Genomic DNA, 144,179 nt, shown 5'->3' on the forward strand with positions numbered 1-144,179 from the left:
AGCGCCGCCGGGTGGGCAGGCAGGTGCCTTGCTCGGCTGTGGCTTGGGGGGGGAGACTTTTTTCAGTGCCACTGTAACTTCGAACAGTCACTAAGTGAACTGTTGTAAGTTGAAGACTACCTATACTTCATCACTTTTTTCCTTTTCCTTTTTTTTTTTGATCATCATGTTTTTCACACCTTACTGGTGGTACTCGGATATTGCCATATCCTAAAAGTGATACAATAGGTGAAAAGATTGAAAAGCCATTTTTTAAAGCATAGAATCTGTAAAAAAACCTTTCTGTTTGAGACAATTTTCTGGAAGATCAAAGTGTAAGAAAACAAAATTACTTCAGTGTTTTCAGTTTTTATTAACAGTACAAGTAATGGTAGGAATGAAATGAAATTTAAAATAAAGGCATCTTGAACAATATTAAGTTATGTGACATCCATTTAAATACTTTTAATCAATATAGTCAAAATCTTCTGGTATACTAAATGTTTTGTCAATTTTGTTATCTTCAAATCCAAACTTCCGTTTAGCCCAAGATTTTACAGCAAATATATTATCTGTAAATAAAGTAGATGAAAAATAATGGACATTAGGGCTTCAAGTGTTTATAATGATAATCATGGTAAAAGACCCTTAAAGTTTAAAGTTAATTAACATATCTACAAATTGTCATCCTGAGGCCCCTCCTCAGACATAAATCACCTTTTGGGTTGCATCATCTAACAGTGATTATTTTGTAATTTCCAGTTCTCATGTACAGATGAGGATAAGAAATCCCTTTCCTGTATAAGATATTTCAGTAGTAATAGTTTTCCAAAAAGCAATTGATTGCACCATAGGAACAGGGCAAATAGTTCAGCACAAAATCTACTGAGCTTAGAACTTGACATACATACACACTTAGTAACTGAGGAGTTATTTTGAAAAGTCATATGTCTCTGGAGGTTTCGATACTGGTAGGCACCAGTTTTTCCTCTGTTTATTTAGATTCTATCTAGATTTTAACCAAAATTGTCAGGAATTTTAAAAAAGAAACCAATCCTTCCCTCTCTGTGATAAAATTGATGTTGAAACATGATTATGTACTAATTATTTTGAACTTGTTTACACATGACTTTCCTGGAAAATTGTCCCAATGTGGAATATGATATAATGTGATGAAACTGTAATTACAATATAAAATCATATACCATTCATATCATCATTCACAATAATCTGACAAAGACCAAATCAATTTGTAGGATTACCATGATTCATATACTACTGTGCACTCTAATTTAAAACCTCAAGTAACTTCAGATTAATGTACACACACACATTTTACTACTTTTTATTCAAATATTTGCTTAGTTTGCACCATTATTCATCATTATTTGTAGATTAGTTGAAGCTTGTCATTCAGTGTGTGTATATCTTAGCATCCAAACAATAAAAGAAGTGATACCTAGCAAAAACTGAGAGTCTACTGTATATCTAACAATGAACAAAAACATTGAAATATTTGAATCAGAAATCATAAAAATTATATTTATGTTTGCATTTATGACCAATAGCAAACTTCACCAGTAATAGTTATTTTTGGAGTTTTCAGCAATCTATTGCCTGGCAAATAAGTCAGTTCTATGTAAAAATAGTAATTTAAATCTTAAATTAAAAATTGTTTTTTCCATGTATTTATTTTTGTCCACAGAAGAATGTGTAAAATAATGTAATGCAGACATACCAGTCCATCTGTTGGCTGCTTCCTTAGCTATTTTATTTGCTTGACCTAAAAAGAAAAAGAAATAAAGAAATAAAATTCCATAGAAGCAATTCTATAGATCAATAACTGAACAGATTCAAAATAATAAAACTATATTTTCAAACTTATTATACATTTTAAATAACTTGAAAATATTTTACTGTACTTTTGAAGTTAATATTCAACCAATTCTCAAAGATTAGTGAAGTTACACCAAAGTGAAATTATATGCTGAAATAATGGATTCTACCAGTTACATCTGAAATTTCTTGACATATATTTTGCTGTACTATAGGAAAATAAGAATACTTTAGTGCTTCACTGAATTAGAAGAGTCTGTGCTCTAAAAAGAAACACTCTTATTGTATAAAAATTTTAAAATCAGGATATCTGAATTATGTGATGCATAATAAAGAATTTTATTTGAAATAATGCTTTTATTACTACTTTTCATCAAAGATGAATATATTTATAAAAAAACAAAACATTGGCAAATTACAGAATCTTGTAAAATCCCTTGCTCATTTGTTATAAATTATTGGGGCAACTTCTTAATGTTCCAGTTCATACATTCTCATTATTCAAATTCCTCTGCTATGGGAGAATTTATGAAATGGGAATTGGCAGCTAGTAAAGTTCATAAGTGTATGCTGAAAAAGTTTCTGTATCCAAAGTTCTACACCAATGTGTTTGATTGCTTATAGAAACAGACTACACTAAGGCAGGGGTGTCAAACTCAATTTCATTGAGGGCCGCATCAGCATTGCAGTTGCCCTCAGGGGGCCGGGTGGGTGTGGCCTACTGGGTGGATGTGGATGGAGTGGGTGTGGCCTACTGGGTGGGTGTGGCCAGCTCTACACTGCTCGTGTCAAGGGCACCTTTGGGGGCCTGGGCAGGAGTGGGACAGATCTGAGGGTCTCTGGCAGAAGGGGATGGGACCAGGGCAAGTGCCAAGGAACGGTCCACCAGAGAAGCCTCACTGTTCCTCTCAGGCCATGCAGAGAGTGGGGGCTTATGGAGCTAAGACTAAATGCATTTCAGCATAGATGGCCACCACAAAATTGTACATTGGCTCCCGGCTGGCCTGGGCCAGGGCCAAGGCAGAGGGGGCCGTTCTCTTACTGTTTCCAGGATGGCTTCGTGGGCCACATGAAACCACTTCGCAGGCCGCATTTGGCCCCCAGGCCTTGTGTTTGACATGTCTGGTTTAAGGTGAACACCTAAAATATATAGATCCATTTTATGAGACTATTTAATCACATACCAAAATAATTCAGAAATATTTCTAGGCTAGCCTATGATCACTCAAATGATTGTGGGGAAGGGGCTATTGGGCCACATGGAAACGAGTCTTATAGCAAATAAGGTTTTACAGTTTTCTTCTAATTTTCTGAATTGCATACTCCAGCAGGCTTCCATAGTGAGATCCTGAAATTATTTATAGTTCTCACATCCACATATAGTCCTGGTTTGTCAGTACCTGTCCAGCACTTTAGCAGTACTGGTCAATGTATAAGTTTGTCTCTGGGAATGAGAAAAATTAATGCAACATAAAATGTTGTTGTTATAAATTTACACTATTAGCAAGACTGAATTTGCAAAATGAACTGTTAAATATGTGGCAGAACAAGTGCCCAACTCCAAATACTAGCCTGTAAGATGAAGAACTATTTTATTTAAAACTTGCAGATGAGATCATACAGCTGCTTTTTTAAAAAGTGCAAGTATTTAGAAAAGCTTCCATACTTTTGACTTTGACTATAAAACAAAAACATTTTTAAAATGAAACTTAGTATGCTAAACTACTGAGTAAATAAAAATATAACTTCAGATTAAAAATCATAATAATAAATTTAAAATAAATTAAAGGAAGGAAGGAAAAAGAAAAGAAAAAAGGATCCTGTAAATTACATTACAGGATATGTAATTACATTACATATCTAAAATGATATGTATTCATTGAAATGATAAAATGAATCATGAATAAAATTATGATTTCACTAGGACCCAAAATAAATATTTCAATTACTTTTAATAATCATATTTTAATCAAAATATCAAATAAATTAATGATAAAACTTTACAACTTTATAAGTCTGTTTTATTGGAAATAAGCAAAAATACTTAAAATTTGAAACACTATTTGTAATAGGATGTTCTTGCTTGCTTTTGCATAATTTCTGAAATTTGAGTTTTATTTTGTACATAATTATTCTTATTTACTGAAATCAAAGAAAAAGAAAAAAAGAAAAAGAAAAAACTTGCTTCAAAATGCTGCAGTTTGCAAAAAAACTGACAGGGAATAAACTTTTTTCACTCTTTCCTCCCACGCAGACAGAGTGTGATAACAACCACAGGCCAATTTGTCTTTTCTTTCTAGCCTAGTATTTGAGTCCCTTGGCATTCTTGCAACTTTTTCCTTCTTCATAGTCCTTTTCCCTTGCTCTCTGTTGCAATTCTATCTGTAAAAAAATGATCTTACAGTCCAGGTAGATCTACAACCCTCATGTTAAGAAAACCTCTTATACAGTACAAACAGAATTTCAATTTTTTTTATTGTATTAAGATGTTCCTCCTTGCTCCTCTGTCAAATATTGATAGAGAATAAATAAAATTGCTGCAAATCAGCTATAGATTTTCCCTGAAAGTATTGTATAATATTTTTAGCCAGACCCCAGACCCCTAAAATCTACAGTTCTAAGACGAACATAGCATCTTGAATAAATAGTGATACATCCAAATTAACGTTAACAATCTTACCAATGTTGGCCCAAAATAGGACTACAGAGTAAAACCAAACTCTGAGTAAGTTCCAACTCCTGATTTAATTTTAACCATCCTGTATAAAACCTATCTGAAGCTTCCAATGTACATGAAACAAAATTTTGTTTTAAAGCACCACTCCATTGGTTTGCAAAGATAGAACACTCAAGTTGTTATTGCAGAAGTCACATAAATAACTTGCAGCAATTTCATCAACTTTGTATGACAGTTATTTGCTTAAGCGTTATTAAGATACCGTTCTTGCTCTCAGGCCATGGAGATCTATTAAAAAATTGTTCAGGACATGTCATCACATGGAGTTTCTATCTCTGTTCCGATTCTGTTCCAATGAGGCAGGCTAAATGAAGTTGATCTGACAGGCAAATGGAGTTTTCTGTCAGAAAATGCAATACAATCCCCTGAGGGAGATCAATGACCAGTAGGTTTCCAGATGCTCTGATGCAGGACCACTCATTCTCTAGCCCTGAGGCTCTATTATCCCTTGTGCTTTTCTGCTAGAGAAAGCCCACCCAAGCAACTGGAAAAGCTCTGTGCTTGCTACAGAACAGAAAAAAATAGTGGGAGCAGAAAAACTAGAAGCCTCTGTAGAATAAAAAATCTCCTAAGGAGACAGGCACCCTTTATCATCCCTGCTTCTGTTCCTTGCACTTGCTCTTATCTCTGAATTTACAAGCAGCAGTCACCTACAAGTGAGGGTAGTAATTTTGGAAGCATATCAAGAAGTATATTGTGGGGGGGGGGGAAGCAGATTTAAAAGGAGCAGGCCTTCTGCTACTCAGGGACACAGGTAGTCCTCAAGTTACAAAGGCAATTGGGACTGGACTTTCCAACAGAAAGTGAAGTGGTCATAAAGTGTGATGTCACGTGACTGCATTGCTTAGTGATAGTAATCTTGGTAGTCCTTGTTGCCATGATTAAGCAAAGTTTGCAGGTCCTTAAGTCAGGACCTCATGTGACCATGACTTGTGATCTTGGAAGACTACTCTCTTACAACAAGCAGTCAATGGGGAAGCCAGCATGAAGTCATAGGCCCTGGGGAGCTTGCAAGCAGGCCAGCAGATGGATGAGTGCTAATGAGTGCAGCCCCAAAGGAAAGGGCTCTTGTAGTGCTGTGCAAATATTGGGCAAACAGGCATGTTCTACAGATTGCAAGCAGGAAGTGTGCTGTGGGTGGGCCCATGCAACTAATCTCATACTTTGTAGTAGGCTCCTTAGGAAAAAAGATGGCAGAAGCGACTTATGGGAGCAACTTGCGACCTTCCCTTCCAGCTTCCCCATTGACTTGGATCAGGTGACCATACAATGCTGCAACCACGTAGGTGCCTGAATCACAATCACATGATTAAAAGGATGATGTGACAGTTGGAACTTTGAGTTTTGGTCATAAATACCATTCATTCGGTGCCGCTGAGAGAGTAATTGTTAACTGTAGGTGTTAATCCCACAAAAACATATAACCAATGTAAACACAGCAAGAAAACAGAAGTATGAAGGATCAACTGCAGATATAATACAAATACAGTTCCAGTTATAAATTTCTGGAAAGATAATAAAATAACTTTACATTATTCATTGAAAATTCTTCCAGTAGTTTTTCCACTGTCAACATATTTCTTAGAAACAGCACTCAATAGAGAAAAATAGTTTGTGGGAAGGCAATTAACAAGACAAAATTTATGCCATATTGGTGCTGTATTTGAGAATACACTATATCTTTAGGTATTAATATTGGGTTTACTATAATCAAAAGGGGAAAGGGGAAGAACAAGAAAAGAGATCTAAATGCATTAGAACCGTCAACCTTTTTTTATGAAGTTGTCATTTTAGAAAGTGTGGAGTATTATGAAATAACAAATTATTACTTTAATAAAAAAGTATAATTTGAATTTTCATTGAGAATATACTGGCAATGTAGTGAAATAAGAAAAAAAGAAAAAGAAAAAACTTTTGACCTGGGAAAAACATCAAGCATGAATAGCTAAATTTACAAAACAAGAAGTAGCTTGGACCAGTATGAGTTGTCAGCTTGCAAATATCCACCAACAAGCAAGTTTTGTAGTTTCTTTTTCAGCTAACAATAGCCAAATACTCTGAAACACTTTCAACTTAGTTATCAAATAACACAGTATGTGATAAATTCCTCCCCCCCACCAATCCAAAAGAAAACATTTCTGTAATGCTACTCTATCTTTGGCTTGGATTCATTTATTCCAGTACCTTCTAAAATCATAATTGATAGACGCCCTACAGTTGCAGCCAGGTACTTTTCTGAAAGAATAATTCTTTGTATCTAACTAATGAGACAATTACTGTAAAAGCAATGACTGTTCTCTAGGTCATTAGAAAAGTAACCTATTGTAGGCAAATCTTATTCAAATGCTGACAATAAAAAGTAGTGAATTCTAAAGTACAATAATTTTTAATTTTAAGATATAAATTTGCTTCGCTAACAGAAATTGGAAAATTGAACTTAAAGGGTGAATCCAAAATTAGTGAAGTATTATAAAATAGAAATTCATTTTAAAGAGAGACACATCCCTTTTAAAATAAGGCTGATTTATACCAATTAATATGCTATTTTTAAGTATACATTTTATAATTAGTGCAGTATAGGGATTTCTAACCTATAATGCAGGAACCTACCGAGAAGGCTTTAGCATAACTGCTGCATATATGCTTCTCTGTGTCCTGCAAGTATTATGTTTTGCTATAACACTATAGAGGTAATCCTTGACTTATGACCTCAATTAAGCCCAATATTTATGTTGCTAAGTGAAACATTTGTTAAGTGAGTTTTGCTCCCATTTTACGACCTTTCTTGCCACACTTTTAAGTGAATCATTATAGTTAAGTTAGTAACATTGTTAAGTGAATCTGGCTTCCCCATTGACTTTGCTAGTCAGAAGGTTGCAAAAGCTGATCACATGACCCTGGGACACTGCAACCTTCATAAATATGAACCAGTTGCCAAACATCCGAATTTTGTTGATGTGACTATGGGGATGCCACAATGGTAATAAGTGTGAAAAACAGTCATAAATCACTTTTTTCAGTATTGTAACTTTGAATAGTCACTAAATGAACTGTTGTTGTAAGTCGAGGATTACCTGTATATAGCTTGTGAAACCTTAATAAAATGCAGAATTTGACTTGATAATAAAATTCAAAGCTGGACACATACTAACAAAAAAAGCATCTGTATTTATAAAATGTAAATTAACTTATTCTACTCTATCTGGAATTTCAGAATTGAGAAATCAGAATTTCAAAGAAGATAACTGGAATCAAAACTAAACATTGAGCAAATTAGGACATGAAAGTGATACTATTTTATTAGTCAAGAGTAAAGAATTAATACTTTATAAATGTAAAAGGAAAAAATGGAAAATTTGATTTACTTAAATGCTGACAAAGGTAATGTAAATCTGCATGCTGGCTGAATTAAAAGTTTGTGGTAAAGAAGTGGAAAGCAGTAAGTAATTTTGTTGGGTTTTTTTATTCCAGAATATATTATGAAATTATGGAACCCCCTAATTTGGTGATTTGGCAGTCCTCTCTTTTAGCATTTCAGAAGACCTGGCTTTTTATCCAGTTGCCAGGATAGAATCAGGATATAATTACTGGGTTTTATTGTTGTTATGAACTGTCAAGAGTAGTGTTCAAAATGTATACATACAAATGTAGGCTAACTTTTAATATTTCTTGCTCTGAACCGTAAAGGCAGATGTGACTTTGCTTATGCATTTTCTCAATTTAAGAGAAATCCATAATACATGTTGTGGCAAGAAAACAGCGATGTCACGTGACATGACTTTTTTCCCATTGCCAGCAATGGGGTGGGCGCAGTTTTGGTGTGATGCATTTGGCCTGCGGGCTGGCAGTTTGACACCCCTGACCTAGACACCTTGCAATATCCCTGTCCCAAACTCTCCAAGGGTCTTCAGCAAATGCAACCAATCCCATCTTTGTGCTATACATTGGCCTGAATCGAGACTGAAAAGAGCTCAAATAATTTGCTTCATCCATGGCTCTCTGAAGCTGAGAATTACCCCTTAATCAATCTTTCCAAATGGTTGGAGGCTGGACAAAAGTGGTCTGGCAAGGCTGCGTCAAGGAAAGTCTCTTTTGAGAAGGAGGAGCACCATCTCCTCCTTCAAGGCAGGAAGTATACCCCCTCCTACAAAAAGGAATTAGCTACCATTTGGACCCAGCCACATGCTACCTCCAGGAAGCTTTAACAAAGAGGGGCATAGATCTAGAATACAAGTTATCAAGCTCACAGCTGTAATGACCCTATTCACTTCTTCAGAATAAACTGGCTCAAAATCCTCCCAGATAACAGGGTTCAGATGTGTTGTATTCACTTCCAAAAAAGCCTGCCTAGCCAAAATCCAATTCCAAATGAAGTTGAGAGACTTTATCTGATAGATGCTGAGAATTTTTCTTCACAGTTAAAACAGATGGAATAGTTGCAAATAGTGTGTCAGAGAAATATAGAGAAGATAACTGTAGAGTAGAAGGCAAAGAAACCTAGAAAAGATAATACAAAATAAGGACATTTCAATCACAGCAAAGATCAGAATAATTAAAGCATAGTCTTTCTAATAGTAATGGGACTGTTGTGAAAATTGGACACTGGGAAAGACTGAAAAACATACACCTTGGATTTATGGATCTGGAGGTCATTACAAAGAGTATCAGGGTCTGCAAAAGAAACAGTCAATCAGTTCTGGATCAAATAAAGGCTAATTGCTCCCTTGAGACAAGAATCAGCAAGAAGAAACTTAAATACTTGATGTGAATGCATGATGGATTAAAAAGAATTATTGTGCTTGACAAGAAAAGCAAAAAAGGAAAGTCAATGGATACAGTGGATAGTAGTGATCAAATGAATCCTTGGAAAGTCCCTGAAAGAGCAATATAATTGTCAGAACAAGCTTGTGAACTTTTGCTCATAAGGTCACCATTTATTGTAAACAATATATATCAACTGGAAATCTTGGAAGCCTTCTGTTCTTTATTTTCCACACTTTTGCACTATATTATTAAGCTACATATAAAAGTTGAAACTTGAATAATTATCAGTATTTTTATGAGATGAACTGATGGTATCAATTCAAACCTGAAACAAGTGGCTAGTTCACAAATGATAAAAGGCAGAATTTGCTTTCTGTTCTTTTTTTCCACTTTTGTAGTATATGCACTAATACAAAATAATAAAGACAAGCTAATTCCTATCCAGATATCTAGGAGGTGGAAACTGGGAACTGCTCTGTGTGGTTATGTAAAACTGAAAAACACAGCAATCGATTTTCTAGATCACTTTCCACTGCTGAACACAAAGTCAAGTGCTCAACAAACTAAGTAAAAGACAAGTTATATCTTTTGTTACTTAATCCTTGATAAATGGTTTTTGAATAGCAATGTTATTGACATTATTAGATTTTACAATGCATGCTGATTAATACTCAAATACCAAATATTTTAATAATGTAGTTCCATATGCTAACTTTTAATATTTCTTACTCTGAACTGTAAAAGCAAATGTGACTTTGCTTATGCATTTTCTCAATTTAAGATAAATCCATAATACATGTTGTGGCAAGAGATAATGCTTACCTACATACATGCAACTAAAGATTTAACTGAAAACAACAAATAGGGTCATCCAAAATTTTTCTTGCACAAAGAATTTACTGTAACTCATCCAGTAAAAGTAAAAGTACAACTAAAGAATCAGTTTTATAGAAAAGGAAAGGAGAAGCCAATTTACTCACATCCTGAAAGCAGATTAGACAATATATTTTAAATGATCATCTCTCAGTATTTGTCATCCACAAATACTTTTATGAGTGTTTTTATTACCAGTAACATACAGTTAACAACTGAATGCATTTATTCCTGACATTTAAACTTAATTGTCAATACTTCTATTACTAAAGCAATGCCATGTTCCAAACAGAAGCTCCCCACAAAGAGAGAAAAACAGTGGTCACTGCCAAGTTTTAGAGAGCTGTCAAAGTTGAGGAAAGTCAGCTTTTCTCAAGTCATGGATTTGGAGACTTCAAACATATATTGGGTTTGTTCACTTCCTTTCTTAATCACCTTACAACATTGCTTCTTAACTGCTTTTTGGATACTACAAACATTTGACATAAGTTTTATCATACTAGATGATCCTCCTTCAATCCTCAGCAAAAAAAAGTTTCATGCGTAAGTTTTAAGAATTAAAAAAACTGAAACAAACAGCAAAAGGGTGATTAGAATGTTGATTTGGAAAGTTATACAGGTAATCCCTGAGTTACAAGTGTTCACTTAATGCTTGTTTGAGGTTACGTGACAAGCGCTCCCTAGTATTTACGAGCAAGTCCCAAAATCACAAATATTGCAGCACCACGGCAGCCATTCACCCTTATGAATAACTGCAGAGGCTCTGCAACATTCACCCTATTCCCTTCAACTGCTTCCCCCTCCCTTCCTGCCACACCGGATACACTCACCTTGCAAAATCTGACTTCTCTCTGCCACAGTTGCCTTCCCTTTGAGGGAGAGGAGAGTCGGCTTGGAAATGCTTTTTGTGCTGATCATGAAAGCTCCTGGGTGCCATAATATCGCATGACTTCAAACACAAATTTTCTGCAAAAGACATCATGGCCCCCAGAAGCTTCCATTTTCAGGGGGAGAATTGTTTGCTTTGTTTGAATGTGTATATGGCAAAGCGTGTAATTAGAGTTGGCAGGGCACAGGAACCAATGCCATCCGTTGCCCGAGAATGCTGCTCGCTCGCATGCGCCGGCCTTGGTTTGAAGGCAGAAAGGAAGCCTTAAATTGAGCAGGGAGGCATCGTGGAACCAGGTCCCTTGTACTTGGGTCCAAGCTGCTGTTGGTGGCGGTAGCACCCACCTGAGCAGCCATTATCCCTCCTCCCCTGTCAGCCACCCACCCCGCCTGACCTACTCCTTGCCTGACCGGCTGGCTGGCACAAATCCTTCCCGCTCTTCTTGTCCTCCCCACTCAAGCGGCAGCAGTGGCTTGAGTTTCTCAAGTGGAGATGCAGCAGCAAGATGGCTCTCAAGAAGATCCAAGTGCACTGCTCACTTGCATGCACCGGCCTTATTGAAAGCAATTCCATTGCTGTGCTTCCGTTTTTTTCCATTTGGACGGAGCTAAGAAACTCAAGCCGCTGCTGCCGCTTGAGTAAGAAGGTCGACAAGAAGAGTGGTCAGGATTTGTGCCAGCTGGCCTGCCAGGCAACGAATAAGTTGGGCAGAGTGGCTGGGAAGAGGGGATCATGGTCGCCATCAGTGGCTTGGGTTTTGAAGTGCCCCATAGGTGCTGAAACACTTTTTATCCAAACAGAAACCTGACAAAGACTGGCACTTTGCGTGGCTGCCAATGCCCACTTAGATATGGAGCAGAAGGATCTGTTTCTCAAGCGCCTCATTCCAGGCATTTGAAGCTTGCAGTCTCTGTCAGGTCTCTGTTCGAATAAAAAGTGTTTCGGAGTCTATGGGACGTTTGAGAACAAAGCAAATGCTTTGTTTCCAAACGCCCCATAGGGGCTTAAATGCTTTTTACCCAGACGGAGACCTGACAGAGACTGGAAGTTCTGCGTGGCTGCCAGTCGATGCGTTTTACTCCATTTCTAAGCACACATTTGCATGCAGATGGAGCTTCCAGTTTCCCCAAGGTCTCCGGTCTGGTGAAAATTGTTCTGGCAGTGGCGGAAAGGAGTTGAGGGGGCGGGAGCAGGAGATAAGCAACACAAACACCCTGAGAGTTCAGGCTCCCTGTAAGGACCCGCCTCAATCAGTTCTCCTAAGAAAGCAGAACTCTTGAAACGACATCATTTATTGGGAGGTGTTGACAGCAGGAATAGAAGGCAAGATCTGAGAGTTTCCTGTGTGAATCAAGTAATTCAAAGTGTCCATAGTAACCCCACCCTAACTGTTCCTCTGGACGGTTCAAACAGGCCTATCCGCAGGTGTGAAAACGGCGTAGGAACAGAGTGATAAGGTGCCACTTCCAAGGCTATTAGTGTCTGCGCCATCTCTTCTGCGCTTGGAGAGAAGGCAGATGGCTGGAGGTACATTCCATTCTCACCCCATTAGAGACACATCAAAAAGGACAGAGCAAGAGACAGAGCAAAGCAAATACACATCGGCACCTCAAGCTCCCCCCCTCCCCCCGGAGAATAGCAGAACCCAGAAAGAATAAGAAATCCCATGGAAACAGAACATAGGGTTCTGACACTCCTATTCTCTGCAAAAGAGGATGGGTGCCTGAACTCGTGCAATATTACGGGCACCCAGGAGTTTCCATCAGCTCTCCTCTCCTTCAAAGGCAGAAACCGCGGCAGAGATGGACTTTTCAAAGTAAGTGAGTCTGGTGTGGCAGGAAGGGAGGGGGAAACATGAGGTATCTTAGTGGAGTGGAGAGGCCTTGGGGGCCTGTTCCATCACTAGGCCCCCATGGCTGTCCCCACCCTGAGAAACCTCATGTTCACTTAATGATCCATTCACTTGTTAACGAGCAGAGGGTGATCTCGTTCAAGGTACAAGATTCACTCCCACAAATTCTCGACTTATGAATGGAATGGGCAGTCTCCATTACATTTGTAACTCGAGGACTATTTGTAAATGGACTAAGTAGCCAAATGGATTTGAAATAACATTTTGAAATTAATTGTAAGAATCCTTCTTGTGGGTTGCTTAAAATTCTATTAAAAGTATACAGTACAAGACTTTGAATCTAAGTGTAAAAAATCTTTCAATGGAAAAATGTTGTGGGTTAGAGAAAAACATGATAAAGGAGACTTTGAAGGCTGGACACTAGAGGCAACTACAAAGAACTAAAGAAGAAATCCACTAATACAGAAAGGAAAAATTATTTAACTTTGGAAGAATTCAAGGATATTGGGAAAAATACACTAAAAAATTTCTATTAAGATGTCTGCTATCATAAGAATGGGCTTAAAAGAGGAACTGGAAGAAGATATTATTGAGAATCAGGCTATTTTGGATTTGGATTTTAAAAGATGAAGATTCTTAATATGTTGTTCTTAGTAGCTGTTAATGGGTTTTTACTGAGTGGGTCTGAATGATGAAGCTTTAAAGATTTGTCTATAGATGGATACATGAAGAAGAGATTGTTTGTATTTTAAAGAAAAAATAAGACTGTTAAAAGTAAAGGAATATGAAACTGATCTATTTGATTATATATTAACATGTGTGTTGTTATTTCTGGTAACTCTTAGGGAGTTTTGCTGACTAGGACTGAATTACCAATATTTATGATTTGTTCATAGATAGGAGATGAGATATATAACATGGGAAGTTCTTTTGTATAAATGATAACGGTAGGGATGGTGATAAGTTACTTGCACTTGTCTTGATGAAGAAGCAAGTAATATATATATATAAATTTGTCTCAGTCATGCACAAGAAAAATACACAGGACTTGTTAGTGGAGCTTTACAGAACTACATTTAAAAAAAGAAGAAGTGTGGTATGGAACCCTCGCTCCCAAACTCCCAAAGCAAAATAGCCACACATGAAGGGTTGGAAGATGAAAGAGAACAAGAATGGAAACAGAACAGAGAAGACAATGTCCAGATGAAGAGAAGTCTTCATTCCTTCTAGTCTTAGTTGATCAGACGGTACTTAGAATAGTGTATCCAGTTCTGAGCACTATATATTATGAAATGCATTGCTAAACTGAACTCTGTTTAGAGAACAACCAAGATAATAAGAGACCTGGAAGGGAAAACAAAAAATCAATTGGAGTTTTGGATGTCCCTCTAAAGAAAATCACAGGAAAACATCTAAAGGGCTGTCATATGGAAAATAACAGAAAATTGTTCCAGAATTGTTCTATTTCTACAGAAAAAACTTGTGCTCTGGCTACTATCAGGCCCTATTCAAATCGACCTATTTTAAATAGCTACAAATGAGTGTGTTCTATAGTCATTCATCTATCATCTTTACCAGTGATGGGATTCAAATATGTGAACAACCGGTTCTCTGTGTGGATACCGCTTCCAGAAGTCTATTCTGGGCCTGAGCAACAAAAAATTAGCTACCGGTTCTGCCGAAGTGGTGCGAACCGGCTGAATCCCACCACTGATCCTTACTAAGTCCTATTGTCACTGCAGCCTTTGTATTGAGACTGTCTCCTCTGAAAAAAGAGATTCCACACCCAGTCTGAATGGTTTTAACCTATATCTATTTGTCAACATAAATGTAAACACGAGGGTCAACAGGTAGAAGCAACAACAGTTTTTCCTCTTCTTGGGAGGCATCTTCTAACATGGCTATAATATCATTCATTTCAACAGCTAAGTCCTAAGGTAGCCTTACTGATTTCAAAGTGAACACCTAATCTACAAATAGTGGCTGCCCTGATCTTCATTAGCCATCCAAATGGTGATAAGTATAGTCATCCTGATTCAAGTAAGGGCAGCAAAAATAGCAAAAGTAACCACATCTCACTGACTATATTGCCAATATGATGTTTTATCCACTGTTCACATGTGCACCAATCCAGCTGAACCAGTTTTCGAAGTCTTCTCTTCTTTCTTCTTCTCTTTGCCACTTGACTGTCTCCTTATAGACACATACCTTCAGTTATCTTTGACATAGATTTATGCTGTCCTTTCACATGAATTTACAACCGTCATATAAGACAAACCAAGATGACAGAAATGAGATCTTAATCCAAGCCACAATTTATTTTCCAAAACATACCTTCTGTTCTGCAGATTTATACTCTTAGCATACACACACATGCACAAACATACTCACAAATACCAAAAAGGAAATATATAGTGATTGTGACCAGGAAGGAGGTACCAAGAGTTAAACATTCATCAGTGAAAATACCACTGTTTGAAAGCTATGAAAATGGTATTATTATGAAAAGTACTGGAAAAAATTAGTATTATAATACTAGACAGAACTTACGGATTTCTTCAATAATATCTGGATCACATTCTTTATATTTATCTACTTCTGCCTTTAGATGGTCTTTCTTCTGTTGTAAGGCACTAAATTCCTTTATTAGTGCTGCGCGTTCTGCCTGAATACATTTAATTTGGGAGAATCCAAAATAAAATAATCATCATTATCATTACAATTTATCACGTTTTATGGTCACTGCCCATACAGAGAATCCAATTTCTTATCTAGCAGATAAAACTGGTGCACTGTAAGATTTTTTTTCTATCACATATAAGTGCAATATAATTATGACAGTAATACAATAAGACAGGATTTCTATTTTATTTATTTAGCATATGCAAATTTAGTTTAAATATGTGAGTGTGTCTGTGTGTATTTACACACACGCACACACACACACACACAGAGGTAATCCTCAACTTACAGTTACAATTAAGTCCAAAATTTCTGTTGTTAAATGAGACATTTGTTAAGTGAATTTGCCCCATTTTCCGACTTTTCTTGCCACACTTGTTAAGTGAATCATTGCAGCTGATAAGTTAGTAACCCAGTCGTTAAGTGAATCTGACTTCCCCATTGACTTTGCTTATCAGAAGGTCGCAAAATGTGAGCATATGACCTTGGGACACAGCAAATCATAAATATGAACCTGTTGCTAAGCATCTGAATTTTGATCACATGATCATGGGGATGCTGCAAAGATCATAACTGTGAAAAACAGTCATTAAGTCACATTTTTCAGTGCCGTTGTAACTTTGAACGGTCACTAAATGAACTGTTGTTAAGTCGAGGACTATCTGTATATATAAAATTAATATGTGGACAATACAATATAGAAGATAATATATTAAGTAAAGATAAACCAAAATAAAATCACCATAATATGGAGCCATGGAATTTCAATGGGATAGATATAATCTGATATCTAAGGAAGCTGCCCATCTAACTGCTTCTGGTGTGGCTGCGATGAAATCATCCCAGGTACCTCGAAATTTCCTGAGGGGACATTTTTAAACTATGAAGTATATGAAAGGGTATGAAATATAGACTACCTCCACAATGGTATACCCTGGGCAATGTACTGTCTTAACAGGGAAGCTAAAAGTCTATATACACAATAACCAAACTGGATATTGCATCTCTTATGGTCAAAAACTACAGAGGCAGCAATTAGACAGGATTTATACTATCTGTTAAATATATATTTCAGGGCTGAGTAGAAAAGCATGTGTATTTTTGGCAATAATGGTTTAAGTATGTGCAGATTATTAGAATGCATCTCTAGTTACAGTTCTTATAAATCCATGTTCATAATCTAGTATGGTATGAATACTTTAAAGGAAAGTGTAACAAATTAAAAAAGGATTTAGAAATAAAATGATTTCTAAAATATATTTAGAATTTCAAAGAAACTCCCCTCATGTAACATATAATATTAGTACTATTACAGAGCTGTGTTTTAGGTCAGAGATGCCCAACCTTTTGGGCACCAGGGACTGGTTCCATGGAGAGAGGTTTTTCTGTGGACCGGAGGGTGTGTGGTTTTGTGTGCTGCCTGCATCTCGTGGATGGGGCTTTGCTTGTTTGTGCAGACCAGTTGCTGGCATGTGACGGCCCAGTACTGGGGGTTGGGGATCTCTGTTTTAAGTAACACAGACAACCCTGCATTTTACAGCTGCCATTTACCCAAAATCCATACTTTCATCCTGACCACTATATTTCAAATTGGAATTCCATCTGAACTTGGGGCATGGCAAAATAGGGATTCCATGGTATTCCACCCCACCAGATTTTTTAAAAATTATTTCAGAAGGCATCATAAAAGAATACAAAACTATCACAAGATTTAAGATATTGTCATGCAGTAATTTTTTAGGGCTTTTGAGCCACCACGCAAAATTACACATGGCAAATGGGGCTTGATTTGTTGCTAATCAGTGTTCTGAAATAAAACGTACAGTATCTTGCCGCCCAATTTTTGATTGCTTGATGCTTTCTTCTAAATCCTTTTTCTTCTGACAATATTCTGAGAACTAAAGGAAAAGAAAAATTATATAATTAATATTTATATTCAATATTCATTTTTTAAATTTCATTTTCATTTTAAAAAATGACATTTAGTTTCAAATGGGCTTAGATTTCTATAATATGCCTGTTCATAAGATGGCTATTATGGTTAATTAATCATAACAAAATATCCATTTACTGGAAGATTATGAAAGAATAGCTTCTTTCTGCTGGATAACAGAATTATACGGTGTAAAAATATGTGGCGAGAAAGACACTTAAGATAGGAATATATATATTTTTAAGAAAGCATTTCTCTGAGATAGGCTGATGAAAACCCAAATATCACTCAAACCAATAAGTGATACTTTACACCTAGACCCACACAGGTAAAATATTCATGCATACAAAGATGAATTCTCCATCATACCAGCTTATTTTGCTTTTTTTCTGTGCAGATCAGTAATCTTAATAAAATATCAAGCTACAGCCAAACCATCATTTTTATTTCTCCAAGATTATCAAAGGGCACTAGGTAAGTCTTAAAAGTCTTATAATGCTAATAGCTGGTGCTTTGCAGCAAGTCAACATTCACTTATTATTTTTAATTAAAAATATTTTTTAAAATTAAAATAGGTAAGGAGTTTATTGGGATTCGAAGAAACTGTTCATTAACAGACTTGAACACATTAGCAATACACTGCTTATCGTATCGTATCATATCATAATCATATCTATTACCAGACATCAGTGTCAAGACATATGCTTTTTATGTTAATGTTTATGGTTCAATCCTTTGCTGCTTTATGCAGAAATGGAAAAAAATCTCTTTCTAACACAAACTATTACATTTAATGAGGAGGTGCAAGTATGAAATAAGATATTACAGTTGTTGTGAGAACCACCATTCACAAAGTAATAAGAAAAATCATACACCAAACCAGTTATAAAAACAAAGAATAACTAAAAACCACCGCTCTCATTCAAAAGTCAATTTAAACTCTGATTTAGTGATAAATGGGGCTAGCTGAAATTCATGTGATATTTAAAGTCTTTCACAAACAATTATTATAATTTTATATATTTATGAGATTTAGATGACTGCAGGTCTTTTATACAATAACCCTGAATAGCTCACAAAAACAACAATAAAACCAAAGAAAAAATAGTAACAGCCTAAAAAAATAAAACAGTATAAACAACAAAAACCAACTCCCAAAGCCCAAGAACCAAACTCCTTTATGTTGACATTTATACCTCACCCTAGTCCAACACTTCGGAGAAGAGCCACTCCCTCAAGACCTTCTAGATTCTGAAGCTAAGAGGTGGGAGGCTTGCCAACTCTCAGGGCAGTGGCTGCCACTGAGAAGTTACCCTTCCTGGATCTCATTTTTTTAAGAAGAAACTGGACAGCCATTTGTCCAAAATGGTATAGGGTTTCTTGCCTGAGCAGGGGGTTGGACTAGATGACCTCCAAAGTCCCTTCCAACTTTATCATTATTATTATTATTAGATGACAACACTTAAGGGAGGGGACCCTGGGATATACCTTCCCTATTCCACTTGGTGGAATGGGCAAACATCCTTAGGGAAACAAGGTCCTTCAAATAACATTCAGGGTTTTAAAGGTGCTATTCAGACTTTTAATTGCAACCAGAAAAACATGGAAACCATTTCAGCTTGCACAGTAGGAATATAATATAGACAAACTGCAAAATACCTATAACAGTGCACATTACTGCATTCTGGGTCAGTTGTGACTTCCAGGTAGCCTTCAAGATGCCTATGTACAGTACTGTGAGTACAACAGCTGAAAAATGACTAAGCCATGAGTGACTATGATAAATGTATTTTATCAGTTTGTGTGTATATACAAACATATGTTACATAGCGAAAACATGGCTATATAGGTGGCATAGTGTATGTGCATTAAATTTATTGAATGGTTTTCTAGAGGGGTAATTGGTTTAATTTATGGCAACAGAACACACTCAGTGGCTTATCAATTCCTTGAAGATAATTTGTTAGGTTTTAAAACAGTTCTTCTCAAACCTGGGTAAATTATCTAAAATCAGGTAAACGTGTTTTTTTTCTTCAGCTAATAATACAGAAATCACAGGGACATTTAAATAAGGACATTCTGATAAGTAGTAAAAAGAACTTTGATAAATGGTTTTGGCAATGAAGGAAAAAGTTTGGGAAGGGCTACTTTAAGATGTCACAATAGTTCATTGCTTTTATCACTTAAATCTCTATTTTTGATGAATTAATCTTAACTTTGTAAATGGCAGCAGCTGCTGATAAACTTATAAAAAGGCATTCTCAAAAGTTTGAAAGAGTATATAAATTCTGCATGAATATAATAAATACAGAAAAAGTGCTATAATCTCAATATTTTATATGTTCAGCACCATGTCTTTTTAATATCTGTAAGTATATAGACTATTGGATGAGTTACTGTATTTTAACGTCTCTGAAATGTTTGCTAATATAGCAATTTTTATGATCAGATTTCCAGCTAAAACTGAGAATGGTTCACAGCATAACATACAAACTATTTTACTAAGGTTCTGTTCTGTTGATTTACTGACAAGTAAATTGTAGAATCTACTCTATCCACATTGCCTTATATGGGAAAGCCTCTCAAAAGGTATTTTTGCACAGGATATTTTTATACAGCAACTCACTCATTTTTGCAGCAAAGATAAAAAATCAATCTTGGATCTCAGCTTTTTACATTCCAGCATTTTAACATTTTAAACAAAAATCTCTTTCAACTTATAGTATTGCTTGATTTAGCAAATCTTTCTGCATTGCAGAAATGATACTACACAAATTGACTTATCTGGAACTGATGACTAAATATTTATAATCCCATTAATAGGATAATAAGACATCCAGTAAAAGATCAGCGTTTTTACATAATTATCTATCAGGCATTTCTAGTAAACCATAAATAAAACTTGAGGGCCTTGGCATTTTCTTACTAATGTTCTCCCAACAACCAGTAGTATGCATAACATTTTGCTTTGGCATCTGTAAGGCGACCAACCGTCCTCCTTTTGGGAGGACAGTCCTCCTTTTGTGAGTTCTGTCCTCCCTTGAAAAGTGTCCTCCTAAATGTCCTCCTTTTCCATATACCGTCCTCCTTTTGGGAGAACAGTCCTCCTTTTGGGAGTTCTGTCCTCCCTCGAAAAGTGTCCTCCTACATGTCCTCTTTTTCTATATATGAAGACTAATCTGCAGGGCTTTTTTTTTCCTCATAGAATGCTCAGAAGGTGTTCCGGGACCTTTTTTGATGGTTTTTTTCAACTTTTGCATGAGCTGTGCTACTCCCCCTATTGGCTTTCGAAAGCCAATAGGAATTGCTGCTGAGCACGCCAAAACACCCGAGCGGCAAACTTTGCACGTGCAAGTTGCAGGAACTTTGCACCCCTCACTGCTACCCAACTACACCATCTACTACTTAGTTCCGAAGATAGCTGGAGGAGATTGGAGCAGTAAGTTTCTCTTGATCTTCCCTGTTCGGTTCTACACGGGGATGCACAGGGTAGGCAGTGGTGCTGGGGGGCGGCTGGGGGGGGGTGGCTGCAGGGCCAGAGCCGGTGCGGCTGGTGTTTTGTGAGCCATGGGGCCAGCTCTACGGGGATGCACAGGGTGGGCGGTGGTGCTGGGGGGTGGCTGGGGGGGCGGCTGCAGGGCCGGAGCCAGCGCGGCTGGTGCTTTGCCTTTGCGAGCCACAGGGCCAGCTCTACGGGGATGCGCAGGGTGGGCAGTGGTGCTGGGGGGCGGCTGGGGGGACGGCTAGTGCTTTGCGAGCCGCGGGGCCGGCTCTCCACGGCAGGGCAGCAGTGATGGCAGGGCGGCTGTGGGCGCGGCGGGCAGTTGATCTTCCATGGGCTGCGCCAGCTGGTGGTCTATGCAGTGCTGACCTGTGCTGCCACCACCTCGCCCTGCGCACCTATGTGGCCGTCCTGGAGCACCTGGCTCACAACACCTGCCTCTGCCACTCACCCCCGCACAGTCCAGCTGTGTAGATTTTTGGACAAGTGAGAAATCGAGATTGAATGTTGATACTCTAGCTGCAGCACTTGCCGTAAAATTCAATATGAAGGATATTTCTTGTTCAGATATTTCCAGTATACTGTTAGAAGATGATACATTGACAAAAAATATTCATTCAATGGAAAAGTACTCATTTAAATAATTAATAGGCATGTAAGCATAATTACAATATAAAATGTTATTGTTACAAATGTTTTTATTATGCATTTATCATATTATACTGTATTCTGTATTATTGTTGCAATAAATACAATGTTTCTTTTATTTATTCGTGTCCTCCTTTTCTTTGTAAAAAAGTTGGTCACCTTAGCATCTGGAAATATTACTTTTCTTTTAAAACCAACTAAGTTGGTTCCCATCAAATTCACACAATTTTGCATTATGCAAAGTTCTTCCTTAATCTCTGTGCTCAAGATTTTAGGATTGTAAGCATACCTAGCATGATAACTGTGTTCACTTAGTTTGATAATGCATAATTTTACATACAGGGCCATTTCCTGAACCTCCATATTTCTTTTAAGGTAAAAAGCTCCAAATGCTGCTGTATTTCATGAAAAGTAATTTGATTTAGCAATTTAGTAATGTTATTTAATCAGAAACAATAGTGAAAACATAGCTTTAACCATACCAAGAAATAAAACTGAACCTTAAACAATGTATTTTCTACACTCATAAACTTCCCAAAATAATTCCTGAAATTCGTGTGCTATTTAGCTACGAAAAAAAAATGAAATAATCCTGCAAAAAATGATGATGATAATGATAATATAATAATGATTATAGTCATCATAGACACAGATGGAATAGTAGATTGGACTGGAGCAGAACTAAAAGCCCTGGATAGGAAGAGTAGAAAAATAATGACAATGAATCCTATCCTTTATCCTCGCAGTGACACAGACTGACTCTACCTACCAAAGAAAATAGGTGGCCATGGAATGTTGCAAGTACATTGGATGTTTTAAAAAGAAACAAAAAAAGCATTTGAAGAATATCTAAAGGACAGTGAAAAAGATGTATTGAAGCTAGTATACCAGGAAGGTTTACTGACTACTGGAGAGCCAAACTGGCTTACAAGAAAGATCAAATGAAGAATAGAATGGAGGCATGGGAAGACAAAAGTATTACACATCCAATACATTTTAAAAAATAGCAGGGAAAATAGATAATAACAAGACCTGGCAATGGCTAAGGCAGGAAAATTGAAGAAAGAGATAGAGGAACTAATTCTGAGTGCACAAGACCAAGCCTTAAGAACAAATGCATACAAAGCCAGAATTGAGAAGATAGCAACAGCCTATGCTGTCTATGCAAAGAAGCTGAAGAAACAGCGAACCATCACACAGACTGACAACATGCAACAGCATGACAAAATAGCTATAATGTTGCATTGCAAGATCTGCAAGAAATACCACTTGTCCGCAAGCAAGAACCAGTGGGATCATAAAATAGAGTCAGTCATAGAAAATGAAGAAGCTAAATTGTTCTGGGAGTTCCGACAGGCACCTGTCATATAACACCCCAGACTTAACAACTGTCAATAAGAAAGACAAAAAAGTCTGGATAGTATCAGTACATGAAGACAGCAGAAAAGAAGAAAAAGAACTGGAGAAGATGACAAAATACAAAGAACTGAAAACAGAAACAGAACTATAATATTAGCAAGCAAAGGTAGTCCCAATAGTGATGGGTGCCTGGGGTGTAATCCCAAAACAACTGGAAGACCACTTGAACACCACTGGCATTGACAAATTCACCATCAGTCAACTGCAAATGGTGGCTTTACTTTGAACATCTTCCATCCTGTGACGATACTGTATCTGTAACACCATTGAACATCCACATCTACCTATCCCAGGTCCTTGAAAAGGACTCGATAGGTAGACAAAATAGAAAACCCAGTCTGAATATCTGGTGACGAACCACAGTAATAACCATACCAATAAAAGGGTGAGTAAAGAAGATAATAAGAAGGATAAAGTCACACTGCTTGGGTTAATAGACATTAGACAGTACTGTGAGAATTAGGTGTTCAGCAGAGAGATGGCACGAAGGAAAAAAATGTCCCTGTGTCTAGTTGTTTGGCATACAATGCCCTATAACACTGTCCCAAGGGAAGGAGTTCAAACAGTTTATGTCCTGGATGTGAGGGGTCTGCAGATATCTTCTCAGTCCTCCTTCTGACCAACATAATATACAGGTCTTCTGTGGAAGGCAGGCTGGTTGTAATTGTTCTTTTTGCAATTCTTTCTGATGCTATGTATTGTCTCATATTCCAAGAAACAGGAAAAAAAATCTTGTAAATATTTTTCTGTTCCCAGTCAAAATGATAGAAAATGGCTGAAAAATCAAGACAAGCCATTAATGCCTTTTCCAAATAACACTTTTTATTAATATGCATAAACTTTGGTAAACTACAGTTTATGCCTTTTAATAAAGTTTGTTAGTTAGAAAAGATGCAACCAGACCCCTGATTTTTGCCACCATAAATTAAGATGACATTTACAGAAGTTCTACATGTATGCTTTTGTTTTTCTGGATAATTTTTGGGGTAATTTTTTAAAATTTATCTTGGCTTTATATTAGAGGCTTCAAGACTGGCTTACTTACAAGGGAGGACTTTTATAGCTTTAACTATTGTCCTGGCCAATACATCTCACATGTATTTCTAAACATATCTTATAAAGCAGCGACCCACTAGTGCTAGTGCTGCATCCACAGGGCGCAAAAACAGGACGCCACGCCATGGGGTGCAAAAATTGGCCACCGCCGCACCTCAGGGTATGAAAACAGGTTGCCGTTGCGCCACTAAAACGGGGTGCTGCTGTACTATAGGGTACAAAAATGCACTGCCATGGTGCTGCAAAGCACAGAAATGCACGCTATCACGCCGCAGGGCACAGAAACAGGCCAACACAAATGGCCACTGCCACGCCATGGGGCATAGAAACAAGGTGCTGCACTATGCAAGAACAGGACAGGGCTAGTGAATATCATGCGGGCGCTAGCCCTGCCCCATTTGCGGTGTACATGTGCTCGTAACCCCGTGCACTCGAGCGCGCATGCACACATGTAAAAATGCTTCCTCCTCCCTTTTCCTCCAGTATGACCTCTGTTATAAAGGAAACCTATGCCTGAAGAGTCACAGTACAGATGAAACCAGTTTATAGTGCCTCCTACCACTCAAGAGCTAATATAACACGTAACATAGTTCTACAATTATTACAAAGAAAATGACAGGTTCAATTGCAATGATAAACAATATTTTCATAAATATGTTTCATGACTCAGTTTTACCATTGCTATTTTCTTTTTACCCTGGCCATTTTACCTTATCATGGTTACTTTATCTTTAAATTTATTGAATTTATATTAATCTCAAAAATTAATCACTGGGATAGGACAGCTGAGAGAATGTACTTCCTGTTTCATAGCAATAGACATAAAGTACTCTGACCCAGTCCTTTAGATTAGCCAATAGTGGGACAATTTCACTGGGATTGTTTCCCCTGTCTTGCTAGACATAGCATTTCGTTCCTACTAATAGTAACCTTGCACTGGACAACTGAAAGGCAGTAATTAGTCAGGCAAGAATAATATGAAAGGAAAATGGGGAAAGCATAAAATAGCTATTAATACCACTTATATTCATACCTTCATCATGGATTTTTAAAGAAACATTTTTTGTTCCTTTTCTAAGCCCTTTTCTTTATATTTCTTGTCTTTATAAACCTGAAGATAGAGCTTGTCTTACTGTCTTAGTTTTATTTTACTTATATGAACTTTTTCAAGAGACAACAATTATCTTCAAAATGTGATAACATTCAGAAATTTAAAAATAATATTTTATTACATCTTATAGGAAACTGTTGCTTAAATGTTAATATAGTGAAAATTATTAAAATGTATCAATTGTAGTGAGGATCATTTTAATGATAAATAGGAAACTAGAATTTGACTATAAATAAATACTGATTTTTAAATATATATCTATTCTCTATTACCCGTGTTTCCCTGAAAATAAGATCCAACCTGAAAATAAGCCCTAGCCTGATTTTTTGGGGGGTGAGCCTAATATAATCCCTACCCCAAAAATAAGCCTGGGGGGGATAGGCGTGGCCAGCACAAGAGGCGGTGAGTGCGAGAGCACAGATGATGTCCGGCAGCAGCTGCAGCCTGCCAACCCCTTGGCACAGCGCAGATAAGTCCGAGTTCAGAGGCAGAGGCAGGGGGGAAGCAGGCGATCCAGACATGCTGTGTGGCTGTTTGGCTCACGGGAAGCTTGTGCAGCAGCACCGGCAGCAGTGGAAGCAGACACACCGGGGGAGGCAGGTGATCCCGACACGCCATGTGGCCGCCTGTCCCAGCATAGCTGCGGACAAGCCAAGAGATGGGACAGAATGGGCAACACGTCAAGATTGCCTGCCTCCCCTGGTACCTCTACCTCCACCTCCTGCCGGAGCCACTGCACAAGCCTCCCGCAAGTCTCCCGTGAGCCAGATGGCCACACGGCACATCTGGGTCACCTGCCTCCCCCCTGTGCCTCTGCCTCCACCTAGCTCCACCGCACACCTCTCGCCCGGGGGAGACTGGAAGCTTCGTCTGCTTGCAAATGGGGCACTTTGAAACGGAGCGATTTGCTCCGTTTCAAAGTGATTTGCTCTGTTTCAAAGCAATTCGCTCTGTTTCAAAGCACCCCATTTGCAAGTAGACAAAGCTTCCAGTCTCTGTCATTTCTTGATCCAGGCGAAAAGTGCATCTGCCCTAGGAAGTCCTGCAACCTGTTGCGGCTGTGGGCAAACAGATGGTGGGAAGGAGTGGCCAGCCGGTTGGCCGCAAAATAAGAAATCCTTCAAAAATAAGACCCAATGAATCTTTTGGCAAAAGAAAAAAATATAAGCCCAGTCTTATTTTCAGGGAACACGGTATATATAAATGCTACAATCTCTCATTATATATACATTGTATGTACAATTATATATACAGTTTAATTTCACATGTATTTTTCACTTATCCTTGGATAAACGTATTCTGTGCCAAGAGTAAAACTTAACACCTTAAGTCAGGGGTCCCCAACCCCTGGTCCATGGACCGGTACCGGGCCACGGCATGTCAGCAACCGGGCCACACAAACAAGCAAAACCCCATCCACGGGATGCAGGCAGCACACAAAACCACACCCCTCTGGTCCAAGGAAAATTCTCTTTCCACATAACCGGTCCCTGGTGCCCAAAATCTCAATGTAGGGAAGTAGGATAGTCTGGAATAGCTTCTTATCAAGTATGGGGTTTTTTCTTCATAAAATGACAAATCCTGGTAAAATTGCCTTAACAATCTTTATTCTTTTTATTATGACATTTAAAAATATTTAAAAAATATTTTTCTTCTCGTTAAACAACTTAAAATTTTAATCAGAATTGCTGTGCAGGAAGTAAATGTCTGTATTGAATTGAACTTGATTATATTATTATGTAAATGTTGTTGTGTTGACCTTAAATGGAAATGGACTGCCACTGTCTTCTTTTAGGATCTTTTTCCAACTTATCAGTCTTGGTCACAATCCTGGGAAAACCTGGTAGTTTCTTATTTAAGTATTAATTATGTTTATCCCTGCTTATTTATTTTCAGAGATCAGCAAAGCTTAGAAACTGCTGAACTGGCTTTAATTCCTTCTTCTACAGTGATTCGGATGAAAATTAATTTGCCCTATTGTTAATAACAAGACAGGGCTGGCAAAAATTGAATTCCTCCCCAATTGCTCCCTAGCCTAATACTGATTTACAGAATTGCAGAATGGCAGGACACTCAGCCAAAGAGTTTCAAGAGTTAACTAAGATCAATAAAGTCATTCCAAAGTCTTTTGGGTTCTTCCAGACCACAGTCGTCATGGAATCATTTGGCAAAACTCCTGAAACCTGATATGTTTATTTCAGGTTTAAAACAAGACAAATTTTCCATTTCACAAAAGCCCTGCATGCATAGTTTACAATTGTGCCCTAATACACAGTTATAAGAATTCTCTAAAAGTTACAAACTGGGCCAATGTGGAAAAGGAAGTCATTCTTCCACTCAGTATCTGGCAAGCAGAATTCTATCCAAACATATGACTTACGACATATTTCAACCTCAAAAGGAGAGTTAGACATATTTATCATTCTAAATCAGACAAATCTTCTGTAATAAAAGTAGGACATGCCTAATAACGATTAAATTTGAAAAGTCTGAAATTCTGCTTCTGTCCAATAGAAGTGAATAGGTGAAAAAGATACATAAAAGAAATAAAATGAAAGCTGAGCAAACCGAACACATTATTTTTGTTAAGCTTCTTATTATCACACTGTAACAGAAAATTGTAGCATCTTTTTGCCTTCATCCTGCATGGTTGTAGTGTCTGCTTATTTTTGCATTGGTCTTACCTCGTTATTATAGCAAAACTATCTGTGTGAAGCAACAAGGAGCTTTGTTTATCGGCTGGCCAGTTACAGTCTAACTCTGATTAGGTGAAAAGAAGTGGCCCAGAACCCCCAGCTAGCTTCCATCTCCCCCCCCTCACCTCCCAGTTCAGCATATCAACCATTATACCATGCCGATTCTCTCTACATAGTACCATAGGTATAGTAAATTTATTCTATAGACTGGAGAAAATGAATCAGTTACACTGCCTAGAATTTTGCTAAGGTAGGCTAGCCTTTACCGAGTTTTTAAACCCTAATAGCAAATATTTAATCAAGGGCCAGCTAATTCTTAGGTTCAGGGCACTAATCTTAAAAAAACAGAATGTTAAAAAAAAATCACAAGATTTTTATTCATAGTATTTCATGTAATCTCACATATCAATAAAAATTTATATCATCTTAAATAAAATATCAATGTTTTATTGCCTGGTATTATTTGTTTTAAAAAACCATTTTATTATTGTCATATTTGATAATACTGGAGATTATTTTCATATCTGATAACATTAAAGATGGCTTCTAGGCACTGATGCTTTGATGTCTACAGTGCCAGATGTAATTTAATAATATGTGCTTCTGGCTAGTGTAATGAACTAGCCAGGAGTACGTATTATCAATGAAACTAGCAATATCAGATTCTATTTCTAATATTCCACTTTTTCTTTGGCTCCAGTACCATTTTGGAGTTAAACAAAGCATGCTCTCTCTTATATCTTATAATCAACAAACACAAATGTAGCTGTTCTATTCATATCTGAGTCTTGGAGCGCCCCTGTTCATTTCTATATTACTTGCTGAAAATATTTCTGTCACCCCAGCATTCCTTCTTCTGATCTTATTTACGATTCCTTCTTTTTCTCTATACTGTACCAGTTTTACTGAAATGGCAGCTGTACGGCCCCTGAAAATCAAACTGCATGTTCTGAGTAGCCTTGATGTAATCTATATTAACCTTTAAGCGCTCTAAATTCTTCCTTCCCATCAAGGAACCAAGAGTTCCTGGTCTCTAACAATTGGAATGCAGCCAGGGCTGTTGTAGCACAGGTGAACTTCTCCCAGCATAGAGTAGCAATGAAATAAACATAATTAAAAAAGCATTTGTCTCTTAGGAAGGTAATGTACACTAGCACTGTTCTGCCAATAAAAAATAGCTAATTCAAGGACCATGAGAAACATTCGATTAACTAAATGGCAGAAGAAATATGTGTTAATTGGTAAATGCATGTGGTAAAAAATAATCATAATATTGATGTTTTTATAAATGAAAAACTGGAAAAATGTTCCTTTTATTGTATTAAGAGGAGCAGGTCAGCAAAGCAGTAGACAGAAAAAGTATATTTGCAAACATTTTTAAGTTATCCATGTAATATCCAAATACAACTTTGCATCTGGTTGTCCAACTTTTATTTCTCTAAGATAAGTAGCATTCATAAAAACTATCACATTTTCATGTCTGTTTCATGAAGTTATTAATGGTGCTTAAAGCCCTTGCATAGTAAGTTCATTACTTGTGCAAAATGACAATAAAGAAGCTTCTTCTATCTACTAGCAGCTCAGCACAACAACATTCCATTTTATTTACATAAGTTTCACATTTGTTAAGGCAACCTAATAAGCTTGCTGGATATTAAGATTATTGAACATAACACTCCAAGCCTTTCTCTCATATTCCTATGTTCATCAAATTGTAACACAGATCAAACCATCTAAAAATGTTAGTGTGGTGTAGTGTAGTGCAGAGGCTCCCAATCTGTGGGCTGTGGCCCACTACCGGATCATGGCCTATTTGTAATCGGGCTGTGTGAGCCCACTGCTCACAGAAATGAAGCTATGCGCAAGCGTGCACACACCTGCCCCTCACAAAAACCATCCCCTCTTCCCACCCTCCCCCCAACACATTGGGCTGCAAAACCAGAAAGGGTGGGGAACATTGGTGTAGTGTCAGTGTGTTTGTGTATTGGCAGGAGCCTGTATTTAAAAACAAGGCAGTCATCAAATGAGACTACATATTATATATTTAAATTCCTTTTTTATTTTCTGCACTTTTTATTTTTTCTACTTTTGGTTTGTATTAATTATCATTTTAAATGTTAATGTTCAATAAAATTATTGTAAGAAAGTATGGAAGATGCCTGATGCCAGTAAGAAGATACTAGAGTCAAATCGCTTTCAGCCTGGAAGAGACTAACACATTTTAGAATATGATAAGAAAAACAAAATAAAGCTATTAAAACTTGCTCAGTTCAAATGTCTTATTACATTATTTGATAAGGGGAAGGATCACACATTACTAAACTCTGCAATCATTCCTGCTTAAGAATTATTCTTATGGTCAGTACTACAATCGTCAAATGATTATATACCTCCAAGAACACAATCCATTACACAGTTAGCATGCAAACTTTACTCAAAATAAGTTATATTACACAACCCCAAAGAGGCTTGTTTTCTTGACTGGGACAGTCAGATGCTGCTGCTAGTCCAAACTATTATGGGTGTGGCCCAGCATATTTTGAGCGACCAACGGAAACATAATGAATTTCACAGCAGAACCAAGCCAAATTGTTCTGCTTGAATTATAATATTATTTGGTGAAACAAGCATGGGATTTCCATTTTCTGTGTATTAAAAAGATAATAAAGTTGAAAATTTTGTATTCTCTGGCTGAGAATTCCCCAACCTTTCCGGCTTGACAGGCAGGTGGGGAGCGGGGAGAGGAGGTGGTTCCATATGAGTGGCCAGCAAGCCCCTGTATGTGCGGAGCTCTATTTGCATGAGCAGCATGCACATGTGCCCACCATTCACGTAGGGTAGGTGCGCCCTGCAGCATCTCTGCAGTCATCCTTTTGGGAAGATATTTGTCATAACTTCGGAAAGTTTCAAGTTGAGGACTACACACACACACACACACACACACACACACACACACACACACTCACTCACTCACACTCACACATTTCTGGATGCTTTCTATAATATTACAAATGACCACAAATGTAAACAAGTAGCAAAGCTGTATTTCAATCTTATTAATGGCACTCTTGGAAAAAAAATGTAAGTTTGAGATAATCCTTCTCTACCCTAACATCCTGAGCCCTGGAGATCTTTGAAAGGTGTTTGGTCATGGGTTGGGGTGCAGGGTGTGGAGGAGGCCCAAATGGCTGTGGGGACCCCAAGAGGCGGAAGGCAGAGCATGGTGGGTTGGACGAGGCCTTGGGAGGATGGAGGCAGGTAGTCTAAGGCACCTCATATTCCACTTAAAGACCTGCACATTCATTTAACAAATGCATTGGGGAGAGCAGGGATAGATTAAGGATGGAGTCCTTAAATGAGGTGGTTCATTTAACGCCCTCCAGACTTTCAGATATAATGGTCAAGATCTATTACAGTCATAACTCAAGGATGACTTGAATGTTGCTTTAAAAATCCTCTGAGTGAAATGACCAGTTTAAATGTAAACCATCTTGTTCATTCATCATAATGAAGAGATCAAAACAGTCTGTGAGATTGTGCATTCTCATCCTCACAAACATTTCCCTGTAAGACACAACTTTTGAAAGGGAACCATTCCCTTTTTGCTTCCCCACAGTTAACTCCAATATATGCGCTGATGCTAACCACAGCAACAAATATAAAGATCCAAAACGTACACTTGCTATAAACTATAGTGAAGGCTATTGGAATCAAGTGATACATGATAGCGAGATGGGCAGTATACAAATAAATAAATTTAAAAATAAAATAATTTAATACATAAAATATCTAGAACGTGTAAACCAAATTTAAATCCTTCCAAACATTACAGTTACAAAGTAATTAATATGGCTTTTGCCTGCTACCAAATGAACAGCTTTCACAAATGTCTAAATCCTAAGCACTAGCTTATATATTTAACTCAAAGCCACTGAAAAACTCAACACTAAATACTGTAAAATATTTGAAACAAAGTGCTAGTAAGTTCAAACAATACAAATAGTAAAATACTTACATAATAAAAATACTTGAAAATAATAAAGATACAACGCAACTAAGTTAAATGAGAAAATACTTATTTGGAAATAGATTGTTTTTTTAGTGATCACTGTATTTGCCTAATAGGAGGCAAGTAGAATTACCTGATTCTGTAGTGCTTCCAGTTTACATTTTCTTGTGTGTAATGCTTTACTTGGGAAAGCCCAAAAATAATTTGATGTTCCAATCCTCTCAGTGTCTACCATACCATCATCAACTAAGCTCTGTAAGATATCCTTCACTGACATAGACGCTGTCAAAGAAATAATCATAATTATTATTTTGAAAACTTATATAGATTAGGGAAAACAAACTATTCATTAAAACATCAGTGAGCATAATAAAGATTCAGAACATCCTTTGAGAAAATTTCAACAATTTCTGAAAACTTTGTAAATTACCACAAAATAGCAGATGACAAATTAGGCTTAATTATGCATATAGCAAACCAACACACAGAGTTCCATTAAAATCACTTTTATGAAAAAATTGCAAAAAAGTTGAATTTACATAGCTTTTTCTTGTAAGAAACTATATTTGTAACAGAACAGAGGCAATTCTAATTCTATTAGTACATGGAGTAAATATCAAGAGGATCCTTCAGCACAGATCCAGAGGAATTTAAAATTCTTCCCAATCCACTATTATTTCTCTAAAGGAATCCTGAAAACATTGATTTCCTATTACTGTATATAACATGATGTACTCCTCTGAACTAGTTGATTTTCCCTGGGATTTATCCTTCCCATCTCCTGAGATCAGGACACTTTTAATATATGCAGTCAAATCAAGAAAAAATGAATGAGCACACTTAAAATTTAAGTCAGGTTTATGAAATCAGTCCCAAAAATATAAATATTAGGTAATTTAGCTCAAATATTATAGATAAATTGCAGAATAAGTAAATGGTAATGCTGTTGAAACTACCTTTATCTGCATCTCTGTTATCTATACTGAACACAGATTACATAACTGAATTCATGTATATATATAGGCAGAATAATAATATTTTTAAAGATCTGAAAAGTTGAGAGATTATGGCATAAATCAGTAGAATGGTTACTGGCAAATTGTGTCATACCAAAAAATCTTGCACAACACTTAGAAAATATGCACAATGACAAAATTTCTATCTATGAATTACAGATCCACAGGTATCTTATGCCAATACATTATAACATCCTAGTTTCTTGGGACACACTTGATATGAATGAAGGCTAGTATCACCTAAAGAACTGGCAGCTGTAATTTACATTACTGTATATATAAAAATTAGTCTGGATAGTGGATGCGGTAGTACCTGGAGACAGAAGAATAGAAAAGGAAGAATTGGAGAAAATCACAAAGTACAAAGACATGCAAATAGAAATAGAATGACTATGGCAAAAAAAAGAAGAAGCAAAAAATAGTATGAATAGTAATAGGTTCCTTGATACCTGGAGCACCATTTGAACACCATCAGCATTGACAAAATCATCATCAGTCAGTTGAAAGTCAGTTGACTTGGAACAGCTTACACCCTGAGATGATATCTTTAACACCATCAAATAAAAATATCTGCCTATCCCAGGACCTTGGGGATGACATGATAGGTGGTTAAAAATGCCCAATTGAGTTTAAATATCTGGCCGACTGTAATACTAATTATAATAATTTCTTACATAGAGCCAATTTGGCCTTGTGGTTAAGGCACCAGGCTAGAAACCGAGAAAGTTTTAGTCCCACTTTAGACATGAAAGATAGCTGAGTGACTTTGGGCCAATCACTCTCTGTCAGCCCAACCCATCTCACAGGGTTGTTGTTGTGGAGAAAATAGGAGGAATGAATATTAAAATAAACAACCAAACCCAGTTAGATCCTATTTTCAGACTTCTGTGAGAGTAAGAACATGATGTCTTTGGAAAAAACAAAAACTCTTTTGTTTGTCTCAATTATGACTCAAGCTTAGAAACAATCAAGCCTAGGTACTCACTTATTCCTTTCTCTTTCGAAGCAATTTTCTCAATATCCTTTAACTGGAATACATCTTTCTGTTACCCAAAAAATGAGAAGAAAACTGTTTTGTAATGTGTTCCTATTAGCAAAGGGCAGAAACATTACTGAACTTTTTAATGGGAGATTTTTATTCTTTCACTAAACACATTGTAAGAATAAAAGGAACAAAACTATATTAAAAATAATTTAACCACACTATTAGAATACATTTTCTGATTAGAATTAAAAAGCCATCTATCTGATTACTTGCATTTCTTCAAAGTCACTTTCTCCCCAAGACACATACTTTTCTCTGCTTCTAGTAATTGCATCCTGTTATTTACTGAATACTAGTTACTATATTTCTTCTTCATAAACATTTTTAGACAGTGATATCAATAACTGCTAATGTGTCCTAGAATTATCCTTTTCAGGTATAAAATTAACGGAACTGTAAAGGAATACTTTAAAAATCACCCAAAGTAGACAACAATAAGCAAATATTTGTGAAAGTAAGAACATTTAGTTTGCCTCCTTTTTAAATTTAGAAAGCACTAAATCAAATGAAATTCTTTTGTTCAGCATTCCAGAGCAAACTTTTATAGACTTCACAAACTTCACATGCAATTCAAAATAAAATACAAAGAAAACATCAAATATATTAACATACAAGATATGCTTGTTTATAGCACTGATTCAGAGCATATCATTCAAAGTTGTACACATAAAAATATAATAATATTCCAGATTAAAAAGATGTTTATTCATGCATGCAGGTTCTTTGCTCCACCATTCATGATGCAAGTTGACTAACTTTAGGACGTCTTTAATAACCATAGGTTCCTGAGTCATCAAAGTCTTTTTAACTCTACTAAAATAGAGTTTTCCTCAAATTAAGATAAAAATATATAAAACACTATACACATTTTTAGAATATTTGGAATATCTTACATTAAAAGGTAATTTACAAAGGTTAGTTGTCAGATTGAGAGTGGAATTCAAGAAAAGTTAATTATACCACAGACAACATGTAAAATTTGTATGCTGTTTTTGACATGATCATTTTCCCACATGAGTTTACATGATAAATTTCTCTTAGACATATATTACTTATACTACAGCCATTATTATATAGCAAGGACCTTTGACCAATCCTCTTGGCAAATGAATATTTTCAAATCAGACTGTTTCTTAAAAAAAAAATCCAAAGTAATAGAAAGCAACAACAAACATTACTTACTGTTTCAAAAAAGATTTCCATCATCCGAGTTCTCTTCTCTTCAACGCTCAGACCTCTTTTCTTTGACTAAATAGGAAAAGCCAGGCTACATGCATTCAAAACCAAAAATCTTAGGTACATAAGTCAAAACAAAGGACTACACTGAGAGACTGAAAAGTCTCAATTTATCTGATGGGCATCATCTTTGATAGACTTTGTGAGAACTTCCCACACAATTCATTTGCAGAGTTTTATATATAAAAATTATATTCAAAGGATGATATAGCTGAGTTCAGCCATAAAAATAGTTTTATATATGTTTATCTGCATAGGTTTTACTACCTATAATTCAGTGTGGTATTTTTTCTTCAATAGAAAATATCAGTATATGCAACTACTTCAAAACTATTAAGAAACTCATATATAAAACTTGTTTCTGATGTGTTTGTTTCATTTATCATGTTGAAAATACAAGGAATATTGTGTTGACTGTAGAATCATATATTTATGTTTCATTTATATTATCCCATAATTGTCTAAACCAGTGGTTCTCAACCTTTCTAATGCCGCCACCCCATAATACATTTCTCCATGTTGTGGTGACCCCCAACCACTTATACATCACCGGGTGCCAGGGGCCTGGCCAAAGAAAAGGGGAAATAAATGGCAGACAGCCTTGTTTGGCGACCCCCGTGAAATGGTCGTTCGACCCCAAATGGGGTCCCGACCCACAGGTTGAGAACCACTGATCTAAACACATGTCACAATAAAAATATAAAATAATTTAACACAAAACAATGTATAATCAAACATTTAGTTGATTCACAAAATATATTTATAAATTTATAAATTACAAAATAAATGTATAAAATAAACTCCTTTTTAAACTCCAAAAATGAACAGATTTTTAAATCTACATGGCTTTTTCAAAGCTGAATGGAAGATATTTCCTCTGATGCCCAAAATACATTTTCTATATAATATTTTAATAATTCTATACCTGTTGTTTGGGTGACATAAAAGGAAATAAATAAACATGAATATTCAATAAATAAGTTTTTTTCTATAAGACTCTCATTTTCTTCATAAGATCATTTGAGAAGTCTGCCTGCAGCTGCAGAATTTTAGAATACTCTCTCTATTGAGATTAAAGGCCTGACTTTACAGATGGCTAAAACACAATTCTATAACTAAGCATGCGGGCAATTTTTTAACCAAGATTTCCACTACTAATAGCATTTTGAGTGAAGTTCAGTGGTGGGATTCAAATATATGAACAACCGGTTCTCTGTGTGGATGCTGCTTCCGGAAGTCCATTCTGGGCTTGGGCAATAAAAAATTAGCTACTGGTTCTGACGAAGTGGTGCGAACTGGATGAATCCCACCACTGGTTCTGACGAAGTGGTGCAAACTGGCTAAGAGAATCATAATTAACTGGTAGTTAATTATGATTCTCTTAGCACACATTAACTACCAAATCAGACAGTTAAGTCATTTCTAAACACTCACATTTGAACTTTATATATTTTCTTTTTATGACCATGTAATAGTGAAATGCTTTGATTCGGGGTGGAGTCAAGGTGACTGAATGGAGCTGAGCATTTACTGGCTGGATGCCCTTCCTATGCCGAGTTCACAGCAGATATTTTCTCTTTGTGCCTGACAGAGAAACATCTGTGACTGCTTAGGATTGACCTCTCAACCTTTCAAGTGGGAGGCGAGAGTCTTCACCTATAGGTCACCATGCCACTCTCACAATTGAACACTATATAGGACTAGAGATTAATTATTTTCTTCAGTTATTAGATCTAACCATTTATCTCATGATAATTTTTCGTATTTGTATTTTTTCTTTAAAAAATGTCAGTTTGGGCATGGGTAACCATGTTATAGCTTCTGCACTGAACATGAATGCAAACAAATTAGGTTCCCTGCAATTCCCTTGTCTTTAGAAAAATCTTAACTTTTCCACTATTTAGCCTCCTTTTGCTTCTGTGTATTTATGAATATTTTACCATGTAATGTTTTTGGGCTTAAAACCCCCATGATATCTGTTCTAGTCTATGTGAAAATAAAAATTTAGAAAACATAGCATGGCAATACCTTTTTAGGACCAACCAAGAGTGTCAAATTGCCAAATTCTAGCAAATTATTGCACAAATCCATATACTGGCTATATATTATAGTGCTAGTCTATTTTTATACCTGCTTGTTTATACAGCTTATCTTTCTGAGAGTTTAGTGCAGAGAAACTGTACTAAAAAACAGTCCAAAGCCACTATGAAAGAAATAGTGCCCAAAATGCATATTATAGTACTGTTATGCAATGACAGTTAAGAGCCGTGGTGGTGCAGTAGTTAGAATGCAGTACTGCAGGCTACTTCTGCTGACTACTGACTGCCAGCAGTTCAATTCTCACTGGCTCAAGATTGACTCAGCCTTCCATCCTTCTGGGGTGGGTAAAATGAGGACCCAGATTGTTGGGGGCAATATGCTGACTTAGGGAGGACTGTAAAGCACTATGAAACGGTATATAAGTTTAAGTGCTATTACCATTGTTGATAAAACAACCCATTTCTTTCTAGTTATCAGCCTATTTAGCAATAAAGTTACACATACCAAAGTTGTGAGTAGATACAATATTAACTACTGAAGATACTATTATCCTTCCCTGGCAATGCTTTTATTTACATACTCTATTACAATCAATTAAACAGTGTGGGTAGCGCACTGGTATTAAGTTTCAAAAACCAAATAACAAAACATTGGTTAAACTTTAACAACAGGTTTTAAGACAAGTAGTTGTAAATGACTTGTTTAAAATAATGTATTTCACCACCTTCATTTAACTGACTGTGGTCCAACTTATTTCCTTCAGTTATATGTACCATGAGGTATAAGTTGAGTTTTTATGGTGGGGTGTATAAAAAAATATCTTTTCTCTATATTCATTTCTCTTTCTTGGTTACAAGCTTTACTGTGCAGTAAACAGAATTGTAAAAGGAATAATATATAAACATATTCAAAGTGTACTCTGCACAAGATTAGTTATTACTTAGGGATTTTTTTAAAAAAATAGAGATTTTTTTTAATTTCCAGGATTAATATCCCACTCACTTTCACAAAAGAGAGATCTTTAAACAGCTATTATTCATTATACTGTAAAGACAATTCCTGGACAAATAATGGAGGAAAGGAATGACCACTACCATTATGGATTTCTCAAATACTGATGGCTAAACCTGCAAAACCCAGAAGCAGAGGCACAAATCCAGCAAAAATGAGTTTAAAAAGTAGAGATTTATTCTAAGCAATTTGCATATCCCTACACTTTGGGGTTGATGTTATGCATTCAGTCATGTCCAACTCCTGGTGATTCTGTGGGCCAGGTCTCTCCACATTTTTCAATCTTGCACAACTTAACTAGTACTACTACTTAATTATTATTACTACCCCTACATGTTGGGATTAGTAGATATAATAATGAAGGTGTTCAGAACAAGAGTATGGATTGTGTGTACAGGTAGTCCTCGACCTATAACTGTTCATTTAGTGACCGTTCAAAATTACATCACTGAAAGAAGTGATTTATGACCATTTTTCACACTTACCACCTTTGCAGCATCTCCATGGTCACGTGATCAAAATTCAGACAGTTGGCAATTGATTCATATTGCCTCTCAGGACACTCTGGCTGTAGTGTCCTGGGATCATGTGATCCCCTTTTGCAATCTTCTGACAAGCAAAGTCAATGGGGAAGCCAGATTCACTTAACAACCGTGTTACTAAGTTAACAACTAAGATTCGCTTAAAAACTGTAGCAGGATAGGTTGTAAAATGAGGCAAAGCTCACTTAACAAATGTCTCACTTCACAACATAAATTTTGGGCTCAATTGTGGTCATAAGTTGAGAACTATCTGTATTTAATAGATCGAGTATAATGATTTGAAGGTGGAGAAATATGGTACCTCATTCACCATCCTCTCCCCAAAATATGCTTGATTTCTGGTTCTGTATGAGCAAGGGAGGGCTGGAAATACACATAATTCAGTGTTTCTCAACCTTGACAATTTTAAGGCATGTGGACTTCAACTCCCAGAATTCCACAGCCAGCATTGCTGGCTGTGGAATTCTGGGAGTTGAAGTCCACATGCCTTAAAATTGTCAAGGTTGAGAAACACTGACATAATTGAAAGGGGAGACTGGTCAATCTCATTCAGTGATTCTGTATCGATTCTGTCTCAAACCCACCTCACAGGGTTGTTACAAAGATCAAATGCAAGACAGAAGGTATAAATAAAATGTAGAGCTTTGTTTCGATCTATTCTAGTCGATTTAGTTATTATATGGGGTGACGGTAATTACTTAAGACAGAGGTGGGAAACGATGGTCCCTTTATGACTTATAGACTTCAACTCCCAGAATTCCTGAGCCAACACGTTGAAGTCCACAAGTCATAAAAGGGCCGGTGTTCTCCACATTTAAGAGAGGAAGCTTTCTGTCAGTGCTCTCTTCCTTGAGGGAAAGCCTTATGGAATTCAAAGACATGTACTTCTAGGCGAGGGGGTGGTCTGTGACACCCTCAAGTAGACTGGCAACAGCTAACCCTCCGTCAGCGACTTGCTGGCTGAAGATAACGCGGTTACGCTGAAACACATATCAGGTGGGGAAAGCTGATAATCGAAACCTAATTTCTTATAAGCCAGACTAACCTCGAGGAAAGAAGTTAATTACACCAGCTTCTTCCATCCGTGCGTTGGATTTCACTTCCCCCTTTTCCCGGGCACCTCAACGGATGTTGGGTAAGATGGGAGCTGTAGTTCAACGTATTTTTGCAGGAGGCTAGTTCAGGGGAAATACATATTCCACTCGATCGTAGACTTATACCCCGCTACAGGAGCTTTAAGTGCCCGGGAAAAGAATGACTTAGAAACTCGCAAGCCCAGCGGACGCGGGCCGGCTTACCATCTCCTATCCGCACCAGGTCCTCCTCCAAACGGCGGGAACGGGATTTGCGCGGGAAAAACAGCGGGAAACCGTCCGGTCCCTTTGAGGAGAAAGTGCCACCTGATGGCGCTCAGCTGTATTTACGACTCAGCAGCGGATGAGGCGGCCCCGCCTTCTCTCTCTCTCTCTCTCTCTCTCTCTCTCTCTTTTTGCGGTGTTCCATAGAGCTAGCAAAAAGAAAACAGGACAGAAAATATGCACGCGTACACGAGTGCTCTCTCTCATGTTCGGTAAGAATTCGGCTGTTTTCTCCTTTTCCCCATTAAGGCATATCATTGTAATACTTCTCAATGCTTCTTCCAAGTATTCTAATACGTAACAGCGCGTTATTTCTTTATGTATTTAATTTCTTACCTGGAGTAGAGTACGGAGGATACTGTTTTTGGAATATTAGTGCATGGTTTACGTATTTAATTCCTACAAATCGGCCCTAATCAAAATATTTTTTCCCAAAATACGGACAGGAATATTAAAACTAAAATCAGAAATAATGTTTCTCTTTCGTAGTACTTTTACTTTCAGGTGTTCCTAATCAGTTTATTAAAAATATAGAACTGAAAAAACTCCGAATATTAAACAAGATAAAAGTTATCTAAACTATGGAAGGGAAAATTTCAGAATGATAGTTACACTTATTAAGAGTGATCACTCTAACCATGTGGATTCCCCTACCTGTGGTGTTTGCAATTATATAGCATGCTTTGTTATCCATTTCTAACAATTGAAATAACACCTGCTTTGAAAAACGTTACATCTTCACTTAGCACCATCGCTGTTTTGCTTTGTAAGAACACTGTAATTTAAAGAGATTCTTCTAAAGCTTTTCACAATTTTGGTTTCACCACGGTGAATACTTGATGTCATCCTTAAAGTTGGCCAGTTCATTCTTATCCTCAATTCAATTTCATTTATGAACAAGCTTAAAAGCTGAGTCCAAACTCATCCTTGATAGTCTCTACTTCTTATAATTGTTCATTCATTTCTATTCTTTGGGGTGAGGTAGGGAATTAAGTAGTTCCCATGAACTCTACATTTTTTGAAGAAACATTAATGAACAATTTTAGCAAAAGCTCCAAAAGAAAACTTGGTAAAAAGTGTTTTGAAAACCCAAGTATACAGTATAATATTGACAGGTTCACCTCCATCCACTCACTTATTGACACAATTTTTATATTCCTCTATTACTGTGATGGGTTAAATAACTCTATGTGTGCTTATTGTTTCATTACAATCTAGAAATATTATTAGAAAATTGTTTAAGATGAAGGATGTAACTTCTTCCTATTTGATAGACTGGCAAATCAGGGCAGCAGCGTACATTACAGATCACTTAACTGATTCTTGCTCAGTTTTTGATATAGAGGTAACTTAAACCTACAGTGTATCGCAGAAACTCCTTTTTTGTGACCTTGTAGTCCTTATTTGGGGCGACAGGATGGAGCTGAGCATTTACTGGCCAGATGCCCGTTTTGATGCCTATGGAGTTTGCAGCAGATTTTTTTTTCTTTGCGCCCTAGGAGAGAAACGTCTGCTGTTACCTAGGATTGAATTCTCAACCTTCTGAATGGGAGGCAAGCATCTTCACCACTAGGCCACTACGCTGTTTTACAGAGAATTGTACAGAGAAGAGCAACAAAGATGATCAGGGGACTGGAGGCTAAAACATATAAGGAACAGTTGCTGGAATTGTGTATGTCTAGTCTAATAAAGAGAAGGGTGAGGAATGACATGATAGCAGTGTTCCAATATCTCAAGAGTTGCCACAAAGAAGAGGGAGTCAAGCTATTCTCCAAAGCACCTGAAGGCAGGACAAGAAGCAATGGATGGAAAGAGAGAAGCAACCTAGAACTAAGGGGAAATTTTCTGACAGTTAGAACAATTAATCACTGGAACAACCTGCCTCCAGAAGCGGTGAATGCTCCAACCCTGGAAGTTTTTAAGAAGAGACTGGACAGCCATTTGTCTGAAATGGTATAGGGTTTCCTGCCTGAGCAGGGGGCTGGACTAGATGACCTCCAAGGTCCCTTCCAACTTATTATCATTAGTGTATCATAGAGCTGTAATAAAATACACACATACACAATAAACAGGATTTACAAGACTATTTGAATACATTCAATGAAAGGAAGCATACTTTATTGAACAGTTTAACAATTCCTACCATCAGCAAATTCCTCCAAATGGCTAACCTCAGTCTACTTATCTGTAAACTCACTGGTTCTGTCTTTCAGAGTAAGAGAGAACAGGTCCAGTTTCTATTATATACTTGAAATCCACTAACACATCTTTTTCCTTCCTGGCTAAACTTACTCAATGCTAGACCTCTGCTGAGCTTGGTTTTCTCCCTAACAAGCCAAGCATGCCCCTGAGATACTGGAATCTCTGAGCAAAACACTAAGGCGAAAATCTGCTGAAAACAGCAGTGGTGTCTCTTGTTAATTCAGTGGCCATCCATCAATCCCAGCATCTTGCTTGAGAGCCAGAACTCTAGGAGAAACTTCTTTCATTTTGTTTATATAAACTTCCTTCATATATGTATTATATAATTCTTAGTGTAGCTACAGAATATTCTTAGAGAAGACAAAAGTTTATGAAGCAACTAGTTTATACAGGCTGCATCGTCTTTTTCTGCATACCTTATTGGGAACAAACAGTGTTTGATTTAGGAAAAGGCCTTTCCATTGATTGTACATAGTTATACTGGTTTTCTCTTAGGACAAACAGAACTTGTTTCTTACTATTGTATGTTCCTTAATGCTCATTCCCTTCCCTGCCAGTACTTTGTTTTGTGCAACTTTGCTTTTATAATGGCTTCTACCTAATTCTATTGTGCATTTCAAAATATTGCTTTGGCTAAGTCTGCTAATATTTACTGAAGGGTCCAGCACCTTTTCTTTTTCAGTCCTTTCACTATCTTGGCAGCCAGTTTGATGATGTTCTTTTTAGATTGAAATTCCCAGAACTGATCAGAGCAAAGAGGGACAATTATTTCCTGTGACCTGGACTTTATGCTCCTTTATATATCCCAAAGTTGCATTTGATTTTTTCAGTAGCCACCACACAATTGGCTCCTCATCAACTTATGATGCATTAAAGCACACACATCTTTTCCACATATGCTGCCATCAAGTCAGATCTGTTATCTTGTGCTTTTCATTTTTTTTATTCTGAAATAGTTTACATTTCATCCATTTCAGCTCACATTCAAGTCTGTATAAATCTTTTTAAACATTCTTTTCCTTCTAGTATTAAGCGTTCCTCATTTTTCTGCCTCTTTCAACTTTAATAATTATCTCATTAACAAAATATTGAATAACATACAAAATGTTGAATAACTCACAAAATGTTCAATAACAGAAGTCAGAACAGTCCTTTGGCACTCCATTACAGATAGTCCTCGGGCTATGACCACAATTGAGCCCAATATTTATGTTGCTAAGCGAAACATTTGTTAAGTGAGTTTTGCCCCATTTTATGACCTTGTTAAGTGAATCATTCCAGTTAAGTTAGTAACACAGTTGTTAAGTGAATCTGGCTTCCCCATTGATTTTGCTTGTCAGAAGGTTGAAAAACTGTTCACATGACCCCAGGACACTGCAATTGTCATAAATTTGAACTAATTGATAAGCATCTGAATTTTGATCATGTAACCATGGGAATGCTGCAATGGTTCTAAGTGTGAAAAATGATCTTACGTCACATTTTTCAGTGCCATTGTAACTTTGAATGGCCACTAAATGAACTGTTGTAAGTCGAGGGCTACCTATATATAGTACTTTCCAAGCTTAAGTGGAATCATTAGCAATATTTTCTAGTAGTCATTTAGCTAATTATGAATCAAGGTAAACTTTCAATTACCTACTTATATATTAGGATTTTACTAATAAGAAAGGATCAATGAAACACTTCGACTAGTCGCCCCAATAGCCTTAATGTAATGCATCTGATGCTGGAGCATTAGCCTCATTTACATTAGGTAAATCATGGGTGCCAAACTCGCCATGTCATGTGACGTGTCGCGACGTATTGCGACTTTTTGCATTGCCAGTAATGGGGTGGGTGCGGCTTCGGTATGATGAAACTGGCCCGTGGGCTAGCAGTTTGACATCTCTGAGCTAAATGCTTCTTTCTTGCCTGTCTTAAAACTGCAGCTCTCCTTTTCCCAGAGGCATAATGATAGCTAGCCAGGGTTTCATTTTACTTTATTGGTGTTTATAGAGGCATTATTGCATGTTTTGACCTATGTTTGTCTTTCTAACACCATACTTATTTTTGTTTGGTTACATACTCCTACTTTCATTTGCTACATACAACCCATTTTCTTTTTACCATTTTATATAAACTATGTATATCTCTCATATCTTTAAATATCTTTTCTTTTCTCCTAAGTAGGAATTGGGATTCTCTGCTCTGCCTCTTGACTTAAAGGCACTGAATCCACCCTATATTTCCACAGATTGCATCAAAATATCCCAGTATACAAATCTGATTACTTTTTATGGCCCTTGGCATGAACTCAAAGATAACATGATTACCTTTTCTCCACAAGATTCCAATAATATCTTCATTTTTTTCAACCAATTTGTTCCCGTTAGAATTTTTTTACTTCTGAATCCAGCAAATCTTTCCAGAAGGTGGTAGAGCAGTTGAAATTTCCTTGCTAGTGCATGCCTCTTTGAAAGTTTGGCAATCTGACAGAGAGTTCTTACTAATATCCTTTTGATTCTCCGGGCTCTTATAATAAATTCTAACAATACAAAGTTAGACACTTTCTCCTTTAATTTTTGCAGATATTGTCGATGGGATTTTCATGATCTGATTCTTCGATTTATATGATTTTTTTAAGTTACCGCACCCCTTCCTTTTCCATTAAGTCTTTTCCTTGAAGAATTTGTACTTAATCCTATGTGAGTTTAACTTTTCACATTCTCCCCATTTTCCATACCCTGCATTTTTGCATTGTAATATATTGAGAACTGAAGTGATATCCCTAATAGTTATTTTTGCAGTTTCCTGCCAATCTCTAAATTCCCTATCTATTTTCATACTACATTTTTCTGTGTTATTGGTTTCACTTCTTGACAGTTTATTTGGTTTCCTATTTTCTCTAATTAAATGCCTTTCTGGTGAGGCACATATGGACTATTTTCCAGTCTTTGTGAAATGTAGCCTGTATCTTGCCAGGAATCCTTCATTAAATCACACTGTCCCTGGTCAAGGGAGCCAAATCCTTCAGGGATTAGCCACTGATCCACTGGAAGAGTTAACAAATTGTTACTGCACTCTCTGGTCCTTTACCTTCCAGCCCAAGGTCTCATAGTTTTGAGAGGTCTCAAGTTTCTGTTTCTTGTCTGGTCTACCTTGTAGGGCTGATGTCAGCAATAGTTTGACTATTTTCTCTCCAATCCAACTTGCTTCAATATCTGCAGGGGGATTTTACACTGCAGAGATCAGATGTTGCACACTGAATTATTTTCAAAATTCTAAAAAAAAGGTTTCCTTGAATAACAAACAAGGACTGATTTTGGTTCTACTCATTTCATTTACCACATTAAAAAAATCATAAGATAGCATGTTTTATCCATAATACTTTGAATTAGACAGTACTCTGTATTAATTACAGAGGGACAGACAGCATGGCATAGGCCAGGCTATCTGCAGGCCCACTTTTCTCCCATTGTTTATGCTCAACCTAAATGGCTCCAAACCTAGCGGACTTTCATAAAATTCTGGCCCAAATGCCTAAGGAAACAGCCAAGACTTCTTGACATCTTCCCTGTTAAAAATGAAAATGAGCAATAAAGATACACAAGGAGAATGTAGCAACCCAACCATTTTCAATTCTGAAAAATAACACAAAACAACTTTCATTCAGTTTTATTTGAGGGAGGGTTGTGCATGATAAAAGATAACACATTTGATTTTGTTTTTCTTAGTGTTCCAAATAAGGTAAAAGGGTTTTTTAAGCTCTCTTTGTAGGATAAACCAGGGGTAGTCAACCTTGGCTCTTTTATGACTCGTGGACTTCAACTCCCAGAATTCCTGAGCCAGCTGTGCTGGCTCAGGAATTCTGGGAGTTGAAGTCCACGAGTCATAAAAGAGCCAAGGTTGACTACCCCTGGGATAAACCATAAAAAATACCATGGCACACATGAAGTTAAATCTACATACAGACATTCTTCAGTTAACAGCTTTCATCCTCAGCCTTAACAAGACAGAGATTATACATCTATTAAAACTATGAGGGAGCATAACAAATAAAAGAAGTTTTACAATTTCAGTATTATTTCCACAGAACATGAGGCTTAATATCTTTATGTACCTAAAAATGAAATAGGGATGAAACTGACATACAAAGCTGGAATGTACAAAGCAACAAATTATAATTTATTTTAAGAACCCGAAGAACACAATGTGTGAAACAGTTCAATTACAAGCACTGGGATATAAGAGTATATGCTACTTATCATGTATCATTCCCATGTCATAAAGGGAAAAAAAGCAAGCTTTTAAGGTTAAGGCTGTGCACACATCCATTGCAATGCTGTATATTCATTAGGAGCTATCAACAATTAGGAATCATTCTACACTGTCAGAAAAAAGAGTACCTTTCATACATTCTTCAGGACACGTTTTTAATCACTGCTCACAGTTTAACAGCATTTTCAATGGATAGCATCATTTTGTTCTTTGCTATCATTTCTTCACACAACAGGCAAAACTTAATGGGCACTTTTTTCATATGGCAATGCTAAATCCTCAGTTATATCAAAGAAAAAGTAGCTGTAAAGTTGAAAGCCCTGTAATGTTTACAAAGGTCAACAATAATGGAGAACATTTTCTCATAACATTGCTGAAACTTTAAATCAGTGTAAAAACTTAACTAATTTTAACAGCTTTTTACAGTTAAAAATCTTTCAATATACACTTTGCAAGTTTATCCAAAAATTAATTAACATTAAAAAAAAACTTGTATCAAGCAAGTGTTTACATGGAATAAACCCATATGCATTGCTCATTACTGCAGCTATAAGCACAACTTGATACAAGAGGGATGTCTGTTCTGCAAATATAAACTAAAACAATTCAGCCTCCCAGAGTCTGTTAACTCAGTTCACATTTGCAGTGCAGATATACCTTAAAAAGTAACTGTAGTTTGGCAGAGTCACAGATTTGGACTGAATCTACACATACTACGCTTGAATATTAATTTAGAAGAATAAATGCCTACATTCTGAAAAATGTTTATCTGGATCCAAATTGGTTTCTTGTACATGCAGTTCTGCAATATTGCAAGTTTTACAGTAATATCTAATCAGTTACTGCCTACAGGACATAAATGCTTTACTAGTGAGCTTTGGAAAATTGATGAACAAGAAACAATCCAATTTTGACTAGGCATTTTTCAAATACTCAGTGACAGAGTAGACTCACCTAACCTTATTTCAGCGGTCTAATGATTCTATACTTTCAACTTCTAGTAAGAATCTAGAATTCAGCAGGCCTCTTCACTTCTTCACCTTTTAGCTAAGATCAAGAGAAGTATTCAACAGATCTCTAGCAGCAGTCAATTTACAGTAACATGCATAATCAAAAAAATATCAAAGGAAAGGCCACATTGCCTTAAAATGATAGCTTAGTTGCAAAGGAAAGAAGCAATAATTCAAATTTGAATAAAAGCATTACTAAGTTAAGTTTTATTAGAACTCGGGAACTATTTTAGGAAAGTGTTTTAAGGAATGCATGGACATGCCTGCATGCATCAAATACTATATATGTATCAATTTAGGACAATTTAGCCTCTATTCTATCCTTTATATAATAAACTGGGAACTACAGTAAGTTTCATTAAAATGAATATAAATATCCCAGATTTTTACTAGAAATATTTCCATTTAGGTTACTATAGGATTTGGCTTGGTATCCGTTTTAAAAAATCAAGCAAATATTTGTACTGATCACATGACTTTACAAATCTTTACAAAAGTTTAGCATCTCAAACTTTAAGCCAGATTGGTATGACAATGTGCCTTGAATCAAGTCTGTAACAATAACATTTGGAAAAATTTGTAAATGCCATTTTATACCAGAAACTCAGTAACAATTACAATGTTACTGTTTATAGGTTTAATAAATATTGACAAAATCATGAATAGGAAATCCAGTTCCCCCTTACAATTCAAACAGTTTTCAAATTGGTTCAGTGTTTAGGACAAATAATGTCTAATGTGTATTGCCTTTGCAGACATTTCTTTGTCTATCCAGGAACTCTTAAATTAGATTCTTGGCATATTCTTTTTAAGACAATTGTTTTCTAACATCATTTGAAATTATTAGCTAAGTATTAAAACAATATTTATCATTAGTTTAGAAAAGGACTGAATCATTTTCTTTCTTTTCAATTTAATAGTATTATATTCCAAAACATAGGCAATTAACTAGCAGCAGTATTAACTACATAATTTATTTTATGTTCTTCCAATTAGGTCTGTTATTTCAGTATTTTGGGTAAAATTCCAATAGTTCAACTGAAAAATATTTAGAGAACACCATGATTGAAATAGAAAATGCAATATTATTTCAGATGTTGACAATACTCTAAGAAGTGCATGGTTGCATAAAGTTGGTGCCAAACATCATTTGCTGTTGATTGCAGTTTTATTCTTACTTGGTCTAAACATTATACAATGTTATTCAAAATTATGTTGCTGTTGGAAATAAAAATGAAACATAGTTTGTACTCTGATGTAAAACCCAATTAAGGGAAATCACAAGACCTGTACCAAGAAGCAGGCATAAGAGAAGAAACTTTCACTAAAACTAAAACTTCAGATTTCAAGAAAGGACACCAAGAAAGCATGTACATCAAAATTGCCTAGTTAAAATTGGGTTTTTTTTAAATGTTTACAGTATCCACATTTGTAATGAAGAAAATTATGAGCTTTTTTTGGAAACTCAATGTTGCCTCACACTAATTAAGTATCTTCAATATCCCCCATTTATATATAGTTATAAGAGACAATAAAATTTTTGAAATTAAAAAAAAAAACATACCCTGCTTTGGTAACTCTCAACTTCCACCTCAAAATCTGTCACCTACCCAAACTTCCTTTGGTTATACAAGACTTCTAATAGGATATACGTAAGACTTGTTTTCCTGTGCAAAAACAAGCAACTGAATAAAACTGACTTTTTTCATAACCACTGTAGGGACATATATGAAGTATAAATATCAATTGTCAAATTAGCTAAACTGGTATCAATTTTTAATGAATTAGCCTGATGTTAATTGGAACTTGATTCTATGAAATATCAGTAGTTACATTATCCTACATTTCCAAAGTAAAGTTTCAGGTTTCAAGAAAATCTCGACAATATATTGAATAGTAAAAAAGTTGCTAGATATGTACATCGATCCACGCACCACAGAAAACATGTTTATTCTTATAATGCTAAAAATTAAGTTGTTAGGTCTGCCAATTAACACAGAAAGAATTACTCACATTTTTTTAACTAAAATAAACTACTTACTAAGTAAATCTGAATAATGTTATATAAGTAAAATGCCTACAATAACAATGTGATCTAGAAGATTCCCAGACATCCTGCTGGAACGAATATTATTACTAGTAAGAATTTTCAAGTATGAAAATTTAAACAACTTCTCCCATTCATACTGAAATAAATTCTTCTGAATCAAGTACCTTCTTGAGTCCATTCCCTATTTCATGTGTACATCCAATTACATACATATAGGCTTTGTGAGGTTTTTAATTAGAGGGGTATAGGGTGAAATAGGGTCTCATTTATTAATCCTTGTGATAAATTCAGTGCAGAGCATATAAATTCTATGCAAGTTCTATGTAAACAAAGTAGGTCTAGAATAAAATAAAGGAATGAACATACTGAAGATCCTGCAGTTTTAAATTTTAAATATTTAGGAAACAGAAGAAATATTAGGAAGCAGAATATTATCTACACTGGCCTCTAGCAGCAGCTAGTAATTTTTAAACAAGATCCAATTCCAACTATTACTGTAAATATCTGTAGACTTTGAAGCAGTGATTCCCAGAGTCTGCAACTACAACATGACCATCCGAAGTAAGAGCCAAACCTTGAGGGCCATAAAGTGGATCAGCAGATGTATTTATGTAAGATAAAAAGGATCCACTTCCATCAAAAACCTGTGAATTAGATTAAAATAATATGGTCAGTCAAAGAACAATATCTAATTTTATATGCTGTAGCTAATGTGCATATATTATCTCCTTGGAAATCATATAGGCCTCAATTCTGCTGGCTTTTCACAGGGCCTTGAAAATGTGGTTTTTGCCAATAGGTGTGGGGACCTGGGCGTGTAGTAGAGCCTGTGCAGTAGCTGTATCAATTGTTACTGATGGATGTGACTACTTGAATTTTATTATATTTTATTTTTCTTTTGTTGTATGGTTTTGGTGTTTATAAATTGTTTTTAATTCTTCGTAAACCACAGAGAGCCACATATCTGAAATGTGGGGGGAGGGGGGAGAAAGAGAATATTTCAGCAGAAAGACCACAGTTATTTTATAGATTTCAGTGGCTTTCTTGATAACAAAAATGATACACCTAACGTTGTTTCACCCTAGACACTTGAAAAGAATTTTCACTCATCACAAGCATGTCATATTAAGCTTATTAAGTTGACAGGAAAATATTATTTACCTGTATCCGACTATTTCCCCAATCTGCTACAATAATATTCCCATTAGAATCTACAGCAACTCCTGTTGGAGCATTGAACTGTCCATTTCCTTCTCCATTAGATCCAAACTTCAGCAAGAATTCACCTTCCTGGTTGAATACCTGCATGACATTTAAACACAACACTTAAAAAGCTTTATCTAAATTATCTGTAGAGGGAAAAACTATAGTAACTTTGCATGAATGAGTTTTCAAAAATATTAATAATAATAAAAACGTTGGCCATTGTACTGATAAAATTATCATCAGTCAATTGCAAAGGCAGCTTTACTTGGAGCAACTTTCAACCTATGATGATACTTTTAGTATCATCAAGCAACATCTGCTTATCCCATCTCCTTGGGAAGGATTTGATAAATTGTTTTTAAACAATGGAACAATAATTATTAACTGGACACAAACAGTTTGGCCTTAAAAAACTAGAATATTTATGAATATTCACTATGCTTTATATCTCTGTAGTGATATTGTGTCAGAGAAAGATGGCTGAGCCAGGGGGAAGGACTCAAGCAGGGAATTAGCCTGGAATCATTATGTAGGCACAAGAGAGAAAAGTCCAACCTCCTACCCACTTAAATGCCATTGAACCTTATCTAATCTGGCCCAGGTACAAACTGCAAGTCTGGGAAGATTCATGTGAAATAGGCATGAGAAATAAAGTAGTTAATTGAACTTTTCACATATGGATCTCATTCCCATCTGACATATTGATTGGTTATACCTGCCCCACAGGAATGGAAACAGAGGCTTACTGCAACTCAAACAAATTCAAACTTATGAAATCAATGCCAGAATTAAAGATTATAAAATGATTCAAACTGCATATTGTGCAAAGAAGCAGAAAAACATATACAGTGAGGGAAAAAAGTATTTGATCTTCTACTGATTTTGTAATTTGCCCACTGACAAAGAAATGATCAGTCTAATTTTAATGGTAGGTTTATTTTAACAGTAAGAGACAGAATAACAACAACACATTTCAAAAAAAATTATAAATTGATTTGCATTTTAATGAGTGAAATAAGTATTTGACCCCTTTGCAAAACATGACTTAGTACTTGGTGGCAAAACCCTTGTTGGCAATCACAGAGGTCAGACGTTTCTTGTAGTTGGCCACCAGGTTTGCACACATCTCAGGAGAGATTTTGTCCCACTCCTCTTTGCAGATCCTCTTCAAGTCATTAAGGTTTTGAGGCTGACATTTGGCAGCTTGAACCTTCAGCTCCCTCCACAGATTTTCTATGGCTAGGCCACTCCAGGACCCTAATATGCTTCTTCTTGAGCCACTCCTGTGTCGCCTTGGCTGTGCTGGAATACCCATCCACCACCCATTTTCAATGCCCTGGCTGAGGGAAGGAGGTTCTCACCCAAGATTTGACGGTACATGGCCTCGTCCATCGTCCCTTTGATGCAGTGAAGTTGTCCTATCCCCTTAGCAGAAAAATGCCCCCAAACCACAATGTTTCCACTGCCATGTTTGATGGTGGGCATGTTGTTCTTGGGGTCACAGTCTCCTCCTCCTAACACGGCGAGTTGAGTTGATGACAAAGAACTTGATTTTGGTCTCATCTGATCACAACACATTCACCCAGTTCTCCTTTGAATCATTCAGATGTTCATTGGCAAACTTCAGATGGGCCTATACATGTGCTTTCTTGAGCAGGGGGACCTTAGGGGCGCTGCAGGATTTCAGTCTTTCACGGCATAGTGTGTTACCAATAGTTTTCTTGGTGACTATGGTCCCAGCTGCCTTGAGATCATTGACAAGATCCTCCCGTGTAGTATTGGACTGATTCCTCACCGTTCTCATGATCATCAAAACTCCACGAGGTGAGATCTTGCATGGAGCCCCAGACCAAGGGAGATTGACAGTTATTTTGTGTTTCTTCCATTTGCGAATAATTGCACCAACTGTTGTCACCTTCTCACCAAGCTGCTTGACGAAGTCTTATAGCCGATTCCAGCCTTGTGTAGGTCTACAATCTTGTCCCTGACATCCTTGGACAGCTTTTTGGTCTTCCCATGGTGGAGACTTTGGAATCTGATTGAATGATTGCTTCTGTGGACAAGTGTCTTTTATACAGGTAACAAACTGAGATTAGGAGCATTCCCTTTAAGAGAGTGCTGCTAATCTCAGCTCGTTATCTGCATAAAAAACACCTGGGAGCCAGAAATCTTGCTGATTGATAGGAGATCAAATACTTATTTCACTCATTAAAATGCAAATCAATTTATAACTTTTTTGAAATGCTTTTTCCTGGATTTTTTGTTGTTATTCTGTCTCTCACTGTTAAAAAACCCCCTACCATTAAAATTCTGTCGTCAGTGGGCAAACGTACAAAATCAGCAGGGGATTAAATACTTTTTTCCCTCACTGTATTCAGCTTGTACAAAGATCACACAAGCTGATTATAAACAATGGCATTAACACAGTAGCCCAAGTTATTTACTGGAACATCTGTGAAAATTATCATGAGCCAGTGATGAAAAATTAGTGGGAACATATAACTGAAAAAGTAATTGAAACTGAATAAGTTAAAATATTGTGGGATTTCTTGAACATAACAGACTAGATTTAATTGCGGTTAAAAAAAAATATGTATAATTGATGTGGCAAAACCAGGGGATAATAGAAAACAAAGATCTGGAGAAGATTACAAACTGTCAAGATCTGAAAAGCTAAGTTAAAAGATTATGGCATAAACTAGTAGCATGATTATTGGCACACTTGGTAACACACTAAAAAGCATTGGTATAAGGCCACAGAGAAGTTGAAATGTGATAGAGCTACAAACAAACTTAATTAGAAGATTCTTCTAATTGTTAACTGACAGCAGTACATTCCGATTTTTCAAACAATTATCTACCTTTCTTTATTTTGTCTTGTGTTGGAATCTGGCCATATACCCAACCATTCCTCTCAAATTAGGAAATCCTGCACAACTGAACAACTGCTGATTCTAACATTATGCAGTTGTCAACAACATTGCTCTCCAGCTGAGCCAGTATGCTAGCAACCTGTTCAATGTCTATTCTTGTTAATTCAATGTCTTCCTTTTAATCCAAACAAAAAACAATTATTTCCTACCCAATTTTTGAAGACAATGAAGAATCGCTTAGATTCTTCAGTAGTTATTTATTTTCAAATAACATTATATAGCTTAATGGTGCTCGATAGTAGCCTTCTCCTGTAGTACAACTTCAACTAATCTTCATGTTTCTTACAATTATAGTTATATTAAGAGTGCTATATTTCACTGTTCTGTTTAGAAGCATCCTCAGAAAAGTAACAGAAAAAAAGGAGAGAGGGATGCAGAAGGAAAACAAAAAGATACTGAATCTCCGTTATGGTTTAGGCATCTAAGGGTCATCTTAATTGAGCTATGCTCTCTAAACATTCAAATCAAAAATAATACATCAGAATTCTATCTATCTATCTATCTATCTATCTATCTATCTATCTATCTATCTATCTATCTATCTATCTATCTATCTAACTAACTAACTAACTACCTACCTACCTACCTACCTACCTATCACATCTAGAAATTGCCTATCTCCCTCACAGGGTGATCCTAAATGGTGTACAAATAATACATTACAATTATATAAATATAATTCAAATGTAAGCTTAAGCAAGAATAAATATTTTATTTATTTTATTTATGAGACTTATATACCGCTTTAAGTGCAAGCACTCTCTAAGTGGTGTACACAGTAAGCAATGTATATATATATTTACATTGCCCCCAACAATCTGGGTCCTCATTTTACCTACCCCGGAAGGATGGAAGGCTGAGTCAACCTTGAGCCGGTGAGATTTGAACCGCTGACCTGCTGAACACAGTCAGCTAAAGTGGCCTGCAGTACTGCACTCTAACTGCTGCGCCACCTCGGCTCTTTATTTATTGTATTTATTAATAATTTACAATAATTTACAATAATTTTGCAAAACGAATCTAAGGAACATTCATTTTATTTCTTGGAGCTAAAACAAATAATATATTATCATTACTAAACAAAAACAACGTATCAACCACATCATCCTTTAAAGTTAAAAAATTGGTTACTTAATATGTACTAATTACTCTAGTATTTTAACATAATCTGCAAATTTGATTAAAACTGGTGTATCCATTTTTGCTTTTGTTCTTGTTAACAGTTTTTTATAAAAAGTTCTTTATCAGTTTGAGACTATAAAAAATGAATGAATACAAAAGTTCAAAGAACTAGTAGCATCATACCTTGACAGAATGATTGTGGAAATCAGTAATAATAATTTCATTATTGTGGTTGACAGCTGCAAAATGAGGGCCTGTAAATAAATATGGGAAGGTAAATAAAAAGCAGTATAATAGAGAAAGATGAGGTGATGTAGGAACGATCTTCTTAGAACCAGAAAAAAATCTAAACCCCAAAAACACATCATTCTCATCTGACAGATTAATCTTAGACTAAAGTTTTTATCTATTTTGACAAAATAGTGGTATTAGTAATAGAACCAGTTTGGTGTGGTGTTAAGGCATCAGGAGAGAAACCAGGAGACTGTGAGTTCTAGTCCCAACTTATCCATGAAAGCCAGCTAGATGAACTTGAGTCAGTCATTCTCTTTCAGTCAGTCTTAGGAAGTAGGCAATGAGACACCACTGCTGAAATTTTGGCAAGAAAAATGCAGGGACTTGTCCAGGGGTCCCCAGGGGTCCATACTGTCAAAGTGGTAATAATAGTACTACATGAATTATTACTATTATATTGTTGAGCCAACTTGCTTTAAAATCAAAGGCAGAACTTAACTGAATTCTGTGTTTCAAAAGCTAGTAAGAACATGAGACCACCATTGTCTCCCTCAGTCTCTGGAATTTCCATGAATCTGAGGAAAATTCAGATATATGAAGCAGATAACTTTTGCTACATAAATTTATATTCTGGTATAAACAATCAGTTTAGTCGAGACTTTGAGATGTTGCTTACAAAATTTGACTTCTGTGTGATGGGATATGCTATAACTCTCTTATTTCTCTGTACAGATTATGAAATTAGTTGTTCAGCTGTACTTCAGATTGGGTTCTAGGAAGTATTTTTTCAGCTGTAAGGTCTTCTTGTAGTTAGTAGTATTAATTCATAAGTTTATATCTGATGCTGTTAATAGATCAGAAGAGGAACATTGGAATTTCTTTTTTTTTTTTTTTTTTTGTAATACTGATTTATCTTCCAAGGATGCTCTACATCAGAGATCTCCAACCTTTTGGACACCAGGGACCAGTTCCTTGGAGAGAGGTTTTTCCGTGGATCGGAAGGGGCGTGGTTTTATGTTCTGCCTGCATCCCGGGGATGGGGATTTGTTTGTGCGGGCCGGTTGCTGGCATGTACTGGCTCTACATACCATGCCTCCTATATAACCACAGACTGTAATTACTTCCCTTTTTTTGAATTTTGAAATCATCAAAGGCAGCATAGATAATGATAGTCATGAATAGTACTGCATGAATATTAGGTTACTTAATGTATAGCTTAATTCTTTTTTAATAACTTGATGAAAATTAATTTTTCAAGATAGCGCAGGCTTCAGAGGAGTGTCTCCACAATGCAGGAAGGTGCAATACCTATAAATCAAGCCAATATATTTAGAATTAGGTAGCTATAACTCACTAAAAATAAGAACACGGGAAACTACAAGACACATTTACAGACTATATGGCTACTAGCTTGAATTGCTTCTTCCAAATATGTATGCTAAAGATGATCACCTCTAAAGTGTTTCATGATACAGGGCCTGACTATCTTGAGGGCCCATTTATTGCAGTTGTCTCTGCCCATCCAATGTGGTCCAGCAGAATGGTATGCGGAACTCATAAAGTAACCTTACTCTATGGCAATACCTGTCCTCTATGTGGTTCTCATCTTTAAGTTTTTTAGGAAATTATTAAAAAAAATTATTAGGGGACAGGGTGATTGTCAAGCTACATTCTGTTTTGGCTTTGTTTTGGTCTATTTATGGTTGATGTTTATTTTGGACAGTTGTGTTCTTTTTGTATGTTTGGGTTTTTAATGGTAAATCTCGCAGAGTTGTACAGGAATTGAATGGCCTCAAAATTTGGTAAATAAATAAATATTAAACATGGTCTTGTAAAACTCAGTTAATTTCAAACTTCTGGGATTTTTAAATCCCAGGCACAAAACTCTGTTTTATTTCCCCAGATGATTAAACATTATATATATAGCATGAGCAACAAGAATATATTAAGCAGAAAATGCAAGCATTAAACTGTACTGTACTGTGTAACCTATCTCATATTAACTTGTACACCAAATAATTAGGATTTTAAAATGTATTCAATATATGTCTAACAAAATGGAAGACACTTATTTCTTGGATACTTACTAAACATCTGCAGTTTTCAATTACAATTCACCAGATTGGGAAAGCTACTATTGTTGTTGTTAGTTAGTTGCGAAATCATGTTTGACCCATCGAGACCCCATGGACAACATTCCTCCAGGCCTTCCTGTCCTCTACCATCTTCTAGAGTCCATTTAAGCTCACGCCTACTGCTTCAGTGACTCCATCCAGCCACCTCATTCTCTGTCGTCCCTTTCTTCTATTGCCCTCAATCTTTCCCAGCCTTAGGCTCTTCTCCAGTGAGTCCTTCCTTCTCACTAGGTGGCCAAAGTACTTGAGTTTCAAGCTACTATTATACCTTTTAAATTCATGTCATCCATTCTGGGAGTAGACTATAGCCCAGAAACAGGTTTTAATAATTCAAGAGGAATATCATGTCTCCCTTTGTAGAACTTAACAATAAAACAAACTTCCTTGCAAATCTGAAGGTTCCAGTCCCAATTACAAGGTACATTGATGATGATTAGTAGTGACATAGTAAAAAGCATTAGAGAAAAGCCTTGACCATGGGATAGTGGGTCTGGCTAGTCTCCAACTGGTCCTTTCTACTCAAGACCAGCGAAATTCATTTATTTGATACTGCTGTAATCTGAATGAATTAATATGGTTGGTGGGAAGGTAGTTAAATGGTGTTGCTTAAAGAAATGTAGGAGATCTTTAATAAGCAGGGCCAAAGGTGCTACACTCTCCATTCTAACCTGCTTTTGTTTTGGGAAGATTTTTACAGGGTTGAAAACTTTATCTTAGTCTGGTAAGCAAAGCAGCCCAAAAACATAGGCTGCTACAAATAATTTAAGATTAATTTAAAGCACATATATTACATCACAAAATATATTATTTTATCTATTATTATTATTTATATTTATTTTCTTGTTTCATTGTTCCACATTTTTAAGAATTGAATGAATCTTTCCATTTTATTCTATGTAAGTTTCAACACCATTGAACCATATGAAGAACGTAAAAGAGTATTATGTATCAACCATCAATTGCTACCTGCAAACTGTTTATCTCCATTGCCTCGGCTTCCAAATCGGGTTACTATTTTCCCATTTGGCTGGAAGATAAATACACAGCATGCTTTGTTGTCCACTACAATAATATGTCCATTGCGATCCACAGAAACACCTTTTGGCCCCATAAGTTTTCCTGATCCAATTTTTGCCTAGGAAAGCAAAGAAAGAGGTTACATTTATTTTATTTTATTATTACATTTTCTGTGTAATGTACTATTTTTATTCTAATTCTCAAAATTATACATCATAACATAAGTCAATAAAGAGTTTCTAAGCATCTAGACAAAGTCTCATGTCTAAGTAAATCTAGACAAAGTCTCATGTCTAAGTAATTTGGCCATCTCAACAAATTCCATCTTCATCATCATTCCTCTATTGTCAGTAAAATCAGAAATTTCCAACTTTGTTCATATAATAGTGTTGCTGTAGTTATTTCAATAAATGTATCTACTCATAGGAACACGTGCCTGAGAAACTTACTTTGTATGCAAGTCCAAATGAAAAAGCCTTGCATACTTTTTTTAATCTTTGAAAAAAGTCTAGAAACTTCAGCAGGTCCAGAATGTGACAGGGAATTATTCTGGTGACGAACCTATGGCACGGTGCCAGAGGCAGCACTCGGAGCCCTCTCTGTGGGCACATGTGTCGTTGCCCCAGCCCTGCCTCCCCGTGACCCCCTCCTCCCCAGCAGCCCCCTTGAAGCAGAGTTGCCCTCAAGCATGGCCCACACGGAGCAGCACAGCCAAGGACATGGCAGCCAGGCAGCGTAGACAAGACTCTGCCCTCACACCCCATCATGCAGTTGGTGCTGCAGGGCGTGGGCAGAGGGCGTGGTCGCCATAGTGCTCTGGGCTGCCTGGGCGATCTATGGTGGGCCCTGGAGGGGATGAATGGTCCTTTGGGCAGGTGGGGCAGGGCATGGGGGACAGTGGGGGCGGGGCCAGGTTTTGGGCACTAGGTTTCTAAAAGGTTCGCCATCACTGCTCTAGAGCTACTTATAAAGAATATAAAATTCTGCAAGACAGTAACATTTTCTTTAGATTTTGATTGATTTCTAAACCAGTGTTGACTTTTAAAGCTCTTTATTATTGACATCAGAATTGAAGGACAGTTTCTCCTTCATTAGTATCAGTAATGAAGAGCATATTCATTTATTGATTTTTTTTATCTTGCCTTTATTACTTTTACAAATAATTAAAGGTGCAACCATATCTAATATTCCTTTCTCCTCCTATTTTGCCCACAACAACCATCCCTATGAGGTAGGTTGAGCTAAGAGATAGTGACTATTATATAATGTAAAAAAATCTAGACAATGTCATAATGCTAGGAAAGACAAACTAAATATTCATAGCAGCATATGTATGTTCTGAAATTAATGCAAGAGACAATAAAAGAAAAGCAACCATCAGACCCTGACAATTACTGGATTCATTTTGCCCCTTAGTCCCACAATAAACAGTTGTAATTTCACTCTTCATTGCCATCTTGTCAATACAAGAGGAATACTCATTTTGCCAATTATATCTCTTTATCAGCTTTAACCAGCCATTAATTATTAATTTAAAAAAAGGAAAATAAATTTCCTTGTATTTTACATTTTGACTTTAAACCTACCTTAAATTTTCCATCAGAGGAGAATATGCTAACCCATTTGTTATCGTAATCTGCAATAATGATATCACCACAAGGATGCACAGCTACTCCAGTAGGCCGCTGTAACTGACCAGGAGATCTTCCCCGTACACCAAAACGATTCTTGAACTGGCCATCGGTGGAAAATATCTATGATTTGTTTGAAAAAAGCAATAGCAACTTTCATGTAAAATGCAACTATTTTCATTATTCAACTGAAACATATAGGAAACATTGACATGCTTTTAACATGCATATGGAATTCTGCTTCCTGTTACCATTTGGAATTACAAAAATACTCCAAACATATGTGTATTTGCCTTAAGAAAAGAGAAGAGGAAGCTCATGCAAAGTGTATGAATATGTTCCATGGTTTTAATGCTTAGACTATAAGTCAGGCATGCTAAACTGCCAGCCTGCGAGCTGGATATGTCATGCCGAAACCGTGCCTATCCCATTGCTGGCAATGGGGAAAAAGTTCTGATATGTCACGCGATGTCACACGACGTTGCGAGTTTGACATGCCTGCTATAAATATTGTTGCTTAGATTGTCAACATATTGCCGGGCTTGGAGATAACCTACAATTTGTAGAAATACAACTTTTTAAAGGTACAAACGGGACCACAAATCCCTAAAACAACCTAACCAAGATGGAGCATACTTAGTGATCACTACATCCAGAATAATGTTCATGTGGGAAGGAGGGAGAATTAAAGAACAAGACGCAACACAACTATATTTTGTTGAAAGTTATATTTATTACATTATATCCACCTTTCCTGTACAAAGCTAAAGATAACAATCCATGAAGTAGATTAGATGGAAACATAATGAATGATCTAAGAGTGGGTTGAATTAAAAATTAATTCTGTGCAGTAACTTGTGTTAATCTAGCAAGGAGCAACTGCAAATCTAGTACTAATGGCACTGGGCTATTTATATCCATCCCGAAAAGAAATCCTAGGCCATTACATACGTATTGTTTATTATTATAAGGACATGTGCTGGAAGATACTAGTACTGTGTAAATTGGTTATCTATTAGAAGATGCTAGATTCAAGCCTTTGGTTTTTCAGTAAGTGATACAGAGCTATTGAAATGTTTAGATAATTTAAAGACAAAGACTTCAGGAGGGATGCTGAAAACTATAAGTGAAGAGAAAATTGTGAAGTTACTTGGTGAACAAGATATCTTCTAAAGATCACTGCTATAGTAGAAGAGAGAACTATAAACAACTACAAGCAAATAGCACTAACTACAAGTGGCTTTCAGAAGTGCCCTATGGATTCATGACATGCACTGATTTAGTGTGATGGATTAAAGTCCCAATATACAACCAGCTTACGGACAGGTAAGGCAGCCATCAAAACTAAAGTAATATGTTTAAATATAAAATGTTCATTATATACCTAAAAAAAAAATCCTACAAACGTTTTAGATCAGTGAGAACTGTGCCATGGCCAAATTTCAGGAAATTCTCATGGTCTCCATCTTATATTCTTTTGCTGTGGGATTAGTATCCCAAAGTATAGTGACCTGAGTAAGTGAATAAATAACCAGGAAAAATAGCATTTCAAATTATTTAGGCTTATAGCTTTGTTCATGTTTTTCCCTATCAATAACTTATCCCTATCATGAACAGCTTTATTCATGTTTTTCCCCTATCAGTGACAGTTGCTTAAAAGGTAAACATTAGCAGTGCACATTTTCATGCAGGGGGAAAAAATGTATATTCTGAATAAGGTCTTACAACAAAGGATAGATGTCAATTTTCCTTGAGTCAACAACCCCCAGTTTACCAGAGATCCTTAGACATTTGTGCTGTTTCTCTTCCAAAATATTCCGAACTTGGCAATTCTTTTTGTTTTTAAAGGCATTTTTTTCCAGAAACCAGAAGTAAATGCCAGTTTCTGGCAAAAAATGTAACTTCAGTTATGTGGCTGTAAATGTTAGCTGGCAGCTAAGCATCCAAATAAGGTCATATGATGCGGGGGGGGGGAGATCAGAATTTCGAATCCAGGTTGTAAATAACTTTTGATGGGTCTATCATAACTTTGAACAATTGCTAAGTAACCAGTCAGAAGTTGAAGGCTACCTGTATAAAAGAGTATATTGTAATTCTACATATCGGCCAGGAGTAGTCTAATAACATTTGGGATTAAGCAGAATTTAATGTATTAACTCCAACTTGAGCTATATTTCAAATTTAACGTAATTATTAATTCCACAGAATTTTGGTACTTTAGATATACATTTCTTTTAATACATGTTGTGAGTCCTGTGCATTTAATAAAAAGTTTTAATGGAGAAACAAACCAAAAATTGTACCTGTACACACTGGTTATTGCTATCTGCAATTAATATTTTTCCATTTGTAGATGCAGCTACTCCCTGAAGGTTTGTAAATTCCCCTTTGTTTCTCCCTTTGGTACCTAAAACAAAACAAAATAGAAAAGATAGCCCAAAATTTCTTTTGCCAAGTGAGACAGTTGTTAAGTGAACTTTACTCTATTTTATGATCTTTCTTGCAACAGTTGTTAAATAAATCACTGCACTTGTTAAGTTAATAACATGGTTAAGTGAATCTGACTTTGTTAGAAGATTGCAAAAGGTGACCACATGACCCGGGACACTGCAACCGTCATAAATATGAATCAGTTGCCAAGCGTCTGAATTTTGATCACATGACCATGGGGATGTGTGAAAAATTGTCGTAAGTCATGTAAATCACTTATGTGTGATAATGTATATTCAAAGCCTTTTTCAGTGCCAATGTAACTTTGAATGGTCACTAAATGAACTGTTGTAAGTTGAAGACTACCTGTACCACATCAGAGCCTCTAATGTCATCCCATCTCTAATATTTTCTCTACTCCAACAACTAAGTTCCTTTGTATTTGTGTGCATTTGTAAGATCTGGGAGGCTGCTACAATGGGAAGTTACATGAGGGAAAAGTCATTATAAAAAAATGTAAAAAAAAAAATGCAGGTGGTCCTGGCTTACCAACTCCTTGTCCAGCAAACATTCAAACTTACAAAAGTGCTAAACGAATGGTACTTATAGCCATACAGTGATATGCAGTCATGTGATTATGGTCTGGGCGCATTGCAGGGTCCTGTGATCACATGATTATCATTTGCAATCTTCTTTGCTGGCCTGCTGCACGCAAAGTCAATGGGGGAGCTGGCAGGAAATTGCAAATATTGATCACATCATGTCCGCCTTTAATGACCAGTGGTTATTCACTTAAGAGAAACAAGAATTGTTAGAATTTCTCTCACTAAGTGGCACAGTCATGTGACATTGTGCTTTACAACTATATAACTTAGTGATAGAAATTCTGGTCCCAGCTGCCATTGTTAAGTGAGGACAATCTATACCAGAGGTAGGGAACCTTGGTTCTTTTATGACTTGTGGACTTCAACTCCCATAATTCCTGAGTCAGCATGGCTGGTTCAGGAATTCTGGGTATTGAAGTCCACAAGTCATAAGAGCCAAGGTTCCCTACCCCAATCTATACTGAAATCTCCCCAAGGCTTCCCAAATGCCATACTATTATCCCTTTCTTTTATTAAAAACGCGTCTTTCTGAAGTTGCAATGATAGCTTGTTGGCAATTCTGCAACTAACTGCTCTTTTCATGGTTGCTATATAGGCTGGTTGTTAAGGGGAAAGCACACACATATTAAGTAATGTATATTTAAAGAGATATGTAAATTTCAGGAATAGGATGCTAAAATTATTTTATATATAAAAGTTATATGTAAAAGTATATAAGTTTGCTTGAGCTCAGAACAAAAAGTGGTAAGGCAAGAATTCTTGCCAAAGGATTTGTGGATCACCTAAAAGACCTGGAAAACTGCAGTAAAGGAAATACAAACATTGTTGTAATTTCACTAAATTTGAGCAGCAACTGAAATACAGTGATCTAACTTCAGGAACAAATTATATCATGAGAGGAATCATACTCAGAATTAATCATTAATTGATGCAAAACACTTATGTGGAACTTCCCAAGAGAAATGAAAGGAGAAGGGGTGTTCTCTTACCTGAACTCCTTTTCTCAGCATGACGATGGAGAATCCACAGATGGGTTGATCTTGACTTTCTGCCCTAGAGACTAAGTCAATCAACCTTTGCCACGCCTCTCTTCCTCTGGCTAGGAATCCCTAGTCACAATGAAGGCGCAGCAGTTGATGATTTTACAAGGTGGTGGCTCAAATTCCCCCGACACAGGACCTGATGGATCTAAGGGGGGGGGGAGTGGATTCTCCATCGTCATGATGAGAAAAGGCGTTCAGGTAAGATAATGCCCCTTCTCCAGCATGACGAATGGAGAATCCACAGATGGGACATACCAAAGCCTCACTGTCCCTATGGGTGGGAAGAAGTCTGGGCCTGTGTCCCACTATCTGTTACTATCCTTTGGAGAACTCTCCTGCCAAATGAAGCGTCTGCTGAGGCTTATAATGCCTCACAAATGGGGAAGGAGACGACCATGTCACTGCCTTGCATATCTCTTCGATTGACGCCTGTGTCGCACTCGCCGCTGAAGTTGCCACACCGCAAGTGGAATGTGCGGTGATTCGTCTTGGAATTGGCAAGGAGTGCGTCTGGTACACCCCTACTATGCAAGCCCTAATCCATCTGCCAATAGTAGAGGCAGTCACCTTCTGACCCACTGAAGAGGGGTGGAATGAAACAAATAGAGCTTCAGATTTGCAAAAAGAGGCAGTTCACTTAGTATAGCGACGCAAGGCTCTACAAATGTGCAAGGTATGCCATTTACGTTCCAAATCATGGAATGGGTCAGGACAAAAATCTGCCAGTACAAGCTCCTGTGAAACAATGAGTTGATTTTGGAGACGAAGAAGGGGTCTAAGCGTAGGACAACCCCGTCGTTATGAAAAATACGTAAGTCATCTCTAATTGAGAGTGCTGCCAATTCCAAGATGCGCCTAGTCCAGGGGTAGCCAACCCAAAACACTCAAAGAGCCACTTGGACCCATTTTCCACCAAAAACAAAACCCTTTTGATATCTAAAATTAAGCTAACACTGCATATATCCTTTTTTACCTTTATTATAGGTAGGGGTGTGTGTGTGTGTGTGTGTGTGTGTGTGTGTGTGTGTGTGTGTGCGTGTGTGTGTGTGTATCATAAAGGTAAAAAAGGATATATGCAGTGTTAGCTTAATTTTAGATGTCAAAAGGGTCTGTCTCTTTCTCTCTCCTCTCCCTCTCTCTCCGATCTTCTGCTCACCTGGCAAGCTGACTTCAAGCTGTTCTCCAACAAGCTCAGGGGTAGGCAACCTCAACTCTTTTATGACTCATGGACTTCAACTCCCAGAATTTCTGAGTCAACACAGCTGGGTTAGCTAGCTCTCTCCTGCCTTTCCTGTTTCCTGCTTCCTGCAGAAAGGCAGCAAAGAGAGGAGCTCCGCCCAGTAAGCTTTTTAGCTCATCGGAGAACATTGTGAGTCTCCTCTTTTTTACACACAAACACATACACACAGAGAGAGGGGGGGGAAGGCAAGTGCCTCTCAAAGAGCCACATGCGGCTCCGGAGCATGTGGCGTGGCCAACTGTGGCCCTGCTCAAGAAATCCGCTTGCCAGTTCATCTCTCCTGAGATGTGCTCTGCCTTGAAAGGCAAGAGGTTGGTCTCTGCCCAGGTTCCTAATAATTGAGCCTCGGCCATGAGGGACCTGGAGTGGGTACCCCTTTTGCCTGCTGATATGGGCTTTCACTGCCACGTTGTCTATGAGGACTAGAACATGGTGCCTTGCCACTGTGTTGCAAAAGTGTCGTAGAGCCAGATGTATAGCTCTGAGCTCCAACCAGTTTATGTTGTGCTTCAGATCTGTCTGGGACCACCGAACCTGGGCCAACTGGAATTGCAGGTGCACTCCCCAGCCGAACAAGCTGGCATCTGATGTTAGGATGAGCCGGTTGGGCTCCTTGAATAAGGTTCCCTTGGCCATCGCTGGGGAGACCCACCACTGGAGGGATTTCAGGGTCTGTGATGGGACCCGTACCTTGTGGTTGGAGGAACTGGTGCCTAGTCTCTGGAACGGCAGCAAGAACCATTGGAGGGTTCTGGAGTGGAGCTGAGCTCAAGGAACTACTGCTATGCAAGAAACCATCTTTCCTAGCAGTTGAGAAAGAATTGCTAGGGTGACTACTTGTTCCCTTTGAATCTGGGTGACTAGGGATCGGATACTGTCCTGACGTTCCTGAGACAGGTAAACCTCGCACTTCCTTGTATCTATCACCATGCCTAGGTGAAGGAGGCAGGTGGAGGGAACTATCTGGCTTTTCTGAAAATTTACTGAAAACCCGTGGTCCTGGAGGGTCTTGATGAACAATTGGACTCAGGAGGATTGAATGAGGATGTCATCCAGATAACACTGGACACGCAATGGAATGGTCCTCAGATGTGTGGCCAGCGCCGCCAGGACCTTTGTAAATGCTCTGGGGGCTGATGACAGGCCGAATGATAGAGCTCTGTACTGAAAATGGTGGCCTGCGTAGCAGAACCTGAGGAATTTCCGATGTCCGGGAAGGATGGGAATGTGTAGGTAGGCCTCCGTCAGGTCGATGGACGTCAGGAGGTCCCCCCTTCTGATGCCTGCTAATATGGATTGGAGCGTTTGCATCTTGAACTTCTTGTATGCCAAATGGATATTTAATTTCTTTAATTCTAGGATTGCCCTCCATCCTCCCGAGGCCTTCGGAACAATGAACAGAACGGAATAAAACCCCCATCCCTTCTGCCCTGTTGGTACCGGTTCTCCGGGAGATGTTGAATGGCCTCTTTCATGAGGGTTCTTTTGACTGGATTTTTGGATGACGGGCAAGAGACGAAATGCCTCGGGGGGTGGGGGGTGGAGTTGAACTCTAGAGTCAGGCTGAATCTGGTGTTGAGGACCCAGAGATCTGTAGTGGTGTTCTCCCATTTGTGTGCAAAGAGAGCCAACCTACCCCCTTTGGTATCACTTGGACCTTCTGAAAGGACAGTCTCCCGCCCCTCGAAAAGGCCATTTGGCCTAAAATTGCTGTCTGGGTCTGTCCCTGTTACCAGACGGGAGTTATGGGTGAATTCCGACCCTGTGTCGGTTGAGCGAAAGGACTGCTTTCAGGCATAAGGGGTAACTCTCCTGTCTGCTCTCCTAATAAAATGTGACATGACCTTACGCTTATCCTTGTTCTCAATCAAATAAGGGTTTAGTGCCTCTCCAAATAACTGGCCTCCCATGTAAGGGGCTGAGGCTAACCGCCACTTGGATCTAGCATCTGCTCGCCACTGTCTGAGCCACAGAAGTCTGCGAGAGGTAACATTAGATGCTAATGCCCGGGAAGAAAATCTGGCTGCGTGCAATGATGAGTCAGCCATGTATTCTGATGCAACCACTAATTTGTTTAAATCTTGGTGCATCCGTACCTCTTCTGGTGGGCTCCTAGCCTGCAACTGGCGAAGCCAGAGGAGTGAGATTCTTGGTGAGTCCTGCGGAAATTAAGCTCCACTTTCTTATCCTCTGACTTCAGAACATCCGCTATATCTCCAGACACAGTGAAGGAGGAAACCAATGGTGCTAAGAGCTCATCTACAGTGGGGACTGCTAGCACCTCTGACAGTGCTGGAGCCATATTAAATAACTTTTTATCAGTCCCGCCCGGGGATAGAAAAGTACCTGACGTTCCCCATTGTCTTTGGACTATATTGAGGAAAAAGAAAGGACAGGGAATGCCCTGTCGGGTAAATGTTGGTTCTGAAAAGACCTTACTAGTAGGTCCCTGGCTGGTGGAAGGTTCAGCTAGAGGCACACCTTCAGGACCAAGTTGAGCAGTGCTCCTGACCTTGTGAAGTAAGGATTTAAAGAGGGCCGGATTAAACAGGCCTATGAAAGGAAGGGGATCAGGAGATAAGTCCTCATCTTCTGACATCCCCTGCTCTCTTTGTTCATCGTCCCCTACTCAGGGAAGAATTGGAGGGGGGAACTGGACCTTCGTATGTGGCTGCTTCCGCCTGGAAGAGATATGATACATTGCTGTGAGATGGGATGCCTGATGCTATCGACTCAGGTCGAGCTCTCTGGTATTGAGTTGAAGCTACACCTTGGGCAATAGCCTGAGAAATCAGAAGCTGCGTTCATTCTGATAGTTCTGTCTCCTGAGCCTCTGGAGGGCGAAGCCCTGCCGCTGTAGGAGTGAGTGTGGCCTCTGGGCCCAGAGGTCTAGCTGTACCCGGAGTAGGGATATGAAGGCCAAGCCCCTCACTGGAATGGGGAACCATCTCCACCTGTTCTGCCATGGGAAATATGAACTGACTTGTTTCCCCTTCTGGAGACCAGGCACTTGGAGCAGCAGAGGTTGAAGGAGCTTGTTGAGGGTCAAAAGCCCATGCCTCCATGAGAACAGAAGTAATCTGACCAACTGGGCGCTATCTAACAAAATGAAATTCAATGGTGAAAAAAGTAAGGTTCTACATTTAGGCAAGAAAAACCAAATGTACAGGTATAGTATAGGGGATACCTTGCTCAATAGTAATAACTGTGACAGGGATCTCGGAGTCCTAGTGGACAATCACTTAAATATGAGCCAGCAGTGTGCTGCAGCTGCCAAAAAGGCCAACACAGTGCTGGGCTGCATTAACAGAGGGATAGAATCAAGATCGCGTGAAGTATTAATACCACTTTACAATGCCTTGGTAAGGGCACACTTGGAATACTGCATCCAGTTTTGGTCATCGCGATGTAAAAAAGAAGTTGAGACTCTAGAAAGAGTACAGAGAAGAGTAACAAAGATGATTAGGGGACTGGAGGCTAAAGCATATAAGGAAAGGCTGCTGGAATTGGGTATGTCTAGTTTAATGAAGAGAAGGACGAGGGGGGACATGATAGCAGTATTCCAATATCTCAGGGGCTGCCACAAAGAAGAGGGAGTCAAGCTATTTACTAAGGCGCCTGATGGCAGGACAAGAAGCAACGAATGGAAACTAATCAAGAAAAGAAGCAACCTAGAACTAAGGAGAAACTTCCTGAAGTTAGAACAATTAACCAGTGGAACAACTTGCCTCCAGAAGTGGTGAATGCTCCAACACTGGAAGTTTTTAGGAAGAGACTGGACAGCCATTTGTCTGAAATGGTATAGGGTTTCCTGCCTCAGCAGGGGGTTGGACTAGATGACCTCCAAGGTCCCATTCAACTATTATTATTATTATTATCATCGTTATCATTATTATCATTATCATTATAACCTTTGCATCATTCTTTTGCCTTGCAGCTTTGGAGAATTGTTTTTCCAATGCCTGGTGCCTCCTGCTTGCTTCCTTCTCAGCAGCTTTGAAAGACCTTTTGCCAGAGATAGCTTTGGATCTGAGTTTCCCAGCAGCCTCCTGCTTGGTTGATCTGGATTTCTTGTGCCTGGAGGAACTGCTGGAAGCACCTTTGAGATATCTGAGCTTCTGTGGTTTTATCTGCCATTGCAAAATCAGAGATATCACACAAATGGCAAACTCAAAGTATTTGTAACAGAGAGGTGATCCCAGTAGCCAGGAGCCAAGTGGTGGTTAGAAGTGGTGGCGGCACAACCAACTTAATGGGATAGCCAGCACACTCACAATCCTATTAGTGGCGGCAAGACCAACTTAATGGGATAGCCAGCATATTTATAAGCAGCGAAATTGGTAGTGGGAAGAGGCGCTGTAGCAGTTAAAGTGGGCATTCAGCCACGCCCTGAAGTCTTTGGAAATTGCGTCCAGACACAGTGAAGGAGGCTATTTTTGTTGCCTCAAATTGTAATAGCCTTGGTATGCTGCGAGCTGCCAAGGAGCCTGGAATTGGAGAAGGAGCATCCTTGAAATGCTGCTCCTTAATTCTGGCCTTCTGAATGGCCAGAGAGTGTTTGTAAGGCTTTCAAAATGGCAGCCACTAGTAAGCGACCTCCTGCTCCGTCGTTATGTCCAAATTAATAAATGCTACTGAATTCTACCAAAATTGACTCTGAGTCTAAACGGCCCTCGTTGGAAGGGAGGGTCCCCCCTCCACTCAAGAACAATAAAAGCGGTGCTCAAAATGGCGACCGTTATACTTCTGCCCTGCCTGGAAGCCATAATTAGCTTGAGGCTTCAGCTGAAGCCTACAAAACTGCTCTGACACTCAGCGGTTTGGAAAGCAGCACTGATATCAGCACAGAGAAGGGAAGGGAAGGGAAAATCACAGTTTTGTCTTTCTGCTAGAAACAAGAGACAATCTTCACTATGTCTCTCTTGTGACATAGTGACTAAGTAGTGACTGGGGATTCCTAGCCGGAGGAAGAGAGGCATGGCAAAGGTTGATTGACTTAGTCTCTAGGGCAGAAAAGCAAGATCAACCCATCTATGGATTCTCCATTTGTCATGCTGGAGAAAGACTATTTACAATGGACAACTAGCAAGGAAATCCTTGTAACAAGACAAAGTCCTTACAAGTCTAAAATAATAATATGAACACTGTTTGCAGCTATAAGCAGCAGCAGTCTAAGAAAATTTAAAATAGAGGCATTCCTTACCTACTCGGAAGATTAGATCATCTTCAATGGGGTTCTCTTTCCTTTTGCCAGTGCTGTACATACTAGCTGGTCTCTTTACAGCTTTCTGTTTCACATGGCCACTGCCAGGAGACTTAACACGTCTCTTAACTCCTTCAGTAGTAGGAGATACATCTGCTGACCTAATTACTTTGAGTTTGAATGGGCTGCCTTTAATATGTTGCTCGTACAGTCTCAAAGACAGAATAAAGTCCCCTTCTTTCTGGACAGTGTACAGAAATTCATAAGTGCCATTCTTATTGTCCAGTATCTCTCCATCTGCCACACTTCCATCAGGTGTGCTCAGCTCAGCTGTGAGATAAGCATTTCCAGTTTTACAGAGCTCACCATCTTTGTCCTTGGTTGTGATGGTGACTGACATTGGCTGCCCTATCACAGTCTGCTTAAGTCCTTCACCTGTGGCCACTGTTTCAGAAGCCACTGCATTTGTGGTTAAAATAGTACCAAGATTATGAATGGATTTTTTCAATCCTTCTGTTTCTACTATGAAATCCAGCTGATCATTTTCACGGGGCTGAAGAGGGAATTCCTGGTCTGTCAGTTCATTTAGCTTGTCACTCATCTGCTTTTTGACAAGTAACACTTCTGTTTCAGTTCCATGACTGAGTGCTTGGGTGGTAAAATTGCTACAGCTCTTAATGTTTTCTTGTCCCTCCAATAAAGTATCAAGCTGATTCTGCAAGACCTTGATAAAAGCAAATACTGTGGTTATTTCATTGAAGTTCCAAATAATAAAACAAAAAGCACTTCTATCGGCAAGTTTTAATATCTCAGGGAAATATCTAATAATGCAAAACTGAGTAAAATCACATCTTATTTGTTTGAGTCAACATAAAAGCATACTGAATAACACTGCCATAAAATGTCTGTTAAAATAAAAAGTTCCCACAAAATAGCAACCAACCAATTTGGAAACTTCTGATTAGACCATCTCCAATTACAGCTTCTTTCAATCTATATTAGAACAATGTTTCTGAAGCTGTTTATTTGTACAAGACACTAGATTTTACATAATAAAACAAACTGGAAAAATACAAATTTCACTATTTTATGGTTTCCTTCATTAAAGGAAATATGAATTTCAGTCATTTTTCCTAATGATATAATACAGTCATTAAAAACTGAGAAATATTTTAATGATGAGAACACAGCTCTTACTTTATGTTTAAGGCCATAATTCACTTCCAGTTCCATAAGCAACACGCTCTTGCGAACATTTAATGTCTTCTGGAGTTCATCAAAAGTGGAATGAATTTCATCTACAATGCTGGTCTTTTGGTTGGTCAGTTGATGGATAATTTCAGATATGAAGTGCAATGCAGTATCTATCTCTGGAAGCCTATTAAAAACAAGCAGTTAACATTTCAAATATCAATCCTACTATATCCCTTCAACATGCATAAGACATATCATTATACAATTATTAAACTTTGAACGATACTCAATCATAATGACCCTACACCAGTGGTTCTCAACCTGTGGGTCGGGACCCCATTTGGGGTCAAACGACCATTTCACGGGGGTCGCCAAACAAGGCTATCCGCCATCTTCCCCCCTTTTCTTTGGCCACACCCCTGGCACCCAGTGATGTATGTGATTGGGGGTCACCACAACATGGGGAACTGTATTATGGGGTCACGGCATTAGAAAGGTTGAGAACCACTGCCCTACACACATAGTGCCAAGCCATGGTTAAATGTTATGTTTGAATGCAATGTACAGGCAGTCCTTGACTTACAACAGTTCATTTAGCGACTGCTCAAAGTTACAACGGCACTGAAAAAAGTGAGTTATGACCATTTTTCACACTTATGACTTTGTAGCATCCCCATGTTCATGTAATCAAAATTCTGATGGTTGGCAACTGGTTCATACTTATGACCATTGCTTTGTCCCAAGGTTATGTGATCATCTTCTGCAACCTTTTGACAAGCAAAATCAATGGGGAAGCCAGATTCACTTAACAGTTGTGTTACTAACTTATCAACTGTAGTGATTCATTTAACAATTGTGGCAAGAAAGGTTGTAAAATGGAGCAAAATTCACTTAACAAATGTCTCAACAACAGAAATTTTGGGCTCAATTATGGTCATAAGTCGAGGACTACCTATGTTACAGATCTGACCTTTAGATGTTTGCTTCTCCATTCTTTCTATTGAGAACATTTAATCTTTTCCCATGAATAATATATAATAGTTACCAATAAACAAATATAAATGTAGATTGGATGCTGACTTTTCTAATGTTAAAAGCTGTACACAAATATTCGCTGGATTTACAGATCATTCTAAAGCAGAATATATTTGATTATACCTTAGTATTTTGTATGAACCCAATAAAACTATAAACATTCAGTAAACTGTAGCTCAGAGCAAAATGTGAAACATATACAAACTTAGTGATCTTCAGGGCTATGCTAATTTATATACACATGTGGTTTTTAAAATTTTGTTAGCATTATAATTTTCAGACAATACAAATATTGTCAATTGTAAAGGAATCTTGAACTATTTCACTTGTAATTGTAAGCTAGAATTCATTAAAATTTCCATTTAACTTAGAACAAGCAGCATCCTTGTGCTCAATACATAATTGATTCCACTTGCCTCTTCCTTTCAGCATGGGCATTAAACAAAAACAGACAGTTCTGCCTGTAACATATCATTTACAAGGAACTAAGAAATCTGGTTTGTCCTCCCACATCAAACCATCTGGGTTTGTTTAACTATTCTTACTAACAGGAACCCAATAGAATAACTATGCAGCAAACAACAGCATGCTGCTCATTCCCAATGAGCCAAAATCTTGAAAACTTCTGGTCTATAATTACGTCTAGAGGTGGTCAATAAATTTTACAATATGTTGGCTTGTTTATTCTTCTGCATTTTTTGCCACTAACTTTTAAATTTGGGGCCCAATAAACCCACCTGTCTATTAGTTTTTCTTACATGGGCCCCGATAGATAGAATCAACGACTTGGTTCTTTTGTGCATTTTTCTACCTGTAAATTACTATTTCTGGACCAAGTCTTGCCTTCTTCCACCTAGTTTTAGAATACGCACCTCGAAGTTTGATACAACCCTTCAGTCAACTAAATTTATTCAATCCTATTTTAAACTGCAATTAGAAAATTTGGGTAGATGAGATAACTTAATAATTTAATTATTATAATTTAAATAATTTAAATTTAATTTAATTAAAATAATTTAAAAAAAATTTAAAAAAACCTAAGCTTGACATTATATGAATACTACCAATGTCTTCTAAATGTTTACTTGACTATTCTCTAAACAAGGAAAGGAAGAATAAGTATAATAAATCCAGGCTGGTATTTTAAATTTTCAACAAAGAAAAAGATTATTATTGCACTTTATAAACATTCTAAATCTTCATGAAAGTGAAAAGACCAGGAAGTAAAAGGACTTGTACATTCTCATAAGAAAGCACAAGCAACATTTTAAAACAGTCATAAATAATGTTCTGTTTTTATGTTTCAGAAAAGACATATCCAACATGATGCTCCTTAGATATGTGAAGAGTCAAACTTTTAGAATTCCCAGACACATGCTCTAGAAAGTATAACCTTTACTCATCTGTAAGGTTCCAAGCTGGAGAAAATTAACATGCAATTCTATAACCAGGAAATGTTTCATAGTTTCACCTTTTGTTCACAGCATCTAACTGTGTTTGAAGAGAAGCCTTGTGTTGTTCTACTACATCCTTAAGAGGGACTGTTGGATGTTCTGCATGTTCTCCTACTGTACATTCCTGGCACATGGCTGTCTCACAGGATTGACAGTAAAACTCCATCAGCTGATTAAAAATAAAAAAAAAACATATTCTTATTAGAATGCCAGTGTTCAAGTTTCTAATTGTTTAAATGATACATTTCAATGAAAATTTATTTTTATCAAAGACATGCAATATTTTTCTAGCAAAGGGCTGCATTTGAATTCTGAGGAAAGGATCAACCAGGAACACTCAAAAAAAATGGAGCCTGAAAAAAAGTAAACCGAATTAGTTTTAATATTACATTTACAATTTAATTATGCAAACATAATTCCCGGTGTATGTAATCTTTTCTCCCTTCTGTTACACTGGGCAATATTTGGAACAGCTTTGATGTCCACAGGCAAAAGTGGATGGAGGAAACTACATGAGGTATATCCAGGCTGTATACTTTTGCTTTAACTTGATCATTAATCTTTACTGACTTTAAATCCAAAGTAATTTCCTTTTTTTCGTCTGAAGCAAGTAAAGCATCTTCTGGGGCAGTTTAATCATGTAATAGATTCTAGTCTATAGACCCTAACCCTAACCCTAGTTCTAGATATACTACATATTCAAAGCTTTTAAAAATAAAATTTTATTTTTCAATCATTTCCCACACTATACCCGTAAATACCCTATTACTGGGGTCCCCAACCTATGGGCTGGGCCATGGCCTCTTGGGCAATGGACTACAGAAATGGCTGGCCAGTGCACGCACGTGTGCACGCACGTGTGCACACACACTCCTCCCACTTGCACTAGCACCCATGGCCCTGTTTGCGCACACACGGGGTTGCTAGCGCAGGGCGGATGTGTGCGGCCCATCTGCGCATGTGCGAATAGGGCTGCTAGCACCAGGTGGGTTGCGCTGCCTGTTTGCGCCTGTGCAAATGGGGCCACTAGTGCCACGGTGGTGCATCCGGCCCCGTTTGTGTGCAGCAATTTGGAAGCTGCTCTCCTGCCCTCTGGGCCGCGAGCCTGGAAAGGTTGGAGATCTCTGCCCTATTAAGAGGAGTTTTTCCTCTGCCTTCAAGTTTGTCATGATTCTAATGACTGCCTGGAAAAATCTAGGCAATTTCGTTGGCAACATTTTACAGAAGTGGTTTGTCTTTGCCTCCTTCCGAGGCTAAAAGTCATCCAGCTAGCTCAGGCATGTTAAACTGCGGGCCCGTGGGCTGGATGCGTCACGCTGAAACCGCGTCCACCCCATTGCCGGCAATGGGGAAAAGTCCTGATATGTCACGTGACATCAAGTTTGACATCCCTGAGCTAGCTTTTCCAAATCAGTATTAAAATCCATGGTTTCCCAATTTTAGCTCACGACTTTAACATTACACCAAATTAGCTTTCATCACAGTGACTAAGGTCACTAAAACAATCACCTGCTATAAACATTCAATTTTATTACTACTGACATGGTCTTCTCTTGCACCTCTACTCCAATGTAAAGTTCAATGTGTTCATAGGCTTGTGCTTACGTAAATACGAAGAGCATTAGAATTTTAGCTCACAGCTGTATACTTACTTACCTAAATTATAAATTCCACTAAATACAATGGGGCATCATTGGGAGTCACCCAGAGTCCAGCATAAGATAGGCAATTATTTAAATATTTTTAAAATATTATTTAAATATTATTTCAATATCATTTCAATAAATAATTCTTAGCTGGTATGCATAATAATATTTACATTTTATATTGGTAACGTTTCTTTTACAAATTATATATACAAAATAAAAACAAAAGCTAAAGTCAAAAATTGTTTTATGTAAAACTAGACAACCCACAACCCATGGGGTCATTGTTTCAGATATATTTCCTTACCTAAACAAAGAAACACAATAACCATGGAGGGGGGGGGGGAAGCAGTGGGAGCAGGAATGAATTTCCTGTTGGCTTTCCCATTGATTTTCCTTGTGGGAAGCTGGCAGGAAGCACTGGAAATTGAATTGAATTGAATTTGGCCAAGTGTGATTGGACATACAAGGAATTTGTCTCCAGTGCAGATGCTTTCAGTGTACATGTAAAGTAACAGAATAATGACAATCATAATATCAATAAGAGTGGGGAACTAAAGAAGATAAAGGATTAATAATAATACTACAATCATACTACATGGGTTAATACACACAGACATTAGAGGCAATCCTGGCTGACTGAAGCAGCCATAGCTTTACCAAATTTCAGTCATATGGAGACATGGATCCCAGATTCGGATACATTATTTAAGTTAGGCCAATTGAGGTACATTAATTTAAAAAACGTTGCTCTATGGATGCATTGTTTCACCCAATTGAATATTACAAACAGACACAGGAATTTTAGTAGTATATGCCCCTTCTTCTTGTTCCACTAACCATTTCCAGCAGAGTTAGCATAATTATATAGAAATAGTTGTGCATAATAACATCCAATAATATTGAAACTTATCCCATACTTACGTATATAGAAATACCATCTTAAGAGTTTCTTATTTAAAGCATAACAAATTACTCTTCAGTGAGTTATTTTCTCCATTCTTCAGTTTTAAATAAAACAGTTGCGTCTTGTGCTTTAGGAGTATTAAATTACTTCATAAATTCCTGAAGCATTACTGATACCTTTTGCAATACAAATTAGAATGGTATCAGCTTTGCATTAATGAGCCCCATATTTCTGGCACAAACACATTTAACACAAAGTAATATAAACTGCTTAGGTTGATGTTTTAAAGTTTATCAGATTTAGAATGCGTGCATTAATTCTCACATTTCTCAGGCAAGAGCAGATTAAAATAAACTACACCAATGGGAACGCCAGTACAACCAAGATTTTCTCACAGTTCAATAGAAAAAGAAACAAGTATTTCATCTATCAAAATTATGTTTATTTCATTAATGTATTTCTGTTTAACTTCCTTAAAAAGAAAGAACTTCAATGAATAAAGGGGCTTTAAGTTTCTCATAAAATCATGTCACATATAGAAAAAGGATTTTTTAATGTTGTGTTTCTTCTAAACGCCACAGAGAACAATTCAGATGACACACTAATCCTTAAGATGGTTTGCAGCAAACGAGTAACATCTTGGAGCTTGCTAGTCCCTATGGTTGAATCAGCCCTCTCACAAAGGACTGCACCTAGTAAAATTATATAGCAAATTCAATTGTTCAAAGAAGATGCTGGAAACCAATGCTTTGCAACATATTAGCTCCTGAATTTATTTTTAAATATTAATAATCATATACATAATCAAATGAACAAAATTGCCAAGTTTAAAGAATATACAAGTAGTCCTCGACTTACAAGTTCATGTAGTGACCATTCAAAGTTACAACAGCACTGAAAAATGTGACTTATGAAAGTTTTTCATTGTTACAGTCTTTGCAGCATCCCCATGTGGATCAAAATTCAGATGCTAGGCAACTGGTTCATATTTATGACCTTTGCTGTGTCTCAGGATCATGTGATCACCTTTTGCAAGCGTCCGACAAGCAAAGCTAATAGGGAAATCAACTAGGTTACTAGTTAGTAACAACTAGGTTACTAACTTATCAACTGCAGCGATTCACTTAACAACTGTGGTAAGAAAAGTTGTAAAATGGGCAGAACTCACTTAACAAATGTATCATTTAACAACATAAATTTTTGGTTCAACTGTGGTCGTAAGTTCAGGACTATTTGTAGTAGATACCAAGGAGGTTTCCATAGCACCTTGAAGCCCTTCATGTAGCATAAGTATTAAATGAGATAGACTTTAGTCAATTGAGGCTGCCTCCAGTTTTTCCCATAATTTAGCTTGGGATATGGAATCAAATGTGTTGAAGTTAACGAAAGTAGCACAAAGGGAGGTAGTATCACGGGAGGAGTATTTTTCAATGAAATGATGGGAGTACTGGACACTGATCAGCGGTAGATTGGCCTTCCCTAAAGCCAGTTTGCTCCTCTGCAAGTATGTTTTATTCTTACAGCCAGACCTGGAATTTACAGTAATGAAGTGTACATATTTTATACAGATCTGTAAATACATTATGAACAAGGATTATGCAGACCAAAAGTAGGAAAGTATTCCTAGATATGAAGGAGACAGATTTGTATTTCAATAAATATCGTATAAAAGAATTAATATAACACTCATGTGTGTGCACACAATTCCTCCAACTCAGTTCATTTAATATTTTTACCTATGAACTATATGGTCACAGTGGAAATAAAATATTACCAAAATCAATTTTATATATAAAGCAGTAATTTTTCACTTTTAATCTCAGAGTTCAATTAATCTGATAGTAACCCTTGCCATTTCCTTTCAACAATAAACCTCACAGGAATCAAATCCACTTACATTTCCCTCATGATTGGGGCAGGAAAGTGGTTTCCCTGAAGCTACAGCTGTGACAGTCTCCAAGATGGCAGCCTCCTCAATACTGCTGTCTGGAGTTCGCTGCAGGACATCCATCAGGTTGGTGATGAAGAAATTGTTTTGCAGTGCAGAAACCCCCTTCTCTGGAAGAATAGATGTCTGGCGGCACACTGGGCAAGAAAGGGTTAAGCTATGAGCTGGAATGTAATTCTGTAAACACCTAATGAGAATAACAAAAAGTTGAATAATTGTTAGTATTGCTTCATATTCCCAATTTTCTAATTCATTTTAAAAAAAAAAGAGGTAAAACTCTTCACCATTTAAAATTTGTAGTCCCCTGACAATGTACACAGATAGTCTTCAACTTTCAACTATTTAACAACAGTTTAAAGTTATGAAAGGTTTGGGTAAAAGCTAGAACCTGTACACATCTGACCATCACATTACCCTCATTGTCATATGATCAAAATTTGGTTTTTTGGCAACTGGTTTATGACCTGTTGCAGCATCCTGCAGTCATTTGATCCAATTTATGGCCAAAAATGCCCACTGGTCAAGCTGGATTCGCTTAATGACTGTGTGACTCACTTAACAGCCATGGTGATTCACTCAATGATCATGGTAAAAATTGTTGTAAAACTGGTTCTGACTTGATTTACAACTGCAATGATGGAAATTCTGGTCTGTCATAAGCAGAGGACTACCTGTAATGAAATATTGCAGACCTTAAAAAGGTGAAACAGAAGGAAGGTGTCTTTGAAGGAATCAAAGAAAATAATATTTCATATACTCAGATTTACTACACCCCAAAGAAAGTCAAAACCACAGAGGTCAATACAGGCACTTACTACATAGCATCCTAAAAATCTAGCAACCCTATAAAGTCTAAGAACTCATGTATCTTGCAATATACAAGAACTCGTATTAAAATTTTATGATATTCTGGTGATTTTGTGTGTGATAAATATTTGCTAATAATCATATCCACACATGCATAATGTTTAAAAGATGAACATACTCCTTACTCCAAAATGCCTTTGAGATGTCTCGTAGTTTCCAGCCAGCATGCCAACCACCTGCATAGCATCAGATTGAGAGAAGCTGCCTTAGAGCCTAAAGCACATTGATCTTTTTGCACTGCTTCCCAGTCTACAATGGGTCACAAAGAGGCTTAAATCCTCTTCCCACAGGTAAAAATCAATTTAGGTACAGCCTTCAGCTAAAGATAAAGCTAAACTAAATCTGCCTGTAATAGCCTAAGGCAGGGGTGTCAAACTCACAACGTCACGTGATGTATCGTAACATGTCGTGACTTTTTTGCCATTGCCGGCAATGGGGTGAGCGCGATTTCGCTATGATGCATCAGGCCCACAGGCTGGCAGTTTGACACCCCTGGCCTAAGGCATTCAGCTAGAGCTGAATGGATTTCATATAATACAACACAATCTTAAGAGACTGTTTTAAATATTATAAGAAGAAAAATTATGTTGTGGACATATGACAGGTATTCATTTTTAAAAAACTGCAAATGCCATCAAACCTTGTAAATGATGAAACACACAAAGATTAGGAAATATTATTTCTACTTTCAGGTAGAATTACAATATTCTCACAACATTCTCAGTATATGATATGATTTAAATGTAGCTTTTATTTGTATGGAAATCAGTGTAAGAAAAATACCATCCTTTACTTTTTCATTTAACATGGAAACAACAGCAGTACTGCCAGGGACATAGAGCAACACTGACAGTAAACTAAGTTTTGAAGTGCAGAACAGTTGCCAAGGCTTCAGTTCTGAGTATCTGGAACAAACTTTACTATCAATGCAATTGACTTCCAAGATGAAATAGAACAGTAATTTTCTACTATTTCATTTAAGTAATTATAATTTATTTCATGTCAATAAACTGATTATGGTTAAGGCATCATGAAAATACATCAAAAAGGGGAATGATAAAGTTAAAAAGAGCCAAGGAGTATTTATTCTTTTATTTATTATTATTTTTTGTAATTTTAAGAAAACCTTTCTACCTCATTGACAATTTACTATTACTATATTAAAGGTAAGCCTAAACCCCTGGGAGAAGTCATTGACATGACAATCCAGGCAGATTCAATGGCTGGATTGACTTAGACACTAAAAAACACTTACCTCTCACAAAAGGTATGCAGGCATGGGAGCACTTTGGGATTCTTGTAACGGTCCAAGCATATGCTGCAGATCAGAAACTGTTTGTCAATCTGACGCACGACAGGGCTTGGGATATTGGAGCCTTCACTGGCCATCCTAGATTACTGACATATGGATTTTGCTCTTTTTCACCCTGCACACTGCTGAAAGTTTTTTAAAAAAATGACAAGTGTTTAAAATTAAAGAAATACGTAATTCCTACTAACAATGAACATTGATGCTCTTTATCCTGACTGAATAATTATTTACTGCAACGTGAAGCACTTTTTGCCCTTAGAAATAAGGCAGCACACTATTGTATTATTTTTGTAAATTAAAAATCTGGGCAGCTGCTAATAACTATATTACATTAAAGACTAACTCAGAGTAGTCTATATAAAGAGAAGCAATCTGAAAGAATTTTCTCTCCAGAAACTAATAATATAAAAACTTTGTTTAAAAAATCAAAATGTAGAGTACCTCAGCACCAGAAAAACTGCATGAAATAACATATCAAAATAAAAGTGTAATCCGTTCACTTAAATAAAAGCTCAGCATCTATAATGGGAACTATTAGCAACAACCCTATAAAGGAGTTATGGCAAGATTTGAAGGAGTACCGAGGAGAACCAAGTGATTCTTTGAGAATAGCTGCTTTAAGAAGTTACTGGCAGATGTTATATAAATCCTTCTGCTAGTTTTAGTTTGCAAAATGCTGCACAGACTTACCTTCCTGGCTCTACCTAGCACAGTGATGGCAAACCTTTTAGAGACCGAGTGTCCAAACTGCAACCCAAAACCCACTTATTTATTGCCGGGTGCCAGGTGGGCGTGGCCCACTGGGTGGGCGTGGCTGCAGTATTTGAGTACCACCACTCGTCTAGCAAGGTGTCAAAAACTTGACCCCCCCCCCCAAAAAAAAGAAATAAAGTGATAAAGTACAGGTAGTCCTCAACTTACAATAATTCACTTAGTGACTGTTCGAAGTTACAACAGCACTGAAAAAGTGACTAATGATCATTTTTCACATTTATGACTGTTGCAGCATCCCCAGGGTCATGTAATTTACATTCAGATGCTTGGCAACTGATTCATACTTATGACGGTCAGTGTCCCGGGGTCATGTGATCATCTTTTGTAACTTTTTGATAAGTGAAGTCAATGGCTGTGGGGATATGGGCAGCTCAACATCACTCAGGTTGCGGGGCGCCTCTGGGGGGTGCAGGCGGGGCTGTGGGCGGATTTGTGGGTCTCTGGTGGAGGGGGTGGGACTGTGGTGGGTGACTTCCCTCCTTCCCATTGTCCATTCCTTCCTTCTTTCCTTCTCATTGTCCCTTCCCTCCCTCCCTCCCTCCCTCCCACTGTCCGTTCCTTCCTTCCTTCCCTCTCATTGTCCCTTCCTCCCTCCCTCTCATTGTCTCTTCCTTCCTTCCTCCCTCCCTCCCTCCCTCCCTCCCTCCCTCCCTCTGTGCCCAGGAAGGGACAAGGGGAGGGAGACAGGCCGCCAGCGTGGCTGGTGGCTGTGCCGCCGGTGGTCATGACTTGAAAGGCCATTGTAAATTGCTGGACAAGAGCCGCACAGCCATGAGAGCAGAATGGCGGGAAGATATTTGTAATGAGGGAGGGAGAAAATCAGGCATCCCCTGAAGGAAATCAGCACATTTTCTCCAAGCACTTTCTCCTTCACTCCTTCACCCTTCTCTCCCATTTTCTCCAAGCGCTTTCTGCTTCACTCATTCAGATGTGTTTAGCCTAGTTTTTTTCAATGCTGTTAAATCTTACTAATCTTAATTCTGATTTTAATTTTGATTTTATTCTAATACTTAGCCTCTTTTGAATAACTGTAAATAAGTAGTAATCATACATGCAGAAATATAAGCTTAGTAACAAAAATATATACATTTGTTGCCCTAAGTTACTATGTTTAATGGAAGAGGAACTGTTGATGTTCTAAATGTTCTTTCATTTAGCATAACTTTTTAAAAATTGGTCCTATTCTAGTATAGGCTTAAACAATATACACTGCCCTATATTGTTTTAACTTAGCCACAATCACCAATTTGGGAGTGAATAGATCATTTCTCAATTGTCCGCTTTGTTTTTAATTTGCCGTTGTTTACTTTGCCATATCTTCTTTAATTGAATTGTCAGTCAAAGTACAATTTTAATATCAGAACACTGTTGAAAAAGAACAGGTTGCTACAACGGGGTGTTTGGCACCTGGTAAATATACCTTTGTATTCTTTATCTTAGATAAATATATGAATCCAGCATCGCTCCAGTACTCGGCAGCCATCAACAATGGTGATGGAAATTGGAACATTGAGCAACACTAAGAAGAGGCGACACAGAATTTTCTAAAAGTAGGCTTCACCTGTGTTTTTCAATTATACTGGTTAGTTTAAAATAAAAGCCAACATATTTGTCTAAGACAGAATTCAAAAAGAGCAAGTCCTAGCACAGAAATAACTACTGGTGGAAAACTTTATAACAGAATAAAATAGTATAACAAAGCCCTTTTTAGTATGAAAAAGACAGAAAATGCAAGAATGATAGCAATTTTTGTTTTTGTAGTTTTTGTTTTAGGATTGCATGAAATAATTATGGAAAAAACTCCCTTGGGGAAAAAATATCTTACCATTCTTTTTATGTTCACTGATACAGAATACAAAGAAACCACACTAAAAAATATACTAAGGCTAGTTTTGGCTGAATAATTCAGTTATGGGGCAATATCATCTTTTTTTTCCCTCTGAATGAGTTTTTAGTAAGTACTGTTCCAAATAGAAGTTTACAGATAGTCCTCACTTAATGGTAATTGGGACCAGAGTTTTTGTCACTAAATGATGTGACTGTAAAGTGCAATGCCATGTGAGAGCATCACTTAGCAAACAGTAGTCCTGGCAGTGCCCAATGATATTCTTAAGCAAGGTTCACTGGTCATTAAGTGAGGACCCACTCACAATGTCTGGCTGGCTTCCAACAACTATGTCAGTGAGGAAGCTGTCAGGAAATTCAATTCCCAGACTGTTCACAAGCAGGTTAGAAGGCAGGTAAGTGGGTCCTGCTAGATGAGAGGCAAATGCAGTGGCATGCACAAACAATTTTGGGGTTGACAGTGGATGCTGCCAGATGGGGGGAGGGAGGCTTACTAGAGTGCATTTTTACCTTACCTTACCTTACCTCATTCAGTGATGTCACAACTTATGGTTACTCAATGAGTAGTCACTAAGTGGGGACTACCTGAATGCATGCCTTGCTGACTTCCACATTGACTTTGCTTGTGGGAAGCAGGAGGGTAAAGTTGCAAATGGTGCTCACATTAAATATGGTCGTGATCATATGATCAGGGTGAAGTGAAGGCTGAAACTTTGAGGACTAGTCCTAAGTACCACTCATTTAGTGATGTCACAACTTATGGTTACTGAATGAGTAGTCACTAAGTGGGGACTACCTGAATGCATGCCTGCTAGCAATAAGTAACTTTTACCCATGGCACTAAGCTAAAGTTATGTCTAAATTTGACCAATAACTGCATCATTTAGTCCTTTAAATCTGATTGTAAGAATAAACCACGGTCCTCAGGCAATTATTTCTTGCTTAATATGTACACTTTAACATATTCTTTCATGTTAGAAATCAAATCATACTTTAATTTTGAATGGATAACTATAGTTTAAGATGTGATCAGAAGACTTGAATATAATTAATGTGTCTGAAAAAATAATTCGTTATCTCCACGATCCAAACACTTATGCCACAATGATTTCTTACTGAACTTATATTTTGTAAAAGTGTACCTTTTAAGTTAATAATTATCTTTTATGTTTAGGGTACTATATTTTTCATTTTTGAATATCCAACAATTGCATGATCACATTGTAAATAATTCTGAAAATAATCTGTTTCTTACAAACAAGAGCAATTAAGCTCCTTTTACATTTTTTTAAAATAGAAAAAAATGAAACTTCACAATTTTATACACATACTAGCTGCCCTTAAAAAGTTGTTAAACATTGTTAACCTAATTCTGGAGTACAGCCTTCAAAATAATGTATTCTTTGATAAGGAACTAGCATTAGCATTAAAATCACTTCAGAAAATGACATCATGCTCTTGCTTTAAATGAATACTTTCTTATCAAAATAGCTTTTAATACATAGAAAGAATACATGTATAAAATGCTGGTGACTATGATGTAAGATCCATAAAAAATATTGTTTTGTTAATAATCACAAAGAAAGAGTGTGTGGCCACACCCATCTGAAACAGAAGATACAATGAAGACCCACGCAATTATTATTTATACATTTCAACAAAATGTATTATATATGTTAGAATTACGATTCTATCAAGTGAAAAAAAAACTATAAGGATAATAGCCAAGCTTGCTCAAACTGCACAGCATTTTCAAATAAAAGCAGGGCTCCGCCCAACTACTGCTACCCTTAAGCTTTCAAAGAGAAAACTAAATCACGCATACAGATCAACGATTCACAAAACTCAGGTTCTAAACCACATATTATGCATGAATAGGTTTCCAGAAGCAATATTTACAACATAATTGTCAAATCTCTATAGGCAAATACGAGATTTTTACAATATGAACACTGGTTCAAAAACCAGGCTATGATCTAGGTGGAATTCCACAAATTGAACACTACTACTTGAGAAAAAAACTATCAAATCAATAGATTTTCTTTCCAGAACTATTACGAGTAAAATATAAATTATTTCTCAGAAAACAGTTCTAAGCATCTTCAGACACAGGTGTTTCTTTCTTACAGATTATTTTTCCTCATTGCTTTTAATCACAATAGCCCATTTTTGTTTAAAGAACACATAATTATAAACCATGCAGTATCATTTTTAAAGAGAGCAGGAATATATAAGAGGGACAAAAAGCATGCTAGCTGAATAACCATAAATGCTTAAGACATACCCATCTTCATGAAAAACTGAGCTTAATCAATGCAATACCAAGTAAGATATCTTTTCCAGAATGCAGTCGTCTCTTGCAGTTGTCCAAAAGAGCCAATCATAATTATAGTAATATATTAGAGTTTAAAAGTCTCACGTTTGAAGCTGTTAGAAATTTGCTATGTTTGTGGTCATTACTGGAGATGCAGCATATTTCCTGCTTCAGATAACAATGCTCCATTCCAGGGAGAAAATTAATGAAAAAAGGAGGCCCAGTCAAGCTCTCTCTTTCTCTCTCTTTTCCTCCTGTTCAGGTCACAGACAAGTGGGAGACCCCTAAAGGATTCCAGCCAATCAATCTTTATTTAGAGCATCTTTCTCACTCTATCTGTGCTGGAAGACTGCAGCAAATGGTGCAAGGGATTGTGGGATACAGCTGCAGCATAGAACTGCAATGAGATTTGCTGGGTGGATTTCTTTCTTTCTTTTTTGCTTTTCCTTCCCTAGTCAGCAATCATCTATTTCAATCTCAGTGCTGGTCTGCAGAATTTGAGTATAAATTAGCAGGCAGGAGCAGCAACTGGAGTGTCTTAGAAGCAATAAATAAAAGTATCACTCTAATACTAAAGATCTCTGGAATAAACATTCTTGATCTAAGAAAACAGCAATTAGTAATGCTGAAGTAGTGAGAAAGTATCTATTCTCTTCTTTAATATGGTAACCATAAATCAATTAAAATGCATAGTGAATGAGATCAATTCTCCCACCTCAGCCAATCTAGACAGTCCCACAATTTGCCTATTTTTCCTTTAAAACAAACTTTTTAGAAGCAAATGAATTAATTCTTTGAACAAGTTACAAGAATGTTACTGCCTCTCAGAAGCTAAATTAAGTTAATTTCAATGTTAAAGTATCTGCTAATTATATAAATGAAATATATTAATGTACTGTGTATATTTCTCTTAATATGTAACTGAAGAGAAAAATCACCAAAATTGTGGAAATCCTAGTAATTTGAGAGGAAGCTAAAATTTCAGCCAATGTAAAAAAGTAAAGTCTCCTGTCTTTTCTGAGATGAACTTGACTTCTGACTACTTCATGGACTATCCATTCAATTTTTTGGCAACGGGATGGAAATGGTTTGCTGTAGCCTTCTGATACAGGGGTCCTCAAACCTGGCCACTTTAAGACTTGTGGACTTCAACTCCCAGAATTCCCCAGCCAGCATAGGGAAATTCTTAAAATGGCCAAGTTTGAGGACCCCTGTTCTGATAATATCTCCTAACTTTCTTATCTAGGATCCAGCTCAGAGTTTTCAGGTCTGGCCCTGCTTAGCATCCAAGTACAGACACTATCAGTACTTAGCATCCAAGTACAGACACTATCCTGCCATTTGTTGAGACTTTCAGATGATAACGTCAAATTATTTTTGACAGTGAAAAGCTAAGCACATTGTATAGACCACTAATAAATCCAAAACAGCTTTAAAACAGATATTGTTCATAATTTAAAAAAACCCTAACTTCTAATATTTGCTGAATGAATTAACTGATTCAGAAAGAACTGTCAGAGTGGTGATGGATTTATAAAAAAAAGTACTTGAGCCAAATTTGACTCCTAGCTGATGACTGGGTCTGTTTTGAAATGATTTGCTACTACTTTCTTCTGGATTGTTTTAAAATTTCTGAATAAAGTCAACTAGCAGTTTGCATATTGCACTAAATCATGACTGTGGCTTAAAATACTGTATGAAATCATCATTTCATAATATATGAACCTTAATAGCATGCAGCATCAGTTAAAAAAAAAGGTGTATATGAAAAACTAGTGAAACAAAATATCCAGTATGATGGGGGAACACTTAAATGCTTAATCTAGAAGTACTTTTGATGTTTTAACATAAAACATGTAATATTTCTTTAATATTACTTTCATCTAGGCACTACTTCCAATAGTCACCCTTATTCTTGCCCTTTATCCATGAATGCTGTATTCATGTAGTGTAACCTGAGCCTAACTTGTACCCCAACCTGAGCCTAACTTGTACCCCAATTGTACAATGCTCTCTCTCTCCCCCCCCCCCCACAATGATCTGGAAATTTTAATTTTTTAAAAAAAAACATTTCTCATTCCTGAAATAATATTATATACTAAGATATTAAATAATGAAACAGCATGTGATAGGAAATGTAGTAAACCTCTGTGAAAAATAGCCAAGACCACAATGTAGACTAGAACTTGCTGATTTTCTAATCCTATTTCAGGCAGAATCACAAAATAAATGTCGCCTCTAGGCAAGAGGGGTGACAAAGAAGTTTAATGAACAAAATAAAAGGAATGTAGTCACATGACATCTTGCTTTATGACCACATTGCTTAGTGATGTAAAGTATGGTCAAGGGCTTCCTATAAAAGCATGGAAGAAAGTGATAGTTCTACATGCAGGTGACATACATCTCCTTAGGCTCACTGGGAAATGTGGTGGAAGTCATGATATGATTTCAGGAAGCAGCAGAGGCCAAGATGGTAGAAAACAGGCCGACACTCATCTCAAACAAGTAGAAATTGTTGATCCAGAGGGACAACTGTATCTTTGGCTCTTAATGGGTTCTGTGTTCTCCTAGAACAGGGATGTCAAACTTGCAACGTCATGTGACATTTCACAATTTTTTTTCCATTGCCAGCAATGGGGTTGGTGAGGTTTCAGCATGACGCATCCAGCCCGCGGGCCGGCAGTTTGACACCCTTGTCCTAGAAGATCTGGATCTTCTCCTGGGCTCAAAGCTCCTCCTCAAAAAGAAGTGAAAACTGTAGCCAAAAGGAATATTGTCTGGCTTTGACTAGTGCCCCAGCTGCAGCCTGGAACAGAATGAACTGGATATAGTTATTCATTTCTCTGCCTTCTTGATTAGACTATTATAATTTGCTATATGTGGGGCAGTACCAGAACATCAGCCACAAACTTCAACTAATCCAGAATGCAGCAAGATGGATGTTTAATGTTCAAATCACAGTAGTGCCACGAAAGTTGCGCCACTTACCACTAGGTTTCCAAGTGCAATTCTAGTTGCTGCTTGCTACGTATAATAGCAATCCAGACCTCTATGCTTGAGGTCTGGATATTTTAGGGACTTGCTTTTCTCTAATAGTTTCTGCCTATGCTGCCCAGACATTTAGGGAACACCTATTTAGAGTACCCATGTATCAGGATTTGTATATGAAATGACCTAAGGTGGGCATTTTCTGTAGCAGCTCTCCTCTGGAATAGTTTACTCTCTGAAGCATGGATAGCTATGACTCTCATGGCCTTCTCAAAACACATAAAAATATCACTTGTATGGCTTTTGAGGATTAACTGTAGCCAGCAGCTCCATATTCCATAATTGTAGCCTTTTATGTTAACTATCAGTTAAGAAATAAATATGGGGATAAATCTAATAAAATAAATATAAATTGAATTAAATTATTTTAATTATTTGTATTTTTATTGTCTATTATTTTTTCATTCTTAATATTCTGTAATGCAAGAAGAAACTTGAGTACAGTACAAGATAATAGCCAGAACAATATATCTCACTATTCAACTATAGGTTATACATAATACTCTATTTATCAGAATTATTACTAACATCCTTGTATAATCTTTCCAGATCTGATAAAAAATATAATTCCTCTCAGAAGTCAGTATTGGAATTTCATTAATAAATTTTTCCATCTGTATTACCATTTGATCATACTTTAGCATACCAATTATTCAATGATAGATTATCTACAACATTTTCATTTTCAGTAATTTTGAATTTTGCAGCCAGGGATAAGAAGCTATAACTCCTCCTAAAAAAGTTAATAATTATCTTCCTCAAAACTATATAAAAATTCAATTATTCTACTTTTTCTGTAGTTATTATTCTAACTTCTTTGAATATTGTCTTCCAATAAGAAACTACTTTTCACAAGTCAACCATAACAGAAAAAAGTTTCTTTCTAATTGCAGACCCCCATATTTTGATGAACAACTACGAACCATTTATATTAGTCTATTTGTATGGTGTGTATATAACATACGTTCTATAGACCAGTTATGTCTGGTTGGTTTCAGGTAGTACATTTCAAAAATAATAAAAAATATTCCTAACTTTAAAATTAGTTTGTTTAGATTTTTTTACAGAGACAAAAACTGAAAAACCAAGCCGAAAAAATAATAGGGAGCTCAAAAAAATACCACGTAGAACAGAGATTCCCAACCTTTTGGCACCAGGGACCGGTTCCGTGGAGAAAGGTTTTTCCACAGACCAGAAAGTGCGTGGTTTTGTATGCTGCCTGCATCCCACGGATGGGGCTTTGCTTGTTTGTGCAGAACAGTTGCTGGCATACCACGGCCCGGTACCAGTCCATGGACCAGGGGTTGGGGACCCCTGATGTAGAGATTAAAAAAGATATCTGAAAACTACTGCATGTTACTGTGATAATTCTTTTATTTCTCAATTTAGTTTTTTCATTACAAACTTTTTATGAAACTTTTTAATCATTTTTTGTCTCAAGATAACAAAACATGAAGTTTGTTAGTTTGAAAACTCACCAAGCAATAAAGAAAATTAGATAGGAAATTCCCTAATACATACTGCATATTTTACATATCTGAGATTAACTTTGGTCTTAATTTAGCAATACAGTACTTGATTTCCTCTGTGCTATATAAGAGTAGGATACTTACACAATATGCATCGTTTGCTCATTTACTGCATCTAGCATACTGTATAATATAATACATGACATTAGTGTTTCTAGTAATTTTGATCCATAATGGATCATTTATTTCAAAAGCTAAAATGCCTAATTTTATGAATAAAATTATTAAAAGTATAAAAAATCCAATTGCTATTAATTTTGTCTCATAAACATTCCCCCTTTGTAGTTGTACATAATCTAACACTAAATCTATGTTACTTAAGAAACCTTTATATGAATGGAAGTAAACCAAATTAGTAAGCTCTTGTCCCTTAGCATCTTCATGTCCTTTATATTTCTCAATAATGTATGAAATTTGTAGCTATATAAATATGCTTCTAATCAACAACCATGCAACATACTGTGTTTAATTGGGACTTCCAGTGAGATGGTGATGAGGGAGTCTGTGCATATGTGAGTTCTATCATTTATTTTATAAATATTGGATAGGAGCTTTTTAATTTTAACTGAAGCACACAGCATTGGTATCAGCTGTGGTTTGACTCCAACAAGCTACATTTACTGCAGTAAGTGCTGTATGCTGATAACTAAGAATGTAAATTAAAGATAGAATTCCAAGCATTTTATCTCTACTGTTTTTAATCTAGTACAAAAACACATGGGAATAAATTATGATAAATGCTATGGAACAAACTACATGTACTGACTAATACTTATTATTGTACGGTTAGGCTCAGTTGCTATAATGCTATTATAACTGCTACTCAAGCCATTGTTTGGGACCCATTTATTTAATTATATCCCATCTTTATTATTTTTACAATCCTCCTATTTTCCCCACAACAGCTCTAAGTGATGCACCTATTAAGTGAGCCACACTCAATTTTATGATCTTTTTGGCCATGGTGTTGAAGTGAATCACTGCAGTCATTAAGCAAATCATGCAGTGATTAAATGAATCTGGGTCCCCTATTGACTTTCTTGTTGGAAGCCCCCTGGGAAGGTCCCAATGGTGATCACGTGACCCTCCATGCTGTAACCGTTGTAAATACATGCTAATTGCAAGCACCCAAGTCCTGATCACATGACAGTGGGGAATGCTGCAATGGCTAAAAGTATGAGGATTAGTCATTGTAACTTTTTGCAGTGCCATTGTAGCTCCAGACAGTCGCAAAATGAATGGCCATATGTCTAGGATTACCTTCAGTGGCAATAAGATGCCTCCAATTTTTTACTTCAGTTCCCATCAGCCTGTGTTGGCATGGACATGGGTTGGAAGGTACTAAGATACTTATGTTGGTCTTTCTCTGAAAAGAATCCAAGATACACTGAGAGTTTGTATTTCAGGGAAAAAATGTACAACCTGTTCATAAACTACAGTAATATGCAAAAATGAGTTAATGAAAGTTTCTTTTAAAAAATAAAATAAAATTCTGATCTATTCTAGCCATACAAAATGTTTTTATCCTTCATTTATTTATGCATCCATTTTTATTAGGCCTAGTATGGCCTAATAGTTTTATAGGCCTAGAATGCTATTTAAAGTCATAATCCCAAGAACTGAACCTCAAAAACAAATCACTCCCAACTTCCTAGCAGCCTTCTCCAACATGAAGCTCTCCAAATGTGCTTGAATTACAGCTGGCCAGAAGTTTCAGACAAAAGCTGCTAGTTGGACATTTTGGAAGCTGCACATTCATAATTATTTGGAAGGCAAGTGTGCTGTGAAACACGTATAATAAAAGTACATTATTTAAGACAGTTCTGGGAGTTGAACTCCACACATCTTCAAGCTGCCAAGGTTAAGAAATACCATATAGCTAATATTCTGTGCTTTAATCTGCAGTGTTCAAAATTTCCAAAGAGAGGTTTTACTCAGCATAAAACTTTTAATGTGCCAACTTCTGACCTCACATAGGGCAACACTCCACCTCCCCCACTTCCCCAAAAAGCCAGGCTGGAAGGAATGACAATTTCCTCTCCTTGTCTGCATTGCAAATTTCACACTCACAATTACTGTCAGAAATCTCAATAGAAGTGTTTTTTAACACTTTCATACACAGCATCTTGGTGAAAATTAATGCAAAGAACTTTTACAGTGTTTAGGAAAACAATGGCAAAAGAACAGTAACTACATCACTTTCAAAATGCAATCAGAAAAATATCAAAAACATTCTTTATTTTATTGTAAGCAATGAGGTGGCTCTTTCTATGCTACTTTGTAAATGCAAAGAATAGCTGCCACTTGAACAAAGAACAATGTCCCCATGTTGTAGCTTAAAAATTAAGGAAAAGGAAACTTTGCTGAACTTTAGACAGGATGTAGAAAAGCAAGGGGAATATGCTTTATTCAGCCTAGAGAGAAACTAAACAATGCCCAGAGACATAAAAGGGTTGAATGGAGCATGAGCTTCTAGTTTGGGCACATTTCATTACCTTAACAGCTATCACTGGATTAATTGCCAACCAGCAAAGAACACATAGCCAGGACAGGCTGTTCAAGTTTAGGCTAGGAAGAGGGCATGCCAGGCACTACAGCCGATTGGAGCAGGAGCTGTTATTAAATAGAAAGAAGTGTTAGAAACCATCTGGTATGAAAGACAGCTCAAGTCAGAAAACACAAAGTTTGAAGCAGAGCTGGAAAACAGGGATGCACTTGAAATGGGCTGGGAATAGAATAGTATAATATTACCCATCAGTGAAGATCTGTCTGCTGTATTGTGTAATCATGAAAAGAATAAAGCATTCAAATACTGTACCAGATCCTTAGTATATCACAAAATTCACTGGAATGACAATAATTGACTGATATGGCATGAAGATTGTCAGAGGCAGAACTCTCTGTTCAAATATTCAAAAGCATGCATGAAATATAACACCCCACGCCCCAATTCTGTAGAATTTAGCTACAAAAGGAACCAGTCCCCAATTAGGTTTATATGCAGATGTATGAAAGCAATCAAGTAAGTTGCATAGGATCATTAGGGGCTGTTGATTCCCAAATGGTTGCCTTTAATGTAAAAGGTAGATCACTGGAAAAATTATCACAGATGGTACAATGCAAAAAAATAAGTTGAATTAAATGAGCTGGCATTTGTACCACCCTGATTTAGCCTTACAGCAAACATACATAACTATGCATCATTACAGGACAGCCTGTTCAGATGAAGGACTATAATAAAACTTGATTTTACTGTATCAATATCAGCAATTATCAGTCAAATCAACAATTTAATTTTAAAAATATCCTTAATGTCACACTTTAAGCTACAAATAAGAATATTTAGCTTTGTATTTTTTGTATACTATATATCAGGTCTGTTGACTTTTCCCAAACTGATCACCTACTAGATATATGAAATTACAATTCCCAGAATTTCTAGTCTGCATCACCGGAGCTGTTCAGCTGGTGAATAGCTGTCCAAAGAAGTGAAGGGCATCAAATTAAGCAACCTGAGAACAAATCTGCATGTTTTTTCATTTCCATTTTAAGTTATTTTACCAATGCTTTTAATAACACATTATTAAGTTTAGAATGCTATTTTGAACATGGCGTGCACATGACTTTTCAACTATTTTGCATTATTTGAAACATAGACAGCTAAAAATTCTGAGAATTATCAAAGAACAAAGAAGAACTCAAGTTAGAAAACAGATGTCAGAATATTTGGGGGCTTTCTTTCTTGGATTGCTTATTCATCTTTGTCAGCCATTGGGGGAGAGTACCAAACTGAGAACTTAATTTTGTATTGAATGGTAATGGCTCTCCAAAATTTTACACAACAGTTTTCTCAATCCTGCGTAGAAATTCCAGCAACTGAATCCGAAACTTTGTATACCAAATTTCTGTTCTATCCCATTAAAACTATACCCTGGTGAACTTATATCCTGCTTTTCGCAATAAACAGCTAAACGCTATTGGAATCCTGTAATCAAAAGCTTTCAGGTCCTACAGTTATTGGTTTTACACAGTTATAGCCAACAATACCATTATCAATATTCTTAGATCAGTGGTTCTCAACCTGTGGGTCAGGACCCCATTTGGGGTTGAACGACCATTTCATGGGGGTCGCCAAACAAGGCTGTCCGCCATTTTTTCCCCCTTTTCTTTGGCCACGCCCCTGGCACCTGGTGATGTATAAGTTGTTGGGGGTCACCACAACATGGGGAACTGTATTATGGGGTCGCGGCATTAGAAAGGTTGAGAACCACTGTCTTAGATAGATTCTTGCATTTTAAGTACCAGAGCATGAATCCTATAGTACATGTCTTTGCATCTTAAAAAGTGATAAAAGAACATGTTCCAAGCAGCACATCCTAATTCAGTGATGGCGAACCTTTTAGAGACCGAGTGCCCAAACTGCAACCCAAAACCCACTTATGCATCGCCGGGTGGGTGTGGCCCATTGGCTGAGTGTGGCCAATTGGATTGGGCATGGCTGTGGTGGTAACGGCAGACTGGGTGGGACTAAAAATTTCAATCAATCAATTCCAAATTTGCAAGATCTTTTTTTTCCCGTGAGAAGTTGAAATTGACTGATTGAACCTTTTTTTTTTCTTTTTGCACATGGCGGCGGAGCCTAAAGCGAAAATCCAGCTGAAGGCCTAGGACTGGGGTGACGGCACACGTGCCCATGGAGAGGGCTCTTAGTGCCGCCTCTGGTACCCATGCCATAGGTTCGCCACCACTGTCCTAATTAAATCTAATTCCATTTAAATTCCCCAGTGTCCTGGAGTGGCCTTAAATGAGAGGTTCTCTGGGAAACTAAATGGCACAGTAGGGCACTGCTATTGTAACTGCTTTCTACTTTAGTGTGCCAATGCTATCAAAGTAGCTTCAGATTGCCCATGAAAAGTTTATTGTGCAGCCCAATATGCTTCAGATCCCACATCCCTTATTAAGGGCAATTAAAACTGCTTTATTTCTTGTGGCTGTACACAGTTCTCCCATCTTGGGTTAGATATAAAAGGCAAGTAAATTGTGAACAGTCAGGAAAATGGAAGACATGTTCAGTGGCCTTGATTAAAAACCTGGGGTCTAGTGCTTCTCTGGGACTTGGAAAATTTTCTCTCTGTCTAATTTTGATTATCTATATGTCATCATCTCACCCTGTTTTATTAAGTGATAATGTCACATGGACTGTGGAAATTATTTATGAGATAGTAAATTGTTGCCAAATATATTCTTAATGAATTTGTCATTTTTAAAGTAATATTCTATTTCAAATGTACATAATATACATGTTCTTTCACAAAAACAAACAGCATATGGCTTTAATTCAGTTTGCAAAATGCATAGCTTTGTATATTATATTGAATAAAGACTCCAGAATTTATCCCTGATAAAATATAATAGTCAGACCAGAGAGCTGAAGCATTAGAGGAAAATTAATATGGTTACTTTACTTCAGACAGAAGCAAGAGAGAAAGTTTTTTTAAAAGCACAAGTTATGTTCTTTGGAAACACAAATTCATTTTCCAATAAATCCTTCCCCATACAAGCAAGCCATGTTTTGGTGCTCCTACAAACATGTTGTACAGAACATCAGGAAATACAAAAAATTCCTTATCGCCCTTTCTACAGGCCTTTGGGCTTTGAATTAGCTTGCATATGTTGGTGGAGATAGGGATGTATTTTAGGCATGTTTTTGAAGTGATGCGGACACCAGTTTTTGCATTTCAATCCATGTGCTTAGAATATGATTCATAGAGATTTGAATATGCTTTCAGCTCAATATTACACAGCACAATTCTAAAGTTATTTATCAGTTGTATATATTTCATCTCTGGGTAGTAAATTATCATTATATATTGAGTCAATTTGGGAATTCGGTTTTCATAAACTGTAAAAAAACCACCTAATCTTACTTGTTTTCTAATTTCCAGTACTATGATAATATATTATTTATATTATTTCATCAATGTGTTTGGGTAGGACACTTTTTAAAACAAAGATTTTAAGTTTATAAAATAGTTTTAATGTTTTCAGTTAACTTTATACCTCTATAAAAATCCACATTTTGTTTTGTAAAATTATAGAAATGTTTTCTTAATTCCAAATGTTTAGGATAATCTTATTCATATTATTCTTTTGTAGGAATCCAGAAAATGTTTTATACACTTTGTGAGGGTGAATTATTTTGATATGCGATATTAGAAATATATCATATAATGCCACAGTTCAGTACTTTTTAGAGGATTTTGTTAATTTCTGATCATAATCTATGCCCCCACTCCAATGCAGGCACAAAACAATGCTTTGATGTCCTTCTGCACTTCAGTATATTTTCTTTCAAAGGCTTTAGAGAACTTCCTCATGATCATTTTCATAATTCTTTCAAAATGCTGTCTTTAATCACTGTGTCCTATTAAACTTATTTCACTGTTGTTCCTACTGCATCCTTGCAAGATAATCTCATAGCTGTTTGATGGAAATTTTAACAAGCATGTCATCGAACACAAAGTAATATTCCTCTTCCAACTTAAGAGAGCCTTCCAGAACATACCAAAAAAATGTGACAAATTGCCCAAATCCAGCTTCTGAAATATTTTAGGATTTTTCCAGTCTCAGAAGTACATAAGTAAGAGAAAAGAAAGAACTAATGCTGGGGGTGGGAGAGAGAGAGAGAAAATTCAAAGCTTACTTACAGGCATTCCATTATAAGTCTTTCCAGGCATTGAAATATAGTCTCTTTGGGGAAAAGAGTTTGCTCCCAGCAGCATTCAGACAATTGGTCCCATTATAGCGATCATGAGGCTGAATTAAAGAGTAGCCTTGCAAAAACATAAACAGCTTGTCAGCACAACCAAAGAGGTGGGACTTAGTCTCATGGGACAGTTCCAGCCAATGATCAGCCTCTTTGGCAACTGTTTGGTTAAGATATAGTGTTTCATTCTTAAAAGGAGAGTGGGGGAATGAGAAAAGCCCACAAGAATAACTGTGCTCATAAATGAATAGGAGCTAAAAACGCTTTGCACAGGGAAAAAGTAAATCATTCTGTGGAAAGCATCAGCTCTAATTCCGATATGATAGGCCATCACGTAATGTTTTCTATGAGTCCAATAGATTTTTAAAAGTATAGACAGACTGTGGGACATTTTATTTTGCACTGAAAATTACAATGCCATGTAGATTACAGCTTTATATTGCCAAATCTGGTAACAAATGCCATGCCATGATTTTGGGCCACTATTTCTCAGATTAGCCTTCCAGTAGAGCAGAGGTGAGTCACTATCACCCCTTTACGACCATGCTGGCTCACGAATTCTGGGAGCTGAAGTCCACACGTCATAAAGGGTCCAAAGTTGCCCACTCCTGAAGTAGAGGAATCCTCCAAGAAAAAGGAAAAATTATCAGGGAAGCCTACAGGGAATTCTATAAAACATTTCAAAATTGAGATGGCTTGTTTTCACATTTGGGACTGGCTGTCTCTATAATTCTGAAAGTGTTTCAAACTCAAATCAGTGCTTCAAACATTTCTAAAATGATTACAACAGTCTTTGTAATTTATTAACAGTTCCAGGCAATGATCAGCCTCTTTGGTTAATGTCTTATTAAAATGCAGTGTATTATTCTTAAAAAGATAATGGAGACTGAGAAAAGCCCACTTATTCCCCCAATTGTATGCAAACTAGGTTGAATTCTCAATATTTTTCACACGGCTACCCCCTAAATAAGGTGGCTAAGATTTATGGTCCAAAATATATAAACTATAGGTTGATTATTAACTCCTAATACAGGTAGACCATGTTTATCAACTATAGCTGGGACTGGCAACTCAGTCATTAAATGAAACTCTTGCTAAGTGAAATCATGACCATGTTTATGATCTTTTTTTAGCTTTCCTTTCCTTTACTGACCTGCAATGGTTATAAATGCAAGGACTGTTTGCCAAGTTCCTTTTTTTGTAACTGTGGTCACGAAACACAAATTACCTGTACATATATATGCACAGATTACACATAATATTGTTACATCCTGGGGAAAAAAGAGTGAAATAAAATTATTATGAATAGCTTTTCTCTGAGAAGAGGAAAGTGTTTATCTTGCTACTTTAAGGATTAGTGCTTCATTTGAAATACTTTCTAGGATAGAATGAATGACTGTTTCATAATATATTCCTCAAATCAATCAGAGTTTCTGATGGAATCATTAGATGACATTCACATATTTCATCAGGGCTCTGGGTACCAGATTAGATATGGTAAAGAAGTAGATACGATTCTAATAATTTTGGTTTCCTGACTTTTTCCTGACGCCACTAGCAATTAAACTGTAATTATATATCAGCAGCATATACAAGGATCTCCTACTTTTTTCTGAACTGCCTGAATATGTTCTGATGTATCTTTTCCACTGCCCTAACTTCTGTCAGAATGTATTACTTACTTTCTGAAAGGCTATTTTGCAAACACAACGCCAAAGCTGTAGCTTTGGTTTCCATTCTCTATGTGGGTGAGTACTCCATTTGATGGCAGCTTGTTGTGTTCATGAAAAGAGGGAGCAGCCTTATTATCAGGGCAGGGAGAGGCTCCACTTGGCTCTGTTCTACTGAAAGTATCATTGTTCAGCTTGCCTAAGGACCAGCAATTGTTAGCTATAACAATACAATCTTTCAGCAAAAATTTTTGTAAAATGTCATGGGAAGATTCTGGTGCCATCCACATGACATTTGGTTTTCTTTTTTCATCAATTCTTGCTCAGTTGAACCTCTATTATTGCAGCATTAATTTAAATATGTACTTTGCTCACAACGCAACAGAACTGTAACTAATTGCAAAATTCACTGAAAAACTGAAAAAAACATATATGAGACTTTTTAACAAACTTGCCATTTTTTTTTCAATCTTAGTAAATACAACAAAATGTGAATACAAGGTTAACCTTTTTTCCTTGTTACTACACAATTTTTTATCTCTTCCAAATATTGTTACCTGCAGAAAGAAGAATGGCTACTATTTACTGGAATCTGTTTGAATAAGCCCTAAATGCAGTTAGAATGATTCTGAATGAGCATGAACCCAATCATTTCAGATTCTAAAGTAAAGTTTGTGATATAGCATACATAATTCCAGCCATTTATATAATTTTGATCATACATTCTCAAAACAGATTTTTACAAATATCCAAAAAGTTTCTTTTTCTACTTGGCAAAGCTGAGAAAATAATGCATCCTTGTCAAATCTTATGCCATCCAAATGTGTTAGGATGATAACGGCCAGGAGTCTAGGCCAGCATAGCCAATGCTGGATTGGCAAAGGATGACTTGTATTTGCATTTTTATTCCAAATAAAAGCTTGTCTAAATCTTTAGATCTAGGAAACTACAATTATATGGGATGACTTAGATATAAATTTCCCACATTGAGGGAAATTGAGTTTAGATCAATGATTCAGTTAACAACCATATTACTAACTAACTGCAATGATTCACTTAACAACTTAAAAATAACTATATGTAAAAGAATTGAAATGGAAATGGTCTGGTCACATAGCAAGAACTAATGGCAGGTAGATGAAGGCAGTCATAGAATGGATCCCACTTGATAAAAAGCATCCATGAAAGAGACCTAAAACAAGATGGATTGACGACATCAGCAAGTATTGTGGGCCCAATTGGCAAAAGAAAGCTCAGGACTATATAGGTTGAAAATATGCGGAAGAGGCTTTCATCCTGCAGTAGATAGACAATGGCTAAAATGATATATAAAATAATAAACTATATGTAAAATAAAGCAGTCATGGTGGTACAGTGGTTATAATTCAATATTGCAGGCTACCTCTGCCCACTACCAGGAGTTAAGGTGGACTCATCCTTCCATCCTTCTGAGGTCAGTAAAATGAGGACCCAGATTGTTGGGAGCAATATGCTGACTCTGTAAACTGCTTAGAGAGGGCTGTAAAGCAGTGTAAAGCACTACTGAGTGGTATATAAGTATAAGCGCTATTGCTATCCTCTTTATGTAGTTTTCAAAGCCTCAAATTCAAGCAATTTTCATTTATATCTAGTAGCAAGGAAATCCATATCTATGTATGTAAAAAAAAAAGTGAAAATGGCAGCCACAATTGTATGATCGAAATCCTGCTCCCTTATATAGTATATATTCATCTTTAAGAATGGGAAGGTTTCAATGCAATTGTGATACCGTCTTAACTTTCTTTTTTAGTCCCTACAAATACCCATCTAGTTCATTTTTTTCTTAGATTCAGACACATAGCGTATTTATTTTGCTTTCTTTTACTACTTTATGTTCTTTACCATTTATTTATTTTACATTCCAAACTGTAACAATATTTCATGTGGTATGATCCATGTGTCTGAAAGTAGTAATCTCTCTCTCTCTCTTTTTTTTCTTTGCGCTTTTAAGTCCCTGCATTTTTGGCAAAAATATTTGCCATTCTTTCCTTCCTAGGGCTGACAGAAAATAACTGGCCCAAGCTCAAACAGCTTTCTTTTTAAGGCTGGATTAGAACTCTTGATCTCCCAGTTTCTGGCCTAATGCCTCAACCATTACACCAGCAGTTCTCAACGTTTGTGTGACGGCGACCCCCGTCACACAAACGTTATGCGCATGCGCGGTGCCCCCATGCGCAGCGCGCATGCGCGGCGGCGCCCCCGGAGGGGAGAAAATGGCGGATCGCCGCCTTTGGCGACCCCCGAAAAATGGTCGATCGACCCCAAATGGGGTCTCGACCCATAGGTTGAGAACCGCTGCATTACACCAAACCTGCTCTCCTTTGTCTGCAGGTGCCCTTTTACTCTCACTGCCCAACATTCTGCTTGATATCATATGCAAATTACATTTGGGTTAAGTAATATCATTTGTATAATTATGTCTTCACTCCAATGACATGAATGATGTTATTTCCATTGTTAGCATTGTAATAAAGATATACTTTTCCATTTACTGGACTCTGGGAATATTTATTTATTCAGTTTCTATATGTGCCCATCTCTGCCAATGACTCTGGGTGCCTTACAATTCAATAACTCTTTCTTCCCTTAATTTTGTTAAATCAAGCTAGATTTTTTTATGAGCAGTTGTGTTCCATTTTATTCTGCTACTTCCCAATTCCATTTTCTAGGGGGGAAAAAACTTCTACTGCTTGTTTATTCTACTCTTTTTTCCTGAAGCTTTTGCAGGCTCAATTTTTCAACTCCCTCTATATAGATTCTAGTTAAGTGCAATAATTCCAGCAGAGTCTTTATTTAATATAGCACAGGATATATAATTTGATAAATCTATCTTTATCATCACCCAATATGTCATCCTTCCTACATTTACCTTCAGACTCAATATGTAAGGTCTAAAATCTGTAGAGTCCTGAATTGGATCCATATTTAGCCAGATTTGAAACATAATCTACTATGTAACTTGGTTGACTTTGAATCTTACAGAAATCCATTTTGTTTCAAAAGGATTGATTTAGTGTAAATTGTAAAGCCAACTAATTGCATGGACAACCCTCGGGCTACAAAGGCAACTGGGACCAGGTTAGCCATCACTCAGTGCATAGATATAAAGCACAATGTCACATGATTGCATCATTTAGCGAAAGTAATCCCAGTTATTCTAGTTCCTGTTATAACCCCAGGACACATGGGTGGGAACAGGCAAGAGTCTCAACTAAGGAGTGATGGGGCTGCACAGGTGTATAGTGCTACAGGCAAGCAGGTATTATGGAAGGAGAATAGGCAGGGATACTACAGAGAGCAAGATCTGTGTGCTCCTTGAGAGAAAAAGCAATCTAAGATGCCCCCCACCCCCCCTCAGCTTCCCATTGACCTTGCTTATGGGAGCCTGAAATAATTACATGACACAGCTTGCTGTGATGTTATAATCCAAAGTGACTGCAGAGATTCTGACCATAGGGGATGCTGCAGTGGCCATAACTTGGGGACTGGCATAAATCCTTTTTTTTTTTTCAGTGCTACCATAACTTTGAATTCTTGTCTATAGCATACTTTGAAATTTACATAGCACATTTCACTTCATCATTCAGACTGAGACTTTATTGCTTTCTTGTCATCTCATGCATCACTCTTTAATAGCCATGTAAAAATTGTCTCATAAACAATACATAGCTAAGAAACAGGATGCAGTGAGTTGATATTCTGCAAATAACACATTTTTAAAATAAAGATATAAAACTAGAGCAAACTGTTCACCATTCTTCTGGCATTGGTTTTTTCATTTTTCATGCAGGAAATTATAAGCATTCTGGGTATAATTTTCAAATACGAAGATATTTAGTATAATAGCCATCTCTTCAAACATGCAGGCTTTGTTTCTAATATAATGAGATACTGAAAGCTGTTTATTCTAAAATCACAGATTGGTATAGCTGTATATTACAAAAGCAAAAGCCAGCAAACAAGCAAAAAAGAGTAATATTAAACATGCCAGCAATCAATCTTTGATATCAGTCTGAAATAAATAAATTTATCCCTAGGAAAAAGGTAACATCCTTACCATTAAACTACATGTCTAAATCACTGAGAAAAAACAACTCTTCTGTTTCCCAAGCACTATTATTATTATTCAGCTTGGGAGGCACTGAAAGATCATCCTCCCTTTATATAATTACAAAAGGCTTCATTATAAAAACAAAACAAAACGAAAGCACAGCTCACAATCCTTCTGGCATTGTTCTTTTCATTTCTCATACAGATTTAACAATCCCTTATAATTGCCCATTTACTGCAGCTTTTCCACAAAATCTTGCAGAATTTCTCAGCAAAACTTCTGAATTATTTTCATTTTTTTAAAACCAGGCAATAGATTAACGAATTGCTGGTCTATGGAATAAGTAATGCTTACAAGTTTCTCAATATAATACTGCAAATAAAATTTCATTTAAAAAATAATGGCTCCAGGTCATAATTTCAGCTCTCTCAACAAATCTGCTGTCTGTTACTGTCGCACATCACTACTTCTTCTGCAGAGTTCCCAAAATTTTCCGCATCGCAAATCATTCCATTGAAAGACGGGTCAGTACTTCCTTTTAAGAAAATTGCTTTCATTTTCGGCTTTTATGTCACTGCCCTTTCAAAAAGAACACTGAAGTTACACTATAGGGAAAAAATCCAAACCAAAATACTACCCTTAACTAACAGTCTAAAAATCAGCAATGAAACCACAAACACTTACTTACATTTGCAATTGTTTGCGTGATCTGTCCACTGATCCGGCGATTAATAATGACAAAAGGGAGAATAGTTCTTTTGAAGCCACTTTTTATAAGGCCAAGGCCAGGGGGAAAAGGAGGTCGCCATCTGAAAGCCACTCAACGCTACATTCTTCCATCCTCCTCCCCCTTCTCTACCTGCCGCTTTTCCCATTGCGTGCACCAAACAGCTGCCAGAGTTAATAACCACGTTAGATTTTCTCCATAAAAACGATGAGGGAAAGGAGACAGAAAAAAATAAAATAGCCAGTGCATTAATGTGTCAGCATTAAGCCTTTAGTGTAATAATGCTACATTTTGCTTCTCTGAGCACTGAAATCAAAGTACCGCCTTATTTAAGTGAAAGAGTCAATTGCATCTTACAAACACACTCGAGACCGAATGGAAATGTTAAAAAATAAAGTAAGCATTATATTAATCGAGAATAAAACCATTCACAAATCTACCCTGATTACATAAATGTGATTCCTAAACATGCATTTTAATTCATGAATACAAAAGAGCCACCAACAGAGAAGAATCTCCTGTCCCGAATCCCTTCTTACTTGCTGGCTCTTTAAGGAAAAGGGAAAAAAAAGAGCGTAAAACAAGGCGCTTTCATTTACCGACAGAATGTCTCCATGTAAAAATTATTCTTAAACTGCTGCAAATTTACAGCTGATGTGCTCGATATCAGATTTCTCCCGGAATGTGGCTTTTCTCAACCACAGCACCTCCACGTAGGCCCAGGCAAACCAAACCCCCCTCCCTGCATGGAAAACATCACGCATACAAATGCTCACCCGCCGGCTCCGGGCTGCAGCGATCACGTGATCCCTTTCATTTCCCTTCCCTCCAAGGCACCTGTCTCTGCAGGGAGCAGTTTCTGTGGAAACTGCAGAGAGCTAAATTTTCCCCCAACTGTTCCCATGGAAACATTGCATAATCTATATGTTCCAGATTAAGGCGTCTCCTCTGAAGCAGATGTGACATTTGCATCCTAAGCTTTAAAAGAAAATAGCAAATAATGAAAACTGGCCGTGTTTTTTCTACTACCGACAAATGAAATGCAATTGTAACAAAAGCCACATAAGGAACTACATCAGTAAGAATTTCAGTCTAATAGCTCTTCTTAGAGAATTTAAATTCTTTTCTGAAGATATGTAACACTGCCTAATACTTGGCTCAGAGAGCTTTTAAAACAAATATATAAATAGAAAGATTTTATATTACATTCTTACTTCAGTGTTTTCATAAAAAGGAAATTTACCAATTCAACTCTGCAGTTCAAAAACAGCCTGAGAAACCTATGGCCCTCCAAACGTTATGGGACTCCTATTCCCATCATCCTGAATCAGCATTGACGGGGAAGATTTTGCTGTAATTCATTTGGAGAGCTGCATATTGTCCATTCATGCTTTAAATACTAGACTGCGTCAGCACTTTATTTCTACCTAATTTAATTTTATATATAGGTAAATCTTTTTTCCATTGAGCTTGACTCATAATTACAGTGACCATATGCCCTTTATTTCAGAAAGCTGTCCTTTCCACTTATTTATTTATTTTCTTGATTTTGTTCTTGAATTTTCTTTTGTAAAGCAATTATGACCATAAAATTATTTTTTATCCTTATGAATTTCTAAATTTCCCCCTTTTCTAAGGTTTATCATTTACTTTTTCCAATGAAATATGATCATTGTACATAAGATGAGTACATGTTACAATCCTGGAGATGGTGATGTTGTATACATTGTCTTCTATTATGTTTTTTCAACTTCCCAATTTAGAAAATTTAGTCTTCGGCCTGAGCATTTGTTGTTAGGTTTTGTCACATACAACCTAAAATTTCCCTTTATAACTTTTTTCCCAGATCACTAATGTCAAGGAAAAGCTACAGTTTTTCCCTTTCCCATGATAGATTTGCAACACTTTTAAAATTTGTATATAAAAATTTAAAATAAGTCACAGAGGAACATGCATAATACATGTTGACAGAATCAGTGAAGCAAGCAAGTTAAAAGGGGAGCTGTTTTTCCACAAGATGCTGACTATAAACTAACCAATCAGAATTTAGATGGCATGGTGAGAAGACATGGCCTGGGCAGGAAGGCAGGATATAAATAAAACAGACAATGGGGCAGCTGGCAGCAGAGATAATTGCTCTTTTTAAAAAAAGTTAAGATTCTCTAGAAGTAAATTGTTGTCAAGCTAGTTTCTCTGAGAAGATTATGCAGAAGTAAAAATATCACTTTTGTTTTAATTCCTTTCAAATACTGAAAGCATTGTGTTCTAGAATCTAGATGATCCTTATAAACAATAGTTTTGCTATAAAACAAGGTCCATTTTGTGTAATATTCATACAAAGAAGAATCTATATACTGGCTGAAGATACCCATGTTAAATTATTTCTATAGTCCTATATAACTGACACCTTCCAACTAGATTTTTCTTTTTGCAAATATTGATGCTCAGTATAACCATAGGGATTTCAAAGTTTTGTGGTCACATGACCACAATTTATGACTTTTATCCACTGACTTCCTACAAGCAATGAAAGCTGGCAGAAAAGGTGGCAAGTCATTCCTGCCACTTTTTCTCCTAATGGTGCTCACTATGGACATTCCAGAATCTCTTTAGCATCCCCTCACCCGAACACTCTCTTCAGTGTTATAGTGTTAGTGTAATTTAAATAAAAATAAAATATGTAAAGCTTAGATTTAATATCCTAAAAAGGGAGAAAGGATATCTCTTGAGGCTGAAGTTCAATACATAGCTAATGGAATTTTTTGAGCTTCATAACAGGAAATAACTCTACAAATAATATTTTACTGTAATAACAATATAGCAGTAAGTAGCACTTATCTTTGTATGTGTGAGGATGAGAGAACTATGTAGAAACATCCCTAAAACATCATTGGGATTTGAAACAAAAACTTTGATATGAAGAGTTAACTGTTTCTTCTCATCCTTGATGGTTTCAGTGTCTTCTTGCCAGCCACAATGACTTAAATAGAATTGTGCTCTCTGACAGTTCTTCCAACAGTAGATACCTGGTCATTATATCCATAAATCATAAATGGGATTATCTCAGATTATATGCAACCCCAATATCTTTCTCTAGTTCTAAAATGACAGCAGAATGGCGATTCTCTTGGTGAGAATATTTTTGCTGTTGTAAGAGATCTACTTCCCCCTTTAAATCTTTCTTCTACAGTAGTAAAAAGTTGTGGAGAATTGTCAACAGTTGGACTCAACTGAATTTGGACTCAACTGAATGGATGATATCATCATCATTATCATCATCTAAAATAAGGCTGAAAAACATGACTTTACCCTCATTTAGCAATGTTAATCTGCACACTCTGCTGCTTTCAGGAGCAAAATAAAGTGCACCTATAGTTAAAAGGAAGCTGCTCATCCCTCCACTAAAGTAGAGAGAGAAGGAAATATTAAAAAGGCAGAAAATTATATTTCCTCAAAGGATCTTAAAAGAACAGAAAAGCATGCCCAGTTTTTCTTAATAACCCCAAGTTTCCCTCCCCAAGTTTCCCAGTTTTTCTTAATAACCCCAAGCAGAAACCAGTTCTGTAGAAATGCAGATATCACAATCCATTCAGGAAGGTTGGAGCCAGGAAGCTGGAGCTGATGGGATTAAAACAGGGCTTTTCAACCGGTGGTACGCGTACCACTTGTAGTACATTAATGAGTGGCAGGTGGTATGCAGCCCTGCCTAGCCAAGTGTAGTTGGGGAGGGAAAATGATAGCACAGGCAAGTCCTCTGGAGCTGCAGAGTGGCTGAGGCAAGGCAAAGGCCCCAGGCTTACTTCTGGCTCATCCTCCCCCATGAGAAAGGAGGAGGAGGAGGGGAGTGGAGACAGGAGAGGCTATAAAAAGAGGCAGTTTGGACAGGAGAGGGGGAGAAAGAAAAAAAGAAGCAGCCTTGGGAGGAGGCAGAGTCAGCTCTAGCTGCACCGAAGGGAAAGAAGGAGGAGGAGGAGGAGGAGGAGGGTGGGGGGGGAGAGGAGATCAAGCAGGCCTGCCATGAGCAATCTATAACTGCTGTGGCAGCCACCGGTGCTGGCAGTAGCAAAAAGGCAAGAAATGCAGTAGGGGAGGGGTCACCCTCCAAGAGGAATGAAAAAAGGCAGCAATGGCTGGAGGTGAGGCACGGGGGAGGGAGGGAGATAGAGAGTGAAAGGATTCTTATTTGCTTTTGTGACTTTGAAGTTCTGGTATTTGTGCAATGTGGGCTTTATGTTCTTAAGGAGTGTTTGGCAATTTCTATTTGGCTGATGTCTGATGTCTCGTGTTAGCTTCTATTCCTCTGCTATCGTTACCTGTAAGTTTTGCTGCAAGGGATTTTGAAGTATTTTTCTCCTGAATGGATTTTGCCTGTAGCATTCCTTTACTTATGAATGGAGCCATTTGGGGAGGCTGCCTTAACCGGCAGCCATAACTTACTAGATTTTTTTTTCTTCCTTAAGTGTAGGCTGTGCTCAACTTCCCTTTCTAGCCAGTAGCTAATTCTTAAAGGAGAATGTGCCTTTTTAAGCTAATTCACTCAGCAGTTTGTCTTTTCTGTCTCTGGAGGCTTTTCCTTGTTTGATGAATATATGGAAGAGAGAAAATATGGGTGGGGTCAAATTCTTCCTTCAGAAGGAGGTGGGCATGAGAAAGAGGAAGGCAGGGAAGGAGGGAGGGAGGGAAATCCCGCCGTAGCACTTGGCCACCAGCAGCCCTGCCATTGACTTTGCTTGTCAAAAGGTTGCAAAAGGGGATCACATGACCCTGAGACACTGTGACCATCATAAATATGAATCAGTTGCCAAGCATCCAAATATAAATCACATGACCCTGGGCATGCTGCAATGTCATAAGTGTGAAAAATGGTCATAAATAATTTCAGTGCAATTGCAACTTTGAACAGGTTTTGTTTTTTTGGTCATCAAGTTTTTGACACCTTGCTAGGTGGTACTCAAATATTGCCATATCCTAAAAGTGGTACAATCGGTGAAAAGGTTGAAAAGCCCTGGATTAAAAGACAAAGATCCCTAGAATCAACAACCCCTCACCCCAAAAAATCCAACACAGGACATAGCCATCAGCCCCAGCCCCAGGGAAGCAGGATATGACTTTTAGGACATAATATGATTAACCCACCACTATCAGAATACCAGAAAGGCACACTCAGACTCAGGTCAAAAGTACAGTGGTGGGATTCAGATATGTGAACAACTGGTTCTCTGTGTGGATGCCGCTTCCGGAAGTCCATTCTGGGCCTGGGCAACAAAAAATTAACTACTGGTTCTGCCGAAGTGGTGTGAATCGGCTGACTCCCACCACTGATGACACAGGAAATACAAAGCCTCAAACTTTTTGTTTTGCTCTGCCCTTTAAAAAAACTACAACTTTCTTTCTAAAGCAGTCTCCATTTTGATTATTCCCAACTTGGACTGGACCCTGATGAAGATTTTTCATTCAACAACTGCTATGTAAATAAATATATGTATACAAAGGCATTGAAGATAAATTTACCCACCTTTTTAATAGAATTATTTAAGGAATTTAACATAAATTAATCATGTTTAGGAATAAACTATATTAAGAAATAATGAAGATGTGATCTAAGGACATTGTGTTCCATTAATGTCATTTTTTTCCCAGATACAAGCAATCTGCATTGAATTAATTTATAGTTGTCTCTTGTTCTAGACTTTAAAATATAGCTGTTTACAGGAGGAAAAGATTAATTAAAAACATAATCCCTTGAAATGCTTTGAAAGAGTTGAACTTCTCAGCAGAGGTTTTTTTTTTTTTAGTGGAACCAACATAAATTCAGAGTATTATTAAAAAGACAAGAATATTATTAGTTAAGAGCATTCAGAGCACTCCAATTTTAGTAAAAGCTTGAATTAAAAACTACTGCATCCTGTGGAATTGTTATTTTACTTTTTCCTATTAAGGACAAATTTCATATCAAATTTCAGCTGTGGAGTTGTAAGAAACCACAACTTTGCTGTTTTTGCAATAAACACCACATGCTGCCACGTGAACAAAATAAATGCAGAAAACAACTGTGTTACATAAATAGTTTTGTAGGCCCTGGTATGTTTGATGCTGATTATGTCAGTTACTGAGTAATTCCTCAGCAATTGTTCATGAAAACTATCCATGCCTAACTATTGGGACAAAGAGGAAAAGCAGAGATTAGTGAAACAAAAAAAGAAATGGAACTTGTTAATCAACTGTATCTGTGTTAGTATCATTTCAAAACCAGGATCTCCAGCTCAAATCTGTTTACATATTATTTGAAGCCAGTTTCAAATGTGAATATGACCGAGATGCTGTGAAAGTTACTTTAAGCACATGCACTTTATGTCTCAGAAAAAAATACATAAAACATGTATTAAGCATGTCCATACTCCTCTTTGAGAGTCAAATAACTAAATAATTTTTTTCATTTAATGAAAAGCAGCCTTGAAGTTGTTGAAGGAAAAGTCTTCATCAGGGTCTAGTATTGGCATCATAATGGAAGAGAAATGGAGGAGCTCTTTAACTATGTTTTTGTAAGTCACACCATCTCTATTAGCATTTTTTCCATCTATAGTGGAAAACATACATTAAATAAGAAGCGATTGGTGGAGGGACTTGATGCATAAAATCAAGGAGACTTTCTCATCCCCTTCTGATCTAATGTTAATCTCTTGGGGTTGCCTTTGACAAGATTTTTTTGGGTCAGAAGAACCTTGTATAATATCTCCATATAACATATAGTTCACATTTATCAATTATAAAATAGAATAGTTGTCAGTCTTCTCATAGTATCCCTCAGCCTCCACCTCAAACATATCCTTATTTTGTCATCACTTTATGATATTGTTACCGTCACAAAGGGATTGTGCATCCTTACTTAAGGACAGATTCCTTTATTTCAATTTTGTAATCCAGAAACAGATAACTACAGAAGTGACACCATGAATTTTAGAATTATATCCTATTATGATAGATTAATTTCTGAAGGTTTTTAAAATAAACACATGGCTATTGTTTAAATGCAGAGTAATCAAATGTACTTCTTAAGGATATGATCCTATGTGTCATAGGTTCAGACTACTATAGAAATCAAATTTTTCATGTAACTTTTGTTGCAGGAGGAGTTAAAAAAAGAATGCAAGCAAATCACAGTCTAAAGCAGTGGTTCTCAACCTTTCTAATGCCGCGACCCCATAATACAGTTCCCCATGTTGCGGTAACCCCCAACCACTTATACATCACCGGGTGCCAGGGGCATGGCCAAAGAAAAGGGGGAAAAATGGCGGACAGCCTTGTTTGGTGACCCCCGTGAAATGGTCGTTCGACCTCAAATGGAGTCCCGACCCACAGGTTGAGAACCACTGGTCTAAAGTGACTAATTCCTTAACACATTGATTTGACTGTGATTTAATATTAATCTTCTCTTTGAATAAACCACTATTTTCAAAAGGCCAAGAAAATGGAAAATACAAAAAGATATTTACAATGCTTATTCTTACCATTATTTTCTAGTTCAATCTTTTTAGGTAGTGTAATCATAGACCAGTCTTCAAACTTGGCCCTTTTATGACTTGTGGACTTCAACTCCCAGAATTCCTCAGCCAGGCACACTGGCTGAGGAATTCTGGGAGTTGAAGTTCACAAGTCATAAAAGAGCCAAGTTTAAAGACCCCCTGTCATAGACTGTTCCAAAGAAGAATATTAAGATCTGGTCCAAATGATTTTTCCTTGACTTGTTGATTCCCTTTGTCTAAATAAAGAGGAAGAAAAAAGAAGCCACAATTGATTTTAAAAGGACAGAAAATAATTACTTTTAGCTATAAACTGACTTAACATGCTATTTTGTGCACCTCCTAGTTAACTTTGGATTTGGAATTAGGAGCCAACTTCTCTCTTTTTTTTTTTTTGACACATCTTCTAAAAGCAGCCCTGAAACAGTTTGCAATATTTAATTTTTTCTGCAATGCTTTTTTAGTACACATAAGCATTCAAAAACAGGGCTGCAAACTCCAGATAACCATTAGTAGAAGTGTATCTATTTGATATAATGTAAATTCTGTGAGGTTAGGTGGAATTCAGTGTTTGGGTCAAGCTGGGAGTTTCTATCCTATTGTTGTTAGTTCTTTGATCTTGCCTGGGGGTATATTCCCCAAATCTCTTTGTACTGGGATATTTTAATATTGTGCCTTGAAGAGAGGAAATAAGGAGAAGCTTTCAAATTCATTCCTACCATAATAGATAAGGGCTTGTCCCAAGTCATAGTGCTGTCAACTCATGTGAAAGACTATATGCTAGATCTGGTTTTCACCTCAGAACAATTATTTGTAATCTGTATGCAAACAACATTAACATCAATCCATTGTCATGGACAAAATAACTATCTGGTCACTTTTAGATTTATGTTCATAAGTGATTTTTATAGGGAGGATAAAAAAGTCACTTGGTTTTAAGCAGGTGGTTGGGAAGAATTTTCCTGGGCCTATGAGACAGCACTGTGGTGCACCTGGTTGATCTCTGGAATGCAAAGCCATTAGTATAATAAGTGATAGTCCATATAGTATATGTAGATAATACTTGATAGTTTTGATATGAAGAACATTTAATATGGGTACTAATAACTGAAAAGATTATTGTTCCAGTAATAACGCCTAGATATTATCCAGGGACTGCATCACGAGCAGTGCGCAGATTATGTAGGTTGAAAAACAGCTTAAGCACCTGGTGCCATTATGTGCAACACAAGTGAGAAGAATCATCTGTATTGGCTTGAGGTAGCTGTTGAATTCTATGTTCAGAAAGCTATATGTGCCTTTTAATGCTCTGTCTCTTGATAATTTAGACAAAACCTTTCTTACAAGTTAAGTTAGAACAATTTTGGGCTTGGAAATTTATGCTGCAGCTCTAATTTTTGAACATATTTGGTACCTGGGTAAATGTACATAGGGTTGCTCTCAACAATAATTCTGTTTAGTATTTTTATGGAGTGACTATTATATTTTTAATTTCATTTATATATAGTCCTTGTTTAGCGACCACAACTGGAACCAGCAACCTGGTCATTAAGCAAAGTGGTTGCTAAATGAAACCACAACTGTGCTTATAATCTTACTTCAGCTTTCCATTCCTTTCCCAAACTATGAAGGTTGCAAATGCAAGAATTGGTCACCAAGTTAATTTTCCATCGTCATTATAATTGCAAACAGTTGCTCAGTGAGGCAGTTGCTAAACAAGAACTAAATGTCATGGTTCCGATAGATGAAACCAGTAAAAGAACTTCAAGGCAAGAATTCTTCCTTAAAGAACATTTTATTTAGGAAACAAAGTATTGGCACTTACATAGTTGAACCCAAGAAGGAGATTCCCTCCCCCCTGATACAAAATAACAAATTGCAATTCTTACTCCACAAGAGCTGTCATAAATCACATTCCCCAATTATCACAAAACATGGGCTTTTCTCTCTGGCGCCTCAGCCCACCAAAAGCTTATCAGAACTCGTCCTTGAGTTTCCACACTTCTACATTGCTATGGCTAGCTAAACCCTCAGGCATTTACTCCATCCCCCCTTCTACATCTGAATTCTAAAAGAATAGAAAGGCGAAAGTAAAAATGGCTGCTGGTTCTCAGTTGTCAGAGCGACGACATCCATTGTCACAGCGTTGACACTATCTCTAATTGTCTGAGTTAGTTCAGAATGAGCTTGGTAGCATCTTTTTGATTAATAAATATTACCAAAAGGTATACACTTCTAGTGTGGGATTCAGCCAGTTCGCACCACTTCGGCAGAACCGGTAGCTAATTTTTTGTTGCCCAGGCCCAGAATGGACTTCCATAAGCAGCATCCACACAGAAAACCGGTTGTTCACATATTTGAATCCCACCACAGTATACTTCCATTAGCTGAGGCATACTTCATCAGGTGTATGCAGTAGCTCAGAAAAGCTTGTGTTTAAGAAAATATGTTGGTTAGAGAAGATCCTACCAGACTTATGATTTTTTTTTTTGCCACCATAGAATAATAATGCTTTTCTCTGCATTAAATCTTCATATCACACCAATCAACATTTCTAACTTTACTAGCAAGTCTTATACATTTATTTATTAATATGTTAAAAAAAAACCAAAGGGACATCCATCCTTATCTTATTCTCTGTTCATTATGGAGTCATTTGATTATTTTCCTGCATTTTTATTATTTATTGATTGCATATGTTAAGGCTGTCCAACTTGGAAGGAGGGTTGATTAATGCTACAATGTAGAAATATATAACAAAAGAAACAAAAAAAATAACTTACTTTCTGAGACATTTTTATATTTCTACTACTCTCTCCAATTTTTTTCTTCCTAGTGTTTTTCCGTAAGGGCAAGGTCTACTTTTTTTTCCAAATCAACCAAGTTTTGATCCATTTGTTTATGATAATATATTAAATTGACTGACTGGGTTGTCACCCGAGCTTGACATCATGGGTTGAGACAGAGTGATTGGCCCAAAATAACCTGCCCTTATGATTCCATGGTTGTATGCTTTTATGCCTTTTACGTTATTTGAAAAGTAGGAATTGGTTTTTGGTGCCCCCTGGTGGAAACTAGGTTCAATTTTTATGTTAGTTGTTCCAAACAAGGTTTTATCTTGATTTTTACAAGGAGTCCAGATGTTATTATCTTCTATTTGCCCCACTTTTTCATAAAAGGCCCTCAAAATCTTTGACACTTCAATCACAGTAGCCCCTTCTGAAACTGTAGTTCTGAATAATTCTTGTGTGTTTGGAGAGAAGAAATCTCACATTTCACTCTCTTCTGATTACATCTGTAAATATGTCAGTGCCCTATTGACCAAATATGGCAAGATCTGCTCAGGCATGAATAGGCTTTTACTGTATTGTACATTTCCATTACTTAATGGCTACAAACATATTTGGCACTATTCAGTTTGGGTGCTGATGACATTTGAAGGAGCATAGAAATAAAGAAGGGCATTTCATAGTTTATGAAAAACCAACTCCATTCAGCCAGCTGAATATATTTCTCTTGGGAATTGGGTGTAATGCCTAGTTAATGGAGATGAAGTGGTATATTATAATAACTTAATAAGTAAACAATATATGGGACTTATTAATCTTAACTGCACATTTATTTGGGGTCTCTATTGTTAAGTATTTTTTATGCAAGAATCAGAAATCAAAAGACATCCAACAACTGATAACAAATAATTACAAGCAATTCAGTATTCCATATGGATTACATTTGGATTTAATAATGCAGTCATGAGAGACAGTCTGGTGTGGTAGTTAAGTGGTCAGGCTAGAAATCGGAAGGCTGATTTCTAGTTTGGCCTTAAGCACAAAGCCAGCTTGGTGACCTTGAGCTAGTCACTTTATCTCAGTCTTAGGAAAGAGGCATTGGCAAACCACTTCTGAAAAACCTTGACAAGAAAACTGCAGGGACTTGTCCAGGTAGTCTCTGAGAATTGGACATGATGAATGGAGAAAAAAGGGGGAACCATTGAAATTCAATCAATAGTCAATGGAATAACCAAACTATAACTAATTTAAGAGTTATAAACTGAGATTAGAAATTATGAACTCTTGCAACAAATTTGAAAGCAGTTATACAGTATAATTATTATATGGGCAAAAATCAACGAATCTTTTTGCAGCATCACCTTGTGTTCTGTTTCTGATATAAGAATCATACAATTAGCACTATCAAATCCTGAATGAAAAAATCCAGATACTAAAAGATATAATGAATACAGAAAAGTCCACTGGATTCTTATAACGTAGATAATTATATTATAGAGACTAATGATACTGAATACTGTAATACTGAAAGTTCCTTTTTGTTCCAAATCAAACTTAACTTTAAATGTACGTTAATAATCAGGCAGTTAACCTCTTGTGTCATTACTTTCTGATAAAATTAACATACGTTTTCAGAAATAAAGCTGATTTCTTGTAGAGAAATGACAGCGTGATGAAGACCCATCATTACTTACATAGAAAAGCAATACACACACACACACGCGCGCACATGCATACATACAGGCAGATAAAGTCTTCTGCTATCTTATTAAAGGAAAAAATTGTGGGTTGTATAAAAAACATAGAATTAGCATGAGGGTAGAAAGCCAATTGCAACTTACCTGTAACCCTTTAAAAATTCAGTATAGTCTGAAGCCATCACCAGACCTGCAACTTAGTAGCAATTGGAAGGCCAGTAATGATATCTTTATTAAATATTTCTGTGGCTTATAAACATGATAATAGGGCATAGGTCAATCTAATAAAATGCATCAGAGTGTAACCTAAGTCAGACCTTCACCCAGTAAGCAAACATTTATACTGAAGACCCAATAGGCACAGTGGGCGAGTATAAACTCAATTTGTAATGGAAAGGCCTTCTGTATGGTATTTTAAAAAATATTTATTTTAAACCAATATAAGCAATGAAGTACAGGTGGCTAATTAACAATTCTTGAATAATCATAAAATGTGAAGTATCCAAATAGCAATAGCAGTAGCTATTTATATACCGCTTCACAGTGCTTTACCTGTCTCTTGAAGTGGCTTACAGAGTCAATCTATTGCCCCCAACAATCTGGGTCCTCATTTTCTGACCTTGGAAGGATGGAAGGGCTGAGTCAACCTTTAGCTGGTGAGAATCGAACTGCCGAACTGCTGACAGCCAGGAGTCAGTAGAAATAGCCTGCAGTACTGCATTCTAACCATTGCGCCACCACGGCTCTAAATTCTCTAATATATTCTAACACATTATTAATTACATAGATATCTATAGTCATTTCATATCCAATTTCTAGTCAAAGCACATTTCTATTAAGCTACAAATTTTTTAATTAGCATATTGAAATAAGCAACAAAAAAAGAAAAGATATAAATAATAAAGATCATTCAAAAATAACCACTAAATGCTATAAAAGAATTAGTAATATGAAATGTTCAAAGAACCATTCCGGTTGTAGAAACCTAGAATTAGCATGAGGGTAGAAAGCCATTTTTTGGTGAAAAGATACCAAAAAATCATATTTTCTCACAGAGAAAATACATGGACACACACAAACACACATACACACTCACACTCGATACATTAAACCATCATACTCAAGCAGATACATAAATGTATTTCATGGTATTTTTAGGTCTTTTTCAGATTAATTTCAGTGGCAATGCACAATCAGTAGGACATGCCCTAAGGAATGTACCAGAAGTATTGAGAACAAAACTAAAGCCAAACTGGGCAGGAAGAGCGCACACACACACACACACACACACACACACACACACACGAGAAACTAGTTTTCACACAGAAGAATCAAGTGAGTAGTTTTTTTCTATCATTACAGATCATAAGAAATATGAAACTCTGAGAACTTCCCTAGACCCTCCCAAATTAAACTTGTATATTAAAAGAAAGCATTATTACATCCTGACATGAGTGAACATTTTCCAGAACTGGCAGACCCCATGAATATATACATTTAAAGCAACCCAACCTGGCCAAAAATCACCAATGGTCAAGGAGTGCCTACTTCCAATCATCAGGGAAGATGAGAAAATGGCTTCTCCCTTTGCTGCTAGAAGTCACATGGATCAGATCAAGAAACCAAACAGGCTAATTAAAAATGCTTAACTAAATACATGAATTTCTCACATACAAATCAAAAAAAGCTTTTATTTGCATTCGATGAATATGGAGATACATATTTTAATTCAAAAGACTTTGACTTTGATGTTTGATAATAGTATGAGAAAGCTCAGGGTAAATATAATAATAATAATAATAATAATAATAATAATAATAATAATAATAATAATAGTAAAGTTGGAAGGGACCTTGGAGGTCATCTAGTCCAACCCCCTGCTTGGGCAGGAAACCCTACACCATTTCGGACAAATGGCTGTCCAGTCTCTTCTTAAAAACTTCCAGTGTTGGAGCATTTACTGCTTCTGGAGGCAAGCTGTTCCACTGATTAATTGTTCTAACTGTCAGGAAGTTTCTCCTATAAGGAACGGTTGCTAGAATTGGGTATGTCTAGTTTAACGAAGAGAAGGACAAGGGGGGACATGATAGCAGTGTTCCAATATCTCAGGGGCTGCCATAAAGAAGAGGGAATTAAGCTATTTTCCAAAGCACCTGAAGGCAGGACAAGAAGCAACGGGTGGAAACTAATCAAGGAGAGAAGCAACCTAGAACTAAGGAGAAACTTCCTGACAGTTAGAACAATTAATCAGTGGAACAGCTTGCCTCCAGAAGCAGTAAATGCTCCAACACTGGAAGTTTTTAAGAAGAGACTGGACAGCCATTTGTCCGAAATGGTGTAGGGTTTCCTGCCCAAGCAGGGGGTTGGACTAGATGACCTCCAAGGTCCCTTCCAACTTTACTATTATTATTATTATTATTATTATTATTATTATTATTATTATTATTATTATTATTATATTTACCCTAAGCTTTCTCATACTATTATCAAACATCAAAGTCAAAGTCTTTTGAATTAAAATATGTATCTCCATATTCATCGAATGCAAATAAAAGCTTTTTTTGATTTGTATGTGAGAATTGTATGTGCAAAGCTTAAGTAGGAAGTAGCTGATCTGACCAGTGTATAGATAAACTTTGCTAACTAAAACCATGCAATTTAAGAGACATGAAATGTTCAGTAGGATATGAAAAAAAAAATATTTTTTTGTTTCCTTCTTCCTTTAAGCTTGCCTTAATGATAATTGTAACATTTTGTTATACTCCTAGAAGCTGCAGGCAAAGTATACATAAACTGAAGTTTCACTGATTTATATTTGAATGAAGAGACATCATGAAAATTTAATTTACTGTCTGCTTTTATAGAAATAGACTGAAGGCCTTTCTTGCCTTAAGGAGGAGGGTTTAAACCTCAAATTACACATAAAAATAAATATTTTTGACAGTGGTTGCCAAAAGCTACGCTACAGGACTACACCAGAAGTAGGTGTAACCACTAAAATCTCATGCTTCATTACAAGCAACCTTCATGGATATGGAAATAGCAAAAACCTAAAGAAAAGGAGCAGTTCAGCACAACTGCTGAAATACTCCTTTTATCAATTTTAATGCACTGTGTGAAAAGTTAAAAAAATCTTATTAATCCTCAGTGGAGATTGTACGGTTTTTCTATCTTTTTGAAAGAATCTGTTTATGGAGTGAACTCATGTCTACTAACGTTAACTATTGTTCTGATATTATTCTATTCTATTCTTTTATAAGCAGGTTAAAGTTTGGCTGAAAGAAAATCATAGTTATGCAACACATTGATTCATTATATACCAGTAACATCATGTCAGCTCTTAACAAACACATAAATTTTCTCCATGATGATTGTACTGTAACTGAGAATATCAATCATTGATTTTCAGCATCAGCAAGAGATAATTCAAGGAGCTTTTCCATACCTACCATTAATTTTTTAAGAGTGAAACTCAGTATATATAAGTGGATTTTGTAATCAAATACTATACTGTAATATACACAATTCTCATAACATATGAAAATAAAGTATGATAGAGTTTATTTGTATTGTGACTGTAACCTGCCGCCAGGCTGCAAGCTTCATTTAAAAAAAAATCCTCATGAGAGAAAGATCTACTTGGTCATGTACAGGGGAGTAGTTTATCACATCTTTCTTCCCTTCTGGTTGGATATTTTTTTTTTAAAAAGCTCATTTTAAAACAAGAAACATACATTGTTGGACTGAAGCCTATGGTTTTTACTGATTTTTACAATAATTGTTTGCTCCATGGTGCAGACACCTTTTTCTTATGTCTTGTTTCTCTTATTCCTTAAGGTAAGGACTTTTTGTAATGTCAGCTGTTATTCCATACTGGTGTAGATAGTTAAAAATATTTGTAATTTGTAATAATGCTGGGTACTCTGTCTCTTGAATATTTCTATAGAAGTACTCAAAAATATTGTATTTACTATAATCTGATAGGAGTGTTGGTTTTCTTTTGGATTTCCTTTTTTTAAATTTAATTTGGACAGTTCTGCAATTTATCTCTTTTGCATTTTATTCAAGTTAAATAATTTTTTTTCTTTTGCAAGATTGATTATCTCCCAAGGGTGGGAAGGAAAGTGGAAATTCTCTAATCACATGCATGTACACTCCCTAGCCAGCAGGTGACACTGTATAAATTATTTCCAGTGTTATGCTTTAAATTTTTAATCCCAGAAAGGCAATAGGTAACAGGAGAGAGCTTCTCCTATATGAGTGTTAGTGGAGGATGTCAGGTATGAAGTCTCTGAAAGGTAGGAACTACCAGCCGCTATCTAAGAACAAAGCTAGGGTAGGAAAATACAGATGTTCTTGGAAGTTGGTTTCAGATCAAGTTCTATTCTGTAAGGTTACCTCTCTACTACAGTTTGACTTTAGCTTAGCATATTGTGTAAATCCAACCAATTCTAAGGAAGGGAATGAGATACAAATTCACTAAACATTCAGTAGAAATATGGGCTGGATTCACATTTTGATCTAAGATATAAATCATGGATTTTAAACAACAATGCTAAATTCACTGAACATCCTAAAGAAAATCTATCCCACCAAATTATAGCTTAGCAGCCTAAAGTTTATATAAGAGACAAGGAACTCTGCCAACAGAGTGTGCCTGGAAATTTTAGGAGTTGTGGACCATTATTTCAGTAAGTGGTAAGAGAAATCATTCTAGAAAGAGACTGAGGGGAAAAAGTTTTAGTACAAGTGAAACATGAATTGACTCATGTAATGCAATGGCTTATCAAAAGGTAACTGGATTTCCTGTGAATTAAATTAAAGCTTAAACACATGCAAGCAAGTTCTGAACCATATGTTAGATAGAGATTTAACTTCTTGGCACTTAACCATATCTTAACCTTGTCAAGGTTATGGAATCCCTTTCTAATTCCATACAGATTGCTCAAGTTTAACATTTATCAGATCTTAAAATACATATCAGCAAATTGTTTCCGTGTCATGTGCCTCAAAGGTATCAGCAATTTTTTCCACATTACGTGGCTCAGAAAGGTATCTGGAAATTATTCTAGCCTCTGTCATCAAAGTACTGGCCACACAACATGCAATTCTCAAAAATCAAAAACTAAAAAGAAATAAAATGATATTATCACCCCTATCTGTAATAAGATTACCTGTGATTTATGGCTTAGTATGCTATGAGAACCCAGCCCCTGAACTGATAGGATGCTTGGAAAAGAGACTGTAGGTCAGGATGCCTCTTTATATTCTATCTGATGGCTGGGCCATGGTAGCTATTCTATTCCTAACTGTTCTCACCTTTAGGACATTTCTTCTAATCTTTTGGTAACATTTGCTTTCTTGCCATTTCTTGCCAGAGTCATGGTGGCTCTGTGGTTACAATGCAGTATGCTGGCTCTGCCCTCAGTCTGGAGTTCAATCTGATGGGCTTGAGGTCGATTCAGCCTTCCATCCTTCTGAGGTTGGTAAAATGAGGACCCAGATCATTGGGGGCAATATGCGGATTCTGTAAACTGCTTAGAGAGGGCTGCAAAGCACTATAAAGCTGTATATAAGTCTAAGTGCTATTGCTATTTCTATACCTTTTTGTCCTCCAGAGCAGCAGAAAACAGTTCCATTCTATATAGCTGCACTGATGGTTTGCTGCTTTGGCTCAAGGAAGCCAAGCTATTCCACTACACATATTTTACCATCTGAAAGAGAAAGAGGGCCACTGTTTGGGAGCCTGAATACAAACATATGCTGCATTTCTGGTGAATCCTTCTCGTCCAGGAATAAAGTAAAAGTGTCTTAAGATGATGTATCCAAAGTCACCTAGTCCTAGACAGACATTAACTTGTTTTCTATTTTAGATGTCTTTAGGGCTTATGCTATGTTATTGGCAAATATGGGAGTGCTAGTGCACGAATAAAAGGAAAGATGCAGCTGAGTATTTTAATACAAGTAAATATCAGGGGAAGGATGAACTCTTTTGCCGATTCTCCAGCTTACTCTTCGTCAGAGACAGAGGCTGCCAAACAGAGGTATGCTGGGTCTCCAGAGAGAGGGGAAAACAAACTGAGGTACAAGAAAGCACCTTTTTCCTGCTGCTCTGATACAAAGTGCTTTTTATATAAAAAATTGAGATTCATATTTTATGTGCTAGGGCAATGGCCTGATTTACCATCATGACTATTCTTGCATCTTTATGCGAGATATTCCACCTTCTTCTACATTCAGCCAACAAAATATTCAGGAGCTGGGAACTGGCATGTGAGCACCCTATGTGTCAATTCCTCAGCCAAGTGCAGCATAGCTATCATTAATTTGAGACCTTGACAACAGGCCAAAGGGAACAGTTATATAACTTATGCAGAAAGTTAAAACTGAATATGACAGAAGCACTTGCCCTGCTTAGTTACTAACCTAAATATTTTATTTTCTCACTTTTGGCAATCAGAGCTTTTATGTAATTGACTTTAAAATACATATAAATGATAGATAAACAGCAACTTAATTAAAATGAAAGGCAACAAGTTGAGAGGCAATGCTTTTAAACATCTGCCATTACATACTGTACAAAATTGCAGAACAGTTACTTGTTACCTACATCTTGGCTCAAAATGAGATTGTCACAGTCTTGCTTTGGGGGATTAAGTAAAGCTAAGTCCTTGCTCATCAGAATTGCAAGCAAGATGGAAACTATCACAGGGTAATCAAAGATGCTCTCAACCAACTATCCAACCTCTTTCCATTCTGCTTCTTCATGCCTCCCAACTATTTATGTGTCTCCACTTGTTTTTTATTTCTTTCAGCTCCCTAATACTTTTATGTAAAATATTTTAAGAAGTTTGTCACTTTAAGAAGCAACAAAAAGATTTCTCCAGATTTTTTCCCCCTAGAGGTTACTTCCTGGTATTACACTTTAAAAGGCATTCCATCTTCAACTTCTATTTCAACTTCTCTCAGGATGCCACTATAGAGCATTGCATGCCAAAACAACCAGACATAAATAGTTTCCCCCCCCCCCATCCAGTGGTGGGATTCAGCCAGTTTGCACCAGTTCACTAGAACTGGTAGCTAATTTTTTGTTAACTTTGGTGAACCAACTGAAGGCCTAGCCCTTTTTCGCAAGGCCCAGAAAGGCCCACCAGAAGTGTGTGGATGCCACTTGCGGAAGCCCTTTCTGAGCCAGGGAGGTCTCCCAGGCCCAGGACAGCCAACCAGAAATGTGTGGACGCCACTTCTGGAAGTCTCAGAATGGACTTCTAGAAGCAGCATCCACACAGATAAATGGTTGTTCAAGTATTTGAATCCCACCACTGCCTCCATGCCATCATTCATTTCCACAGCACTGTCTCACTTCTCATCTTTTCTCATCTTCTCATCTTTCCTACTTCTCCTGTTGGTTTCTTATGATTTACCAGTTGTTGTTTGTAACTTATGATTAATGATTGTAACTATGATTTATGACCTATGACCTATTACTTGCTGTTTATGTGTACACTGTGAGCTTATGCAATGGAGACAAATTCCTTGTGTGTCCAATCACACTTTCCCAATAAAGAATTCTGTTCTGTTCTGTTCTATTCTATTCTCTAACATGGAAGAAAATAAGAGAAGAAATAGTTGTAAAAGATACAGGCATAAAGCATCTCAGTTCAATGCTGGAATTCTCTGAATAAGGTAGAAAGACTGTACAATTAAAATCCTTGTCTGGAATCATTTTTAAAATGATTAAAAACACAAATTAAGATAGGCAAGAAAATGATAAGTGAGCACTTGTCACTCTAGACCAGTTGTTCTCAACCTGTGGGTCGGGACCCCATTTGGGGTCGAATGACCATTTCACGGCGGTCGCCAAACAACACAGTCCACCATTTTTCCCCCCTTTTCCTTGGCTGTGCTACTCCCTTTTATTCTATTGGCTTTTATTCTATTGGCTCTCTTGAATAGAGTCTAATTCTATTGGCTTTCAAAAGCCAATAGGAATTGTCCAGGCTGTCTCTGCCCTGTTGAACCCGCCAAAAGTCCCATTCTGCAAACGGTGCTGCAAGTTGTCTGCAGCGAAGGCAAGCTGTCTGGAGGTTTCCACCCCTCCCTGCTGAGCAACTACTAAAAATGTAAGTAAAAGAGGGCCAGGGGTGGGAGGTGGGAGGCCGGCGGGTGCAGGGAGGGTTGCTGGTGCGCATGGGGCCCAGCAGGTGCTTTACCTCCCTTGGGCTGGGCCAGCTGGTGGCCCAGCCGGTGGTCGGCCTGTGCCGTCTCTGCCGCTTGCCAGCTACGCCTCGGCCGGCACAGGGGGCGGCACCACGCATGCGCGGCACTCCCGGGCAGGGAAGGTCTTTGCTTACGACTGGTTGGATAGTCCTTGACTTACGACCGGTTGGGTAGTCCTCGACTTACGACTGGTTGGGGTCATGGCATTAAAAAGGTTGAGAACCACTGCCCTAGACAAATTCAAATCACCAGGACCAGATGGATACACCCCAAGGTTCTGAAGGAACTGGCAGATGTGATCTCAGAACCACTTTTTTAAAAGTTTCTTATTTAGAGGAAATGGCAAAAATTTCGGCTTTCTTGAAAGATCAATCGCAAAAGAAGTATTTTTTGGTGTGGAGAAGATGGATAAATTTTATACAATATTAGTATGATATAAGAAAATATTATCTAGCTTTTGAATAATTTATATAAGTTTAAGATATTATTTAGAAGTGTAATTGTTATTATTCTTTAATTTTTTATTTTTTTTTATTTTATTTTCTCTTTTTTTTTTCTTTGTTTTTTACATATAATGGAGTTAAAGTACTTTACAATTTGTTTATTGAGTGTAATTATATTTGCTTAAGGTTTATTTGGGTTCAAAACTTTTTTCTTTTAAGAGCTAGTTAAGCCTGTATTCAGCTCTGGGAAGAATGGGGGAGGGTTTTGGGGTGGGTTGGGAGGGATTGGGAAAGGGGTTTTTATTGTAAAATTTTAAAAAATTTTAATAATAAAAAAAGAACCACTGAACTATATCTTTCAAAGATCCTGGAGCACTGGGGAACTACCAGAGGACTGGAAAAGAGCTGATGTAGTACCCATCTTCAAAAAAGGGGGAAAAAATGGATCCAGGAAACTACAGATCTATCAGTCTGACCTCAATACCTGGGAAAGTTCTGGAAAAGATAACCAAGGAACAAATCAGAGAACACCTAGAGGCAAACAAAGTCATTACCAAAAGCCAACATGGGTTTATCAAAAGTAGATCATGCCAGACAAATCTTATTACATTTTTTGACCAAGTGACAAAATTAGTAGACCAGAGGAATGCTGTGGATATAATTTACCTGGACTTCAGTAAGGCATTTGATAAAGTAGACCACAAGCTACTACTTGATAAGATTGAAAAATGCGGGTTAGACAACATCATCACCAGATGGATCCGTAGCTGGCTGACCGGCCGTACTCAGCGTATGATCCTCAATGGAACTGCATCTACATGGACGGAAGTGTGTAGTGGGGTGTCCCAGGGCTCTGTTCTGGACCCAGTGCTCTTCAAAATTTAAATCAATGATTTGGATGAGGGGATAGATGGGGAACTCATCAAATTTGCAGACAATACCAAGCTGGCAGGAATAGCCAACACTCCAGAAGATAGGCTTAAGATACAGAAGGATCTTGACAGACTTGAACATTGAGCGCTATCTAACAAAATGAAATTCAATGGTGAAAAAAGTAAGGTTCTACATTTTGGCAAGAAAAACCAAATGCACAGGTATAGTATAGGTGGTACCTTGCTCAATAGTAGTAACTGTGAGAGGACAAACACTTAAATATGAGCCAGCAGTGTGCTGCAGCTGCCAAAAATGCCAACACAGAGCTAGACTGCATTAACAGAAAGATAGAATCAAGATCACATGAAATGTTAATACCACTTTACAATGCCTTGGTAAGGCCACACTTGGAATACTGCATCCAGTTTTGGTCACCATGATGTAAAAAAGATGTTGAGGCTCTAGAAAGAGTACAGAGAGTTGGACTAGATGACCTCCAAGGTCCCTTCCAACATCATTATTATTATTATTATTATTATTATTATTATTATTATTATTATTATTATTATAGGAACTGAGACAAATTTATGAAACAATTTTAGATGTACCACAAGGATAAACATTTGATGCTTAATGAAAAAGGAACTTCATATGGCAATGTTTCTCAACCATGGCAACTTGAAGATATGTGAACGTCAAGCCATGATGGTTAGGAATTCTGGGAATTAAAGTCTACAGATTTTCAAGTTGCCAAGGTTAAGAAATATTGCCATATGGTATGCCTATGGGTGTGCCTAAAATTAATTCAAGCTTAGCCATTATGTGGATTCCTGTAATGATGAATCAGGAGATAAGTGATGCTGTTCAGAGAGATCAAAACAAGTACCATGAGAATAAGCTTATAGCCATATCTCCAGTGGGATAACACTGTTTTGGTATTTGTGATTTGAAAGAAATCTGTGCAGCAATTAGCACTGCTCAATTATTCTTTTATCCAGATGATAAAGGGCACAATTGACCATATAACTGGATAAATACATGTTCTTTTTACAGAGATAGGACACGAACAAGGAATATTTATTATATTTTACATGCCAGGATGTTTAATGTTTATTATTTTTATTTTATTTATGAATTTATTGGAAATAGAATATAATTCTACTAGATAGAGACCCATGGCAATTGGGGAAAACATATAGTTGCTATCAAAAAATAAGCATCTTACTGCTTTATTAACTCCCAAATTAAAACAGTTAATCTATTTTTGGATTAACTATTGTGCGTAAAAGATTTGCAGGATAGAACAGTAACAACGTATCTTTGGGCACATACATACAACTAAATATGCATAGACTTGTATCAAAAGTTGTGTATCAAAAGTCTCAAAAGTATGGGAAGTATGCTTTTGAACCAAAACTATGTTTACCAATAGGTATTGTATTTGTTTCGTATACTACATGTAGGGGGCATAATGGCTCAGCAATTAAAGACACTGAGCTTGTCAGCTGGAAGGCTGACAGCCCAGGATTGAGACCCAAGTGCCACGCAATGGAAGGAGCTCCTGTTCCTTGTACCAGCTCCTGCCCACCTAGCAGTTTGAAAGCAGGCAAATGTGAGTAGATAAATAGGTACCACTTTAGAGAGAAGGTAACAGTGCTCCGTGTGCCTCAGTGCACAATCATGCTGGCCACATGACCACAGAAAATGTCTTCAAACAATGCTGGCTCCCTCAGCCAAAAATCAGAGAACAGCACTCTAGAGTCAGACACAACTGGACAAGGAAAACTTTACCTTTATCTTTATACTACAGGTAGTCCTCAACCTATGACCACAATTGAGCCCAGAATTTATGTTGCTAAGTGAGATATTTGTTAAGTGAGTTTTGTCCTATTTTATGACTTTTCTTGCCACATATGTTAAATGAATCACTGCGGTTGTTAAACATGATTGTTAAGTGAATCTGGCTTCCCCATTGACTTTGCTTGTCAGAAGATTGCAGAAGATGGTCATATGACCCTGGGATACTGCAACCGTCATAAATATGAACCAGTTGTCAAGCATCTTAATGTAAATCATGTGACCATGGGGATGCTGCAACTGTCATAAGTGTGAAAAATGATCATGTTATTTCTTTCAGTGCAGTTGCAACTTCGTGCAATCACTGAATGAACTGTTGTAAGTCGAGGACTATCTGTATATGTATGGAATTGAATATATCTGCAGTAACATTAGCTTTCTGTCATAATCTCACCCTCTCCTATATGAGTTGTATCATAGAAAGAGAATTCTAACAATGCTAATATGATGTGATACCAGCATATTCTATAGTACCTTCTGTTCATTTACAATTCTTTTCAATTCTATTTTTATAACTAAAGTCACAGGCTTTTCAAAGTCACAGGCTTTTCATTTTTTCATAGTTGAAAAAGTCATATTAAAGTTATAAGAAAATGTCTAGTCCTGAATTATTTCATATGAAATTAATATTGCTATATTTTGATGCAAAGATTTCATTGTTATAATCCCAACCTCTTTGGAATTTTTGTCTTCCAAAAAAGTAACCACAAATACATATAGTAGTAATTTGTTTTTTTCCACCATATAATTTTTAATCAAGCAAGATTCCCAGGATCTTAGATTTGATTTCTGATCAATATTATATTTTGAAGAAAATTGTAGGTTCAGGTATCAGCACTAAATCCATCAAAGGCACACAAATACTTAAGTATTCCATTATGCAGTGCCTAGCAAAAATCATGCCATCAAATCATTTCTATTCTGCCCTTCCCTTATTTTTAGTTTGTTCAACTATGCTGCTAAAAACATACTTGTACCTTTTAGACTTTTCAATTAGAAAGGAAAAAAACATCTTCCATTGCAAATGGAAATGAAAACTTTTTTTTTTTTTTAATTGAAAATTTTTAACATTTTACAAAATAAATCCCCTCCCCAAACCCGCCCACCCACCCATACCCTCCCCCAGCCCCAAACCTCCCTAACCCTCCCCTGAACCTCCCAGAGTTGATTACAGGCTTATCCAAAATATTTCAAAAGAAAAAAAAGAAAAAAAACTTAAAACACATATAAAACTTAAAACACCTATAAATCCTAAACAATCCTAAATACCTTAAATTAAATGAATTATTTCTAGAAAATAATAATAGACACATTATAATATACTCTAGAAATCTTCTAATCTTACTTATAATATTATCCATCCTTCTACATAAATTTCTTCCAAGACCAATTTTAAACACTACTTTCTTTAAACAACTATAACTACAATATAAAGTCTAGCATAAATCATAAACAAATCTAAATACATTTAGTTAAACAAGTTATAGTCCCTCCAAAACACAAATTTAAACAATCAGAACTTGAAACATTAAAACAAACAAATTATAATCAATCAAAAACACAAATCTGAACATTACTTAAAACTTTAAACATTAAAAACCCCACCCAAACACTAAACACATTGTAATATACTCCAATCCTTCTAATATCATAAATATTATTATCATTTTCATAAACTCCCCCAAAACACAAATTTATACATTACTTAAAACTTAAAGAAGGAAAAAAGGAAACAAGACACCTTTATACTCATTTAAATCTTATCAGATTCCATCCAAAGTAGACAGTTTATAACAAATTCCACCCACAAAAAACACTATAACAAATTCCATCCACCATAAACACAATAGATATTCAAATCTTCATCAATAACAAGTTGCAACCACAAAAAACCCAGTCCTTATCAATCTCAATTGTCCATTTTCATTCTCCATTCATTATCATACTGATATTATTATCGTCAGCCTCGATTGTCCATTTTCGTTATAAAGCTTAAAACAAATGCTTTAGGATCTGTCCTCAAAAGCTGCTCCAAATTTTCTGAGTCTCCCAATGACTCAGAAGCCAGTACATGTGGGGATTCCTTAAGCTCCTTATTCTGTTGGTCTTTTTCTTTACAATTATATGTTGCACAGATTTTCCTCTGCCCCTTCTTCTCAACTTGTTGACGCCCCTCAGGCTGAAATTTCCCCTTTTTCATCTCAAATGACCCTTCCATCCTTGAAGATTGCTCCAAAGGATTTATGGGTCTTGCTTCTCCCACAGAATCAGCAATCACTAGGTGTGAAATTTCATTACTCTTCTTCAGTTGCTGCTTTTCTTTACAGTTTTGTGCTACACAGGTTGTCTCCTGTTCCTCAATCTGAACATGTTGAGATCTCTTAAACAGGGGTTGCCCAATTTTAGAGTCTTCAAACTGTAATTCTACATCCATTTCTTCCAAAGTCTTGAACTTAATAGATGGAGATGAACATACCCCCAATACTGAAGTATAAAAATCTTTTGCTTGAGAAACAGTATTAAGTCTATAACATATTCCCAGGTAATTCACCACCATTCCAATCGGAACATCCCATCTAAACGAAATTCGTCTCATTTTAAGTTCATTTGCTAAAAAGGCAAACTCCTTTCTTCTTCTTAAAATTTTAGATGGGATCTCCTTTAAAATTATAACATCTTGTGAAGCAATTTGAAATCTCTTCTTATAAAAAGCTTGTATAATTTCATTGCGTAAAGATTTCTTCCCAAAGTAAATTACCACATCTCTTGGCAAATTCTTTTGTACTGCCACCGCAGAATTAACTCTAAATAGTTTTTCAATTTCACTAAGTATTCCTTCTTTTTCTTTATTCAAAATTACGGCAAAGTCCTTTGCAACCATCTCTTTCAGATCTTCTTGCAAGGACTCTTCCAAGCCCCTAATTCTTAAGGCGTATTCCATTTGACCATATTGAAGCATAAGAATCTCATTTTCCATTTCTTTTTCCATACTTTCAATTTTCCCCTCCATTAATTCCACTTTTTCAGCTACTTCTTCCACATGGGAATTCAACTTTTCAAGAACAGAAGCAACTCCTTTTAGAGCCAAAACTATGTCTTGCCTCAAAATCTTATTATTTTCTTCCAAAATCTTTTTCATTTCTGCCCTAATTTGAATTGTAAAATTTTCCATCATTTGTTGCATATCCTTCACAGTTGTTGGCTGAGCCACAGAAGATTTAGGAACTGTGAAATTCACTGGACGCTTTGGAGCCATCTTAAAAAAAAACTTTACTCCTTCTTAAAAATTACAAAAATTCCTTCAAAAGAAAATCATAACTCCTTCAAAGAAAAATCTTTAAAATAATAAGAAAAATAAAAGAATAAAAAAAAGGGAGTTAGAAAAGAAGAAAAAAAAATAAAAAAAAATTAAGATATACAAAATGAAAAAAAAAAAAAGAAAAAGGGGAAGGAAAAAACCAGAATGCCTGCCCTTTAAAAATACAAGAGACAAAACCACAAATCAAACCAAAACAAAAAGTTAAAGTATACACTCCAATCATTAAAGTAGGAAAAAAAAAGGGGGGGGGAACCAAAATGCCTGCCTTTTAAAAATAATGCCTGCCCTTTACAAGAAGCAAAACAAAAAATACAAAAGACAAAGCAACAAATCAAACCAAAACAATAATAATACTTCTAAAATCCATCATTAAAAAGAAAAAAGAGGAAAAAGTAAAAAAAAAAGCCGATCGCCACTCTAGCTTCCCAAAAAAACGCTAGAAGATCTCCCGATCGCCATTTGCTTTCTCTTTCAACAGAAAAGCAAATAGTAGAAAAAAAGGACTATAAACAAAACAATAAACCTTTGGATTTAAAATAAAATCAAAGAAGACGAAAAATAAATCAATAAAAGAAATTAGAATATACACTCCAATCGTTAAAGTGAAAAAAAGAAGGGGGGGGGAACCAAAATGCCTGCCTTTTAAAAATACAAAAAGCAAAAACAAAAAATCAGACCAGAACAATAATGTTTAGAAAATTAAACAACAAAAATTCCTTAAAAAGAAGAAAGAAAAAAGAGAGAAGGTAAAAAAGCCGATCGCCATTCTAACTTTCCGAAAAAAAAAACGCTAGAAAGTCTGCCGATCGCCATTTTACTTTCCCTTTCAGCAAAAAGCAAAAAATAAAAAGAAAGACTATAACAAAAGAATAAACCTTTAAATTTAAAATACCTATAAAGTCAAGGAAAGCAAAAAAATAAATCCTCTAAACAACTCTGTCCGCTTCTTAAAAAAAACTCACTAGATCATTTTAAACGCGGAGGTGGCTGCGAGGGCTTGTTTTGTCCCAAGGACAAAAGCAGCTGGGAAGCGGAGACAGTCTGAACTCCGTGGGAGCACTCTATCACCCCCCAAAAAGGAAAATTGGGGGTACATAAGAGGCTCTACCACTATTCAGACTACCCTCTGCCCCCCCCCTTTGCCCGGGAGGGGGATTTTGAACCGCTGAACAGCTGATGTCTGCTGTTCATAGCGGTTCATTACACTTACCCAGGAGGACGGCTAGAAAGTAGCCGCCATCGCCCAACGCAGATCCACCGGAAGTCCCGAAATGAAAACTTTTGCTATCTGCCAAGTACTCCATGCCAAGAACACTTAATAATATGTAACGTTTACTTCAAAATATTCTGCAAAACATTTAATTAGTTAAACTATAAGGCGAACTGCTTTAGCTCACAGAGCAAGCTCAAAATAACTGTAAATAAAGGCATTAGCTATTTTTACAGCCTGGTACCAATTACTGGTGCATTGGTCTAATTCTAGTTTGGAATCCATAAGCAATACCAAGGTTCATAAATTTAATATTTGCTTGGAATCAGTTTATTAATAAATAGTATCTTAAAATACTAATCATTTTTTATAAAAATATTCTAAAGATGAAGACAAATTTAGTAACATTTTCTTGAGAAAATATAAACTACACATTTAAAAGAAATATGTAAACAAAATATTTACACTAGAATTTAGTGATAAAGCACTCACTGTAGTTTGAAAAGGAATTTTTCATGTATTGAATATAAAATGGAATAATAATTAAATATATCTTTCTTCCAAAACTCTGTGGAGTCTGTAAATTTTCTTCTAACAATTCTGTTACAAATAGTAACATTAAAATCTATTCATCCTATATCCTGGGATATCCTGGGATATGGAATCAGAACAGAAGCCAAGGAAAATCAGAAAACAGATAAGAGAATTATCAATAATAAAAGAATTTAACAAATATAACAATGAAATATTAGAAGAAATAGAGGAAAGTGAATGAGATACATGTTATCTCCTTCTGCAGGTTACCCCCTATTTATATTGATTTGAGATCAAATAAAATAATTCTTATTAATTCAATGTCACAAATAGATCATTCTTCTCTATAATTTACATATTTTCTAATAAAAATCACAGATGGTTTTATTGACTTTACATTTTCCAGATGTTCAACTATTTCTAATATAGCTCAAGCAATAATGATCTTATTCCTTTGGAATTTTATGAGATGTAGTTCCCTTTCATTAGACTCTTTATCAACCAAAATATCAAGATACTTCGCTGTCATTCAGCAACATTCCAAGAGTTTGAATAATATTTTTGTCATTCATCTTAGTCTATCGTGGCTGTTCCAAATCTTGCATTATCCAATGTACGAAAGGTCAGACTGACTTCCATAACCACTTATATTCCCCAAATTCTGGATCATTAGTATAGTTAAGTAAAGGAACAACAATTCTTGTTCAAGCTTATAAATTTTGAAATACAGTTAAAGGGTTGATAAGAAAAGTGACATCCACCACAGCACAACTTACTGTCAAATTTATTCCCTGGAAACAAAGTATTTTACAATTAAAGGTTCTAATCAAAAACTGATCCAAACCTAATCAAACTATATTAAATGATTTATTATTCTTAAAGTGGACACACAATTGAATCATTGTAATAATATAAGGCTTACATGTCTGTCCATATCTGATTGAAGCAACATTTCCACATGATAGCATGTAAAATCCCTACCCTATGTTTTCTCCAGTATAAGTACAGATTACAATGGATCTGGTCACAATGATAACATTTTCCCATAATCAGCCTACTGGGAAGACAACCTATGTTTGTATTTTATTGCTACACATCAAATGCCTAAAGCTTTCTGACTTGTGCTGGCTCAAACTGCTAAGCAATTCATCTGCTGTACTTCATTTACACTGTAGGCAAACCTCTCCCTGCTATTGGCTGCCATGCACTATAGTAAGGAACTGCCCTTCCCTTCCAGAGACGATTGTCTTCCACAGCCATTTTGTTTTATAGACTTACTAGTGGAATAGTGAAAAGCTGGGTTTGGAGTGTTTAGATTTGGGGAATTTCAGGGATTAAACTGAAGCAATGTAACTGTGTTGTTGTTGTTGTTGTCTTACACATTTATAATAAAAAAAAAAAAATATTTTTAAGAAGAGATAAAATTTAAAAAAAAATTGCCCTGGCAGTCAAATGATAAAAGTGTGATAATTCCTTTCTTGTTCAGTTTAGAAAGGATAAAGAAGTAGGGGAACTCGTAACTGGGACTATGGAAAATGTGGTCCAGGGTTGAAATCAGGAAGGGTTTTAAGGCCGCTTCATTTCCAGCCAGTTTTCACATGGAAATGCAGCAGCTTAAGGTCACAGTATGGAAAAGCTCTAAAAATAAAGGGGGTGGGGGAGAGATCTCCACAGATAGGCTTTCATCATCACTTGATTCCAGTAACCTCCGATGGCCAGACCAACAATACAGCTCCCATACCACAGAAACCACTTCTAGAACAAAGGCAGTCAGAAAAGGAAGTGTCTCATGAGCAGACAAAATGCATAATATAGGAAAACGGCATCTCTTGAGGCACTGCAACGTTAGCAGCTCTCTTACCCAATCTGATAACCTCAAAATATTGTATGTTCCTCTGCAATTATTTCCAGAAAGGACAGCTAAAATGGCTGGAATGATTGGCACCGTAGTCCAGCATAACTAGAAAGCAGAAAGTAGGGGAAAATTCTTAAAGATATAGGAACAGTCTCTAGGTTAATGTCCAGCAATCATATTTAACGTGGAAAACAAATGTGAGCAACTTGTAAGCTAGCTGTGATGAAAATCTAATTCTAAATATTCCAAATCACAGAAACTCTTTCTTGTCATTTTAGGAACAGTGGAGAGCAAGGTTTTCAACGGTATGAGGATATTTAATTATGGCTATTTAACTTTTAAATGTGAATAATTAAATCTCTTTTGATTAATACCTTACTTGTGTCATGAGAGAATAATTCCAGTTGGTGGCACCACAAACCAATTTTCATAAAACATGTCTGAACTTGCAGTTTACATTTTTTAAAACGTGGAAGCAGCAATTAGAATACATGCTTAAACGTGAAGCTTATGTCCAAATCAAATATATCTAAATCATATGATGAATTTGATATGAATCTTGCCAATATGGTCAGGGCCAAATGAGATTCAACGTGCATAGAATCCTACTACATTGATGAATTTTCCTTACCAAATATAAACACTTGTCTTGAATTAGGGCCTAAAATGGGCAGCCATAAATGTAACTTGTTACATCACCATTGTAGTCCCCCCTGAAATTTTGTATGAAAGTTTGTATTTTCTATGCATTTTGTAGGTGTGAGTGGGACTGAGTTAAATATTTTCATTCCATATCAAGAACATCAGGAGTTGAGGGAAGCAGGAGGGTTGGCTGTTAATCCTTCTGGTACACTTATTCTTACCCATTTTTCCCTTTCATCTACCAGCATGTCTAATAAAATTAAGTTAAAATCATAGAAGAAAAATTATTGTAATTGCCCTCATTAGCATAACTATACAACCTGTTGGAATATTTATTCCATCACACCTTTGTTTCTGAGCTGGATTGGAAAAACAGGCAATTACATGAAATTAAATTCTTTATTCTTCACCCAACAGTCATGACAATAAGCTGTTAGGTGGGTGACCACAAAGATACTCTCCATCCAGTACAGGTTATATAAATTATAATCAGCCCCTTATACAGGATACCACTTTGCCCAATCATTCATATCCCTCCTCATTATAAAGAACTTCCTTCTTTGCCAGATCTTCTAAGTTTCTTGAGAGTATTTATCTAAGGAGAAACTATCCTTGGAATGTACATCTTATCTCACTCACTTCCCTAGGTAAACTACTTTCAAGGTCTGTGAACAATAAAATGCAAGAAGTCCAACAAATGTTAAAGTGAACAAAAGGATACATGGTTTCTGAGCCTTAATAAAAGTTTAAATGCTCAGGTGAAATTTCTAATACTATATTCTATAAAATATTCTAACAAACCCACAAATTTTTATGAGTGATATTTGATGAACATTTTCATATAGAAGAATACAACTTCTATTTGGTAATAATCAAACATATGCTTGGAGGAAGAGATATTATGAAAGACAGAGTGGATAACCTCCGTCATTGGCCTAGTGTGAACTTCTGGGACTCGTATGGTTGTCTGGATTTGTCCAAAGGCCCTCTCTGTGTCCCTACTCCACTCAATATTAGTGACATTACTAAATGCACCTTACTATAAAACCTATTCAACAAATTCTTAACAAATTAAGAAAAACTTTACTTTTGTTAATTACATTAATCTGGTTACAGGAAAAATTAAACTCTTATCTCCAATTTGCTTTCTCTAATTTGCCTAATTATTTTCAATAAATGCTAAATTATTAGAATAAAGGGGAAAAGACTGCAATAGTCTAGTGAGAACCATGATAAGTATTAAAACTAGTGTGACAGTGAATTAATTATATAACGTTTTATTTAAGTTATTTTTTCTTATATATAGGAAAAAATAAGACATAATGCTGGGTTTTATTTAAGAAGTATTAAAGTGAGTAAAATGTTTATTTATTGTGAAAATGACTTTATGTTCACCATTGTAGAAAATAGCTGCTGAGAAGTTATTGGATGTTGATCTTTTCTTACCTTTGCTACTGTTCATAAATGGTATTGCAATGTCTTGTCAGTTACTAATTGCAAATCATTGGGTGACAGCATTAATTGTTATTGCACAATTTTTGAGACAAACCCAGTTTCTACACATGAAGAATGTAAATGTCAGCATGTAATGCTGATAAAAAAATGCAGGAGAGAGACATATCTACTGAGAAATAAATTTAGTTGCTTTCAATGAAACTCAGCCTTAAATATATGAACAAATGATTGTTGTTTTCAGAAAATAATGCCATCCTCCAGTTTCAGGAACTATGGTTCAGCTTATTCAGTTTTGGAATCGAAATAAGAGAAATCAGAATAGAAGGTGAGCAAATTCTGGAATTAGAGGAACTCACTTTTTCTTGTTTTCCTCTTTCTTTTGGAAAGATGTTTTCCATCCATCCACCCACCCACCCACCCACCCACCCACCCACCCACCCACCCACCCACCCACCCACCCACCTATCTATCTATCTATCTATCTATCTATCTATCTATCTATCTATCTATCTATCGATCTATCTATCTATCTATCAAATGTATTGGCCACCCATCAGTTATCTTACTGAAATTCTGTTCATTTATTTTTCATAGAGAGTAATGAACTTTTCTATACTATAAAAATATAACAAACTAGCTGTGAAATCTCACAGTGTAATTGCCAATAGTAATTTCTGAACTACAAAAGTTCACTTCTGCCACTCATGTAGATGATGAATGGCAGCATGTTTCTACATTCTAGCTTCGGTCATACTTCAGATCTGCAGTAAATAGGTAATAACTCTTTTATGTAAGGTCTATTCTACTTGCAGACTTGGAAATTTGGGAGTTAACAGTCTTAATCACAAAGGACCCCTGGTTGAGAAAGACTTCTGTAACCCTAATGGAGTAATGTATGACACACACCATGTGTGCTACTTTATTACATAAATGCTAAGGAACTTCCGTTCATAAAGATTGCAAACTTAACCCTACTTTAACTTACATTTATGTACATGGCAAATAGTTGTACAAGATCTGTAAATACACACTACTTGCAAGAAACAGCTGCTTGTCCATTGGACAATTTGCAGCGTCTGTCAGGAAATCATGGATCAGTTAATGACCTAAAAAAAAAAATCTAGCTATACTATTCCCTTGCCCCATTCCTATTCTACCTTATCACCTGCCAGGTTATATGCAAACTTTTGCATATATTTACATAAATACACAGTTGCAATAGAAAGTTGGTGGAGACACCATTGTTTCTAAGTAGCTCATCCCAAAAAGAAGTTTATGCAACAGGAAGTAAGGTTTGATACTTTCTGGACACAATCTCTTCAGCTGTATCATCTTTTTCAAAAATTATTATGTCCTCTTATCCTTTCTTAGAAATTGCACATGGCCATATCTCACACATCAATATTTAATCGGATTATCTTTGATCTCAACAGGTAAACAATGAGTTGCAATGGCAGCAGCCACTTTCTGGTAGCAAAATATTTATGAATAAAGATTCCCATGCATCATAAGGATGTATAAGTATGTTCCGTATACTTTCTAGTTAGTGGAATGTGAGCAACACTTTGTTAACCTGCAAGATAGTTTCTATTTTAGAAATTCTAATTTGCATAGAATTAGTTTTCAAATAAAAATGAATGTTGCTTGCCCTTGTGGCATATTGGCCAAAATATGGCCAAACTGATAGAATTTAATTAGGGACTTAAAAGCAGGAACTCTGCTTCTAGTTGTACTTGAAGTTGATTTTATTGAATTCCAGTCTGCATTCCAATGGTTTAGCAATGGGGCTAGACAGGGGATCAGTTCAGGTTATGGTAACCATAAACTTTGATTAGTCATTCTCTTGCTTTTTCCCCCCTCTTTCCCATCTATGCAAAAAAGAAAGCCTTGCTATCAGTTCTATATGTGGGTGAGTCCATCAGTATTATATTTGTTTGTTTGTTTTTAATTTAGAGATGGTTCCCTCAGTAATCCCTGTCCTTGTCCTTTGGTTTCCTAGTTATTTGGACACACAGATATCCTTCACAACCCCATGCTTTTTTATTTGATACTAACTACTCCCTCTTTCCCCTTCCATCCTTCCTTCTGTCCTTCTTCCTTCCACCCTCTCTCCTTCCCTTCCTTCTCTCCCATTGTAACACTGTGCTTCAATAGGGAGAATCATGTTAATTCATTCCTTTATTCTATAGAAACCTGGCTATGTGGCTATGAAGAATTCATGGTTCAGGTTCATAGAAGCAAAGGAACAACAATCATAGAAAGATGAAACCATTGCAGTATAGTAGGCATATGGTGAAAAAGAAAGGAGATTATTTCATCAGGCCAGACAGAAATCAAAAGAATGTTCACTGAGAAAACATAAGAAAAACATGGTGGCCAAAACACTCTTCTGGACAGCTTAGCCTTTATGGAGATTTGAATCAACTAGAAAAGAAAGAGGAAGCTGCTAATCAGCTGAGAAGACCCCAGCTTAGATAGTCATCATTAACTGGAAAAAAGGGGATATGCTATAGGCAATCAGAGGCAGGATAATGCTAGACTGGAATTAAGTAGATTAAACACTTGGAAGAGCTTCAGACAGTTCTAGAGAAAAAACAGTGAAAATGCAAAGCATCAAAACACAGATAGTGCATATGAATGAAAGATGAGATCATTTGTTCCTGTGCTCATGAAATAGTGGGTGGCCTGTACTGGAAATGGGGCAAGCATAAACTTTGGATCTGGTCTTAGAAAGGAATGCTGCATGCGTCACTGGTACAATCATACTGCAACCTATTACGCCTTCTCAACTTTCCCCCAAAGCATTATATGTTAACCTTGATTTAACAAGTTGATGGTGGATATCTATGATCCCATCTACTGATGACCATGCACATGGAAGATAGATTATGACTTAGAATGTAAAGAAATAAATGGTAAAGATAAAGAGTTAACACAATGAAAGAAAGAATATGTATGTTGTACCTGTGAAACTAAGGGAAAGAAAAAAAACAAGTACTAAATCTGAATGAAAGTGGTGTGATCTTGTGGACTATGGTTGATAAATATATAAAAATAATTATGCAAGAGAAAATGTCAGAAAGTATGAATTGGTGTTATCTAGACTATTATGAATATATATACTATATTTCCATGTCAGAAACACTGGAGCAATTTTGTGGTTAAAAAATTAACTGGTGACATCATTGTTGCCAAAGGGACATCCAGCTGGGGGCTCCTTTAATGTCTCCATTAATGAGTCCATCAAAGTGGTACCTATTTATCTACTCACATTTGCATGATTTTGAGCTGCTTGGTGGGCAGGAGCTGGAGCAAATGACGGGAGCCCACCTTCGAACGCAGGCTTGTAAATTATCAGTCCAGCATCCTAACTATGTGAGTCACAGCGCTCCTTTTGAGTATATATAAAAGTAGGAATCAATAAATATATACTTGAATTCCAGTAATAATGGAAGAACAAGACAAGAATTTTCAGAAAAAATGTGCAATATTTTCAGTGAATGCATTCCAGAACAAAAAGTGTTTTTTGTTAAGTGATATGAATGAATAGGTAGGAACAAAATTAGAGAGTACAGAAACAAATTGTTTCAAATTTAAACATCTATTTTTACAAATCAATGACTAATTAATCAATTTCAATGGATATAAATATAAGTATAGTTAATTTGATTGTTTATGATGAAAGATTAAGAGAACTAATAAAAATATGAAAATGAAAGATGCAGAATATAAGATAGTAAATTCTGGGGCTGGATCATGGGCAAAAGTGATTGTGATAAAAACAACAGATGTTAGGCAAGCTGTTTCATTGATTAATTGTTCTCACTGTCAGGAAATTTCTCCTTAGTTCCGGGTTGTATTTCTCTTTAATGTATTTCTACTCATTGCTTCTTATTCTACCCTCTGATGCTTTGCAGAATTGACCACGTTCTCTCTGTAACAGCCACTTAAGTACAAGAAGACAACTATCATGTCACTTCTAATCCTTCTCTTTGTTAAGGTAGACATATCTAATTTCCTTAACCGTTCCTTGTATGATTTAGTCTCCAGACCCTTTATTATCTTTGTTGCTCTTCTCTGCACTTGTTCAAGAGTCTCAGCATCTTTTTTGTGCCATGTGAATAGAATTGGATGCAGTATTCCAAATGTAGTTCCACTAGTGCAGTATAAAGTGGTACTATTACCTCTCATAATCTTATGCTAGAACTGCATTGACCTTTTTTGGTAGCTGAAGCACCCTGCTGACTCATATTTCAGTGGTGGTCTGCTAGGACACCTAGATTCTTGTCAGAGTTATTACTGTTGAGCCAGATATTGCATATTCTATACCTTTGCATTTGTTTTTCCTGCCAAGGGCAGGCCTTACTTTCCTCACCACTGAACTACACCATTTTGGCTAGGGCCCACTGTTCAAGTCTGTGAAGATCCTTCTGAATCTTAAGCCTATCTTCCAAAGTGTTAGTAATTTTCCCCCTCCCAGCCCCAGCTTGATGTCATCTGTAAAAATGCATTATTGCAGGCAAACTCTGCCCACAATCTGGAGTTCAGTCCTGACAGGGGTCAAGGATGACTCAGCTTTCCTCCTTCTGAAGTTGATAAAATGAGAACCCAGATTGTTGGGGGCAAGCTGACATTGTAAAGCATACAGAGTGCTGTAATGCATTATGGCGAGATATATAAGTGTGAAATGCTACTGCTGTTGCTATTCCCTCTATGTACACTGTAGATGCAGTTCCATTGAGGACTACACACTAAGTACATTTGACTAGCAAACTATGAAGTCATCTGATTGATGGTGGTATTGTCTACCCCATTGTTCTATCCTACTAAGAAGTAGATTGTGGTCCGCTTTGTCAAATGACTTACTGAAGTTCAAGTACACTATATTGTATCTACAGCATTTCCCTGATCTACTAATTTAGTCACTTAATCAAAGAAGGCAATAAGGTTTATTTGGCATGATCTGTTGTTAACAAATCCATGCTGGCTTTTAGTAATTACCTTACTTTTTTCAGGTGGTCACAAATCCATTGTTTGATTAGCTTTTAGGATTTTCCTGGGTATTAATATGCAGCTGATTAGTTTATAGTTTCCTGGTTCCACCTTTTCCTCCTTTTTGAAGATTGGAACTATGTCAGCTCTTTTCCAGTTATTTGACAGTTTCCTCATATTCTAGGTGCTTTGAAAGATTCTGTTCAGTGCTTCCTTCAGAACCCTAGGATACAAACCATATAGTTCTGGCAATTTGAATTTGTCTAGCTAGATGCCTCTTACCAATTTTTGCCTATTTTGATATGCATTTGTATGCTGTCTCCTATGGTGCTACTTTTGATAGGTTGGGCTATTTTTTCCTTTTTCGTGAGGACAGATCAAATTAAGGAGTTTAGTTTTCTCCCTGTTGTTTGTTACCTTCTTGCCATTGTCTCCCATTAGTGGACTGATCACTTCATTGACTTTCTTCTTGTTCCTTTTTTGGTTATTTTTGGTTTTTGTTGCAAGTCTTAGTTCATTCTGAGGCTTAACTTTCCTGATTCCATCCTTGAAAAGTCAGGCTACTTGCTGGTATTCTGTTCTAGTTTTGTGCCCTTGCTACTTTTTTATACTTGTCCTTTTTGTCCCTCAGTTTGTCAGACAATTCTTTATGGAGCCATGCTGGTTATGGCTGGGTGTCTTGTTCTTTTTTCCTCTGTGGTACTGTGTTTGATTGGGCTTTTATATTTTTGCTTTTCAGAGTTTCCCAAGCATCTTAAATTGTTTTTCTTTTTAGGATTTCCATCCGTATAATCTTTCCTACTCTCTCTCTCTCTCTCTTAGTTTTTTGAAGTCAGTTCTCTTAAAATCTAAAATACTAATTTGACTTTGTTCAACTCCCTTATAATGTTGAATTCTGATATAATATGGTCTCTTTCCCCCAAAGTTCCTACAATGTCTACACCTTCTATCATTTCATCCCTATTAACAAAAAAATAGTAAAGATAGTTGACCCTTTAGTTCCCTCCTCTATCTTTTGGATGACAAAGTTCTCAGCTAGGTGCGTCAGAAACCTGTTTGATCTCCCATTTACTGTAGAGGTTGTCTCCCAGCTGACGCATAGCCAGTTGATAGTGTAGCCTTTCCACTCCAATCTATTGTGAAAAGTTCCAAATACAAAAGCAAATTGTACACACCTGTTTACATTAGTATTAAAACTGAGTTCAGTCTTATAAAAAAAAATCCCTTTGCCCAGAAAATCATGGATCCAATCTGAGTCAGTCACTGAGACTAAAGGTTTATTCTTCCATGCTTTTGGATTTGTTTTGGAACCCATCCTGTCCTTGGGGAACTTCTCTCTCTCCAGAATGTTGGGAGAAGACATTCTGGAGAATGTTGGGAGAAGACATTCTGGAGAGAGAGAAGTTCCCCAAGGACAGGTTCCAGCACAAGTTTGAAAGCTTGGAAGAATAAACCTCTGGTCAAGTGACAACTCAAATTGGATCCTGCAACATTTTCCTGGGATACGTATATTTGCCTTCACACATGGTACACGTATACACTGTGAGCTCAAACACAGTTTTCCCACAGAGTTTGTATGATACAGTAAACAATAAATTAAAAATTCAGGCTGGGTTCTGCCGTAATACAGTAGCTAAATTGGTTGAATTTGGTTATAGTTGTGAAAACTCATCCTATGGCTTGGAACTATGTGATAACCTTGCTAATCCTGAGAATTAGCAATCATAACTTGACCTACCTCAGCTGCAAATAGATCACTGGATAAAAAGTGTCTATGCTGCTGGAATCATGTGCAATCAGGAACTTTTGCCTGACACTGCACTGCCCAGTATGTATTCCAACTGTGGACTACATAGAACAAGTCATCATTGTTTTAACTAACATAATTTTATGTTAACTTTAAAGAAAAGAAAGATTACAGTCTCTTCACTCAGACAGTAATTAAATATTTATCTTGAACAAACAACTGGTGAAAATAGGCTAGGATGTGTCAAGGGCATTTTTCTCCAGTAGTTTAAAGATAAACCCAAACCAAAAAAGTTGGGATCTAACATAAATTATGGGACAATGGGAATTAGCCAACCCTGAAACTGCCTTTCCCTGTGTTGGAACAAAGCCAATAAAAGGTTTATTTAGTTATACTAGCTCTCTTAGCAGGTCACTTAACCAACACTGGAAAGAGCAGTAAGATTTCTTTTGATCAGAAGGATAACTTTCTGATTTCAAATAGCAGGTAAACTTCCTCTACCTCACCCAAACCCTGACCTTTTTCTTTGCAGTAAAAATCAAGGAACCTTGATGATCCATCCACCTGTCATTTGTCCTTCACTTTTCTACAGCTGCTTCAGCAGTGACTGGGGAGGTCTATCAAGAACAAACCAGTAGAACCCTTCAAAGGCTTAGAAGTGATCCTAATGGGATAAGAACGTTCCATGTTTTATTCTATTGCACAGTAGTGTTTCTGGAAGAATTAGACTGAGGCAGCTTTGCTAATATTAAAGAGATCAGCGACGATGATGGCGGCTACTCTGTAGCCGTCCTCCTGGGACGGCGTTAGATCTGTGGAGCACAGCGCACACCAGCTGGCCTGCGGCTCGAAATCCCCTTCCTGGGCGAAGGGAAGTGGTAGAGATCACACGAATAGAGGTAGAACCTCTTAACCCCCCCTGGATTTTTTTGGGGGGGGGGTAGAAAGAGTGTTCCCTCGGAGTTCGTGCTTTCTCCACCTCCCAGCTCTCTTTGTTTCTTCGGAAACAAAGTGAAACGCCGCTACCATCTCCGCGCTTAAAGTTTTCTGGAGAGTGACTTTTAAAGCGGACAGAACTGTTTAAAGGATTTTACTTAGAGTGTAGAGTTTTATTTCTTTTTATTTTTCTTTTAGTTTATGTAGATTCTTTTTCTTTTGTTTTTTTTTGTGGTGGAGAGTGAGAGTGAAAGTAAGATGGCGTTTTGAAAGTGCTTTTTTTTTTCTTTCCAGAAAGAAAGAACGGACTTAAATGAAACGTATGGACAGCACAGTCCTTTTTTCTTTTAAGTTTTCTTTTTCTTTTAAAGTGTTTTGGAGGTTTTGAAGTTCCTTTCTTGCACTCTCC

General features: G+C 36.8%; 2 protein-coding genes across 22 annotated transcripts; both read right to left on the reverse strand.

The window, feature by feature from the left end:
• Positions 1-332: 332 nt before the first annotated feature.
• On the reverse strand, positions 333-40,450 carry MND1 (meiotic nuclear divisions 1). Of its 5 annotated transcripts, XM_039365592.1 has the most exons (9): positions 40,175-40,445; positions 39,922-40,051; positions 35,230-35,295; positions 33,988-34,045; positions 32,120-32,268; positions 17,436-17,510; positions 15,481-15,595; positions 1,718-1,762; positions 333-551 (listed from the first exon to the last, which is right to left on the reverse strand). In XM_039365592.1, the coding sequence occupies exons 3-9, from the start codon at positions 35,251-35,253 to the stop codon at positions 445-447; spliced, it is 573 nt and encodes a 190-aa protein (XP_039221526.1). In that variant the 5' UTR covers positions 35,254-35,295; positions 39,922-40,051; positions 40,175-40,445; the 3' UTR covers positions 333-444. The 5 variants fall into 5 exon arrangements, with proteins under 5 accessions (XP_039221526.1, XP_039221522.1, XP_039221528.1 ...); XM_039365588.1 differs by lacking the exon at positions 39,922-40,051 and having other exon boundaries at positions 40,175-40,450; XM_039365594.1 differs by lacking the exon at positions 39,922-40,051 and having other exon boundaries at positions 35,230-35,314; positions 40,175-40,447.
• A 5,628-nt stretch (positions 40,451-46,078) lies between these two features.
• Positions 46,079-104,546, reverse strand: TRIM2 (tripartite motif containing 2). 17 transcript variants are annotated; one of them, XR_005559437.1, is made up of 15 exons: positions 97,136-97,297; positions 92,924-93,041; positions 91,689-91,794; positions 80,862-81,043; positions 78,689-78,926; positions 74,256-74,407; positions 71,753-71,933; positions 70,556-71,279; positions 62,338-62,441; positions 59,990-60,157; positions 58,353-58,521; positions 55,201-55,271; positions 50,918-51,058; positions 46,346-50,400; positions 46,079-46,216 (listed from the first exon to the last, which is right to left on the reverse strand). XR_005559437.1 is itself a non-coding variant. In XM_039365605.1 (14 exons), exons 4-14 carry the CDS (start codon positions 80,993-80,995, stop codon positions 50,248-50,250), a joined length of 2,235 nt encoding a protein of 744 aa, XP_039221539.1. In that variant the 5' UTR covers positions 80,996-81,043; positions 91,689-91,794; positions 92,924-93,041; positions 104,458-104,546; the 3' UTR covers positions 46,340-50,247. The 17 variants fall into 17 exon arrangements, 16 of the variants coding, with proteins under 16 accessions (XP_039221539.1, XP_039221538.1, XP_039221540.1 ...); XM_039365605.1 differs by lacking the exons at positions 46,079-46,216; positions 97,136-97,297 and adding an exon at positions 104,458-104,546 and having other exon boundaries at positions 46,340-50,400; XM_039365604.1 differs by lacking the exons at positions 46,079-46,216; positions 97,136-97,297 and adding an exon at positions 104,281-104,431 and having other exon boundaries at positions 46,340-50,400.
• Between the last annotated feature and the right edge of the window lie 39,633 nt (positions 104,547-144,179).

The sequence above is a fragment of the Crotalus tigris genome, unplaced genomic scaffold, assembly GCF_016545835.1.
Source record: "Crotalus tigris isolate CLP2741 ecotype Arizona unplaced genomic scaffold, ASM1654583v1 scf7180000020129.766959, whole genome shotgun sequence".
Taxonomy (NCBI): domain Eukaryota; kingdom Metazoa; phylum Chordata; class Lepidosauria; order Squamata; family Viperidae; genus Crotalus; species Crotalus tigris.

What these genes read in the sequence shown, in the direction of transcription:
- MND1 (XM_039365588.1), bottom strand. An exon ending in TGGAAATCTTTTTTGAAACA is followed by an intron (nt 34,046 to 35,229) that starts GTAAGTAATGTT and finishes TTTGGGTAACAG; the next exon opens with AAAGATGTATTCCAGTTAAA. An exon ending in AGCAGCCAACAGATGGACTG is followed by an intron (nt 552 to 1,717) that starts GTATGTCTGCAT and finishes CTTTATTTACAG; the next exon opens with ATAATATATTTGCTGTAAAA.
- TRIM2 (XM_039365609.1), bottom strand. Translation starts at nt 80,995, where the DNA reads ATGGCCAGTGAAGGCTCCAATATCCCAAGCCCTGTCGTGCGTCAGATT. An exon ending in GCAATAACCAGTGTGTACAG is followed by an intron (nt 60,158 to 62,337) that starts GTACAATTTTTG and finishes AACAAATCATAG; the next exon opens with ATATTTTCCACCGATGGCCA. An exon ending in GGGGAAATAGTCGGATACAG is followed by an intron (nt 50,401 to 50,917) that starts GTAAATAATATT and finishes TCTAATTCACAG; the next exon opens with GTTTTTGATGGAAGTGGATC.